At 37.5% G+C, this 129,623-nt stretch overlaps 3 protein-coding genes across 3 annotated transcripts in view; 1 reads left to right on the forward strand and 2 right to left on the reverse strand.

The window, feature by feature from the left end:
- The window catches only part of LOC127417028 (secretogranin-3), a 25,866-nt gene extending 22,271 nt beyond the window's left edge, over positions 1-3,595 (reverse strand). The window contains exons 1-4 of the mRNA XM_051656713.1: positions 3,196-3,595; positions 2,200-2,252; positions 1,180-1,210; positions 870-1,094 (exon numbers count right to left, since the gene is read on the reverse strand). Of these exons, the coding sequence (XP_051512673.1) occupies positions 870-1,094; positions 1,180-1,210; positions 2,200-2,252; positions 3,196-3,292 (406 nt within the window). The 5' untranslated portion in view covers positions 3,293-3,595. The remainder of the gene's footprint in view (positions 1-869; positions 1,095-1,179; positions 1,211-2,199; positions 2,253-3,195) is intronic.
- A 5,667-nt stretch (positions 3,596-9,262) lies between these two features.
- On the forward strand, positions 9,263-25,057 carry acadl (acyl-CoA dehydrogenase long chain). The gene is made up of 11 exons (XM_051656720.1): positions 9,263-9,443; positions 10,099-10,275; positions 10,412-10,549; positions 12,317-12,481; positions 12,669-12,735; positions 14,729-14,893; positions 15,097-15,198; positions 15,501-15,614; positions 19,739-19,866; positions 20,263-20,349; positions 24,614-25,057. The coding sequence occupies exons 1-11, from the start codon at positions 9,352-9,354 to the stop codon at positions 24,705-24,707; spliced, it is 1,329 nt and encodes a 442-aa protein (XP_051512680.1). The 5' UTR covers positions 9,263-9,351; the 3' UTR covers positions 24,708-25,057.
- Positions 25,058-36,331: 11,274 nt separating this feature from the next.
- On the reverse strand, positions 36,332-99,033 carry tnfaip8l3 (tumor necrosis factor, alpha-induced protein 8-like 3). Its single transcript, XM_051656729.1, has 2 exons — positions 98,805-99,033; positions 36,332-40,924 (listed from the first exon to the last, which is right to left on the reverse strand). The coding sequence occupies exons 1-2, from the start codon at positions 98,848-98,850 to the stop codon at positions 40,362-40,364; spliced, it is 609 nt and encodes a 202-aa protein (XP_051512689.1). The 5' UTR covers positions 98,851-99,033; the 3' UTR covers positions 36,332-40,361.
- Positions 99,034-129,623: the final 30,590 nt, after the last annotated feature.

Here is a 129,623-nt window from a genome sequence, read left to right on the forward strand (position 1 = left end):
GGTTATTCCACCAAATATTGATTTCTGAACTCTTCCTAAGTTAAAACATGAATATTGTGTTGTTTAAAAATGAATATGAACTTGTTTTCTTTGCATTATTCCAGGTCTGAAAACACTGCATCTTTTTTGTTATTTTGACCAGTTGTCATTTTCTGCAAATAAATGCTCTAAATGACAATATTTGTATTTGGAATTTGGGAGAAATGTTGCCAGTACTTTATAGAATGAAACAAAAATGTTCATTTTACTCAAACACATACCTATAAATAGTAAGTCCAGAGAAACTGATAATTTTGCAGTGGTCTCTTAATTTTTCCCAGAGCTGTATATTGTGGCTGCAGGCATGTAAAGCATTTAGACAATATAAAAGTGGCTCTAAAAGTCAAAATATTGTTTGTTTTATTTCAATTTCTTTGAACATAACCCTATTATTGGCCTACTTCCATCTGCACAATTTTTAATTGTTGGTCTATCTATGTACTTATGCATCAGATGAATACTTTTGGAGTATCTCACTTTGGTTGTGTTGTGTCAAACAAGTTTACAGCATCTCTAGCCATAAGCAATGTGTTTTAAGGACACTGTTTCAAGTTAAAAATAAAACGCTGGCTGCCGCCTACTGCCTCACATTCACAAAAATATCAAGGTGGAACATCAAGCTTGAATTGCTCCAATGACAGGAACATTCCTTATTACAGAATTTAGGAATGAGTCAGGGGTATGATTAATTGCGTCAGTTTGTTAATGCGTTATATTTCATATAATTACTGTAATCACACAAAATTAACACAATAAATTAACAGCCCTAATTATGTGAGTAAGCCAGGACCTTGCTGTATTTTGTCAGCATGGCACTTTGTAGTTCTCACCTTGGTATTTGTAGTCCATTCCACTCTTAGTAGAGTCATAGTCATCAGCTAGTCTTCTGTTCTTGGTCGAGTCAGCCTCATCAGTACCGTATCGCTCATCTGCAGAATCTGACACAGGAGTCTCGTTGTCCGACTCTTTGGACTTCTCAGCCAAAGACTTGAGAAAAGTGATGTCATCGTCCTCTGAGTTTGACTCTGCCTCAGCTGGTGCTGTTGGCTTAGGTTCTAGATAAATGGACAGCACAATTGTAAGGGGAAGCTATTGATTACTTTTAAGCATTTTGACTGCATTGATTTGATTATATCTCACCTGTCTTCCTTATGCTGTCAGCTTCTGCAATCTGTTGAAGAAATAAAGCATGAAATCTTGACACTCATTTGTTTTAGGTTTTGTCTGAATTTTGAGAGCTTTACTGTATGTCCCTTGTAAAGTGGAGTTCAAGAGTCTACTTATGAAACTGATTCTATTTTGCATTTTTTTAATTGAAAATATATTTTTCATTATAAATTATATTAACAGAATTACAATTTGAGTTTAGAATCGAAAAGAAAAATAAATATGAATTTCATCATTTTGCATTAGAGTTAGCGATGTCACAAGCAATCGACTAATCGAGTACTCATTCAGCACCAACTAATCGACTATTAAAAAACTACTCAAATACGGCTAATTGATTTTGCTTTACGCATTTGCCTTCATTATGAAACTCTAAATTAAAGTATACTTTCCCTCTGAATCGCTCACCAAATCTCACAGATACAATTGAATCATTAATGCATTGAGAATTGTAATGGAATATAATGAGAATTTAATTCATGCATATTTTTGTATAAAAAAGAAAAAGAAAATGCAAAATATGTGGAAGTTAGCGTATTTCGAAACTATTGGTAACATTTGTGAATAACATAAAATAGAAAATGTCACATATATGTGTCATACCTGTTATTTGTAACGTACATTTTAATTCATGAATACTTGATTATTCGTTTTTTTGTTTTTTTTTGAAGGTTTGAGTACTCAACTACAAAATGACTTGATAATGCCCATTCCTAATTAGGAGTGACGGGTGAGTGTCTTTTTTTATTAATTTATTTATAATTTTAAAACCCAGATGTTCTATTTGGATTTTTGGACATTTTATATTATACTGTTTTATATTATAAAACTTTATATTATATGAACTTTTGAACCCCATTGTATTTTTGCTTTCTTGCAAGCAAGCAGTAACTGCGATAGAAAAACTGAGGTACAGTGAAAGTATACTGATCTGTCTCTTTAAGATAACATTTTCATGTTAATAATGATAAGTCAACATTTCTGAAATCACACCTGCTGTTCTAATGGCTTCTCCTCTGTCAGCTCTTGATTGTACATGCCCTTATCTGGTAGGGAAAGAAAACACACATTCAATTAAAGCAAAGGTCACTGATCAGTCATTGCTGACCTTAATACATCAGTGCCTCTGGATAACAGAAACACTAATGACCAGAAGGGCAACAGCAGGGAAGAGTATCACTACAGTACAGTCTGAGATTAGTATTAATGGTAACACTGAATTAACATGAATGAACAATGATCAATACTTTTACACCATAATCTTTAATTTAATGTTAATTTCAACATACTAATACATTTTTAAAATCTAAATTTGTATATGTTAACATTAGTTGATGCACTTTAAACTAACATGACCTAACAATGAACAATTGTATTTTTATTTATGAACAAATATATATATATATATATATATATATATATATATATATATATATATATATATATATATATATTAGTAATTACATTGTAACATCATAAGTAGTACACTTTAGCATGTGAAATTATTTCATTTTAAGCATTCTTGTCACCCTGCATTACAAAAGACCAATTTACCCTAATATAAATGTAGTTTATTATTATTATTATTATTATTATTATTTATATAGCCTACATTTTGTTTTACTTTTTGTTTATGTCGTTGTTTGGATCTTTGATGCATTCAGTTCATTCCAAACAGTCCAAGTGAAGCTGCCACCGATTAATCGGATTACAGGACAAAAGATTAAATGGTTTTGAGAAACACAGAGCTCAGAGCTTCCAATGGATTAATCGGTGAGAAAAACAACACAATAAAGCCGCTCCAATTCACGAAACACATTTTTGGCTCTTTGACAAAACATTTTAACAGTAATATGCAATTTCCAAAAATAGTAAGTTCTATGTAGCGTCTTGCGTCCTCTGTGCGCTTCATTAAATCATAATGCTGTAGATATCGATTCTTTTTTCAGATATCAGACTTCAGGCCGCTGGTTATGCGGTTTAACTCACCGTCAGGTCCAGCAGGTGTCGGAAACGCGCTGATGTCCGATATTATTACAGCCAACACATGAATCACGAATACAAACCCCACGCATTTCGACGCCATCCTTCAACTGTTTTCCGCGATATTCTGAAGTTTACGTTATCCAGGAGATGCTCCCGGTTCTCGCGTGTTTTTCTCTTATAAGGATGAAAACGCTTGACGCGCGCTCTCCAGCGCCTGTCGGTCTGGCGGCTTTGCTTCGGCAGGAGCTTTTAAATCCCCGCAGTGCTGAAATCAGGTCGCTGGCTATAATTAAAAGAAGATAAGCTGATGGGAGCTTCCCGTGTGCACCTGCTCTGTATAACGGGCCCTGCCTCCAGCAGCAGCTCATGGATGGAGGAGGTGGAGGAGGACGACACGCTTACATCCGCCCATGTGCGTCAGTCTGGACAACCTGCGTCATCTCTTCAATATATTAAGATGCAGGAGCTGCGGGACAACAAACGGCTGCAGGAGTAACTTTCAAGAGAGCAGATAAGAGAAATAGATCGACGGCAATTAGAAAAAAAAAAAAAAAAAAACACTGACGGAAATGTAATTAAAAATTGTTTTTGTATAATCATGCATTATACGTCTGCGACAGCGTGTCGGTTTGTACGCACGTGTTTGTTATAAGTGTAAAAGTGTAATATAGTATAGGCAAGACTGTACTGTATGCTTTATATATCCTACAATGAATGCATGCAATAGAAGAGCAATGCGTATGGTGCATCTGGTGCTGACGGGGTTAGTTCTTTGGACAAGTATAATTGTAATTGGATAGCTGAAATTTTATAAATGATTTAAATAATAATAATAATAATAATAATAATAATAATAATAATAATAATAATAATAATAGCCTGCCCCCATTTACACTTACAGTTACATTTATTCATTTGGCAGATGCTTTTATCCAAAAAGCTTACAAAACAGGAATACATTATAAGCAAATCATCTTAAGGAGACAGTGGTACGAAAAGTGCTGTATTACAAAGTTTCACTAGCATCAGAATAGTAGTATTCAAGACAGATTAAAGTGCAACAAGAAATCTTTTATTTTATTTTTTTTATTTTTTTATATTATTTTTGTATGAGTGAATGATTAAGTTCTCATGGAAAAGATGTGTTTTTAGTCGTTTTTTGAAGACAGAAAGTGAGCCAGCTTCACGGATGGAGTTGGGAAGGTCGTTCCACCATCGTGGTATGATGAAGCCGAAAGTCCGGGAAAGTGTTTTGGTGCCTCTTTGTGTTGGTACAACAAGGCGACTTTCCATAGCCGACCGCAGGCTTCTAGTGGGTGCGTAGCTCTACATAAATGATTTTAGGTATGATGGAGCAGACCCAGTGACTGTTCTGTATGCCAGCATCAGAGCCTTGAATTTGATACGTGCATCAACCGGCAGCCAGTGGAGAGAGACAAGGAGTGGTGTAACATGTGCTCTCTTTGGTTCATTAAAGACCAGACGTGCTGCTGCATTCTGGAACATTTGCAGGGGTCTAACTGCACATGTAGGGAGGCCTGCAATGAGAGCATTACAGTAGTCCAGTCTAGTTATGACAAGTGACTGGACAATCAGTTGTGTGGCATGTTCAGAGAGGAAGGGTCTTATCTTCCTGATATTGTAGAGTGTAAATCTACATGATCTTGCGGTCTTTGAGATGCGGTCTGTGAAATTTAGTCTGTTATCGATGGTTAATGGTTATTTCCTTTACATTTGCTTTTGTTTTTTAATGCCTTTTAATAGGTTATATTTTTTCCCTGTAACTGCTAGTATTCAACAGGCAACAGTTTATATTCATTGTAGATAACAAATATCAGGCCTGTATAATTATTATTAAAGTTAATGTACTGTATACATTTCTTACTACACACAATTTTTTTTTAAAAAAAGTACACATTTCATCAAATTTCACTGAGTAATCTTTAAAAAAAAGAAAAAAAGAAGTAATATTTTAAGTTGTATCAATTTAATTTAGTTAAAAAATAAACTTCAATGATGAAACTTTATGAAACTGAAATGTGTAAAGACTAAAAATAGGATTTTTTTGGAGGGGTGTATCTGCATGTTCATAGCTAATAACTAATGATCTATTAAGCATTATAGAATGCCATATTGTCTGCTATTATTCATGACAACTACAAGGATCTTTTAAACTGATAGTCTATTAGATTGTGTTCAAGGTGAGTGTGTTAGTTACAGAGCTTGTGTCACCCTCTGCAGGAGACATTGTGAGCTGCAGATGTCAGATGACATCTTCTTAGCCATGTCTGCTGACATCATGACCATTTAACTTGTCTAAATTCAAACTAAGATTGCCCGATTGTCACATGAGGTTGTTATCAAGTTATACAAAACATCCTTGACAATATATTATCCAATACAGTTTGTATCATTATTACTGTTTACATAGAGGTAAGTTGACACATTTTTCTCAAGTGAATTTATTCCAGATTTGTTTAAATATTACAGTATGTTTGAAGTCAGTTTCTTTATAGGCACATAGTCTTGACTATAATATATCTTTTAACATTTCCACTATGATTAGCCAGGAAACAAAAAGAGCCTACAGTTCATTTAACACGCGTTGAGCTTTTGTTACAAAATGACACTATAATGGGGTAAGTTGTCACATGGGGACCTGCCATCTGTTTGAAACCAACATATGTGTATGTCCAACACCACTACTGAAAACAAGCATTTAAACAAGCATACTTAGATCTAGCTCTTGTGGTAACTTGTGAAAGTTAGCCCCGGTCTCCCTTAATTGTATAAAGTTATGAAAATATATCAAAATATAAGCAATTGTCATTTTAAAATCATAATTATAATCTTTAGAAGATTTTATAGATTTTTCCCCAATAGCATCAAAGGCACCACCGTATGTAGGTCAATTATGGGTTATTCACTGACTGTCCATTTCAGTTAATTTATTCAATATAAGTGTTTGACATAACTGTGTGTTATGTGTTATAAGTCCATATAGAGGCAAAAAAATAAAAAAATAAAGAAATAATAATAAAAAAATAATAATAATAAAAAAAAAATAATAAAATGCCCATGAAAAACAATTACAGAGGGAAACATCGCTCCTTAACCCTCATGTGGTGTTCGGGTCATTTTGACCCATTTTGATGTTGTTTCTTTAATAAATATTATAAGTGTACACAAACCTGTCTATATATACCAAACATACCACACAGGTCAAAGTCTGATTCTGACCCCTGTGTGACAAAGTTTATTTTAGAAATTTGATGTTTGAAATAAATGACAGGAAACTAAATAATAACTTTTCTTTGTTACACAATCAGATTTGACTGTGGCAGCATGGTCAGGTTTGACAGCATATTGGAGCATCATTGCAAGATCTGACACTTATAATGTCTAAATCTATTTCCAATGTGTAACTTGTGATAATATCTAGAATTTAAATTTGTTACAACGTTTGCTTATAGAGATCAGCCAATGCATGGAGCACTGGAGCCATCTACTGGACATAGCTGTCATTTCATGTAATAGTTTTTTTTTTTTTTTTATCCCAGCAGATGTCACCAGAGACTCCCAATGCATGACATATTTTGATGTTTTGACATTCTTTCAGATAACATTAGATGTGCTTAATTTATATGAAAATAAATGGTGTAATTTAGTTATTTAGAGCTAAATAAGTTCTAAATACCATAAAATCCCCCCCAAAATTGCACAAGTATTTTTACTTCAGTAAAATTAGTGTTTTTACATAAAAAAATAAAAAAAGTTAAATATTATACATGCATATTCGTTTTTGACCCGGGAACACCACGAGTGTGACTCACAAATGAACTCCGCAGAAGGACTAACAACAAGAGGCAATTTCTGGATGAGGGGGTAAGTGGGTGTCTAATTCAGGTTTCAGATAGTCAGATAGATAGATATTTGTCAAACACACATAATGCTGCATGTATGTGTTCAGTATAAAAAACACCGTTCACTGCCAAGTTTCATGCACACATCCAATATTTATTTACATTCATCAAAAGAATCACCTTAGACTGATTTCACTGTGCTTGCATGTGGGTGAATATATCAGTGTATGTGTATGTCAGTGTGTGTTTGTGAATGTTTATGTGTGTTAGCAGACAGCTGTGTGTGAATGTGGGACAAAGGTCGCTCAGCTCTTCTCTGAGTCTGAACACAACACACACTTTGTTCACTCTCTCCATGCGCTGTGATTCACATGTTCTGCACTGAATCAGTCTCACTGCCTTGTGCATCAATCACTGCTTCATTAGCAGGCTTTTCTTGTTGTACTAAAACAGTTTTAGTGAATAAATTTATATATATATATATATATATATATATATATATATATATATATATATATATATATATATATATATATATATATATGTGTGTGTGTGTGTGTGTGTGTGTGTGTGTGTGTGTGTGTGTGTGTCATGATTATTAGTGTCCAGTAGAGGTCATTGATGTTATTTATCTCTGGGAGTAGACAGAGATTTCAATAACATGGATTCACAGACTAGAATTTTTGAAAGTTAAAATACTCACTGTTTTAAAAGTATAGCAACAAGACATAAACAATATGTGTGTTAACATGATTTTAGTGTGATAAAATCACTTACTAACCTTTTCTGTGTAAAGTTATAACTAATTTTACAACTTTGTTGCCATGACGATGTAATGTCAACAAACCCTAAAACCCTTAAATGACTGTAAAAATTACAATTGAAATTTTCCAGCTCAAATAATACATGTGTTTTAACAGAAGAATTAATGTAAATGCTTTTATAAAATTATAAGCTTCACATTTCTGTCTTTAAACCATCAAACAAATTGGCCCCATTGACTTCCATTGTAAGTGCCTCACTGGAACCTTGATTTTTGCTTAAAATAATAATAATAATAATAAAAAAATAATAATAATAAAAAAAATAAAAATAAAGGAGGGGCAAGTCAAATTAAATATTTGTGGTTATCAACATTGTGCCACAAATACTGTCGATTGAGCTTAACTTGTACTGAATCCGGAATATTCCTTTAAACATGAACCATGTGAATATCATTGCATCACATGACAGCCTATTATTTGATAACAAACACACTTTTCATGGAACATTTCTCCAAAGATTTCTCTCAAATGTCTGAAATGCTAAAACAATAGATTTAATGTTCAAAATGAAGATAAAAGTATTTGTAGGCCTACACTTTCTGGTTATCAAATGTTAGAACATGTTCACATTTAATTTTCTGAACTACACCTGTGGTTACTCTGCTAGGACACCTGTGTGAACTTGGGTGGAATTGACTTTGAAACATCCACTAAAATCAAACCAGTTGGTTAAAATTAATCGCAAAAATGGCTAGAAAACTGAAGTTAGTTCTGAGAAAGGTTTAGCATCACTTGTTTGCAGATGCCACTTTGATTTGTTTTGGTGTTTATGTATTGTTAATTTGGTAAAGCATATAAACTCTTTACATTTATTCAAGAAAAACCCTTTTTGAATGAATACTTTGAGAATGTATTATGAGAATGTGTGCTTAGGACAACTGTAATGTTGTTAGGGAGGCTGAAATCCTCCGGTTCCATCGGAATCATATCTGCTTGTTTCTAAATTTTTTCTGTACTTCATTGACACACATGTCTCTATTATAAATCATATTTGTCATTAAAGTCATTATTTAGTGTCTGGGATGGCAGGGATCAGTGACACTTTAACTCATTCCACTTAACTATTTAGCATTTTGCAACTCCAAATAAATATAAATATAGAGGTTTTTTTTTTTTTTTTTTTAGTTTTCTATCCATTTCACAACACAATTAATTCAACACATTTATAAATAAACAACAAAATGTTAAAATAGTTTGAAGACAGTGGTTGCAGGGACAGGAAATGATAATCCCTTTCAACAGTAACTATTTGTTTCAATTCATGAGGTAATAATTATTTTCATTAACAATTCGTGCTTGAGTTCATAACCGTTCACTTCTTCAGCTGATCCTAAAACACGGACTCTTATTTTGAAGTGCAGTTTTCATTTGTTATTAGGCGGAAGTGGATTTAGAGGAAAGTTCACGGGCGCTGTATGTGACCTGTCAATCAATCAGTCAGACGGCAGTGTTGTTGATCATATCGACATAAGATGTTTGCACTCAAAACACTCAGGAGTTTTTCTCCTGTCACGAAAAATGTGTATTTGCGGGGTAAACAAGCGTTTACAGTGTCCATGACGAGGTGAGAGTGGCACCTGCTGTTTGTTTTTGTTTAGTGACTTCATTGTTGATTTCCTTAATGTTTAATCTGTACAGAAATCGTATTTGTTTTCTTATTTTGTTCGATAGGCGCATTTTTATATGGCAATAATTCTCACGATATGTTCTACATAAATGTTGTTTAGACAGTGAAATGAGAATAAACAGTTAAACGTTTTTGAGAAGCATATTACTCCAGCAATGTTTTATTGTTTATTTATGTTGGACAGGTACCATTTTTTTTAAATACCTTGTTAATGCAATGGTACATGAATATAAAATATATCAGTATTGATATGATATTGATATGGTAGTCATATCTTTATTGATATGGTAGTCATATCTTTACGCCATGGTGGGTAAATGTGGTAATCGTTACATGGCATTAAAGTACCATGGTATTATCATCTAAAAAAAAAAAACTAAATCAAATTTTAAGAAGTGGTTTTCAGTGAAACGAATGACATTGTTGATCAAAGCTATCTATACTATACTACACAATTCTTAATATCAAACAACAGTGTATATTGTTATTATCATTTTGAAAAAGCTTTAGTGCTTTTAGCAAGCTTAGAACCATGTACTGAATTTTGAGAGAGCCATTCGAGTCTATTTTAAGATGTTGATTTGATTCCCAGAATGCAGCATGCTGACCCCCAGCATGGGGAAACAGCAGCACCTTTTCGACCCGAAACATCCATGGCCAAGACTCTGATGGACATTGGCACCAGACGGATCTTCTCGGAGGAACACGACCTGTTCCGTCAGAATGTGCGGCGGTTCTTTCAGGAGGAAGTCATTCCGTATCATGCCGAGTGAGTCACTTCACCTTTGTAAAGTGTTCAGTGCTCTTGCATTATCTAATCCTGATGATGACATGTCATAATAATCAAATAGATGTACAATTAAAATGTTTGGTATAGTCAAAAGTGTGTATTTGTGTATTTACAGATGGGAAAAGAAGGGTGAGGTTAGCAGAGAGCTTTGGGAAAAGGCTGGAGAACAGGGATTATTGGGAATATTCACTACCGAAGAACACGGAGGGGTGGGAGGAGACATGCTGTCTGCTGCCGTGGTGTGGGAGGAGCAGTGAGTAGCCCTGCCCTCACCTGTCCATGACTGTAGCCCTGCCTTCACCTTCTATCATTGTAGACCTACCCTCACCTTTCTGTCACTGTAGACCTACCCTCACCTTTCTGTCACTGTAGCCCTGCCCTCACCTTTCTATCACTGTAGCTCCACTCTCACCTGTTCATCACTATAACCCCACCCTCACCTTTCTATCACTGTAGCTTCACCCTCAACTGCCCCTCACTGTTGCCAGCCCTCACCTGTCTATCACTGAAGCTCCACTCTCACCTGTTCATCACTGTAACCCCGCCCTCACCTGTCCATCACTGTAGCTCCACTCTCACCTGTCCATCACTGTAGCTTCACCCCTCCCCTTTCTGTCACTGCAGCTCCACCCTCACCTGCCCTTCACTGAAGCTCCACTCTCACCTGTCTATCACTGAAGCTGCACTCTCACCTGTTCATCACTGTAACCCCGCCCTCACCTTTCTATCACTGTAGCTTCACCCTCACCTGTTCATCACTGTAGCCCCGTCCTCCCCTTTCTGTCACTGGATCCCCGCCCTTACCTGCCATCACTATAGCTCCGACCTCACCTGCCCATCACTGTAGCCCCTCCTATCACTGTAGCTCTGCCCTCACCTGTCCATCACTGTAGCTCCGCCACCTCCCCTTTCTATTACAGTAGCTCTACCCTCAACTGCCCCTCACTGTTGCCAGCCCTCACCTGTCTATCACTGAAGCTGCACTCTCACCTGTTCATCACTGTAACCCCGCCCTCACCTTTCTATCACTGTAGCTTCACCCTCACCTGTTCATCACTGTAGCCCCGTCCTCCCCTTTCTGTCACTGGATCCCTGCCCTCACCTGTCTATCCACCCTCACCTGCCCATCGCTGTAGCCAGCCCTCACCTGTCTAACACTGTAGCTCCACTCTCACCTGTTCATCACTGTAGCCAGCCCTCACCTGTCTCATCACTGTAGCTCCACTCTCACCTGTTCATCACTGTAGCTCCACTCTCACCTGTCCATCACTGTAGCCAGCCCTCACTTGTCCATCACTGTAGCCAGCCCTCACTTGTCCATCACTGTAGCCCCACTCTCATCTTTCTGTCACTGTAGCCCCACCCTCCCCTTTCTATCACTGTAGCCCCACCCTCACCTGTCTGTAACTTTGCTCTCAGTCACACATTTATGTTGTGAAGATTTTGCCATGGATTTCCATGCCAAGAAACTGTTTCATCCCAAAATCAAAAGGAAAAAGTAAGAAATTATTATTGTTGTTGTACAATTATTTTATAATTATTATAAAATGAAGCTTACTTTATGGCCGTCAAGATTCTTTGCATTGTAACATTATTTTCATGACAATGAAGCACACCCCGCTCCTTATTCTCATTACTGCAATGCAGAAAAATGTTTTTTAAATAGTAAAATATTTATACATAAATATAGTTGTTGTACAGCCTTTAAATTATGATGATCCATCCATCCATACACCTTCTGCCACACTTATCCTTATTATGCCACTTATATGATAATTTAAATAAATTAATCATTATATTACAATATTTATAATATTGTAATAGTATTTATAATATTACAATAATACAGTAAAAAATTACTGTATTACAGTAATGAGAATCTAATGTGAATCACCATTGAGAACAATGAGAATTAAAAAAAATAAAACTCAAAAGTTAAACTTCCAGAAGCATGACCTGGACATGCTCTCATGAGATGTTGTAATGTTGCAGAAGCACAGTGGCTCTGTTTATGTTGTAGAATGTATGCTAACTGCAGCGGTCCAGGTTTCTCTCTGCACTCTGAGATTGTAATGCCTTACATCAGTCACTACGGCTCTAAGGCTCAGATTGAGCGCTATATTCCACAGATGACTGCTGGGAAATGCATTGGGGCCATCGCTATGACTGAACCTGGAGCCGGCAGGTGAGCCTCAATGAAGAATAAATGATGCTTCAGTTCCTCAAATAGTTGGATAGCTTGATGTCACTTTAAATATACAAAGACCTTGACTCTCATGGTGCATAATTTGTACTTGTACTAAAAAGCAATTTTGTGATATGTGCCTTTGTCCCTTTAGTTGTCCCAGTTATGTTCTATTTTGTCTCTGTAGTGACCTTCAGGGAGTGAAGACTTATGCCAAAAGAGATGGCACTGACTGGATTCTTAATGGGAGCAAGGTATGAAAAATGCCATCAATTCTTTCTACAGTATTTTCAGCAGAATTTAAGTGTGCCTACATTTCTCTCTCTCTCTCTTTCTCTCTCTCTCTTCCTCTGGTTTATGGAATTAAAAAAATTACGTGTATCACTTAAAAGACAATTTCATTCTGTCATCATTTACTCAGTTTTTTTTCTGTGGAAAACAAAAGATGTTAATCAAAATGTCCATGCAGCACTTTTCCATACAATGAAAGTGAATGGGGATGGACATGGTAGAGATCCAGAAAGGACAAAACAAGCATCATAAAAGTATCATAAATGTGTGCTATATTCCATGTCTTAAGGTCTATTTACACCAAATGTGTGAAGAATTTGTGAGACAAACTGCAAACGAAAGGTCTGTTCACATCAGGACCGAAACAATTCAAATTAAAATCATTATGTTCTTTCCATGTTTTTGATGCATTGTAAGGAATAAATAATCTGTGTGTTTGTGCGAGTGAAATGAGTAAAGAGCGTCTTCAACATGCACTTTGCTGCGAGCGTATTCCAAACAAACTCATGAACCCAGCTTTGCTTATTTAATGTCTGGATAATATAACACAAGGAACAGTTTTATAAATGCACATTGTATAATATACATTAAGTAAAACAGGTATAGAAAATATGATGTATAACATTAAAAATCTCATGGTATTTTATTTAATTATTGCATATTTGAATTGAATTCAGGGTTTCTTGTGCGTGGTGAGAAAAAGAGCATTGTTACAGGAATACTTTGTGTTATTATCCTTGCAGTGAGGTTCGTACATTTTTAGAGCGTTTGTCTAAAATATTGCACGTAAATGTTATTTTTTACTATGAGCTCAAACCTCACTGTTATTTTTAATGCCAGGATAAAATAACAGGCACAGTGAAATACATATTAAATAATGTACAATAAGACTAAACACCAGGTTTATTATATAATATGAGCTATCCGCACATTACTTACAAATCCTAAAAAAGAAAGAATGTGTTCTATATTATTTATTCACTTCATATTTGCATTAAATTGCATTGAATTCAGAGTTTTGTGCATGAGATGAGTAAAAGAGCACAGCACCTGTGTTTGCCAGTTGATTAGTGCCACTAATACACTGGATTTTGCAGCAGCAGTGACTCTGGGAACATGACAAAAAGCTCTTATCTCACTAGTTAGTCAATTTTCATAGCAGTCCGCAGAAAAACAGAAAATTGCTCTCTGTAAAAACAGTTGGATTGTCGGCAGACGGTTTGTCGGACCCGGTGAGAATAGCGCCATGGGAATCCATTGATCCTATTCAAAAGATTGTTCGGACCGAAAATTCGGCCTTTTGAATAGGCTTTAAAAGTCACAGTTTTCCTGACCAACCACTGGGCGGTGCCATGATGATTCTGATTGCCACTGGACTGCTTCCTGTTTCAGGTCTCCATAAAATAGTGATTTTTAAAACTTCAGAAACGAGCGATCCAGATGGAAAACAACAAACATTTTAAGTGAATTGGAGTAAAAATGACTTCAGGCTGCCATAACAACTCAAAGTAGTCCATGATATCAACGTAAATAACCTCAGGCCACTACGTTATGTCATCTACTCACTCAGGTGAGACACTGTCAAAAGATGGTTTTTATTTGGCAATTTTTACAAATTTAAAATGCTAAGCATCTGCTAAGAACATACGCCGATGTGAGTGAAAACACTGGAGACCTGAAAATCAAAACAGGCATTCGTTATGAATCGTGGAACACTTCTGCATTCAGAAAAAAGGTGGATAGTAGTTTGTGAGGAACAGACCGAAATCACTGAAAATCTTCCCCTCCAATGCAGCTCTCAAATTGCACACACTCGTATTTAAAACTTTTAAATAAAAGAACTGAATCTTCTGTAGATTAGTTGTTGGTTGATTTGTTTGTTTCTTTGTTGTGAATCTTTTTCACGCCTATAATTTTCCATCTGGTTTTGTTCATGCACAGCACTCTTTCTTTCAGGTGTTTATCACTAATGGCTGGATGAGTGATGTGGTGATCGTAGTTGCCGTGACGAATCGTGAGGCAAAGACCGCAGCTCACGGAATCAGTCTGTTCTTGGTCGACAACGGCACTAAGGGCTTCCAGAAAGGCCGCAAGCTGGAAAAAATCGGGCTGAAAGCTCAGGTTCTTTCAAGCTTTTTACATACAATACTCAAAAATGCATGGAAATGCACAATGTTAAACACATGAAAAAATTAATATGAGTTGTCAGGATTTACAAGAGCTTACTGAGATATTATTGAAGCATATTGGGTTAATATCACTTTGAAGCATCATTGATTAGTCAAGAGGATTAAGGATCTACTGTACATATTCATTGTTTCCAGGATACAGCTGAGCTGTTTTTTGAGGATGTGCGTTTACCGGCTGATGCTCTGTTGGGTCAGACCAACAAAGGATTCTATTACCTGATGAACGAGCTGCCACAGGTATATAAGAGAAGAACAGATGTACTGTTGGTTATTGAGTTAGCATTAGTGTTGTTCTCAAACGGACTGATATAAAAGTAGAAGTGTTTAGTGCTGCTGGCACCCATTGCATTGTGCTGCACAAGATCTTTTGTACACAGATTAAATTGTGGTTGTAAAATTTCTAAACTGTATAGGTCAAAGGATTTAGCATATTCAAACAGCTCTACAAATAGGCTGACACCCCATTATAATGTACTATAATTGGAAAAGGGAGCAATCTCAGTCTGGATCTCTCTCTCTCTTTCTCTGTTATTCTGCAGGAACGTCTTATCATAGCAGCCATGGCCATGGCCAGCTGTGAGTTCATGTTTGAAGAGACAAGGAACTATGTGATGCAGAGGAAGGCATTTGGCCAGACCATCGCTCACTTGCAGGTAAACATGAAAAAGGGTCATACTGTATCATGCAACAAGTTTTTTCTTACTAGTTGAAATTCCAATTACACATATCAGGTATGTACTTGTACTTCTTACTAGTAACATTTATAATATTTTTTATACCAATAATTACATTGTTACTAGTGCAATTGTCCATTCCTGATATCAACAATTGAAATACAACTAGTAAAAGTGCTAGTGACTAGTGGTAATGTTAATTTCAGATATGTATAATGTTATTGTAACTAGTAAGATTTACTCTTCAATTTATTGATTTGACTGATATCTTAAATACCAAATCTAACATGTTGATACATTTTCAGATAACAAAAATTAGCATTTTTACTAGTTGTAATTCATTTGTTGATATCAAGAATGGACATTTGTTCTAGTAAAATATAATTGTTGATCTGAAAAATTATAAGACTGGGAAATTTAACGCATTCATTTCTATGATTAATATTTTATGTTTTATGCATAAAATAAATAAATAATGCAATTAATGCTGTATCTATTTTCACGTAATCGGAGAAAGGTGTCCCGAGTTGTTCCTGGCAGGCTACTCAGCCTTACATGCTCCATATTATTATTATGGTGGGGGGTGCTCACTTGACTAAACTGCACATCCTCGCACAGAAACTAATTGTGTGAAGCAGTACACGCTTATTCATTATGCGCGATGCATGTCCCGGGCATAATAAACACAGTAGTGGATTTACTGTACAGAGAATGGAGACTTAACCCGCAAGTGATGAACCATGTGTGTGAGAGATACAGGCAAGCAGCTGTATCTCTTTGCGATGACCCATCTGAACCAGTTTCAAAAGCGAAACTGCCCGAGAGAGACCCAGCATGTGCGCGATAGAGACTGAGAGGACTCGGCCATTCAGCATGCTGCAGTCAGGTGTACTTGTAGAGACTAAATGGCAGCCAGAGTAAATAATAGTTTTGAGATTTTAAACTTCAGCAAATTAAACTTCAGCAATCAATATGTTTTATATCTGTATGTATAGTGTCTAATAATGCATTGGCAATGTACACTTAAGTTTCTCTTGCCAATAAAGTTTAATATTAATTGAATCTGCCCATTTGATCCTATTATTAAAAAAATGCCACTGGAAAACGCCAGAAGATTTTGCCCAATTGTAATTACAACATGTCCACTGTTTCTATGGCATGTTTACATATACAGTGGCATGCAAAAGTTTGGGCACCCCTGATCAAAATTTCTGTTGCTGTGAATAGCTAAGAGAGCAAAAGATTGATTTCCAAAAGGCTTAAAGTTAAAGATGACACATTTCTTTAATATTTTAAGCTATTTTACTTTTTTATATTCATCTTTTACAGTTTCAAAATAACAAAAAAGGAAAAGGGCCCGAAGCAAAAGTTTGGGCACCCTGCATGGTCAGTACTTAGTAACACCCCCTGGCAAGCATCACAGCTTGTAAAAGGTTTTTGTAGCCAGCTAAGTATCTTTCAATTTTTGTTTGGGGGATTTTCGACCATTCTTCCTTGCAAAAGGCTTCTAGTTCTGTGAGATTCTTGGGCCGTCTTGCATGCACTGCCCTTTTGAGGTCTATCCACAGATTTTCGATGATGTTTAAGTTGGGGGACTGTGAGGGCCATGGCAAAACTTTCAGCTTGCGCCTCTTGAGGTTGTCCATTGTGGATTTTGAGGTGTGTTTAGGATCATTATCCTGTCGTAGAAGCAATCCCCTTTTCAACTTCAGCTTTTTTACAGATGGTGTGAAGTTTGCTTCCAGAATTTGCTGGTATTTAATTGAATCCATTCTTTCCTCTACCAGTGAAATGTTCCCGGCAACAACACAAGTGCCTAATAGTTGGAGAGGTGTTCTTTTCATGAAGTTCTGTACCCTTTTTTCTCCAAACATACCTTTGTTCATTGCGGCCAAAAAGTTATATTGTAACATCATCGGTCCGCAGGACTTGTTTCCAAAATGCATCAGGCTTGTTTAGATGTTAATTTGCAAACTTCTGATGCTGAAATTTGTGGAGAGGATGCAGGAAAGTTTTTCTTCGCATGTCTTTTCCATGAAGGTCATATTTGTGCAGGTGTCGCTGCACAGTAGAACAGTGCACCACCACTCCAGAGTCTGCTAAATCTTCTTTAAGGTCTTTTGCAGTCAAACAGGGGTTTTGATTTGCCTTTCTAACAATCCTAAGAGGAGTTCTCTCTGAAAGTTCCTGTTAACTGCTGTTTCTTAATTACATTATGAACTGAGGAAACAGCTACCTGAAAACACTTTGCTATTTTCCTAAAGCCTTCTCCTGCTTTGTGGGCATCAATTATTTTAATGCCTAGACAGCTGCTTAGAGGAGCCAATGGCTGCTGATTGTTGGGACAAGATTTGAGGAGTCAGAGTATTTATAAAGCTTTGGAATGTGCATCACCTGGCCTTTCCAAACGATGATTGTGAACAAGCCATAGCCTAACCAGCTAATTAAGGTCAGAGACCTTGGTAAAAGTTTTCTGAGAGCTCAAATTTTTGCATGGTGCTCCTTTCCTTTTTTTCACTCTAACATTGTACAAAATAAAAATAATACACTAATATTGCTTAAAATGTTGAAAAGAATGTTTCATCTTTAACTTTTGGAGATCAGTTCATCTTCTACTCACTTAACTATTCACAGCAACAGAAATTTTGACCAGGGGTGGCCAAACTTTTGCTTGCCACTGTACTTGTATAAAAGATTAATACATACTAATATGTGTCTAATTACTCTATCTGAGAAAAAAAACGAAAAAAAAAAAAAAACTGTACATATTTAAATAATTAAAATAAATGATGACTAAGCAATTTCTTTCAAGTTGAGACAAAGTATAAAGTAATTATAATTATGGTATTATATATTATGATTTTTTTAATGTTTGTTGTAATGTATCATGTACTACAATTTAATCATGATTAATCGTGATTAATCACAGAAAACTGTGCGATTAATTAGTCAATTTTTTTAAATCGATTCACAGCCCTTTAATTTTTTTACAAATAGCTAATATATGTATTTAGTTAGAAATGAAATATAGATATCTGCAATTGTGTTTTGAACAAGAGCAACTGACAGATCATTGTGAACACAAATAGTTATGGCTTTTACAAGTTTTACAAGTAATGATGTCACTTTTATATCAAGAATTAATGGTTTTACTAGTGTAAACTGCAAACCTAATTACTACTAGTACCAGTAATTCCATTGCTGATCTTAAAGAGGCAGTTCCCCCAAAACTAAAATTTCTCTCATTGTTTACTCACCCTCATGTCATCCCAGATGTGTATGACTTTCTTTCTTCTGTAGAACACAAATGAAGATTTTTAGAAGAATATTTCAGCTCTGTAGATCCATACAATGCAAGTGAATGGTGATCAGAACTTTGAAGCTCCAAAAATTGTGTAGGAATCGTGTGGATTACTTTTATCTCAGCATAACTCATATGTCAGGTGTGGGCGAGAAACAGTTCAATATTTTTTTTTTTTACTATAAATATACTTTCACCCAGCCCTCCTATTCACATTCAAGAGAGTTCTTCTTCTGTTTTTTGCTGTTTTGCATTCTTTGTGCATATCGCCACCTACTGGCCAGTGAGGAGAAAGAAAAAAAAGAGAGTGATAAAGCAAAAGAAAAGAATAAATAAATCATATTTGCATAACAGCTCAGTAGGTGTAATGAGTGGTTCTTGCTCACTCATTCCATTTTACTAAATAATATACATCTTAGCCAATCAAATCTGAACTAACTGTTGTATAAAATACAATTAACTTTTTAAATGCTTTTTATCTGAATCAAAGAAAAAATGTTTTTCTCATGATATGATCCCTTTAAAAAACAAAACGTTCAGTCTAATTGGTTTCTCTCGACTTTCACTACGAGGATCAGTTTTCTCATTTGTGTAGTCCACTTTTAACCTCACGTAAGGTCATGGCCAGGCGCTCTCTCCGTAATTGTATCCCTCCATCCTGCCCACGGTTTCAGACAGATGCTTGGATAAATTTAATGAGCTACATTATGTAGTTCATTTGTACATCAGTGAGCTGTAAATCAGGTTTGAACTAATAACATCTTATCATCATCAACTGTAAAAGTGCTCTTCTCTCTCTCAGACAGTGCAGCACAAACTGGCTGAGCTGAAGACCGAGATCTGTGTCGGTCGAGCGTTCATCGACAGCTGCTTTCAGCTCCACAGTGAGAAGAAGTTGGACTCAAGCACAGCATCTATGGCCAAATACTGGTGAGACTTCCAGGCCCCGTTTACATGGGGTTCTCTCTTCTGTCTATCAGTTCATCTATGACCCCCTTTACTCCTGGTATAAAGATGTGCTTCAGATGACCCGATCACAAGTTGTCAGTGCTAAATACAGGTGTTAACGGGGTCATAAACATTTTGTTTTCGTATTACAAAAAACAAATACACTTGTGACCACATCGCATCTAAGGTGTAAACGCCAGTCCGTCCTGAATGTCTGTCTGTCCGTAGACTCTCACCTCAAAAACTGCGGTCTGTCTCTCCTGACTATTGTGATCGGATGACCGAGACAGATGTTTATACCAGGTGCATGCAAACAGGGCCTCAGAATCCAAACCTGTTGAATACAGCAATACATTTGCAGTCTTTACCTCTCCACAGGGCTTCAGATCTGCAGAATAAAGTTGCTTCTCAGTGCCTGCAGCTTCATGGAGGATGGGGCTACATGTGGGAGTTTCCAATAGCCAAGTGAGTGACAATCACCATCTGCTATTTAAAACAGCATGTATTGTATAATAATTAGATAGCAGTATGCCACTCGAAGTAAACTCGAAATTCAGTATGCTTTATACCTATCACTTGTTTAATATGCAAGCATACTGTAATTGGATGATAAAACTGATACTCCAGAATGCAGTGTTTACATATTCAGGAATTATAGATGTTGTTTGCAAACAATATTGAAATGAATGGTTCACCAAAAATGAAAATTCTGTCATCATTTACACACCCTTATGTTGTTCCAAACCCATATGACTTTCTTTTCTCTTTGGAATGATAAATGGTGACAGAATGTTCATTCTGAGATGAACTGTTCCTTTATTCTGCAAGTGGAGTCACTTTTACTTACTTATTATATTTATTGCACACAATGGCAATACATTTAAAGAGTTATCTGTATAAACTATGTTATTTCAAACAGTCTTAGCATTTGCTTTTCCTTGGCCGTTATTCTGGTGTCCAGCAGAGGGTGTATTTCTCTCAGCTCTGTATCTCATGCTAAAAATAGAGTTGCATGCTGAGTTCATTTGAAGTGTCATTTAAGGAAGTGCTTTTTAAAGATACTGTATCCATTGTACAACTCATTTAAATATTCTTTCTGCACAAGCTAAAATTTGACTATGAGGTATTTAAATACTTTGCACAGTATGCTATTGTATATTATGCTTCCATATGTAGGCGTGGAGCCTTCCAGAATGATCCATGTCTTCTAAACCTGTGGCTGTTTAATAGAGATTCACTTTTGAATAACATCTTTGAGTTTGTAGAGACAGCTGGGTGAAACTCATGAAACCAGTGAAGAATATGTCATGATTTTAGTGTGATAAAAATCACTTACTAACCATATCTGTGTAAAGTTATATCCAAAACTACAAATTTATTGTCATGACAATGAAACCCTTTAATATAACTGTCACAAATGGACTCTGTGACTAGCGACTTTTAATGTAAAAGGAACTGAGAATACAAACACACACACACACACAAATGATACACCGTATTTTCACAGTCTGGTTGGCGGCAAATATCATCAGTTTATGCAGATTGTTTTTGTAGCTTTGTTTGTGTGCTGTTGTTCATGCCATTAATTGTTGAGTTTGTTAAATGTTTCATGTTACACACCGTAATAATAACTGCTCAGGGAGGACACAACACAACTTGTATCAGTTAAAGTTTAATGCTTCATATAATCAGGCCAACACATGAATACAAAAACAGTTGTACTTACCAGTTCACCATTCATTTGCCAAATCTTTTTATGAGAAGCTGCCACATTTATAGCTCCCATTGTTTCGGTACAATAGGGCACATCCATTTTCGGGGGGTGTAATCATGGGGAATAATGATTGCTCTTGTGAAATGTCTGAAGTGTTTGTGATACCTTTTATGTTGAACCATATTAATGTTTTATGTTACAGATAAATGTTTATTCACCTTGTCTTCCTATTCTAAGTAAAAACAGCTAGCCCTATAAAAGCAGATCCTGGTAGTCATTTGAGGCGTGGGAGTTCAGATAGGAGTTAAGAGTTGGTTAGAGGTGAAGAAAAAGTGAATTACGTGTTGGAGTTTTGGGCCCGAGTGGCATAGCCAAGTACAACCGTGTACACTTGTGGCCAAACTTTTGGAATAATGTACAGATTTTGCTCTTATGGAAAGAAATTGGTACTTTTATTCACCAAAGTGGCATTCAGCTGATCACAATGTATAGTCAGGACATTAATAACATGAAAAATTACTATTACAATTTGAAATAATAAAAACCTACTTCAAAGAATTCTCATCAAAACACCAACACTTCCTCCACGTGCAGCAATGACAGCTCTGCAGATCCTTGGCATTGTAGCTGTCAGTTTGTCCAGATACTCAGGTGACATTTCACCCCACACTTCCTGTAGCACTTGCCATAGATGTGGCTGTCTTGTCGAACACTTCTCACGCACCTTACAGTCTAGCTGATCCCACAAAGCTCAATGGGGTTAAGATCCATAAAACTCTTTTCCAATTATCTGTTGTCCAATGTCTGTGTTTCTTTGCCCACTCTAACCTTTTCTTTTTGTTTTTCTGTTTCAAAAGTGGCTTTTTCTTTGCAATTCTTCCCATAAGGCCTGTACCCCTGAGTCTTCTCTTTACTGTTGTACATGAAACTGGTGTTGAGCGGGTAGAATTCAATGAAGCTGTCAGCTGAGGACATGTGAGGTGTCTATTTCTCAAACTAGAGACTCTGATGTACTTATCCTCTTGTTTAGTTGTACATCTGGCCTTCCACATCTCTTTCTGTCCTTGTTAGAGCCGGTTGTTCTTTGTCTTTGAAGACTGTAGTGAACACCTTTGTATGAAATCTTCAGTTTTTTGGCAGTTTCAAGCATCGTATAGCCTTCATTCCTCAAAACAATGATTGACTGATGAGTTTCTAGAGAAAGCTGTTTCTTTTTTGCCATTTTTAACCTAATATTGACCATAAGACATGCCAGTCTATTGCATACTGTGACAACTCAAAAACAAACACAAAGACAATGTTAAGCTTCATTTAACGAACCAAATATCTTTTAACTGTGTTTGATATAATGGCAAGTGATTTTCTAGTACCAAATGATCAATTTAGCATGATTACTCAAGGATAAGGTGTTGGAGTGATGGCTGCTGGAAATGGGGCCTGTCTAGATTTGATCAAAATGACTTTTTTCAAATAGTGATGGTGCTGTTTTTTACATCAGTAATGTCCTGACTATACCTTGTGATTTGTTGAATGCAACTTTGATGATTTAAAGTACTAATTTCCTTCTGAAACAGCAAAATCTGTACATTATTCCAAACGTTTGACCGCCAGTGTATATATTTCTTTTCTTTTGTTTATTTTTTCTTCTTTTTGCCACTGCAAATATCTTTGCACTCCAATTGGAAACCACCTGTTTTTGGCACCTTTATTGGAATAAACACCCTACACTGCATATTTTTGTATCCACGTCACTTTTTAACCTCCTTGACCACCGGTACATTCCTAACAAAAACTATATTGGATGTTACTTTACACAGATAAACTGATTTTATCACACTTAAATCATGTTAACACACATTGTTTATGTCTTATGGCTATACTTTTAAAACCATGAGTATTTTAATGTTTACAGATTGGCCACATTCACTTCCATTTTAATTGCCTTACTGTAACACAAAATTTTTTTTTTGTTTTTTTTTTTTCAAGAAAAATAGGAAACAGTGAAAATAAATTGTGGGAATTAATATTATTCCTTAAAAAGCTGTCGATTGAGCTTAACTTGTATTGAACCCGGTATATTCCTTTAAGTTATGATGATTTTAATGAAAAAAATTCAGTATTACAGTAATGAAAATCTAATGAGAATCACCATTGAGAATAATGAGAAATATTAAAACTTAGATGTCCGGCAGTCACATTAAATTAGGGAGTATTTGGTTAAATGTGTGCGTTTGCAACAGCATTTGTGCCACGAAAATTTATTTTCAACTTGCCCCTCCTTTCTTTAAAAAAAGCAAAAATCTGGTTCCAGATTTACAATGGAAGTGAATGAGGGCCAATTTTTAAACATAAAAATACTCACTGATTCAAAATTATAGCCACAAGATGTAAACAATATGTGTGTTAACATGATTTTAGTGTGATAAAATCACTTACTAACCTTCTCTGTGTAAAGTTATAGTCAATTTTACAACTTTGTTGCTATGACGACATGTAAACGACCCTAAAACGACTGTAAAAATGAAGATTTAAATGAATTTCCAGCTCAAATAATACACGAGTTTTAACAAAAGAATTAATGTAAGTGCTTTTTATAAAATTATAAGCTTCCCATTTCTGTTTAAACCCTCCAAAAATTGGCTCCATTCACTTCCATTGTAAGTGTCTCACTGTAACCTCAATATTTTAAAGAAATTTTTTTTCTTTTTTAAAAAGAAAAGGAGGGACGAATTGAAAATCTTTGTGGTCATCAACATTATGACACAAATGCTGTCGATTCAGTTTAACTTGTATTGAACCTGCGATATTGCTTAAATTTTCATGAAAATAATGTCACAATGCATTCCTAAAAATAGGCTTCATATAATATAATTTCATATTTCAAAGTTTTTTCTTTTACAATTTGGGATGAAATATGACCCGGACATGTTTGCTTGTGATTCACCCAGCCAGACTTTTCTTTCCACATAAATAAAACACAGCAGAAGAGTTTGTGATTCTCTTTCTCTCTTTCAGGGCTTTTGTAGACTCCCGAGTTCAACCCATCTATGGAGGAACCAACGAGATCATGAAAGAACTCATCGCACGCAACATTGTTAACCAGAAATAAAACAGCTGAAGAATGACGAGGTCTTTATTTAGTGCCTTTCAGTGATTCTTATGACTAAATCAGGAGCTTCACGGATTGTTTGTTATTCAACATATACAGAATGTGAACCTGCCATGTGACAGTCTGTACATCATATGATGTCTGTAAAGAGAATGTCTCCTTTGTGACTTCACGCTGTACATATGGATCTGTTAAGCCACAGTTGCCTGCCAGACGAACACTGCAACACTTTAGAGCTGAGAAATTTTTTTAGAGTTGTAAAGTTCACAAATGTTTGTAGCGATTTAATTGTGTGAATGTCACAAATGAATTTGTATAAAGAAATCAATCTTTATAAAGATGTTTCTAAAGATGGTTGTTCTGTATGTATCTAAAAGAATTCTCTCTTTTTCCAAAGACATCTTTCACAAAAGAAAAACAGTTTATAAATGTTAATCATGCACTGTGTTATGAATCGTGTAAACCAAGAGAGTGTATGTCATGAAGCAGAGGTGGGTGGTCTGTGGGAGTTAGTTAAACAGTGTTAAAAAGAGAATAAAACCAGACTGAACAACTCTCTTACCATCCCACCCTCGCTCTGTCATGGGTATAATTATAGAGCCATTTTCCTTTTATTCAAAGATATTAAAATATAGATTCATGCAATGTAAGTTGAGGGTAACTGTGGACTAGATGGAGGAGATAAAATCAGCTTTCAGAAGCAAGTTTCACTGCCGCTCAGTTCACACAGAGTCATGTCGATTCACCAACGTTCTTTTTAGATGATTTTTTTGAGTGATTCTGGATTGTAAGGGAGAACTTCATTAGAGAGCAAAACTGTAAGGTGGAAACAATCTTGTTTTCAAGCAGGTCGAAAAATGTAGCTATCAAAAAACAAGAGTCTCAAATAGAGTGGAAGAACACTAATAGTTCCATTAAAAGGAGTAACTTTGTGTCCAACACATTTGATGAATTGCACTAACAAGAAAATCTGCTATTAAGTATTTTGCAAGCTTATACATTTATAAATTCAAGATTAATTATAAACTTAATCTATTAAAAAAAATATTAGTGTTTGATGTGATGATGGTGCAGATTTTTTAGAAATATTTTAAAATACCAAAACTTTGCCATGATTAAATGTGTGTTAGTTGTCCCATTCACAATAGATCAGTAACATTTATGGGTGTTTCTTCAGCTTTAACTTTTATAAATAGATTTCACTGTTTTAGCCTTGTCCCACACCCAGACTTTCAACAATGAACTATGGAAATCGATTAAAAAAATACAAATGATTACATGTTTTAAACAATGATAATCTAAACAGAGAGTGAAATAAACAAACCTTTTTAATATTTATTGTGTGGAAATGATTTCTATCAAATTTTCAAAAATTACGACTTGGAAAAATTGATAGATTGTACTGGAAAGGTGTACATGGTATTAGCAAATTCACATGCACCTTTCCAAAATGGAAAAGATACTTTATGGTACAAGTACAAATAGTAGGCCTACAACTAAAAACACCCTAATTTCTTTACCGAGTCGGGTGTAATATAATTACTTTTCTAGTCCAAAAAGTAAAGTACATTCTAAATTCTTGTAATAGGACTGCAGGTACAACCTTTTCAATTAGTGAAGTACATTACTAGGGTTGCACATATTTTAAAATAATATTATTTATGTAGAATACATTTAAAACATGAATTATCTTCATATGTCTGTCTGTGTTGCTGTGACAGTTGAAGGGTGTATGCCTAATTAAATTAAAAGTATAGTAATTAGTATTAGTGATTACTTTTTATATGATGTAATCAGTGAAGTTATTTGATTACAATTTTATAAAAAGTAACTTGTAATTTGTAGTGGATTGTTAAACATTTAGAATCAGAGAAAACAGTGATAACTGAAGTATTTAACTGAATATTTAACTACCAGAAAAATAATAATAATAACTAACAGAAAATGCTGCTCAGGGACTTTTGGGAACACTACTGAGTGATGGCTTAACAAATCAATTCACTGAAAGAAACTGTCCAAATGAACTAATTCATTTAAATGAATCTGACTCAGCTAGTAACACTCCTCCTCCTCTGAAGACTTCAAAAGCACAGCTTTGAACATCATGGATCTTTACCAACCCTTTGTCATTTGTCTTACTAAGAATCCCGTTAGTGCACACTGTGTGTGTGTGAGTTGATCTGTAGCCTGTCGATGTTTAACGGCTTGTCATGTCTTTCTCTGTTCTCTAATACTACTATTATTACATTTATGTGCGACCTGACCCAGAGCTGTCTGCTGCTGCAGCTAAATTTGGGCTCCCAGTCATACATTCTTGATCTGTGAAGCCACTGCGTGCGAGATCCCGCACACTGAAGCTGTTAAAAACCATTGTGTCATTCCTCATTAGCAGCCCCAGACAGAGTCTGCACATTTATTTGAGATTTTTCACATTTTCTGCACTGGTTTGATGCAGAATCCTGCTAAATGGATTTGAACAGAGCTAAGAGAACTACACAATTAGTAATTGAAAGCACAACCAATTTAGCCTAAATATTTGCATATTTTTAATATGCATATATAAACACGCAAGACTCACAATGTGTCCTAATGATGTGATGTGATAATATTCCATTCACAAGCAATCTGTCTGTTCACACTGAACTCGATGAGCTTAGGTAATTCAGCACAATCACAGCCAATCAGAACATATTTGATGTTTAATGTTCGGTTATGAAGAGTAGGAGTTTTTGACCAATGAGTAATCATAGTAGGAGGGCCCACCTGGTGCTGCACCACAACATAGAAACTAAACGACAGACAGAATGTAATGTTACGTAACATCACCTATACCAGTTGATGTTGGTAAGGACAAAAACTCTGATTAACATGGAAGACTTGTTTTCTAGTGTTGAGTGACTTGCATCTGATTAGGACATGGCGTAAAGGGGCGTTCATACTGGCAAGGACAATGCTACCGGAAGCCATTCATTTTCATTGAGGGTGGCTGATTTAACCCTTAAAAGAATATTCCAGGTTGAATACAAGTTAAGCTCAATCGACAGCATTTGTGGCATAATGTTGATTACCACAAAAATTAATTCAGACTCATCCCTTACTTTCTTTAACCTTGTGCGACCCCACGTCCACATGCGTTGATGCTGTATTTTGGCTTCGCTATACGCAACGCATAATTTAAATTAATTGAAACTGACTGAAATACTTTTCACAACACTCTACACTGTCATTTAAGGGTTAATCTTCTGCCGCACTGTGTTACGTGACACAACAGCATGACATCGATTTCCTTGAAGCGCTTCTACAGGCTCAAAGTTTTCTCACTGAAACCTGTTTGGTTGTAAAGAAAAAAATCAGCACGCTGATAAACAATGGGACCTTATTCCCTCAAAAATTGAAAAAACATGTTAGTTATTTTGAATAACTTTCAACATGAACACATCTGTGGGTCATTTAGCTGCATTTTAAAATAAATTGTTATTTTATTTTGTTATCACTGTACAATACGGATCTATTCATTAATATTAGTAAATGCATTCCTATATATAGTATTTACTGTGCATTTTCACATTGAGAATAAATCTTTTTTTATGCAGCTAAGTGCATTCACTTCTAAAATTCGACCAAAAGTTCAGTTTCAGGCTGCAGATGATGTTCGGACCCATGGCCGTATCCACCATTGAGGTCACCGAGGTCCGGACCTCGGTATTTTTTTCCGAGGTGTACATTAAAAGTCATAAAACAATTGCCTAATAATAACTCTTTGGTGCCGCAAAGCTAACCGACCTTCTCAGGTGACTGCTTGCTTGAGTTTCTTCAAAGGAGAATGGAAGTGAGGGCATATATATATATACATACAGAAATAAACGAGCTGAATAGCTAACACATATGAAACAATGGTGGAAGGTAATAAACAAATAATAAACTCAAACCAGGCAAGATATCAAAATAAGAGTCTCAGACGATGTCAACATAAAAGTCTCTGAAACTGAAAACAAAGGATGGTGACAAACTGTGACACTAGCACGCTAATTAGTAGCATGATCAGCGTTCCCATGGGAACAATCAGTTTTCCCATGGAAACACTGATCATGCATGCTGACAGCGCCAGAGACACACGAGGGAGAGAAATAACAAAACAAACAGAACAGACAGACGAACTCACTGGAACCGTGACATAACCAACACTCCTAGAAACATAATAAACAATTTGATGAAAAAACCCCAGACTTTCTATAGCTTGGCATTATTTAAAATTTCACAACTTAGTCCTGCTGTTCTCATATAAGGACAAACATTTTTAGGAAAACTATTTACTCTAGAAATGTATTATTATTATTATTTTATTTTATTGCTTGTTTATTAGGGGCTACTAGCTACAAATCAAAAAGGGAAATGAAAAATACACACAGCAGTCACGCTCGGGTCTCAGGAGGTTAAAAAACAAAAGCAAAAATCTGGGTTACATTGAGGAAGTGGAACTATAGAAACAAATGGGGACAATTTTTGAAGGGGATAAAGGCAGAAATGTTAAGCTTATGGTCAACTATTGTAAAGCTAATGGGTCACCCGTGGCGGCTTGCTTTATGCAGATAAATTATTTGTTATATACCAAGCCTAAATAAATTATAACAGTTGTGTAAAAGTTGCTGTTTGTTTTGGTTTTGCTGCTTTATTATTTTATTTCCGAATTCAATGCGTGGTATGCCATAATAACAAATGACCGTAGGAACTTCCTGTGTGCACTTGAAGGCACCATTAGATACAGCTATGAATTTCGAATCAATGATTTGCAACACACATACACACGCACGCACACACGCACGCACGCACACAAAACAACAACAACAATAACAACAACAAGCGACAGAAAAATGTCTTTTATTTAAAAATGTAGTTGGTTAGAACCAAAACTCAGTTTTACATGGAAGAAATAACTTTTATCTCTTTTTGGTTTATTGTATTTCACTAGGTTTATCACAAGCCCTTTCAACATATGAATTACATATATCTATAATTCAATTTTCACGAGTTAACATGCTAATTTATTATAAATATCTGTAATTGTGTTTTGAACAGGAGTGAGTGACAGATCATTGTGAAATTCTAATTGTGAAATTATGTTTTTTTACCAGTTGAAATTCCATTTTTTGATATCAAGAATTAACATTTGAACTGGTAAAAACGTAATTATATTTATCTATAATTCATATCACATGATTATATGTTGAAAGGGCTTGCGATACCAAGATTTGGTGTAATGGTTAAGAGTCAGGACTGATCATGTAGTGTAAAGGTTGTAGTTCTAAGTGGATTGATGGAATATAGTCTCAGTGTTGTTCTATTCCTCTTGGGCTTTTGAGGACTTTTCTTGCAGTTAGTGTGCTATAAGTCATTTTGAATAAAAGCGAATGGTTGGCAAGTAATGAAGAAAATGTTCACCAGATGTTTATCATTAAACCATCTTTGTCAAGTTCATCTTTGTCAAGTTGTCCAGGTCACTCAAATACTGTCAGTCTGTTTTCTTCTTCATGTTTTCCAAAATAAGGAATTACACTTATTAACACTTTATTTTAAAAGAAAAGGAAGGTTTTAAATGTCTGATAGATAAGGTTTGTAAATGGTGAGCACTCTTCCCTAATTTACAAGGATTTGCTCCACATTTTTAGTATGTCTCCTCAAATAGCCAATTTTCATTGAAAACTAATGTCTTCTGATCACTATATCATGGCAAATTACTGTCAGTGTGAACACCCCTTATTTTGCTGTTGTGGCTTTAGGGCGTCTAAAATGAGTAACAACTCTTACTGATGGTTTGTGGGTCTGCTGTCGGGTCAAATATAGTTTATGTTGTCCCATCCTTCAATAACAGCCTTTAAAGTGAGGATGACGGCTTGTCAAAGAGTGAACTGGATCTGTGCCTCTCGTTCAGGGTGTTAATAAGCCTTACTTCCTGCACACACCACAAGACTAATGTGGCTTAACTTCCCATGTAGATTCTCACTTATCGAGGGCATGTTAAGTGCAGGGGTGGACTGGGAAGAAAATTCGGCCCAGGATTATACATAGAAACTGGCCCAAAAGTTGTTGAGTGGGGGTGGGGGGGCTGTCCTTTTCTGCATATCGCTGCCCCCTTTCCGCTTATCGCGGCGCTGTTTTGTGGCACGTTCTGCATAACACGGCGGCCCATGCGGCCCCATTTCGTGGCCTCCCACTGGGAAAATGTCTCGGTTCTCCCAAAGGCCAGTCCGCCACTGGTTGAGTGTCTAGTAGAGTTGTTCACCTGGAAGTGTCTGTTGACTAGAATAACTCTACTGAAACTATAAGCCATGAGAAGCCGTACGTTACACTGACTTTACCATGGGTAAGTGACTGCTTTAATTAAAAAGGCAGCAACAGCAATTTGACACTATTGTTCAACAAATAGTTAATTCATAATAGTAGTCGGAATAAACAGTTTCCTTTCATAGGAACTCGAGCTGCATAATCACATTGGAACACACCCTGAGTGTCACGTGGTATGAAGCCCTTATTCAATCATGCCAATTTATTGGCTGATGGCGCTTAAGCGACGCCCCGTTCGTGGACCACGCGGGTGTTCTGGTGAGACAAGAGATGCGTACTGCTATCTCTGCTTGATTTTTCAGTGGTGGCATGGATGTCGCTCTTTTCAGTCAGCAGTTGGATCTACAGACGATGGTTTTGCAGTCCAACCAAGCGCATTGGGTTAAGGAATACTTTGAGCTAATAATGGCACCATTTGGAATTTCCCTAGTTTTCCCTCCACGGCTTGCACTGGGGAACAAGTTGGTCAAAGCGATTCTTTTGTTTGTGAGGGTTTTTCACGCTCACATCTCACATCTCAAAACAGCATTCATAACATTTTATAATATGCAGATGAAAAAAAACAAGACATCACTAAAAGAAGTCAGTGAACTGGTTAACAACTATTAAAAAATGTCAGACTGGACTAAATCTACTATCCTACCATTACAGGGAAAACCACAAGATCTGGGACTACAAAATAATATTTTAATAATAAAATATTACATATCTAGATATACATGTTTCTTCTAACCTTGCTGAATTATTTAAACTTAATTTCATCCCTGCACTACAAACAATAGAAGATGATCTTAACCAGTGGATGAATTTACCACTCAAAATCATAGGACGCATTAATACAGTAAAGATGTGTATTCTGCCCAAAATTAATTATCTCTTTTCAGTGACACCTATTCAACCAACAAAGAAATGGTTTGAATCTCTTAATAGTATCATAAGTACATTTTTATTGGAAAAATAAGAAACCCAGAATAAGTTTACACATACTAAAAAAAATAAAAAATAAATAAGGACCAAGGTAGCTAAACAGCTCTAAACCTCCAACATTAATTTCTTGCATCTCAATTACAATATATTTGTAAATGGATTAAATGTAACCACTCTCAAACCCATGGACAGAATTAGAACAAGCTGAATGTAAAGACATTGCAATCTCAGGTCTCCCATTTCTAAGTAACACAATTCAATGCCACAACCAATTTAAAAACACTATTATTAGAATAACTCTTGAGTCCTGGTGGCAGGTTAACAAATTAGCAAACAAGAATGTTTCTACACCACACAAAAATTCTACTTTGCCGCATAATCCAGATTTCAACATCAATAAACAAACTCCTGTCAATGGAAAGCAAAAGGAATTACACACTTACACCACCTCTACATCGATCATAAATGTATTACATTTTCAGAACTGGCACAAAAGTATAATTTAGGTACAGACCAAAATTTCTACTATCTACAAATCAAAAGTGCCATCAAAGCCAAAATGGGAGAGAACAATATAGAATCAATGACACTCTTGGAAATATCAACAAAATCAGTAATTCAACAAGACTACTTACTAAATTATATACACTTACATCAACTATAGACACTACAATATCAGTACCAGTTAGGCAATTGGAAAGAAATCTCAACATTACGACTTCTGGAAAACAATTCTCAAAAATATACTCAGCATAAGCAAAAATACAAACATACAACTGATCCAATATAAAATCTTGCACAGAACCCATATTACACAATACAAGATTTTCAAAATGAGTCTAGCAACCTCAGAAATGTGCACTCACTGTAGTCTCAACACCCCAGACAATTACTTTCACGCACTTTGGTCTTGTCCTTTGATCTCCACTTTTTGTAATGACTTCTCGGCTAAGATATATGCACTATTAAAACACATTATTTCTTATTAAATTATATATTTCTTATTATATTATTCAAACACACCATACTGTATGTCTACTAGGTGACCTTTCACAAATAAACCCCCCATCTGAAAACACAATTCCCATTCTACTGTCTCTGGCCATCACCAAGAATATAATTTTGCTCAATTAGAAAAACAGAGACAAAATATTGATCACTTAATGGATACACTTACAAAAGGACCATGTCACTAAGGAAAAACAAGTAGCTGTGACTGACAAACAATTAAATAAGTTTACTCAAATCTTTACTCCACTCCTTGTGGCCTTAGACCTTGAGGTAACTTGATTGGTGAAGTGATGCCCCCCCAAAAACATGTAGAAAAAGGAAGAGGGGAACAAAACACTCTTGTACAAATATATTACTACTATGCTCTCCATTACGTATTGTATCTATTATTATTATTATTATTAGTAGTAGTAGTATACTTATTAGTATAATTATTATAATTATCAATATTATTTTAATTGTTTACAACTATTAATGTTGTTATGATTATTATAATTATATGACCGTTGACTCATCTTTTAATTACAACATACAAGTACATACATGTATAGATGTTGGAAATATATTTATGTGTATGGTCTGGTATGTATATCTATGTAAGTATGTGTAAATATATGTATATATAGATGCACTGTATATATTTAAAATATGTACAAATCTATATTATTCATAATTTGTTTGTTTTTTTGTTTTTTGTTTCCCCTATCTAAAATGTACAACAAAAAAAAAATGATTGGATATCCATCTTAAGTGCTGCCCATCCAAATCTGCTGGGCAGGTGTTTGTGTGTGTGCTGTGGTGCAGAGTTCTGCATGGGTCGTTTTGCCCCTGGCTCTGCCGGCCCCTGACCCTCGATGTGGTGTGTTGCTCAATCAGGATCAATGAATATTGGTGGCCCTCCATATGGTTGTGTATGGGCGCCTCAGTTGCCCGGAGCCGTGTATTGGCAGTATGGAATAATCTAATTGTCCCTCATGTGCACTCAGTGTTAAAGCTGAATCTCAACACCAAGTAGCCTCTTACGGGAGGCACCAGGAAGTTCGGAGAATACTGGACAACCAGAGATACTGCCGAGCTCCTTGAAGCTGAGTCCCTTGGCTAAGACCGGAGACCTGAGCACAACTAATGTGCAGGCGGCTCCTAATCATCTGGGAGCGGCGTACCGCGTTGGGGGCCAGGGGTCTGGGTGCCTCGGGGCTGGACTGGCTGGGTGGATTCTGCTGCTTTGCCCCGTAGGGTCCGCATAGACATTTGCTTATCAGAGGCAACCAATAATAAAGATTATTATTATTTTTATTATTATTATTACTATTACTATTTCTACTATTACTATTAATATAATCAGTCTAATTATTTATATATCATTATTATTATTACTATTAGTATGATTATTTTTTTATCACAATATTGAATTATTATTATTATTCTTTATTTTCATTTTTTTTAACAAAACAAAAAATTCCATTGAAAAATGTCATCCAGTATATCACAAATCGTTGGTTTATTTACAGTGCACCATTAAATACTCTTCTAATACGAAATTAACCCATTTACTATTGTCTGTTTGTATTTGTAGGCTTTACTCCACATATTCTTTGTTACACATTAAGCAGAAGCCATGTTATGAATCTCAGAGTATGCAGATGTGCTGGTATGAATCTCTTTTGTATGTTGCTTAACATTGTGTTGCATTGTCTATGCATATGGGTGAATTCCCCACCCCCAACCCCCGGTCGTTATACCCCTCTTTATGTATCTCCTGGTATGTGAGCCTTTCTGTCTGTTGAATGTATCCCCTTTTATGTACTGTGTTTTCTTGTGTGTGGCAATAATAAAAAAATTATAAATATAAGGGCTTCAGATCACGTGACACTCAGGGCGTGTCCCAATGCGATTATGCAGCATCTCGTTCCAACTCAGGGAACCAGAGTTATGCTTCACGTAACCGAGATGTTCTTCCACAAAGTATTTTATTAGTATACTCTCAGAAAAAAAAAAAAACTGTTAAGGGTCGTGACTGGGGTGGTACCCTCAAGGGGAACTTTTTTGTACCTCTGGTTAAAATGTATAACTCATTAATTGCATCTTAAGAACTGTTACGAGGAGGAGCACGGCCGGCGTTGAATCAGTTGTTCAGCGGGAGGACGAGATAAGGGGCAGCCAGAGACGCCGGTTCGAGGGAGAGAGATGCATGTGGTAGCGCTGCATGTGTGTCTGTTCGTTTATGTTTTATGTTGAGTTTCTTATTAAACTTTATGTTGTCTGTTCAGCTGGTTCCCGCCTCCTCCTTGCCCAACCTTTAACTGTTACAAGGACCAATTGTGTTACTTTTAAAGCTTAATTTATGTTTTGTTCCGCTGGAAACAAATAAAAGTACATTTTTGTCTCCTTAAGGGTAAAATGTTCAAGGGTGCCAGCCCAATGACAGCCTTGTACCTTAACCTTTTCATGAGTAGTTTCTAAATTCCCCTGCAGTGCCCCCTGGAGTGAGCTATTTTTTGCACAGCCAGTAGAGGGGGGCAGAGTGTAGACAAGTATTCTTTCTGTAATTTTATTTAAATTTTTGATTTCTTGTCATAAAAAATAAATAAATTAATTACTGTGTATATAGTAAACATGTGAACAAATGGGTTATATCTGCTGTACTGTATTTGTTTTATTTATTTCGTTTTTATAGCTATAAAAAACAAATGAACAAATAATATCAGCAGTCCGGTTTGCCTATGTGTGTGTGTGTGTGTGAGTGTCAAGCGCTAATGTAAACAGACTTGGCTGTGTGCATCGGATAATCACGCTCAATCAGCATGTTTTGACCGTGAGTATACAAGTTTTAAACTGTTATTGTGGTGCTTTTGTGATAGTTTGGCTGTCTTTTTCAGAAAAAAACATATTATATGCCTGAAAAGACCGTTTGAGTTTCTGTTTGTGTGAATGAAAACCGCATATGCACCTAATAAGTAGACGTGGCTGCGTGCATGGGAAGGTCGCGCGTTTAGATGTGATGGCTTATAACTTCAGTAAACATAAACATAAAACACACGGTTATTTAGAGCAGATGCTCCAGATTAAAACAAGCCCAAATACAACATTTTAATTCTTTTGTTGGTTTAATTATTTTTCTGGATGGATACAAATGTTCACTGCAAATATCATTGATCATTTAATTGTTATCAACCCTAACAGGCATTTTACAGCATCTGTAAACATGGCTAATCCAATCAGAAATTAGAGTCTGGATTATTTGTTATATTCTAATTGGTTTATCAGCATGAACCAGTCAAACACATTCAGTCAATCAAACACAGACCCATTAAATTAAGTTGAAATGACAAAGGGACAATTGAGGGAGTTCATATGGAATGTTTAATGACAGATAATAGTGCTACACCCTGGGTTACTCAACAGGCTTGTGGAATAATCACATTTCACTCCTGCATGTACACACACCATTTACATGCTGAAACATCAGGCTCTGAAAAGACCAAGCACAGGATCATGGGAGTTGCTGTGACACAGAGTCATTACAAATGAAAAAAAAAAAAAAAGTTTATTTACAATCTTTCTGCTGCACTTCATCTGTTTATTGTGGCTCACGCTCTGTTCAACAAAGGTTCGTGCCATTTTTCTGATCAGCTCTCAAAGCTTTTGCAATATTATAGGAATAGTTCATTCAAAATGTAAAATTCTGTCATCATTTGCTCACCTAGTTCCGAGCTTGTATGACTTTCTTTCTTCTGTGGAACACAAAAGGAGATTCTCTGCAGAATCTCTGATGATCTCTTTTCTGTACAAAGTGTTTGATTGGATTAAATCATAGATTCTGTCAAAGTCTAACTTAAATAGCACCACAAAAATAGTCAGTATTTTTCCATGTGCTGTATTCCAAGTCTTCTGAAGCTGTGCAATAGCTTTATTTTTTGAGGAACAAGCCAAAATTAAAATAGTTTTTCTATATAAAGTTGTCATGCCAGCGCAGCTCTCAAATCTCATTTGCAGTTATGTTCAGATTCAAATATGGTGCGCTGACACAACACAGAATTGTGACACCAGTTATGCCAAATGGTATTGCATGTTCCTCACATAAAGCTATTCTATGTCTTCAGAAGACTTGAATTGTAGCACATGAGTAGTGTAGACTATTCGCGTTATATTTTATTTATGATTTATAATTTCTTTTTTTTTTTTTTTATAATTGTTTTATTTTTGTCATTTTTGGAGCTTGGAAGCCTCAGCCCCCTTTCCTCTTTATTACATTAAAAACAGTGCTCCGGAAATTTTTCAAAACATCTTTTATTTTGTGTGTGTTCCAAGGAAGAAAGAAAGTCAAACAGGTTTTTGAAATACATGCGATTAAATAAAGAGTGAACTTTCAATTTTCAAATAAATTAACTGGACATACTTCTTGGTTCTTATACACACACTGAAGAAAGCTAAGGTTGCATTGCTAGGCCATTCTTAAAGGATAGGTGGATCCAATTTCATACAGTGCATTTAAAGGAGCTTGTAATTTAAAACGTTCCTGAAGTTGAACACAAAGTGCAGGTTTATGGGACACAGATTCATTCCAGCTTAGCACTTAACAGGATTTTTCTCAAACAATCATCTGGTATGTTGGCGATACAGACCAGGATTTGACTTTAATTTGCACCTGGGTGACCATCCCTACAGGCTGGGTTATAATTAGGGCTGGGTGATATAGCTAAACACGTGAAAACAAAATCTCAGTATTTTATGCTTTTTGATGAAAATGCCACATGGATGCTTCCGCAAATGAATTTTTCAATTAGAGTTATGAGTCGATGCATTGACAGTTTGAACTGATTCATGGAGGTGAATCAACAGCATTTTTGCTACTAAAGTTAAAATCAGAGTTGATATTAAATTATCTGAACTAGGGATTTGCCCCAAGTCGAATACCTTATTCGGAAAGGCACGAATAATGACATCAAAACGAATAACGGATTCATCCGAATAATATAAAAAATATTTGTATGACTGATTATCCAAGAGGCACAAGGATAAAGTGACATTTTAAATAAACAAACAAAATTACAGAGAATTTATGAATCTGTGCAGCCAAAACCTTATGAATGAAAATGTGCACATTATGATTTCAGATCGGATAGCCACGGTCTCAACTCCGTTTGCGGTCTCTGTTAATTGTGCGTGTCTGGAGCTTATAAATTGTAACATTAACATACGACATCATATACACTTTCTACTTCTTGAAATGTCTGTTAATGTATCACACGATTCACACGTGATTCTCGTGTTTATTTATAGCCTAAACCTGAGCGTGATGTTAAACTCCTGACATGAAGTGATGATTTCACGTCGGAGCCCGTCCATCCATCTCTTAAAGTTGACCACATTTATATTCACTTCAGCGATTAAGGAAATTATCTGGTTAAGACTTTATTCTGAAAAAAATAAAAATAAAAGTTTAAATGCTCCATAGAGTATTCATCTATTAGGAATATTCCTCCTTATGTAAAGCAAAGAAACTGAAACTTTCACCGTCTTTTTTTCTTCTTCTTCTTTAAACTGTGCTACCTCTGTTAAGGTGCTATATACATTTTACATTATTATTATTATTATTATTATTATTATTATTTAACTAAATAATGGTGACTTATCGTAAAAATTCCTTATAGATTTACGGGACTTTCACCTGTTTGTAGGCTATATTTTATTTTCATTTCTTTTAATGTGTGAATTTGTATTTATTATTCACTGCAAAATGTGTGCTTGACATTTCACATTTTGCTTGACACCTCCTGCCTCCAGAATATTGTTGTTATACATGAACAGACAAATGAAAACTCTGTTTCATGCAGATATTAATATCAGAAATACCAGGAGAAACCACAACATATTCCACAGTTAATGTAGCCTACAAATTCAGCTTCATCTGGTAAGAAAAATAAAATAATAAAATTATATATTTTTTTAAATAATAGTTGTATAGTAATAATAATAATAATAATAATAATAATAATAAAAATATCAGGCTATTATTATGAAAAGGCATATACAAGGCATATTTTATTAACAGAAACTATAAATGTAAGAGTAACATTTAAAAATGGGCATTTCATTTAGTTTTGACGCACTTCCGTCTCAAGCCCCGCCCACACCCGGTTCTATCTGACTACAGAGACAGATACAGATACAAATACAGATGATGGCTTCGCTGCACAACACTAGTTTTAACACTCTTGAAAATTTCCATACATCAAATATCCCACACAAACTTTTCAAGTGATGGCACAAATGAATCACCGATTCAGATTTATAAGTTGATTCACTGAAATAGACTTTTGAACTGATTCAAAGAAGTGAATCAAATGAATCAAACTTAACAACAAACTAGCATTTTTGCTACAGAAGTTTAACGCTTAAGTCGTAACTAGTGAGTCACGAGACAGAAAAGCATAACGACCTTGTCGTTAGAAAACATAACAGCCAAAAATAAAGTACATTAAATAATTGCAACATTCACAATGTTGCTTAATTTTATATCTCCATCAAAACCATTACATATATTTAGGGTGTCATTCACAAACCTTGCGTACGCATGAATTATACGAAGATGATTTGGGCATGTTTTATGCAAATTAGTAAGTGCTTGCACACACTTTCTCATTTAGAACAATCCGGATTCATCAACATTAAAACAAAGGTAAGAACAAATGTATGTGTGTATGAAACGTTTTTTAATCTGGCGGAAAATAAGAACTTTTTCTTTGCACTGAAGAACACAACTTGAATGCAATTATTAAGCCGCGTTTCCACTGCATCCGACAGACGATACACTGGAAGTCATTCATTTTCAATGGAGAGTCACACTAGGGATGCGTGGACTTCCAACCATCTGTGGATGCAGAATTTTCGGATTGAATTTCATCTACGGATGCGTTGAAAAGTTTCAACTTGGTGCAATTAGACCGTATGCAACCGCATGACCGGATGTGATTTTTTCCATTCAAAACAATGACTGCGTAATAAGACATATCAATGCTTTTTGTCCTAAACATTATTCAAAATGCCTGCTACTTCGGCAGATTTGACAGTTATTTTGTTTACGTTGCAAATATATTGGGAACTGGGTGCTTGACATAGAGATTCATGACTGCTTTCATTTTCCATTGCGAACAAATGCGAAAGTCGCATGTGACTGTCGGAGACAGTGAACAGGCAGCTTTAGGAAATGAGACCCAGTGTGAATATTTGATATATTGCCCAGCCCTAGTTACAATCACATCATTAAGTTACCATGACACCCTATATTTCCCATAGAAACAACAACACATGTTTCGTAAAATCCCTCACTTCAAATCCCAACAGCCTGATGGAGTCTAACTGGAGGTTTGGTTAAAGTACGCCCTCATCCAGGAGTTTGTTTACCCCATCACAGATCTTCCTCAGGTTGAGTCTGTACTCTTCAGATGGGCCATACAGCTCAGTTAGGAAATCCACATCTGCAAAATGGTTGAAAACGTGGTCGATCCGCCCGTGGGAGCGTGCGGTCAAGTGATGCTCCACCAACTCATGGAGAAGGTCCCTACACTCCATCAATAGCTCAGAGAGAATGCCACGGTCAAATGTATACTCCACCTCGTAAAAGCTCACCACCGTCATGGCCGCCTGGTTCATCTTCTTTTTGAAGCGCTCAACGGTCTCCATCTCCTCAGAGCTGAACTGGTGGTTCCGGTAGAGGATGCCAATCTTCAGTGCAATCTTGATGACATCTTTGATTATCTTATGGGCTTCCTTCTTGCTCTTGGTGTACTCACGACTGGCCTTGTAAAGTTCGTCCAGAATTTCACTACTGGTGTCGTCTGTGAGGAGGTTCGCCACTGCCATGGTGGCCATTTTACTCAAGATCTTCTTTTGGGCCTGAAGGGCCAAACTCTTGGAGTTGAAGCTCTCTTGACCTATGAAAAGAAAGAAGGACAAAGAAAAAGCAAAGTTAGGCTCTCAAAGAGGTTTTTTCTTTTTTTCTCAAAGACGTTTTCCAAGAGAACAATTTTCTGTGAATGGGCTACAATGTTTTAAAAGCTGTGTCGAATACATGTCAAGGACAGTCTTCAAACAGCTTCAAACAGAGTGCTGTACTGAAAGGTTTAAGACCCTTAAGACATAAAAACATTTCAAATCTTCTGACACTCGAAACATATTCTGCTCTAAAAGAGGCGGTCTCAGATGTGTTTCTGCTTTGATAAAACAATAGATACAGACACAAATTCACTATACATTTGCATCACTTTTGCACTTTTGTTTCAGCACTAAACCCTGCGTCATAGTTACTAACCACACAATCCAGTCTAACCAGGCACAGTCAGTTCATTAGGACATTTTTCAAAATTATATTATGTGGTTCATTACACATATCGTGGCAGTTCCGAGGTGAATGGCACTAAAAGTGAGTACAATTTTCTCAAACAGATGAGGCTTTTAAAGTTAATGCTCTATTGTGTTTTAAATAAACAAAACCAAACTTCCTACCCTATGCCTTAAACCTAAACCTAACCGATAGTGTCATAAAATCAAAGGTGACATGAAAGATGCAATTGCTGAAGCAACCACTTTATTTTGTGATGCTTCTTTTACACTTTTGGCTCATGTGTCGACTTGCATGCTCTTCAGGATTCGCTACCACGCAATTTGCAACTCAACAAGCTTGTACATATAGAAGGTTGTATTATTCAAACGTTAAAATATAATGTTTTATATTTTAGACTATAGGCACTATAGTAAAAGTGTTTAGATGTCATGAGATAGCACTGTGTGAGAAACAGGGCGAAAAGTTAGTGTTTTTGAACTGAAAATCTGCCGTGTTACTCGTGATTTGTGTGAAAGTGAATGAAAGTCATTGTTGTTGTTGCGCCTCTGGTGTTCATTTTAGGAAATTGCTGCAATAAGTACAACAAGCCACTTAAAAATAATTTAGCAAAAATGCAGGTATAGTCACGTGATTTTATAAGATCAGTTTGGATTTTTCGACTGTGTTTGCACCGTTGCCTTATTTGCATAATTTAGTGAATGGGGTGCAAAAACAGTATTGACAGCGCATGCAAATAAACAGTTGCATACAAGTAATTGCAAAAATGGTTTAGAAATGTGCAGCTAGTTCTGAGAAAAGCTTTAGCATCCTTTGTTTGTAGATGCACTTTTTTGGATATTTTTAAGTGTGGCTTAAATGTCTAAATGCTTATTTTGGGTCACCATAATTGTATTTTGTGCAACAATTCAGCGCTGTCAATTCCTTAATGGTTTAAACAGCATCTAATGAACTGTAATAATATTAGCTGCCTGGTCAGACTGCTGAGATTGTGCTTTTTGGCTCACTGTGGGTGGTACACAAGGATGTGTCGTCCATATAAGCAAGATAAGCAGTGCTTACCTAACAGAAGGGTGAAAAGAAAAATGACACTATGAAATATTTAAATATAATTGTTAATATAAACTACTGTTTTCATTCAAATTCGTCATCTTTCATCTCAGTTGAGCAGAACAGACAGTTATTAATTTATTTGCTGTGGCGCCACCCTCAAGCGTAAGCACTTTATGTTATGCTTTCTCTGATTCAAAACATTGTTTACCACCCTTTCATTCAACACTGTACGTTCATTCAAAGTCATGCCCGTTACTACAAAAGGTCAAGGTAAGCATGCTTACCAAAATGAGTAAGCCAATCAGAAGCTCCTCTCATCAGTCACACTATCTGATAGGCTAGATTTTAGTTTTGTGTCAACACGTTCAAGTTCACGTAACTAATGCATTATTAAGCGCTAAAATAGATACCTGCAATGTAAGCATTGACGACCTATGCAGATTTGGCAAAGTTAATGTCAATTAAAAATCGAGAAAGAGAGGCTATCAAAATTTTAACAAGCGGCCGACTTTTACAACAAAGTGACGGAGATGTTCATTCGCAAGGAGAGATGCAAGGATTTTTTTTTTTCAAGTAAAGGTAAGTTAATATAGTTTTACAAATCTGTGCTAGTGATACTAGTTTATAGATACTAGGTCATTGTTTCTGTTTATTCTGAGGCTATGAAGTGTTGATCTGACAATCATGTCCTTCTTGTGTTATGTCTGTTTTATAGTTCTAACATTTAAAAATAAATATATTAAAGAATGTAGACTGCCGTGTCTACGTTACATTTGCCTTGTGCATTCAGGTTAAGATTGTTGTCTTTGGAGGTCAGATTAGTTAATTGCCGCTGTCCATTCCAGTGGTCCTGAACTATGGGAATAGTGACTTGTGAGGGCTTTGATGAAACTTGTTACTGGCAATCTTTAATTTTTTATTTTTGCTGTATGTCAAAACAAGCTCATCTGGCATTATGGTTCATTGTATGATTTAATGGACATAAACATGCTCGGCTCATTATATGACAATCTTTAATTTGTGTGGTATGAGCAATATTACTGTCCATGAAGTTCGCCACTGTGACAATTATTTCCATTGACTGGTGGGTTCTAAGGCAACAATTTATGTCTGTAACATATCCGTGACATTAAACACACCCATATAATGCATTTTGGGTACAGCGTTTAATAATGTGTATTCAAAATCTTTGATGCTTGCCCAGTCTCAAAGCCCATGGCACATGCCTGGTGGTACCCAGATTTCCTTATTGGGTGTGTTAGAGAGATCTCCGCTGTCACTAGGTCTGCAAGTCAAGTCTGCTGAGGTTTGCTGTTTCTCTGATATGTAGTTGAAGAGGTGGAAACTGCACGTTCAATAACTCAGTAACAAGATCTGGGCCAAAAATAGGGGAATGAAAAAATTAATTGTATTTAGGGAGGGCTAAGGGTTGTTTTAACTCTGACAATGAATTGCAAGCAGGATTCTGTGACCTGAAAAGCAGATTTATGGTTTCATTTTGGCAGGTTTGTCCTCCGAATCTTTACAAGGTCAAACGTCATGTCACAGCACTTTGATGCTAAACAGACTGAATGAAACCCTGGAGATAATCGACATCAGTGATGTGTACTGTACACTCATTTCTGAGGAAAGAAGTTCGTTTTCGGTCCTTTTCAAGACTGTACAGCGGAAATTATTTCATTATCTAGACATATTCCTCTTTCATCTCGCCCATTAATAATGAACTTTTACATTTGTGTTTTAAATTCGCCAGGAAGTCTGTGTGTGTGTGTGTGTGTGTGTGTGTGTGTGTGTGCGTGTGTGTGTTTAAAGCACATGCTATCCAAGTAGCAACAATGAGTAACAGTTTTGTCTTGATTTTAAATGATTGAAATAAAACTTGGCCAAACCCATTGGAAAGAAAATCACAAACGAGATCTACTTAATACCTCAACTGTTTTTTTCTAGACAGTATACTTTTACTGAACTTTTACTGAAGTCTGACGCTTCTCAGATGTTTTTCCTGAGAAAAAGTCCCTGCCATCTCACATTTGCCTCCTCTAGAGTTTCAGAAGAAATCTCAGCAATGTCTCAAACTTGTTTTATAGCTCTATAATCTCAATGTATGCCAGCAATATTATCATATAAATGCCTATTTTTATTTCTACTAAGTCATTTTAGGCACAAATGAGAGACAAATAGATAAATTTGATACTGAAATTTAACAAAACTGAGAACATAGAACTTCTTAACGGAGAACTCCGTTGAGATAACCCCTTTTATTGCTTAGAGGTTGATAGAGCAACCTATGAGCAATAACATTTTCCTCTGCAAAGTCTTTATACAGCTTTCACCCTAACAAATCCCAGAATCATGCTTTCAAACATAGTCTGTTCTGAAACATAGTGAGCTCGCTATGTAGACAGCATTTCTAGGCATCACAGGTGTGCTCCCAACGCAAGATGCATTATGGACAAAATGCTGTAGAATGCAGCATCACATGTATTGCAGAGAAGGCAATCCTAAACTGAGTTAAGAAGAATGTCAATTATATTTCATCCTATTCTGAAAAGGATCAACAAAAAAGATGTTTAAGCTACTTAAAAATTGATTATTTTACCCATTATTTGTTGTGCTATGTATTTTATGCTTATTACCATTAGGGTTAAGACCCTTTTCACATTAACAGGTTTGGAATGTGGAAGTAAACTTGCAGGGTAAACTTCTATAGTGGTGAATGGAAGACCAGAGCAAATGTAATTCTTGCATTCCCATTTGTGCCAACATCAAAAGAAAAACACTATATTTAACACTATACACTATTACGTTTCCACGACTTACCACAAGAGGTAAAAAAATATAAATAAATAAATAAATAGAGAGCAGTGGATTATGCCAGTAAATAGAGAAAGGTGCAAAATTTACTATCACTCCCTTGGCAGCTGTATTTGAAACCCCATTGCAGCAGTGCTAACTGTTTTTATTTTAATTTTATTAATGCTAAAGTAATGTAACAAAAGGTAGCCTATACTGTTATTAATGTGCACTAAATTATAAAAAATGTAATATATATATATATATATGTTTTTTTGCTAGATTTACGCTGTTAAATGCGTCATCACAGTTTGTGAAAAGGGTCCATTGCGTGTTAGCATAGCAATATGCTTATGTCAATCTTTATTGGAATTAGTTAATTAGTTCCTTAATAATTCAACTAAAAAAGAAAATTATGTCATAATTTGTAAATCTTGACTTTGCACGTTCATAAGCGGTATGAGAAAAGCTAGTTCACAGTGGCTTGCATTGTTTAGCGCTAAAAACAATGTGAACAACTGTTACTGTGAACAAGCTTCTCTCATAGCGCTCATGAATGCGCAACCGATGTCAAGACTTTTAATGAAAAATTACCGAAATTTTTGGTTGTTTCTTACCGAAATCTGAACTATGATGCACAAGTGGCATGGATTTCTTTGATGATACTTTTGGGTCCTTTTTTAAAGCTTTAAAGTGAGGCACTATCCAATGCCATGGTATTGAAAAGACGGACCGGGAGCCGGATTCACGAAAATGTTCTGTGTAACAAAATGTAAAAAATTAAGAAAGTTCTTATAATTTATCCTAAGAAGTTTGTAAGAACATTCCTAAGTGCAATTCTTGAAAAATTCTTAAGATTTCAAATTTTGTCTTAAGAACATCTTAATTTTTTTTCTAAAGAATAAAAAGACAGGCTTTGACATTGTCTGATCAGCCTGCTCATGGGCTTGCCTTGTCTAATAGCCTACAACAAATTCAATACGTCAACACTGGTAAATCGTAACGATAAAATTTTCTATTAACCTTTTTTTTTTTTTTTTTTTAAAGTAGCAAGCACCTTCTTATAATTTTTTTGAATGTAAAGTGCGTGAGATGCTGTGACGTGCGCAGAACGGGGGCAGCAGGGGTGCAAGCCCCTGCCCCTTTCATTCACAAATCTAAAGGTGCCCTTCTGGTTGTCCAGAAAAATTTTAATATTTATATTAAAATAGAATTATAATTAAATAAAACAAAATTAAAATCTCATAATAATCTCACAATAACAGTAATAATGTGTTATTATGAGGTTTCTTTGTAAATCGCGGGGGTATTAAGAAAATAAAGCATAGGTGCCTTTAACAGTAAGTGATCCTTTCTATGCCCTACTCACTCCAAAGTGCAGAGCCCTTGAAGTGGGTACTCTGAAGGGAACACTAAATTACTGTATGAATGTGCCCCTCGTCTTGTGGAAGGGCCCATTCATTTTCTCACTTTTGTTGGAACGAGCTTTCAAGTGGCGTTCCCTCCCGCAGCAGTGCCCTTTGAAGGAGCAAAAATGTTGTCCTGAATTCGAGCATCGAGCGTCACGGAGCTTCAGCTGTTTTTTTTTATTCTGTTTGTTTGTGTTTCATGAAGTTACAAGCGAAACGCGACAGAAGATATCTGTTTACAGCATATAAACCCTACATTTCAACATGTTCACATACTTTTAACTCATTTTTGATGCTACAATAATTTAATAAATACTTTTGAATCCAGACATTACATTGCTTGCATTGCTTTTGTTTATTTATGAAACATATAGTTAGCGTTTTGGCTGTGTACTCACAGAGCGACGCAGACACACCAACGCAGAACAATAAATGCAATCCAACACAGGTCAGATACAATGTCCACTCTATGTATTGTGTTGTAAGTTCATCAACAGATTAATACTCGATTGCTACTGCATTTCCGACATCACATGGCACAACTGCAGTGTAGACAGCTTAATTATAATGGGAGCGGTCGCGTCGTTTTCAATGATAGAAATGTAATACGTCTTTTATAGAATACTGCCATTAACTGAAGGAGCTTTCTGATTCAGGCAAAGCCAGTTTGTTTTTTGTTTAAACTAGTAGACTAATCACTTTCAGAAAAATACCATGGTATTACCATTTTTGGACATGTGGGCTACCCATTCAAAACTGTGACGAGGTCAGAATGGAAGCAGCAGAGATAAAATGATAAAGTGAGAGTGCAGAGATGAGAGAAGTGAAAAGTGATGAGACAAGAAAAAGATAAGAGCCCTATAACCAGGGTAATACCATGGTACTGAATGATTATATTCATATTTCTTGATACTGTCATAGTACTCCAAGATACTTCAAAAAATACCATGGTTTTACTATGACACATGTCAAAAACATGGGATTATTATAGACTATGTCTGGTGCTTTTTTATTTATTTGTCAAAAAGGAAATAATGGAAAAAATTATGTTTATAATACAAGAAAAAAGCTTAAATACTCAAAAAGCAAAGAATAAGTTAAATATATAGAAGTGCTACTCTTTAAAAAATAATCAAATAAATTTAAATAAAATAAAAAAGAGAGAGCACTATTTGCAGCACATCTGTTTTAATTAGCATGACTGGTCACCACATTAAGAAGCTTCAAAACAACATTTAATGTTTGAATTTGGTGATAACATTTACATGGTTTGAAAGCTGAAAATAAAAATATAATATAACACAAAACAGTCAAAAACGTTTTTTGGTCTAAAATCAAAATTCTACGTAAACAGCCCATTGTGACTTCAGACTCAACATGAAAAACCCAGTTAATTCATCAAATCTCTTACCTTTTAGAATTTAAGACAACTGTGAGGTTATCCTAACTTTAAGATGTTATTTACGATGATTTTTAAGAAAAAAAAATTCAAGAATTTGAATGCTTCTTAAGTTTTTTCTTAAGAACAATCTTAAGGTAAAAGATAAGAACTTTCTTAAGCAGTATTTTTGGGAATACAAAATATTCGTAACTTTTTTCTTAAGTTAGAAATTAACAAAGAAAATGGTAGTTAAGAAGAAATTTCTTCTTAAGAAGGTTTCGTGAATCTAGAACCGGATTATTAATTACATTTTTCATTTCATTTTTCTGTTCTGCATAAAAAAAGTCACATGGGTTTGGAACGACATGAAAGTGAGTACATGACAGAATTTTCATTTTTGTGTGAATTATTCCTTTAAGTTTCTTTGTTTGGTATGAGTGTTGCTATTCTTATGAAGTTTAAAGATGGTTTGGATGCTGCCTTAGAAGGTAGCTTCCAACGTGGGCAGTAGACAGCAAAGCAGTTCACTACGGCAGGCCATTACACCCTGTGTGATATTGTAAGAAGACTGTGTTTGTTTAGCTGGTGGCAGAGCTGGTGAAATGGCACAGGGAGGAGGGTATTGTTTATCTGTAGGAGGTGCGGGCAACATGAGAGGAAATTTTATTTAGATAACTCCCAGTTCACATGACACTCAACAGAAGTGATAATCATTATAGATGCTGGTCTATCCTCCTGCAGACTGCCCGTCACTCTCGATTAGTGCCTCACACAAATCACCGTTGGGGTTGTCTGGAAAATACGTCATTTGAGAATGGCACTTGAATGCCACAGAAATGCCGGACCAGAGCTCCAATCTCTCTTATTTCATATACTGAGAACCAGAGTGAAATTCACCTCTATATCCACACAGCAGGCTGTCAGGTGAGATGGTGTTACCTCAGATTGACCATGGAGGCATGACCTTTAGCAAGTCCATTCCTGACAGGAGTAACAACCCGTCTCATGAGAAGTCGTAATAATAGTACGAGATGGCAATATCATAAGAAATTGCACATTTTGGCTTGTTCGACAAGCACTCCCATATAGAAAAATAAAGAAGGAAAGAGAAACGTTGGTGTTTGAAACAAAGTTATGGACATACATCACTCATTTGTAGTGCATAAATAAATATGGAATGAGTGACCAAATGTGTTCACAGATGTTTCTTCTAGTAAAATAAAGTGTTGGATAGGAGGGTAGCTAAAATTTGATGGCTGTATTGTATCGATTTGAAATTCTGTTTGTTGATTGGTTGGTCTCTATAGTCGTACCTTTTTGTATGAGCCAAGTCATAAGATATCTTATATGATATTAATTATTATGAGTTTTATGAGACTACATTGTGAATAATGATCGTTCTGAATGACAAACTGATTGAATTAACAAAAGGAATTGTGAATGTACAAACAGATTATGACTAGATTTGTATGTTTTCTGAATTTGTTCAAATCTCCTTAGTTTAAGCAATGGTAACAGTCTGTGACAAGGATGGTGTGGCCAGGCTATAAGGATGGACACCTGGCACTGAATTACCCTATCAGCCGGGAGAGGAATAGAGAGGAGCCGGAGACGCCAGTTCGACAGAGAGAGAGAGATGCACGCAGCCGTCTAACATGTGCATTCTGCGTTGGGCCGGGAAGGCCAACAGTGAGAGACACGGAACTGTGTGTGTGTGTGTGCTGGAAAGCACTCTTCATGTTTTGTCTACGTGAAACAGTCTGACATTAAAGTCTTGCGTAAATTGTTCACCCGGCTCCCGCTTCCTCCTTGATAGGGAAGGCAGAGAGCTGCCACACAGTCATTCTTGCCTTAGCAAACTCCACTAATAATAAGCAGTGCTATTTTGTGTGTGTGTGTGTGTGTGTGTGTGTGTATGTGTGTGTATGTGTGCGTGTGTGTGTGGGCGGGTTTGGGTGGTTTACGAGGACTTTTTTTAGGTTACAAACTGGTAATTACAAGGGTATTATGCTATAAATGTGGTTTATGATGACATTTCTAGTGTTCCCATAATTCAAATCGCTTAAAAAACATACTAAACGATGTTTTATTAAAAAATGTAAAAATGCAGAAAGGTTTCTGTGAGGGTTATGTAGGTTTAGGGGTAGGGTTAGGGTTAGGGGATAGAATCTATAGTTTGTACAGTACAAAAATCATTATGTCTATGGAGAGTCCTCATAAGGATAGCCGCAACAACGCGTGTGTGTGTGTGTGTGTGTGTGCATGTTTTTACTACATTGAGGGGACCAAATGTCCCCACAAGGATAGTAAAACATGAGATAACCTACCTTGTGGGGCCCAGCCAGCGGTCCCTATGAGGGAAATGACTTATTAAACATACAAAACGATGTTTTTTTTTTTTTTTTAAATGTAAAAATGCAAAAAGCTTTCTGTGAGGGTTAGGTTTAAGGGTAGGGTTAGGTTTAGAGGATAAAAATTATCGTTAGATCTGTATAAAATCCATAAAATGCATGGAAGTCTATGGAGAGTCCCCACAATGATATAAAAACACGTTTTGTGTGTGTGTGTGTGTGTGTGTGTGTGTGTGTGTGTGTGTGAGATAATTGTGGCATACAATAAAAAGTTTAATGTTTCTTGGCATGCTGGCATTTGTAGGCTCTGTGAGGAGAGCTTGGTTGGCTTATATTGCACTGATTCTTGTCTTACATACAAAAGTCCTCTTTATGTTAAAAATCAAGAAATTGATAATAATAAAAATACAGAAAAAGTTAAATATAAAGGAAATGTGTATACTCAGGGCATTTATTGCTTATATATTTAAATAATTCCATTAGAATTTTTTTAATGCATGCTGTATAATTGGAAGCACATATAACTTCACTTGTCCTCAGTAAGAGGTCACAATGTTAAACTGCCAAACAAAGTGTTTAAATATGTAACAAATTAATAAATATGAAATATCAAATGAAAGGTAGGGATCTGTAAGATATCAAACAATACATTAAGAAAACTTTAAATGATATTTTCCATAAAAAACTGCCTATCAAATTTGTGTCCTCACTTTGCGTCAACTTTTTTTAATAATCCTGAATAAGTCAGGCAATGTCATGGTCGTCTATAACTCTGAGAGCCCCTTTTCCAACTTCCTGCTCATGGTGGATGCAACAGTAGGACACGTGGTCTGGTAAGTTTGATATTTTTTATATTTTAAACAATGTTGAAGTCTCTGTGGTCACAGATTCAACATGTCAACTCCGTATTTCCATTGTGATAATTTCTGTTAGAATTGTGGGATGAATTTTGGCATTTTAGTTTAGGTTATAGAGGCATCTTCAACTGATTAAAAAACAAAATGGCTCCAGAGCACAACACATGGTTAAGATGGAAAAATATTCAATTTTGTCAACTCAAATTTTTAGAATAGTGTGAAAACAGAAAAAACAAAATGTATACAATGTATTTAATCAATTAACTCCTTTACTGAACACCATTATTAGATACTTAAAGACTTTACACTTGTTGGATGGATCAAATTAAAATAGCATGCTTTTTGTGAGTCTGACGGAGTTGACACAAATGACAGTAAGATGTAAGTCATGAAGTGAATAAATGTCAGTTTTCAGAAAAAAGCATTTTTATAAAAACCAGTTCCCTTACATGGTACAGTAGCTGAGACCTTTGTCTACAAATATATCCATTTCAAATTAATTTAATATTAAAAACAAAAAACTAAGATTTAAAACATGTTTTATCCCTAATTTCAAGAATCAGCGAAGGGTCATATAATAAAAACAGGATTTATCTTTCAAAAAGACACACAGGGCCGTGCTTAGGGTAGTGGCAACCGGTGGATTGAAAGGCAATCACTATGGAGGGGGAACATACAGTACATGTATTGTGCAATGTCCACTGAGTGGCGCTAAAAGCAGGTTAATGTTCTCCCAAACAGGGTTTTAATGTTAATGCTCTATCGAGTTTTAAATTCCGTTTAAAAAAACCTACCTCCCTGCCCCAAACCTTAAACGTAACTGATAGTGTCATAAAAGCAAATGTGAGACGAAAAACACAATTGCTGAAGCAACCACGTTATTTTGTGGTGCTTCTATGACCATTTCGGCTAATGTGTCAATTTATTTGCTCTTCAGGACTTGTACATCACTCTGTGCAATTAGCACCCAAATAAGCTTGTAAATGTAGTTGGTTATGTAATGCAAATTTTAAATGTATCATCTTACAAGTCATGCACCATAATAAAAGTGTTCTGATTTTATAAGATAGCATTGTGTGAGGAACAAGGTGAAAAGTAAGTGTTGTTGAACTGATAATCTGCTGTTTATGTGAATAAAATTAATTGTTGTTGTAGCGCCTCTAGTGTTCATTTCACCAGGAAACCTCGTGATATTTACAAGGAGCCATGTGAAAATCATTTTGCCAAAATATAGGTATAGTAACTTCAGGGCCGCTGCAACCTATACGCATATTATTCAAGTCTGCGTAGGGCACCAACTCCCTAGGGGGGGCACCAGAAACTCCACCGGCTGCCCTTCCTTGCATGTTATATGTTATTCAAGGACCCGATAAAAATCACGGAAAACAGACGATCGCCTCACAGCTCGCAGCACGTCAGATTATCGCCTCGCACACCTCCCCTTCCATTGTCCACCGATCATGGAACTCTGCATAGGGCATTAATTTGTAATTGTAAAGCATTGAAAAGAAATAGCATCCCTCTCCACAACAAGCCACACAATTAGAGGTATCATTTAACAAACAGTGTGGGATGAGTTACACACTGAAGTTTAATACTTGAGAATTATTAAAATCCCTAACCCTCAGAATGAATAATAATAATAGTGATGTTCACCTTAGCAAACACCACTAAAAATAATCACCCAAATGATTTTTAAATAGCTCTGAATTTGGAGTCTGTATTGCGTGTGGTTGGTTGTGCAGTGCACAGTCGTTTGACTGTCTCCGGATTACTGCTCCTCTATGTCAGTGTGCTGTAGTTTGTTGTTGATGTGAATCAGGTCTTTGTTTACCATCTCTCTCCGTGATGATTTAATGTGTGTGAGTCACACACGACCTGTGGCATCGGCACAGCACCGCAAGTGCCGAAGCAAACCTGACTCTCTCTGTCCTCTTTAGTGCTGTTGTTTTAGGGGCATTGAGAGTCAGCTGAAAACAACACAAACAGAGCATGTGTGTGTGTTTAGACATTCTTTGGAACAAAACTGTCCCCAGAAGCTAAATCTGACAAAACTGTTCTTAGGGAACCTCCTCAAAGATAACAATGATTCATAAAGTAAATAATATTTTACTTTAGAACTTTTAGAGGTAGAGGAGTAATGTGTGTAATGAATAATGGAGTGGTGGTGATGTAGTGGGCTAAAGCACAGAACTAGTAAGCAGAAGGTTGCTGGTTTGATCCCCACAGCCACCACCATTGTGTCCTTGAGCAAGGCACTTAACTCCAGGTTACACTGGGAGGACTGTCCCTGTAATAAGTGCACTGTAAGTCGTTTTGGATAAAAGCATCTGCCAGAAGCATAAATGTAAATGTGTGTGACTGATGTGAAATAAAATAAACATATTTGTTAGCTTCTATCTATCAGTTACAATAACACATATCTTCTCTCGCTGTCTCCATTTTATTCTCCTCTGACCACACTGTGTGCTCTTCTATCCTCCCCAGACTTACCGAACCTGCTTCGGAGCAAGTTTTATTTTGGATTACAGATCGCAAACTGATGCTGAACCAATCAGCTGTGAGTAAAGTGACATCTCTGACACAATGAAGTCACTCCCCCTGTATCTCTTGCTCCAAATTAAAGTACACTTCACAGGGAAATTTACATATGTCATGAATTTATATTTACTGTATATATTACATAAGATATCATAATCTTTATAGTAAGATATCATAAGATGCTTTACTTGAGAGATCCTGGAACCTTGTATCTTTTGAGCAACACATTAAACATGTATTATTGTGTTTCTTTGCATTTCTTTAAATACTGTACCTTTAAGCAGTGCATGATGCTGAGAACCTTGGAATTTTTTTTTTTTGCATTCTCACAAGCTGAAGTATGTCATTTCTGTGCCACTAGCGCCACATAAAATATGAATTAATGTTGTTTTTATACTTAGGGTAACAGAGGAATTTGTATAGTGCCAAAGAGACTAAGTGTTTACAGTTTTCGGAAACATTTGCCTATGAATGGCTTATTTATAGTTGTCTCTGCATATTAGGATGGGATAGGAGAAAGACTTTTAACACTGAAAAAGTTACACATTTCAAATTTAAGACCATTTGATTATTGTCACAATGCGTTTTTTTGTCTTGTCTTCGTTATCGTGACAAAATCAATCAAACATTTTCATCAGTAATTTCGTTGACAAGACGAACAGTGGTTATGACGTGATTTGCATTGATTTAGAACAAAATGGACACGTTTCATATTTCGTAAAACTTAATTATTTCCAATACAAATTAGCTTAAAATTTGATTCTTTAATTGACAACCCAACACCCAACTCAGAAAGGCAAGATTAAAGAAATACATGACACTGTGCAACTCATGTAAATAAAATCATTCCTAAATGATTGAAGACAAAATTACTTCAAACATCCACTAAAAATCACCTTGATATCCATTGGTTAATCTAATGCAATGACTTTCAGACAATTTTGTGTAATTTAGGTGTGCAAATGGACATTGGAACTCCAGACAAAGCCAAAGAAACCTCCATGCCCATATGTTTGCATGTTCACCTGTATTACACATCCCTCAGTATGCAAATGAGATGGGGTGATTTTAAACAAAGGACACACATTTCTTTGTGCAATCAGAGAGACAGGTTTCTGTTTTACATGGTCAATCATATCTTTTTATTATATTTTTATTTTCATGCAATCCCGGAAATGTATCGAATCATAACACAAAGTTTTTTATTTTATTTATTTATTTATTTTTTTTAAAGATTTATGCATTTCAGTTTTTTCATAATTCAATTACGCAATACATTTTTAATATCAAGACTAACTCAAACATATTGAATTAAATTGAGTAATCTTTAACTAAATAAAAAAAAACATTTTATTAATTACATTTTGTAAAAAATTTCACAATTCAATTTGATGTAATTTTGTTGCGTAAATCTCAAAATAGACAAAAATTATGTGTGTATATATATATATATTATAGACCATTTTTGTGTGTAATATGAGCCAGTTGGTGACATAAAGTGAGTCAGCGTCATTCAGTGTTTATATTCAACAGCACTCCGTGATTGCTCGTATTACTACTACACTACTAAAGCTAGGAAATAGCTTTAAATGGCTTTAAACTAGTAACTTAAGCATTAAGGCACATCACAGCTGAGAGACACAACAGACTGATTAATTACACAAACTCAAGGCGCTTACCTCTTACCGGAGTTTCCACATTGGAGAGGACAAAATGGCAGAGGACATTGCGGTTTCTATAGTGAAAGACTCTTGCGTACTGGCTACCGCGAAATAGGGAGGAATACCCCAGCTTGGATGGCTATTTTTCCACTGAGAAAATAGGATGCATTTCACCAAAATGACATTATCTTCAGAAAGCTGCAGTACTTTGTTTGCTGCAATTCAATGATTGGTGGATCGTTTCTCTTCAGGATCATGGGTAGTGTAGTTCTTCACCGCAAATTCCGCTATTTAATGCAATTTTTATAAAATGAAATTGAAATAACATGGAAAGATGGCTTAAAAAGAAGCATATACAATCAATTAACAACCTCTGAGCTCACAGTAGGTCTGTCTTTAAAGGTTTATAAAAAAAAAAAAAGATGGTATTTTTAATTCAGGAAACAGAATGTTGCATTCTATAGCAGATATTACTATAAACTGTCTTATTTTATAGTTAGTTTTCTCTTTCAGGTGAGCTACCATGATGGCGGAGCCACAACATTTTGAAAAGAATCTTGCAGAACAAGTTAGCTGAAGTTGGTACATTTTCAACATGTTTTTAGCAAGCTACACATTCATGCCTGCGTTTGTGTACTTGTGTACAGTATGTTTTTGGCCTAAGGCTTTAGAAATAAGTACTGTTGTGGTACCATGGTACAATAATGGTACTTTGATATACACTGATCAGCCAGAACATTAAAACCACCTGCCTAATATTGTGTAGGTCCCCCTCGTGCCACCAAACAGTGCCAACCCACATCTCAGAATAGCATTCTGAGATGATATTCTTCTCACCACAATTGTACAGAGTGGTTATCTGAGTTACCGTAGACTTTGTCAGTTTGAACCAGTCTTGCCATTCTCTGTTGACCTCTCTCATCAACAAAGCATTTCCATCCACAGAACTGCCACTCACTGGATGTTTTTTGTTTTTGTCATGATTTTGAGTAAATTCTAGAGACTGTTTTGTGTGAAAATCCCAGGAGATCAGCAGTTACAGAAATGCTCAAACCAGCCCATCTGGCACCAACAATCATGCCACGCTCCAAATCACTGAGATCAAATTTTTTCCCCAATCTGATGGTTGATGTGAACATTAACTGAAGCTCTTGACCCGTATCTAAATTATTTTATGCACCGCACTGTTGCCACATGACTGGCTGATTTAAGATATACTGTTGTGGTGATGTGGGTGTGGCCTAGTGACGTCTGTGGAGAGCGAGGCTGGGAGAAAGAAAATGGTAAGGATTGACACCTGTGGGAAATTATCTCTAAAAGCTGTTCTGTGTTTCATTGAAGCTGGAGGGTGATAAAAAGGGTGTCCAGACTGCCGGAGGAGAGAGAGACGCACGCTGACTGTGTGCTCATGCACTTTATGTTGTGCTGAAAAGCAGTTTGTTGATTGACGCTGAAAAGTGTAGAAATAAAACTCATGTTGGATTGTTTACCCGGCTCCCACTTCCTCCTTCAGAAAGAACTCAAGAAAGTCAGAGACTTTGTCACAACTGTATGTCCCAAAAAAAACAAAAAAACAAACAACAACAAAAAATCATTAAACTTGGCATTACCATGTCCAAAATACCATGGTCAGTACTTTGGTTAATGTCATAGATACAGCAGGCAAAATTTCTAGTTCATAATCTGGAAGATAATGACTGCAGTGTGTCACAGTGGGCAGACACTGAGCCCAGGGCACTTTGGTACACATAATCCTCCCGTCTTACCAGTCATTTATGATGGTGACAGAGAGAGAGAACTGCTAATGACTGCTGAGGTGTCACAACATCACACTTAAATTCACCAGACAAGCTCACAGCTGGGGGAAAAAGTGTATGTGTGTGTGAGAGAGAGAGAGAGAGAGAGAGATTGACACAAGCTTGTCACAGTGTGTGTATATGCCACAAATAGACATTACTATTGTTGTCAAAATTACTGGTACTTCGGTACCAAGTCGATGCTAAAATAAAAAAAGATGTAACGATACCAGTGTTTCTGCAGTACTGGCATTACCGGCTCTATCCAGTACCAACACGCAGTATGACTGACACACGACAGCTTTAAAATGCTCATTTTGAGCATGTGCTCTGTTACTCCTTGTACACTGAAATGGAAAATTTATTAAATTAAAATCGTGACATGTCCTAGTGTGATTTATTAAACCGCTAACAGCAGCAATCTTTTCTTACACGTTGAATGTATAAATCCGACCGCTCATACTCTGGAAACTCCACAGACATTGAGAATCATTCACGTTGTATAAGATGACAGAGCAGAGCACTAATCCACTGTGAACCACACAGCACATGAAAAATATATATTTATATAATTAAATCCCAGCATTTGCGCTTTAATCTCAACTCAAACTTTATTTATATAGCATTTTAAACAATGAGTTGACCAAAGTGCTTTACAGTAATAAAATGTAAAACATTTCACCAGTAATCTAAAATATAAACACTCCAAAACGGTGTCCTACATTTCATTTGTCAGACTCAAAGAACAGTGTAAACAGATGAGATTTCAGACGTGACTTAAACGTTTTCAATGATCACACTCGACTGTGTTACAAACTGTTTATGTGATAAAGTGAAACTTCTGGCAAATGATGCACGTCATAATAAAAGCACGATTCAAAATAAAAGCTAGATGCTTGAAATTGTAATAATAATAATAATAATAAGAAGAAGAAGAAGAAGAAAAAGAAGAAGAATTAAGCAATATATCACAAGCAAGACTGCTGTTGAATAAAAGTAAAAAAAGAAAAAGAAATGCAATGACATGTTGAAAAGTTCCATTTTCACTTGTTAAACGTTTTAAGAATAAATTGATTAGACACCATTTTGATGAATAAATTAAATTAAACTTTAAAACATGTTCTGTAAAAATAATAATGATTAAACTATAATTATTAAAGTCATTACTAAAAAATAACTAAACTTATGTGTTCAGTAGCACATTATAATATTAGCATATTTTTGCTGTGGTATAGAAATTGGTATCGAGAACCATGAAATTTCACTGGTATCGGTACCAACTGAAATTTAGGTACCGTGATAACACTAGACATTACTAAGGGGTATTTTTGGCCCACTCATGGTGTGTGTGTGTGTGTGTGTGTGTGTGTCTCCGGAGGGCCTGCTTTAGAATCACTCTAAATTTAATCAGTGATGTCAGTGTGGCCAGTTTAATTGACTGACTGAAGAGGGGAAACAGGCAAGAGAAAACATAAAATATCATGTTAATGTAAATGTAATTCAGTTAACCTTAATGAGGTACTTATCTTTGTCTATGTATGTTTGGGTCAGGTTTTGCCTACATTGTGGGAAACAGGCTTGATAAACATACAAAATATTGTCTTAATGAATATGTAAAAATGCAGAAAGGTTTGTGTTAGGTTTAGGGTTAGGGGTTAGAAAATATGATTAGCTCAGAATAAAAACAATATAAGCAGGCTTGGAGAGTAACAGATTGCTTGTAATGGCGTTAGGTAGTCAGGATGCAAAAAATTAGGTGACTGTAATCCGTTACAGTTACATAAAAACCCATCGTAATTAAATTTTCAAAAAATTGGGATCACTGTCACGATCACAAGTTTTAATTTCTGACATTTCTGAATTCCTGACATAAAGTGATACAAACAGCTGTTTGTTTAGAGTGAGAGATTCGTGTTCTCAGTCAGGAGTGCCTCATACTGTCGCATGCGCAAATAACACCTGTATCACATCAGCACTCTGCTCTCGAGGCAGAACATGCGTTATTTTCTTGGAAAGTTTGACATTATTCGCTCTTTAAAAGAGAAAAGTGACACAACATTTAAGTTCAGTGGAATTTATGCCTTCCAGCTGTGAAGACGCTCTCATTATCCAAGGACCTGAGAATTTGAAGGTAATAAGAGCCACACAGAAATCACATTAGCTAGGTTAGCTAAAATTAGTTAATATTAAAATGTGTTAAAATAAGTTAGCCTTAGTGCTCAAATAAATCCGTGGCCCTCATAATTTGGCAGGAGCAGGAATAGCGGCCAACACTGACACGATTTGCGCATCATTGCTGATACGGCATAGAAATCCCCTGGTCTGTATGGTTGCAAATGCGAACTCTACTATATTAGCCAGGACGTCCTATATGTTGTTCCGATGATGATGATGATAACGTGTGATCTACCTTTTGAATACAGTCTAAAGTTAATGAATAGTGCAAATTACAATTGCCTATACACACTAACTGCAATACTTTGAGGTATATCTTGTCAGACTGAGTTTAATGTTAACCAAGACATAATTCAGTGCATCTGTTCAGATTATATTTGTTTATGAGAAATTATTTTTCTGAAGCAGACAGAGAACTCACCTGATTTCTTTAAAAATACTGAGTTGTTTAACATTAACAGCTCATTTTCTGTTTTCTTGGTAGGGTGCAGTGTACATGTTTCTTTTCCTTAGATATAATAACAGCTACAACAGTACTCATAATATTATTCTGTTTGCATTCAAGGCATAATATAAAGTTTTATAGATATTGATTTTATCTTGACTTTATTTACCTTGTGGTAATCCAAAAGTAATGAAAAGTCATCTGATTACATTACTTTCATATTTCTATAATTGGAGTACGTTACTAATTACATTTATTGTTAAGTAATCAGTTATCTGTAATGGATTATAAGTCAGTGGAAATGTTCTCACAGGGATAGTAAAATGCAACCTGGTCTCATAGATTCACGTTACTATACCTACATATATGCTAAATGATTTTTACATGGATTGTTTTATGTACCGTGGCAGTTTCCTGGTAAAATGAACACTTTTCCATGGAATTCCCCACCATGATTCACAAACAAACCTGTGTGTGTGTTTATTTAGGAGGTAGCTGCTCTTTTCAGCTGTCGTAGCTCTTTTTGGGTAGGTGGTAAAAAAATACTTTTAGGAATAAATTTGCTTGCTTGCTTATTTTAGACAGAAACCAAATAAACTAAAAGATTTAATTATCAGTGATTTTCCCCTTGCGTTCAGCTGGCTTTGTATTGACCCATGGGACCAAACCCAAATACTGTACTGTTAGAACAGAATCTGCTGGTTTAAATGAAACCGTTTAAACTCCATCTGCCATCTTTACCACTATAGCACTATGGATGAGTGAATATGTTCTTGGAAGTGTGTTTAGCGCATGCACATTAATGTTTGTGTGCTATGTTTGTACAGAAGGGGGTGTTTATCACAGTCTTGTTGTGTTTAATTTTAACCTTGGCGTGGAAAATATCATCTGTCAGTGATTAAGTTTATTGCAGTTTACATTTGTAAGTGTTTTAATCCTCTCCCACACTAATCCTGCAGATTTCTGTAATAAATATTTATTACATTTAGGTTTATCATTGATTTTTTACAGCTGTTGGCACACTAAGAGTTGGATCAAATGAACGGTGGATACAAAAATTAAGTTCTGTCATAATGTACTCACCTAGTTCCAAACCTGTTTGGCTTTATTTCGTCAGTGGAACACTGAATGAGAAGTTCAACAGAATGTGCAGGCTTTTGTTTTCCATACAATGAGAGTGAATGAGAACAGAGCTATTGAACTCAAGAAACACTTCCCACAATATTCCAAGTCTTCAGCCAAATTATAGTTTTGTGTATGGAACAGACCAAAACTGGAACAGACCTAAATGGATATTCACTTAAAATCTTCTCGTTACCGATTGTCATTGAAGTGATTTTCAGTAAATATCTATTATAGTCAATTAACTTAAATTTCGGTCTGTTCCTCTCACAAAGGAAATATATGGCTTCAGAAGAGCACAAGCCTCATGGACTACTTTTATACTGTTTATCCTTTACGGAGCTATAGATAACCCTCATTCCCATTTACTTTCATTATATGAAAAAGAGCAGCTGGGACATTCTGTCTATCATCTCCTTTTGTGTTTAGCAGAAGAAAGTCATATGGGTTTGAAACAACACAAGGGTGAGTACATGATTTTTGGGTAAGCAATTCATTTAATTCTTCCTGTTCCTTGTGCCAAAATACAAAAAAGAAAAAGAAACAGCAATTTATTTAATTCTTCCTGCTCTCTGTGCCAAAAAAATAAATAAAAAATAAATAAAAATTCCAATCTGTGAGACTGAATAAAGTGTTGAAGATAATTTCCGTGCTGTGATCACAGAGTAAGTACAGCTGGATCAACAGCAGGTGACACTATGTACTGTTGAACTTAATTCTAGTCTGGTTTGATTTTGGGGGGCACTGCTTCATGTTCTGATTAGACACAACATTTGGAAAGAATTTGTCATATATCATCACTATGTAATGGGTGACTGTGTTCTTATATTTACTTTTTAACATGCACTTTTACAATGTAAGGTTTTGTTGGCCAGGAAGTAATCACGTTCACGTAAACAACGGTGAGCGTGATTTGGAGTACATTTTTACTCCACTTACTATTAGGTTTAGGGTTGGGGTTTGGGTGTGGGTTACACTCAAAAAATAATTATACGATTTTAATTTGATAACAAAATTCCATCATTTAAAATTGAGTATGCTTTAACAAAGTAAAATAATAAAAAACATGTTAAAAATTACACTATTCAACTAGATGGAATTTTGTTATGAAATTGAGATGGGTAAAGTTAGTAAAATATGTTTCCCTGTTGACTGTATTACGTCATTTACAACTTGCTTTTGGCGCCACTCTGTGGACATTTCACCTCAACAACACTTCCAGCTTCGGCCACTGGGGGGCAATAATTCAAATTTCAATAAGCACAGACCAATTTAGCAGTAAAACTTTCAACCTACTGTCACTGAATTTACAGTGTGATCAGTCTGTATTTTAAGAGATGGACTTCATCTATAAGCACAGAATTCCTGTATATTGTAACAGATTAAAGAGAAGGCAATTTTAATGGTGTTTGCTAAGGCAAGTATCACTATAATATTTAGGGTTGGTGATGTAAACAAACCCCAGAAGACTTACATTGAAGGAGGAACTAAATTCACTGTATATTAATGTCCTAACTCCAACACAGTCTGGTCTCATAGAATCACATTACTGTATTTACATTTTTGTAAAATTATTTTTACATGGCTCATTTTGCATATTGTGCCAGTTTCCTGGTGAAACGAATACTAGTTGAACAATGACTTTTGTTCACTTTCATAAAAAAAACAGTAAAACTGAAAATTATTCAGAAACAATAAAAACAAAAAACTCATACTTTTCACCCTGTTCCTCAAACAGTGTTATCTTATGACATCTATGTTTTTACTATTGTGCATGACTTGGCGATACATTTTAATGTTTACATTAACTAACTACATTCACAAGCTTGTTTAAGTGCAATCAAATTGCGCAGTGACTGAAATGATAGAGCGTTGCACTTGCGATGCAAAGGACCGGTGTAGTCCTGAAGAGCACACAAGTCGACACGTGAGCTGAAAGTGTCACAGAATAACCACAAACATGACATGGTTGCTTAAGCAAATTGCATATTTCTCATCATGACAACATGCTAGCATCATTGAGTTTTGCATGGGCAACAACCACTGCACATTGCAAGTGGTTTGAATCTGTCTCTCAATGCATCTCTCTCTATTTTCATACACACTCAAGTTGTATAAGATGAAGCACAGATATAAAGTGTAAGATTTTGTTCAGATCTATTTTTTCCTCCAGTGTGTGTGTGTGTGTGTGTGTGTGTGTGTGTGTGTGTGTGTGAGTGTGAAGCTGTCAGCTGTGATTTTTTTCAAACACTGAAGACTTAATTAAAAAGGTGTTGAAAACACAACACTAAACAAAACATGCGCCGGCTGGCCACTGTCACACCCACCCCTCAACTGTACCATGAAAACAAATATGATGTTTTACATAAACAAATGCTGTTTTTGTGTTCGTGTTCTGATTTGTCTGGATGGGATTGCTGTGTAGATATTATTCATATTTTGAATGTATAATATTCCTATCTACATATAATTCATACAATAGTCATATCTGCTGAATGACTAAACGATAGGAGGCATGTCGTTCCTTCAGTTCGGCATGTGAGTCATTCGCTTTCAGCAAGGAAAGAAAGGGGTGAAATGCTCAAAGACAAGTTTATAGGTATGCACAAAACAAGATCTCCAATTTATGAATGTGTAAAAATGACCGAAGAGCAATGCAAGCCAATAGCGTTCGATGGCGGGCTGTGAGGGACAATATTATTGGTTTGACCCAATGAATGAATACACACCTTACTGAACCAGTCATCTCCTTAATGAACGATCTGCTGACCGGCTGAACAAGAGGAGGAGCTGCATGTCGATCTTTCAGTTCATCAATCTCGTTCAACAAGAAAAGGGGCAGGAAAAATTATGAATAAAAGTGAGTGATGACCAAACATTACAATGACATAAGGATGTTAAAATTCCTAATTATTTTTTAGGCCAGTATTGTTGTCATTTTGCTCAGCAGTTCAGAATATGATAGATATGCTTTGTTGTCATTTGTGGGGAAACGCTTATGATGCCTAAACACTGCAGTGCAGAAGTCCCTTAGTAGAATTGTAGACACACACATTTTTATAAAGGATAATTAGACTTGTTCTGGTCGTGAATGACTGAAATGATGGTCATTTGGCACCATCTACTGGCGCAAAGGCGCAACTTGAAGAAATGGTCAATGAACGAATCAATGAAAGAATCTGAATGAATCTTTTTGGTGAACAGAATCAAAATAATTGAGTCACTGAAAATTAATCAAAATCACCACCACTAATGAGAATAGATTTTCTTATTAATGAGAGTAAGAGAGACAAAGAGATTGAAATAACATTACTAGATGAGATTATATGAGGAATACGTGTCTGAAATTTTTTGAAAAATTAAGAATGATGTTTACCATTATAAAAATGTACTTGTGTGTGTGTGTGTGTGTGACTTGAACTCATTTTATACAAACAGTATATTTACAGTAATACACAATGCAAGCCTGCTCTCTAAAAAAGTTAAAAGTGTTCAAAGCAGATCCGTGAAGCATATATTTTTGTTAAATCACTTACATGAATTCTTCTGTTAACATATTTGTTTTTCTTTTAGCAATAAAGTCTAAATCGTCCGTGTGAGGCAGGACTACTTTTCTAGGTTGTCCAACTATTCGTTTCTGATGTAATTCCTGTGATTGGAGTTTGTAGAACTCAGTTGTATGTAAACAGTTGCATGTAAACAGTGCTTTATAGACAGTAACATCACTTCCTGGTAAAGATATCAAACACATGTTTACTTTTTTGCTGCTCATGAAATGAGTTGAAAGACTGAACTTTACAAAGAGAGGGTTGATTTGCAATTCACACAGACTGATCACACTGTGAAATTCGGCAAAACGAGGTTGAAAGTTCTGCTGCTGAAATCGGTCTGTGCTTACTGAAATTTGAACCACTGCCCCAGTGGTCAAAGCTGGAAGAGTGTTGACCAGTTTCCAGGTGGAATTTCCTAAGAGTGCCAACAAAAGCGAGCTGTATGGAGCTAGAACAATGACAAAAGTACTTGAATCAGAATTTTCTAGAAATGTGACAATTAACAAAACGGAAGATCTTTATTTTATTATTATTATTATTATTTTTTTATATAAATTTGTAGTTTTAAACAGAATAATTTTGGTTTTTAATTTTGCTGAGGTGAAATTAGCTGTGAATATTCAGATTAAAAAGTCATTCAGATCATAAACAAACTAGGCCAAACATAGAAAAGTTAAGGTTATCTGAATGAATTCAGCTTTGTTATTGGCCAAAATGCTAAGTTTGAGCATTGTGATAACCTATACTTGTCCCTGTTCAACACGGAAGCTTGACTTTTGGCCATGATTGTTAACAATCTGAATTTCTGCTATCTGAATTTGAGAGATTTGTATTTGGAGTTCTGAATTTCTTCATAATCTGAAAATTTGAATGTGTAATTTTATAATCTGAATATTTACAATTCCACCTCTAAACAAATGTTATCTGTTTAAAAATACAAATTTACAAAATATGCCACAAAAATCTTAAATTTTGTTAATTGTCACATGTATAGAATTAAATGAATAAAATTCTAAAATTCAGTTTCAAATACTTTAGTCATTGTTCTAGCTCCATAAAGTTGTAGTTTTGGTTGTAAATGATGTAAAACAGTCAACAGGAATGCATATTTTATTAACCATACACTCTAACCCAAAGCCCAAGCCTATACCTAACTATCAGTGGAGTAAAAATGTCATTTTAGAGCAAAAATGCAACCTCAGAATCACACTTAATCAAGTGTAGCATCAGTTCAGGCAGGTCAGGTTAGTCATGTTGGGTTAGTGATGGTTAGTGATGCTCAGCTGATCATGACATCTAACAATACAATTCAGACGCAAATCAAAGTGGTTCTATTTAAGTCCTCAATTTTTTATTGCCTTAGATATCTTTCCATTGCATGGATGCAAGCTCCAGCTCCACCTCTTATATGGCAGCTTTGCCTTTTCGTTTTCTATCCATCTGTCTAGATGTTCTGTGCTCTAAGACTACAATTGATTTCCAGTTTGGAATTCCTATCTTCAGTGGCTTATTGCTCCTTGTTCTTAATTTACCAAATTGATATACAGTATTTGAAGTTCTATTAAGTGTCCATTTAGTCTATTATTATATAATGAAGGATGGTACCATGTTGCACTGTCAGAATGTAAAAAAATGGAACAATGTGGTTTTAATTCTGCTGGATCTGTTCTGTTACCCCTGGGGGGTTCTTTCGCTGCACTCCCAGCTCTGCCCATGTATGACTGGAGAGTTTGCCTAGAACAGAACCATACTGCCAATGCCAACAGATTGCTATAATTGTCTACAAGTGAATAAAAATATTCATTAAAGTATTCAAGTCAAGTATTCATTTGATGAAGTGGTCCTGACTGAATCATTGTTCATGGTTGATTATTTCTGGTTTACATGGGAACAAACCACTTTCTTGAGGTGAATGGTATTAATTCCTGGTTTGTAATGTTGTGTTGCATTAATATTGTATGCAATGTTTCAATGTTGTGCTTTCAAAACAGTGTCACTTTTACAAACTGAGGTAAGTCTAAATTATTGTATGTACTAATCAACAGCTACATATGAGGTACATAGACATCACTGAAAATAACCCTGGAATATTACTTCAAGTATTTATCTCTGCCTGCCTTTCCAATATCTCAGCCTTGAGGTGGATTTGCCACCTTCAGCTCCTTGCTAAGACAGAACTCCTCATCAACCCAGTCAGCACATCAGTTGACCACAGGTTCACCACACAGCTAGGCTTAGAAGAGTTTGATGACCACTTGAACTTCACTGCCCACATCTTGACAACTTCTCGCCTGTTAATTCACATTCACAGTTGTTCATCTGGAAAACCAGACCCATTTCTTTCTGTACAAGCTGTGCAGCTGCTGGTCCAAGCTCTTGTCATCTCAACACTAGACTACTAAAATGCTCTGATGCTCTGCAGTACAACATGGTAGCAACCCACATCAGCCTATTTTCCACATCACTTTGTAAAGCTCAAACACTCATAATTTACAAACCTGTAACAGCTCAGAAACAGAAGGGAAGGAGAAAACAGGGAAGCAGATTTTTCCAAGATCAGGTAGGACTTTTAATCGGCCACTTCAATGCTTTACAACTTCACAAACTCGTCAGCTTCACAGGCACGTAGACTTAAACACATTAGCTTCACAGGCACTAGTAACTTAAACACATCAGCTTCATAAACATAACAGATTAAACGTAGCAGCTTCAGGAGCACCGTGGCCTTCCTTGTGCCAGACTCTCTCACCCTCTCTGCTGGTGGTGTGGCTGCTTATATGCCGCTCTCCCCATGCTCACTGGAATTAGAGACAGGTGTTACACATAATCTAGCTCAGGTGCAAGCACCCTTACTGCTTTCTCTCTCTCCGGACGGACGCTTGACCATGCCCCTGCTGCCACTAAACCACTAATATGATGATCTGAATTTCCTGTTCCGGATGGTTTCCTGTTCCAGTTGCTGCCGGCATGCTGCACGAGTCTGTTTGTTTGTAGTTTGCTAGCCTGCTTAGCATTGCTTATTCCTCTATGCTCTTCATTTTATTTTACCACATGCTTCGTTTTTTTCCCGCTTTTCTTCTGTTTCAACTGCGTGTATATTACCACGCACACACGTTTTGTTTCTTTTCTTTTTTCCGCTTGTCTACATCTTGCATTTCAACTGCGGCATTTGTTTATTCCTCTGTGGTTTACACAGATTATTGCATCAATCTCAACTGATCAGGAACTAACACAACAACAGCAAACAACTGCATGAGGAATTCACATCGATCTCAAACCCTCACCACTCAAGAGCAACCATAACAACAACAACAACAACAACAAACAATTGTGGTAAGTCATGCCATCCACTCCTATTATTGCTTCCTGCATTGCATGCCACAGGTTTACTCTAGTTTCTTCCATCAGCAGTGAGGGGTTTACATGTGATAGCTTTTCCATCAGCACACAGGGGTTTACATGTGATAAATGTAAGGAATAAGTCAGGCTGATGGAGAAGGTTAATGAGTTAGAGACACGCATCCGAACGCTAGTGGAGGTTAGTGAGAAAGAGAAGCCGGTAGATGCAGGCAGTAGAGCAAGCAACACACACACACACACTTTGGTTATGGCTGTAGAGCCCCCGCAGCAGAGAGTTTGTGTGATGTCTCAGCGGCATACTCGTTCAGCAAAGCGACACCACTCTCCCATTCCTGTTAGGGTTCCAATCGATTCTTCCCACTCAGTGATCCACCTACTGAGAATCATGTTGAAAGAGCCTTGGTTTTAGGAAATTCTATTGTGAGGAACATGGAAATAGAGACTCCAGCCACTATTGTTAAATGCATTTCCGGTGCTAGAGCATCTGACATCAGATGAAATTTACAAGTGCTGGCTAATGCTAAACATAGATTTTCTAAAATTGTTATTCATGTCAGCACTAACGATGTCTGGCTTCACCAGTCGGAAATCACTAAAGATAATGTTAAAGAGGTGTGTGAATTGCAAAAATGATGTCAGACACTGTAATATGCTCTGGCCCCCTGCCTGCTTGTTGTGGTGATGAGGTTTATAGTAGATTAGTGTCACTGAATGGCTGGATGTTGAGTGGTGTCCGGAGAATAGCATAGGATTTATAGACAATTGGAAGAAAAACTCCACCGTGAACACCGCTGCTTCTCTCCCAGATGAGCTTAATACTTTTTAAGCTCGTTTCTAGGGAAATAACTCCGCCCTCATGGAGAGAGCTCTCGCGGCCGAAGTTACAGTGGTTAGTTCACTCTCTGTCTCTGTAGCGGATGTAACCTGATCCTTCCGACGGGTGAATATCCGTAAAGCCGCGGGTCCAGACGGCATTCCGGGCCATGTCATCAGAGCGTGTGCGAATCAACTGGCTGGTGTTTTTATGGACATTTTCAACCTTTCCCTCTCCTTGTCTGTGGTCCCCACATGCTTCAAAATGTCCACCATTGTGCCTGTACCAAAGCAAAATCACTTGCTTAAATGACTGACGTCCTGTTTCTCTGACCCCCATCATCAGCAAATGCTTTGAGAGACTAATCAGAGATTACATCTGCTCTGTGCTGCCTGCCTCACTGGACTCACTGCAGTTTGCATACCATAACAACTGCTCCACTGATGATGCCATTGCATCTACACAACACACTGCTCTCTCCCACCTGGAAAAAAGGAACACATATGTGCGAATGCTGTTTGTAGACTACAGCTCAGCATTCAACACCATAGTGCCCTCCATGCTTGATGTGAAACTCCGGGCTCTGGGCTTAAACAGCTTGATGTGCAGCTGAATCCTGGACTTCCTGTCAAGCAGACGCCAGGTGGTTAGAATGGGCAGCAACATCTCCTCATCACTGATCCTCAACACTGGAGCCCCGCAGGGCTATGTTCTCAGCCCACTCCTGTATTGCCTGTACACACATGACTGTGTGGCAACACACAGCTCCAATGCCATCATTAAGTTTGCTGATGATGCAATGGTGGTAGGTCTGTGTGGCATGGGGGGCGTGGTATAGTGTCGGTCTGCGGGAGAGGGAGAGTGGTAAGGCTCGTCACCTGGCTCATAATTATTTCTAACACCTTGATCGCCAGGGAGGGGGCTGGCGCTGCGACCTCCTCGGAGCCCGTCCCACCGGTGGCCCTCACGAAAATGCGGTCAAACAATGATCTGGAGGCCTTCCTCGACCTCTTTGAAAAAATCGCGGAGGTTTGGAGGTGGCCTCCCGATCAGTGGCCCACCTGTTGTCCCTGCTCTCTGGGGAGGCACAGCTGGCGGCACAACAACTCCCCGCCGCCAGCCTTCTGGACTACAGTCACCTGAAAAAGGCCATCCAGCAATGGGTCGGTTGGATCCCGGAGCAGAGTCGTCAGCTCTTCCGCTCGTTGAGCTTCGGGAAGGACGGCTGCCTGTTCGCTTTTGCGCAGCAGCTCCGTGACACCTGCCGGAAATGGCTGCTGGTGGGGGGAACCCGCGGCATCGGGGAAGTGGTCGATCTGGTGGTACTGGAGCAGTTCGTCTACCAACTTCCCCGAAGCATGTCCAAGTGGGTCCAGTGCCACCGCCTGGCATCATTGGATGGAGCTGCCCAGTTGGCAGAGGACTACATGGTGGCGTTTCCAGGAGGTGGCGAAGCAGGCTGTTCTCTCTCTTCTCTCTCTCCACCCCTGTGCCTCATGTTCCCTCCCCTCCCCCCCGTTCTCCTCACTCTCGCCCAGTTCCAGCTCCGTGGAGGTGGGGAGGTCCGCCCAGACCCCGCCCCTGGTCCAGAGGACCCTTCCCCTTGTCTGTCTCTCCTACCACCCCTGCCTCCCTCCGCTATCCCCTCCAGGTTGGCGAGACCGCCCCCACGAGTGCGGAAGGAAGACCTGGGCCAGTCTGCTGGAGCTGCAGGGAAACTGGACACAGCCAGGAGCGGTGTCCAGTAATGGAGGTGGGGACACTGGTCCAGATCCCCGATGCTCCACAGACTGCCCCCGATTGGGCAGGGGCGTATCGGATACAGGTAAGAGTAAAAGGGGATACACATCAAGCATTGGTGGATACAGGTTGTTCTCAAATCTCGATCCACCAATGCTTGGTGCAAGGCGGCGCATTGGATAAAAATAAACTGGTGAGGATGAGGTGTGTGCATGGTGACATTCACAAGTATCCGGTGCTTACCATTGAGATACGATTCAGGGGAGAAAGGCATAGAGTCGAGGCTGCAGTTAATCCCCGCCTCATCCATCCACTAATTCTGGGAACCAATTGGCCTGGCTTTAAAAATGTATTGAGGGTAATGTGTGTGGATGGGTCCTGCAAAATAGTGGGGCGGTGCCTGGGCCGTCAACGTCAGCTCTGCATCGGGATGACGCAAACGGGGGAATTCCCATTCTCAGGGGCTTCCCTGAGGGGGATTTCCCTCTGGAGTAGTCGCGTTACGAGTCCCTTAAGCACGCCTTTGACCAAGTGAAAGTAATTGATGGTCAACAGCTCCAGCCTGGTGTTACGCTCACATACCCGTACTTTTCTATTATCAAAGAGCGGTTGTATCGAGTGATGCAGGACACACTAACCAAAGAGTATACAACTCAGCTGTTGGTACCAAAAAGCCGTCGGGAAACACTTTTCCAGGCAGCTTACTATAATCCAATGGCTGGCCACTTAGGACACAAAAAGACATTGAACCGTATAATGGCTCGTTTCTTTTGGCCGAGCATTCACGGGGATGTTCGCAAGTGGTGTGCGATGTGCCGTGAATGTCAGTAGGTAAATCCACCGGCCACCCCAAAAATGCCATTGCACCCGCTGCCACTGATCGAGATCCCTTCGAGAGAATTGGCATGGATCTCATCAGGCCATTAGAATGGACTGCATGTGGCCATCGCTTTGTATTAGTTCTGGTGGACTATCCAATGTGATATCCAGAAGCAGTGCCTCTAAGCAACATCTCAGCATGTAGTGTTGCGGAGGCACTTTTCAAAATTATCTCCCGAGTGGGGATTCCAAAAGAAATCCTCACTGACCAAGGCACAACATTCATGTCACGTACACTTCGCGAACTGTATGAATTATTAGGTATTAAGTCGATTCGCACCAGCATTTATCACCCGCAAACTGATGGGTTGGTCGAACGATTTAATAAGACCTTAAAAAATATGATTCGTAAGTTTGTACATGAAGATGCTAAAAACTGGGTTAAGTGGCTCGAACCCCTGCTGTTTGCAGTTCGAGAGGTCCTGCAAGCCTCCACCGGGTTTTCCCCGTTTGAGCTACTGTATGGGCGCTGGCCGCGCGGCGTGCTTGACGTCATACGGGAAGCTTGGGAGGAAGGACCTTCGAATAGCAAAAAACAAATTAAAATACGTTCTTGATCTTAGAGCAAAACTCCACACTTTGGGGCAGGAGAATTTGCTCCAAGTGCAAGAACAGCAATGCCGACTGTACGACAGGGGCACTCAACTACGGGAATTCGCACAGGGAGATAATGTGCTTGTATTGCTGCCCACCTCAAGCTCCAAATTACTCGCCAAGTGGCAAGGACCCTTTGAGGTCACGTGATGAGTTGTAGATCTCGATTATGAGGTTAGGCGAACGGATAGGGGAGGGGCACGTCAAATCTACCACCTCAACCTCCTCAAACCATGGAGGGAGGCAGTACCTGTAGCCTTGGCGACGGTAGTTACGGAGAGGGCGGAGCTCAGGCCGGAGGTATTTCCCAAATCAAGTTCATTTATCCCGGTCCCTTGCGGAGACAACCTCTCACTGTCGCAGCTTACAGAGATTGCCAGGTTGCAAGCGGAATTCGCAGATATGTTTTCACCCCTACCCGGTCGCACGAACCTCATAGAGCACCATACCGAGACCACCCCGGGAGGAACGGCCAGTGCTGTTTATTAGAGAGCCAAATATAGTACCATTGAGAAGGAGTGTCTTGCGATTAAGTGGGCTGTTTTGATCCTCTGCTACTACCTGCTGGGGCGGGCCTTTGCCCTCTATTCTGATCACACTCCTCTGCAGTGGCTCCACCGCGTGAAGGATACTAACGCATGGATCACCCGTTGGTATCTGGCTCTCCAGCCCTTTAAGTTCAAGGTGATCCACAGACCGGGGGCGCAGATGGTTGTGGCTGACTTTCTCTCCAGGGATGGGGGGGAGTAGGCAGGCCGGATATTGCCCCAGCCTGAGTGAGCGGTGGGGGCATGTGGCATGGGGGGCGTGGTCATATGTCAGTCTGCGGGAGAGGGAGAGTGGTAAGGCTCGTCACCTTCTCATAATTATTTCTAACACATGTCTCTCATTATAGTGATAGCGGAGGAAGGCCTAAAAGGAATGCCGAAGCATCAGAGAGGGGTTCGTCAAGCACGACAGCCCGTACCCAGAGAGAGAGAGAGAGATTGTGTTTATGTTGAGAGAGAGTCAGCGGTGGAAAGAGTCAGCAGCTTCAAGTTCCTCGGTGTCCACATCACAGAGGAACTCACATGGTCCGTCCACACTGTGGCTGTTGTGAAGAAGACTCACCAGCGCCTCTTCTTCCTTGGCTGAGGAAGTTTGGAATGAACCACCACATCCTCACATGGTTCTACACCAGCACTGTAGAGAGCATCCTGACTGGCTGCATCAGTGCCTGGTACGGCAACAGCACTGCTCTCAACTGCAAAGCCCTGCAAAGGGTAGTGCGAACTGCCAGACACATCATCGGAGCTGAGCTTCCCTCCCTCCAGGAGATATATACCAGGCGGTGTGTGAAAAAAGCTCAGAGGATCATCAGAGACTCCAGCCACCTGAGCCATGGGCTGCTCTCACTGCTACCATAAGGCCGGCGGTATTGCAGCATCAGGGCCCATACCAGCCAACTTCATGACAGCTTCTTCCCCTAAGCAATCAGACTTTTGAACTCTTGATCTCTCACGATCAATATACATCAGCACTGCACTTTATTAATCTTATTAATCTCACACTGGACTGTCATAAATTATATTCCCTTTTAACAACACACTGGCAACTGTCTATCAACCGACAGCCTGAATGTCAATACAGCACAATACAACCTATTGTATATTTTATATTTTATATATACTATTTTTATTGCATACTGTGTATTCATATTGTGTGTATGTGTATTCTATATATGTGTATTTTATACTGTACATTGTATATTATTATTTGTATATTGTGTTGTGTGTAATGTGTATATTAGATATGTAAATTGTGTTGTGTAAATCTGATTTTTATTGTAAATTGGTATATGTCTCATCACTGTCATGACTGCTATGTTGCTCGGAACTGCACTCAAGACTTTCACACACTGTTGCACTTGTGTATATGGTTGAGTGACAAGTGTTTTGATTTGATTTGAAGAGTTTTTGAGGTAGACCTGACCTGCCAAAGACAGACAGACTCCATCCCTCCAGGGAAGGTGCCACTCTCCTCTGTAGTAATTTGGCTCGTAGTCTTAATAGTGATAGTATTTGATTAACTGGGGCCCAGGTTAGTAAGCAGACAAACTGGCTAATCCGAATGTCTGCTAACAACTTATGTCTGCATCACATAGAGACTGTGTCTGTTCCCTGAACTACCAAACACAAACCAAAATCATTTGGAATAAAAAAATATTAAGGTAAAACTTAAAAATAGAAGATAAACATCATATAAATGTAGGGCTACTAAACATTAGATCTCTTTCAACCAAAGCACTAATTGTAAATTAAAATATTACAGATCATAGTTTGGATGTGCTCTGTTTGACCGAAACCTGGCTTAAACCGGATGAATATATTAGTTTAAATGAATCTACTCCCCCAGGTTATTGTTATAAACATAAGCCTCGCCTGAAGGGTCGAAGAGGAGGTGTTGCTGCAATTTACAGTGGAGTTTTTGGTGTTACTCAGAGGACAGGATATAAGTTTAAGTCTTTTCAACAAATAATGCTAAATATGACACCGTCAGATACAATTGAAAAATCTTTGTCCTCTTTTGCATTTGCTACAGTATATAGATCACCAGGGCTGTATTCTGATTTCCTAGTAGTTACTGTGGAAAGAGATTTAATTATTGGTGACTTCAACATTCACATAGATAATGAAAATTACACATTGGGATTAGCATTTATCGATATTCTCAACTCGCTTGGAGTCAGACAAAATGTGACAGGACCAACTCATCACCATAATCATACGCTAGATTTAATTCTGTCATATGGAGTTGATATTGATACTATAGATATTCTGCTGCAGAGCGATGACATCTCAGATTAGATCTCATCTCATTACCTCGTCTCTTGTATGCTGCGATCAGCTAATGTTACTCAATCAACACCACGCGATCGTTCAGGTAGAACAATTTTTCGACCACTACAGATAGCTTCACTAATAATCTTCCAGATATATCTCATATACTTAGTAAGCCAAAAAGTCTAGAAGAACTTGAAGTAATATCAGAAAATATAAATACAGTCTTCTCTAGCACTCTTGATAGTGAGTTCGATTAAAGAAAATTAAAGAAAAAATCCCTGCACCATGGTACAATGATCACACTCATGCTCTCGAGAGCAGCTTGGAAAATGGAGCGCAAGTGGAAGAATACAAAATTAGAGGTATTTCACAGTGCATGGAAGGATAGTGTCTATAGCTACAGACAGGCACTAAAAGCTGCCAGGTCAGCATATTTTAGCAAACTCATAAAAAATAACCACAACAATCCTAGGTGTTTATTCAGTACTGTGGCTAAATTGGTTAGGAATAAAGCCTCGACTGAACCAGATATTCCATCGAGGCACAATAGTAATGACTTCATGAATTGATTTACTGATAAAATAGAAATAATCAGAAACAAAATTAGAATTATGCAGTCATCTGTCACAGTACCACAGAAAACAGAATTTCATAATTTTCCTCACGAGCAATTTCAATCCATCGCTATTATAGGTCATGAAGAGCTAACAAAATTTATTGAAACATCAAAAGCCACAACGTATGTTAGATCCAATCCCAACTAAGCTCTTAAAAGAGATATTCCCTGTAATCTCAGAACCTCTTCTTCATATTATTAACTCTTCGCACTCTTCATGCTCTATAACTCTTCAAAAAATTCAATGGCATCTATGCTAATATTATTGTATTTGTTTCCCTGTCTCAGCCTCGGTATTCATATCCCGAGGTTACCAGAGCTGGCCAGATCCACCTCCGTTCCTGCTTGGTGTCGAACTCCACTGCTATGTGTCTCTGAGTGATGATGACTAAATGCAGCCGGTGCCAGCCAGACATCACTTCAGTGTATTATGATGGACTTCAGGGGATGAACTGATGCCAACTCCAACCATAAGACATGGGATACTTCATATGCCACTGCCTGAACCTTGGACTTAGGATAGACCTCACCAAAATGACCTGCTGGTTGAACTGCGATGCACCTCACTGATCTCTGCCTGCATCACCTTGGTCTAATGATGGACTACACTCTTAAAATGGAATACATAGACTTTCAATTATTTGCAATCAAAAGCATTCATTGGCCAATTGATGCAAGGACAATGCATCATTGTGAACTTCTGCAGTTAATCCAGGCTGAACTTCAAAGACATTAGTCATTAATCTTACAGATAATACAAAATTTTTGTATAAACACTGGCCCTTAACACTAACTTAGTTTACTAATTTTAAACCATGATCTGCACTGCACATAAATAAATAATATTGGCATTATATTCATGCTGGTTAGCCAGAGGAGAACTGGCCCTCACAGTAAGCCTGGTTTCTCCCAAGGTTATTTTTCCTCCATTAACCAACATCTTATGGAGTTTTGTATTCCTTGCCACAGTCGCCTTTGGCTTGCTCACTGGGGTTCTAAATACAATTATGATTTAATTATTTATTTTTATACACAATTTACAATCATATTTAATCAAACTACACAATGATGACTCTAATACTTTATAGATATTACCTTTTACATTTTCAGCCTCTTTGGGGTGTGAACAAACTGAATGGGTTAAAAGGCAAGCTTGGACAACCCCCAGTTGAGTTCAGAGTTCTGAGTTCTTCTCTTGCTCCACGCTCCACTTCCTCTTCAGCTCCACACTCCGGCCCTCGTGGCTTGTAGCCTCTTGTCCCTCAAGTTCCGTGCAATGTAGAAGTCCAGGAAGGCTCGGAGTAAAGCTCAGAGGAAGCCCTTCTCTTCTCTGCACTATGACATACACACATGATGGGAGTCGAGGTGATCTGTCTCCTGTGGAAGGCCCACCTCATCATCCATTGAAGCAACAGACAACAAACTATCCTCGATCTTAACAAGAGGTCCAAAAACATCAACAGAACCACCCGAAATTTCTACAAGAGCCAAAGAACCAAGCAACGCAAGGAAATGCAAGTACATCTCCAGACTTTGCTGAAAGTGCTTGTGTCTCTCTAATATAATTCAGGTTACCCGACTGTAAATCTAGTTAATACTTGCAAATACTGAATTAAGTATCAATGGTTCTCCAGGCATTGTCTACGGACTCCGTAAAGTTAATTTTCTCTGTATTGATCATTTCCAGTCAAGCTACTGTGTTCACTTTTCTCATCAACCTGTTTCATGTTTGTATGCGTTAGAGTTGTTTTATGTTTAGATTAGCAATAAAGTCTTGTTTGTATTCAAAGATAATTTGACTGTGGTATATTTTGATAATCTCATATTTTTTTTTTTTCAAAGATCTGTCCCTAAAGCTATACCTAAAATATTTTTGACATTATTTTTAATAAGCCATGCGAATAATATTATTCCAATAACTGAATTAATCATAATTCCCTTATTGAAGCTAATTCCTTACAATAGAAATTGTGAGCGGATACAATGAGATGTATTACGATTTTAATGGTGGAGAATTTTATTCAGATAATCTAATTATTTGTCATTTATCTTTCTTATAATGGCTGTCGAATGCGACTAATTCCGTTATAAAATTCCTTACATAATGATGGAGGTAAGCAGACACTTCAAATCATACCGTGTACATTTATACAACCAAAAATTCTTACATTAATGGTGTAATTTTTTTTTATTGAAACCCAAAACCAAACATATTTCTAAATAAAAATTACACTTCAAACTTAATGAAAATATAATAAAAATAATTAAGTGGTCTAAAAAACATTATATCAAATCCAAACATTTTACCGTCTCCAATTTCTTCCACCGGCCTCTTTTGCAGTCACTTCAAAATCACTCTACAACAACAGGTTGACAAATACCATTACAAATTATATCATAAATACAATTGTAAATATTGCACTTTGCACCACTTCATTAACAAATGATACACCCACAAGCCCCCCAATACACACACACACACACACACACACACACACACACACACACACTTATGCTTTGCGCTGGCACAAAATTTGCACTCTCACGAAAATCGTAAAAAGACGTATTGCATGGTTGAGAGCCCTTAGTGTTACAACAGTAAATCAACAGTAATTTTTTGTAAGGTTTGTGATGTGTGGATTGAAAAGCCTTCTGATTCACAGTATATCATGGCACAGTGTTTTCTCCTGTTTTCTTTGTCAGTGTCAGTTAGAATGGCGAGGCTGTTTAATGTGGTTTTGAATTAGTTTATTCACCCACACTTGGAGTTTTGCAACCGAAAATTCTGTGACGTTTCCAAACGGGTTTCACGGACAACACCACGCTTCACACTTTAAAAAATGTGATGATTTTAATGAAGTTAACGCATTTGTGTTCTTTGACATGAAATTTTTTTGTCTTGTTGTGGAATTTCTAAAAATGTCACATGTAAATTTGTTTCTTTCCTTAAGAGAGAAACTGAATGCATTTCATTGTGAAAGGAAAGTGCATAGCTACAATATACAGGGTATGTTAAGAAGCAAATTTCAGCAAATTCAAAATTAGAGATTAATTGCATAAACCACAAAAACATGATTATGCCAAAAAACATCCCAAAGTTTACAAGGTTTGTGGAATTGACTCTTTTAAAGATATTTATGAACTCTATTTGAGACAGAAGTAGGCTATAGACAGCAGGGCCGGGAAGTATTTTCACCTTTTACATTTGCTGCTGGAAATACTCGTCTTCTTCGGAATGGGAAATATGAGCACGTCACAGTAGATTCCAAACCAGCAGTCTCAGGAGGGAAGTTAAGGGCAACATTCTCACCAGTCACAACTATTCAACCATCGCAAAAAGCCGGAACTGGATTGCATATGTGGATTCTATTTAGGGATGTGCACGAGTAGTCGAATACTCGAGTATTCGTTTTGCAATAAGTATTCGAAAAGTAAAAATACTATTCGAATTTCGCAAAGTTTTGCTTTGCTGGCCATATATGCAGTGAGATGCATGTTAAATCCTGAAAACACAAACTAAAACTCACATTTATAACAGAATGCACTGGGTGGCACTGTTGAGCGTGGACACAAGTTGATCACATTTGATGAGCAAATCGTTCTGTCAGTACGTTTAGATGGACACCAAAACGCAGATTATTGCCAGAATGTGGCTTACTGTGAGAAAGCTGGGTTCCTGTTTAAATGTACTGTATAAGCGGTATATATATATATATATATATATATATATATATATATATATATATATATATATATATATATATACAGTATATACAGTATAATGCATTAAGGCAATAGCAGCATTATTGGTGGCAGCAGCCATGATACATGTTTTTAAAAGTTAAACATAAAGGAATAGTTCACCCAAAAATGATAATTCTCTCATCATTTACTCACCATTATGTCATCTCAAACTCATATGATTTTCTTTCTTCTGCAGAACACAAAGATATTTTGACTAGAAAATGTTTCGATTATAAATCTTGACATTGCAGTCAATAGGCACGATCATGATTTCAACTAGTGCGTCAAGCGCTAAGAAGTGTAATCGAGCTTGTCATGATCGCCAAGGAAACTGCATATGTCAAGATTTATAGTGAAAAAGGAGTTATATTTTGGTCTGTTATAACCCAAAACCAGTTTTATCGCTTTAGCTATAAATGGTTAACTATACCAATGTGCAAATATTACAATTACATGCAATATGTTTTGAATGCTGAACATTTCATTAATGTAATTCAGTGGCAGACTTTTAAATTTCCTAGAAAAATCAAAAATAGATATCATACCTAAGGCTGAAATGATCAACAAAATGAAGTTTGAATGGAATGTACATTAAAGGTGCACTCAATAATTTTGTCCTAAAATTAATTTTTACTCCTAAATAAATTAATAGTAATTTTTAAACATACACTACCATTCAAAAGTTTAGGGTCACTTACTCATTCTTTCTTTCTTTCTTTATTTCACATTTTAGAATAATAGTAAAGTCATCAAAACTATGGAATAATAGAAATGGAAATATGGGAATTATGTTGTGACTAAAAAAATCCAAAATAAATCAAAACTATGTTATATTTTAGCATCTTCAAAGTAGTCACCCTTTGCATAGATTTCGCAGAAATGTACTCTTGACATTTTCTCAACCAACTTCTTGAGGTATCACCCTGAGATGCTTTTTAAACAGTATTGAAGGAGTTCCCATCTATATGCTGGGCACTTATTGGCTGCTTTTCTTAATTATTCAGTCATCCATTTAAAAAATCTGTAACTAAAAACTATTGATTTTAAATGATGCTGCATCCACACCAATAGGTGACAGTGTAAGTCCAAGACTACACAAACAATAAAGTTACTGTGTCCGTCTTTAAGAGGTTTGTGCTAATTTCATTGCATAAGTTTAATATGTGGGGCTTGGGCTTTTATAGCAAACTCTAACCAGAAATTTGCTGCATTGCAAGCACTGCAATAACGTTTTGTGGTATGATTAGTTGTGTGGTGGTGGCCAAGTCGTGGGCCTTTACGACTGGGATCTGCACCAACTCCACACTGACGTTTAGTCCTATGAGGAGCTGTCAACTTTCAAAAGATGCTCAGCAGAGATGGCACTCACAGTGAGTGAACGCTTGGCACAGAATGACACTTCACTTTTTCCATCTCAGGAAACGGGAATGGAAGAAATGGGTAAAATGTGAAAGGAAACAAGAGAGCAGAGCAAGGGAAACTGTGAGCAATTATGGAGAGACAGAGAGTAAAATGCATTGGAAAGAGTGATCTACTTGGCTTCTGGCTTAATGTAAAGGGCCAGAGCTTCCTATGCAATATTAAAAGAAAAGAGACAGGAACAGAAAGATACGAAGTTTAAAAGAGGGTACATACCATAGGAAAGAATAATCACCTTAAAAAATTAACTATGGTTTTAGTATAGTAATATTGTAGTAACCATGACTGTAGTAATTATGTTTAATTATGTGGTTAATATGGTTGTACTACAAATACTACAGTTAAACTATATGTCTACTGTAGTAAAACCCATTTTTGTGATGGAATGTCAGCCTAAATTGAACTTATAGTTAAATATATCTACAAATTATATATCTACAAATTATTTTCTTTACAAATAGCATGTATTTGTTTGTTTTTTTAAGTGTAGCTTGACTGTAATTTAACTACTTGAAGTTAGGAATAGTTTATAGCATGGAAACCTACTGTCTCAAAGTAGCATCCCTGACACTGGTGTTATGCTTATTATCTTTTAGTTTTTTTGTGGTTCTCTGAGTACATCAACTTAACTCAAACATATTTTCTGTCATTACTGTTAAACTGTAAGCACTGCTCATGGTCCTGTTTTTGTCACAAATAACTCAAATTTCACCCGATATTTGTAATCGATTAGTTTAGCAACATGCTATGCTAATCGTTATGCTTGTGCTTACTTTTGTTTTTTGTGATTTGCTGACAAAATATAAACCTAACCTACATCAGCTTTCCTCAAATATACTTTCTGTCATCACTGTTAAATTGTCAGCACTGCTCATGGTTCTGTTTTAGTCACAAATAACTCAAATTTCACCAGATATTTGTAATTGATTAGTTTAGCAACATGCTATGCTAATCGTTATGCTTGTTTTTATTGCTGTTGTTTTTTGTGCTTTTCCGACTTATATATACCCTTACAAAAAAACCTAAACTTGCCGCAAACTTGCCACAAATTTGCCACAAGTTTGCCACTCGTTATTTTCACATGCAAAGGAGCTTATGATTCACCACAAATATTTGCCAGAAGTTTGCAGCCCTTCACCGCTAGTGGTGAACCTACGGCAAACATTTGGCAACAATGGACAATTTGCTGCAAGTTTACCGCAAAGCTTATTTGCATGTGAAAATTATCATTGTTGAATTTTCGGCAAGTTTGCAGCAAATTTGCCATGAACTCTCGATTTTTGTAAGGGTAAACCTCACCTACATCAACTTTCCTCAAGATACTTTCTGTCATCACTGTTAACTGTAAGCACTGCTCATGGTCCTGTTTTTTTTTATTTTATTTTTTTTATCACAAATAGCTCAACATTTAGCTTAACAACATGCTATGCTAATTGTTTTGTTTGTGTTTACTTTTTTTTTTTTTGGCTTTCCAACTAAAATATAAACCTCACCTACAACAACTTTCCTCAAAGATACTTTGTGTCATCACTGTTAAACTGTAAGCACTGCTCATGGTCCTGTTTAGTCACAAATACCTAAATTTTCACCCAATATTTGTAATCCGTATCATGGCTGACCCTGCACTCTGACCCCAGCCTAGCTGGGATATGTGAAAAAGAAGAATTTCACTGTATATGTGCAAATGTATAATGTGTGATAAATAAAGAAAATGATTAATTAATTATTAATTATTAATTAATCTATTAGTTTAGCAACATGCTAACAACTCTTTCAAGACTCATAATCATCTGATAGCTGAATGAATTTGAGTCAAACAATTGATTTTCGTGTGCCTCATTATCCTTAACGATCATTTAAAATCATCACTTCAAGGTGTTGTGATTTAAAATAAATAAATAATCAAATGCAGAAAATGCCTATATTACCTGTCAGATATCACTGATATAGATGCCATGAAATATCACACCTGTCTCTGTAACAGCTGCAGGCTTGGTAAACAGCAACAAAAAAGATGTACACGAGCCGCAGTCAGATCGTTTGTTTAGCCAATAAGAAGACTTTCTGCCTGTCAATCACTGTGTGTGTTCACAGGGCAGACCATATATGCTCGTATAAGTGCTGGAATGGTGTCCTGCTCCTGTGAAACTCTCAGGGTCGGATGGCAAAATGCTTAGGGGGACCCATCGCCCTCCATCTGCTCGAGCACAATGGTATCCAAGTGTGTCTTTGTAAGCGCATGACTTTGAAGTGTGGTGTTTTGTTAAAAGGGGCCGTGGCTATTCAACGGCTGGTCTGGTGGAAGTTCCAGAATGGCTAAATTGCTTACTGCACCTTTAGGCAGGTCCGCAGCAATGAATTCTAGGCCCCCTGACTGTATATTCTTCTGGGCCCATTACCTATTTAAAAAATAGTTTTGAATTTATTGTGGCCTTCCTGGACCTTTGGGCCCCTAGAATCATTAGCACCTTTCACCCCACTAGCTATGGCCCTTCCTTTAGGAGTTTCAATTTCGGTAAGAATCCTTACTTAAGTCAATCAATTAGCAGCCTGGAGTGCGTTTCCCAAAAGCATCGTTAGCCAACTATGGTCATAAGTTCCATCGTTACCAACATAGTTCAACGATTTGGTGTTTCCCCAAACCGTAGTTCCAACGGACATTCACAAACAGCATCGCAAATTTATGTGGTTGGAACTACAGCTCTTTACATGTGGTTAGAAGCATATTCCTTTCATAGTTTGCTGTGTGAAAATCATCTGACATTGCTGAGGCTTCTATAGCTTTTATTCCATATATATATTTCATTCTGTCAAGACTTTGATCACGTTTTCATGCATTTAAGAAAAAAAACGTATTCTGAGTTTTGCAGAAAGCCTTTCTGAAATGTCATGCAAATGCGAATGCAGCAGTTTAAATGCTTATAAAGCCTGTTAAGAGAAAGCAATTTAACACAAGGGGTTTCTCTTGGAGAACACGTCTTCTGTTTCCATTTTAACACACAAGTGCCGTTTTTGGCTGCGTTCAAAACCGGATAAATCAGCTTCCGTAGTGCACTTCATAGGGAGAACAATCATAATAGATCAAACTGAATTTTAAATAAAAATGGCTTAAAAAGTAAATTCCAAATGACTGTTATTTTGGAGCCCCACACCTTTGAAGGGAATGGGCATAGGGATAATCTCTTCTGAATAGAATACGCCCATTTGAAGAGTGCATGTGCGTTTGTGATCAAACGCGTTGGGGTAACCCTGAAGTCTGATGTAGAGCAAAACACGTCTATTGCAGTGCAGTGCATCTGTCTCATTACACGGTGCACACCGATTTCATGTCTTCAGCTGCTTTCTTGCATTAAACATCTTTCTGGTGTCTGTGTAAATGAGCTATTATAATAACATTTTCCCTGAAGTTTTTACTCCACCGCCTGTGTAACACCATTAGCGACAGCTCTGTGTTGTTGAACCAATGTGGTTCGAATGATGAATGTGCGACATAGTTTCTAGGTTTTTAGGAAACACTTGTGACTAGCTAGTTAGTTTCTCTAATGATGCATTGTACTATGGTGGTTACGCAGTAGGTTACATCATTGTTCAGGAAACGCACCCCTGGACAGCTGTCATCTACATTGAGGCTATAATGGTTAAAGTTAATCTTATTCTGTGAGTGTGTGTGTGTTGTTTGCCTAAGTCTACTTTTCTGTAATGTCTGATTAGACACTATCACACTTAAAAGGTCACCTGTCAGTTCCATAAAATGCTGGATTTTGTCCCGAGGTGATTTAAAAAACAAAACAAATCAGTTTATTGTGTGGTAATTCAGATATCTCTAACTAACTGCATAAGGGTTTATAGGTCAGGCTGGTTTGATGTACATTGCTCTCTGAGACGCAATGCAAAGTGTTGCCCTTTGTTCTACTTTTATGAGATTTTTGTGTGTGTGTGTGTGTGTGTGTGTGTGTGTGTGTGTATTGGCTCGGTTAGATTTATGCATGCATTATGAAATCTTCTCCAAACCCCATATGGAGACTTTCTTATGTAAATGATTTTCTCATTGCTACAGCAAACTCATGGACAAATATGATTTGCTTATCAGTGCTTGTAGATTATACAACTAGATCAGATTCATCATCTCACTCTGGTTGGAGTATTTTACTGTAAAACATTTTGTAAACTTGAACTAAACCCTGAGGGGGTCTGAAGTCTGATAATGTCATTTATTTGTATGCATTGTTTGCTTTGTTTTAGCATCTGATTAATTAAAGTATTGTGCAAATCATGTAATAGCACAAACACGCCCACAAAATTGCTGATTTGCTTGGGGCAATTCCCCATCTTGCACAGAGAGGAACGTATTTCAGTCTCTTAGCTTGAAATCAACTCTAATGATGAAATACACACTGAATCTACTCAAGGTCCAGACTTAATAATACATTTAAAGAGTGAAATGACACTCTGTTCAACTGCTGTTGTGAGATATCACACTGAGAAGCTGCTCTGTGATTATTTAGACTTTGGTGAGTCTAAAAAAGAACAAAGGAAGAAAACCAGAAAGATAACTGGCCAACCACTGTCAAATATGAGTGTTCCCCTCCAGAAAAGAAGCAGAAACAGCACAGGGTGATTATATGGATTTAAGGAACGCTTTGAGGGCTGGGTTACACTCCCTCTTGTCTGGCACATATATAAGTTTTCCAGGCTGAGCACAAACCGCAGGAGGTTTGCACCCAGCAGCTGATTTTTAAATGGTAGCTAACAGTTTTAGCATCCTTCCCAACAGGTTTTGAAATGCCAGACGAACGCTGATACCTTTATGCTCCTCTATCAAGAGCTCACTTGTACAACTTGATTTAAGGTTTGTCTTATTCTGTTTCAGTGCTGATAGACCTCTGTGATCAGTCTACAAACATCTACCGTACTATAAAGAGAAACACACTTTACACAGTAAAGCCTTTCTTATAATCTGATCAGCCTGAAGTCAAAGTTCCCTTTCTAGATGTTTTAAAATAATGTCATTTATCTCTCTGTCTCTATCAAAGGGATGTACTGTAAGTTAGAGCTTTTCTTTTAAAAAAACTTTTATAGTTTGGTTATATAGTAGAAATGACAACATCATTGCGGTGGGTTTGGCACAGACAAGCACCACTCACAGTTGCCTCAGGAAATCTAAACACCTAACATAAACCGTAAATCTAAATAACAACTTTTGGCATTTTTAGAAGTTAATAAAGACTTAATAAATATTTCTTTTTTTAGAAACCATTTTTTCCTTTTCTAGACATCAACTACATGGTATAAAGTATTTGTAAAGCAGTAGTGTATATTAGTTCATAGTTAATGTATTATTTATAAATTGTTGTTAATACATTAATAAAGTATGTACAGATAGTATGTTATTCACTAATATTTGCAGTATCAGTTGATTTACTTTTGTTTAGTGACATCATATATAAGCAGTTTGATAAGGGTGTTTCACTCTTAGTAAACAACTTTCTAACCATACCTAACCAAAAACTAATGTATTTCAGCTGATGCAAACCAGTGGTGAAGAAGTGACATTTATTTATTTTCATTTATTTTTAATTAATGTGCTTATAACTTTTACCATGTTATTTATACGTAAATTTACCAATAATCAATGCATGTCTACTTAAAGGAATGTTCTAGGTTTAATACAAGTTAAGCTCAATTGAAGGCATCTGTAGCATAATATTGATAAAAAAAAAAAAAAAAATACATTTCGACTCATCCCTCCTTTCAATAAAAAAAAATAAATAAAAAAAAAGCAAAAATCTGGGTTACATTGAAGCACTTACAATGGAAGTGAATGGGGGCCAGTCTTTGTGTTTAAATACTCAGTTTTAAAAGTATAGCCACAAGACGTAAACATTATGCGTGTTAACATAATTTTAGTGTGATAAAATCACTTATTAACCTTTTCGGTGTAAAGTTATTTCCAATTTTACATCTTCGTTGCCATGACGATGTAATGTCAACAAAATCTAAAATCCTAAAACAACTATAAAATTACAATTTAAACAGCTTTACAGCTCAAACAATAAATGAATTTTAACAGAAGAATTAATGAAAGAGCTTTTATAAAATTATAAGCTTCACATTTTGTGCTTTTAAACCCTCCAAACATTTGCCCCATTCACTTTCATGGTAAGTGCCTCACTGGAACCTCCATTTTTGCTTTTTTTAAAGAAAAGGAGGGATGAGTCGAAATTAGTTTTTGTGGTAATCAACATTATGCCACAAATGCTGTCGACTGAGCTGAACTCTTATTAAACCCGGAATATTCCTTTAACTGCTTTTCAAGCGCTGCTACTTCCTTCAGGAAATACAAATCTACTAATTATTGTTATTATCTGAACACTTTGGGCACGTTGTAAGCATGGTGACTCACTAATAAATCCCTGACAGACCACAAGCAGTTCAATTAACTGTGCTTACTACAGCATTCCTCTGTTAAATGAGAGAACGCAGAGGAAATAACTGTGGTACGCCTCAGGGAGAAAGAGAGAGAGAGAGAGAGAGTTTTTAGTCACTAATATTTTTGTCTGTTTTCACTGATGTGATGTGGATGAGAAATATTCCCCCATTTCATTTCAGCAAAAACGCTCTTGCTGTCTTTGAGCAAAAATTATGACCGTTTCTCCTTTCTGGAATAAAAGTGGCAAGAAGCTCAGAAGAGTGTTGACTTGGTTATATTTCTCATTTACACACACACACACACACACACACACACACACACACATGTTGGTGCAGCTATCATTATGAGGACTCTCCATAGACATAATGATTTTTATACTGTACAAACTATAGATTCTATCCCCTAACCCTAACCCTACCCCTAAACCTACGTAACCCTCACAGAAACCTTTCTGCATTTTTACATTTTCAAAAAAACATTGTTTAGTATGTTTTTTAAGCAATTTGAATTATGGGGACACTAGAAATGTCCTCATAAACCACATTTATAGCATAATACCCTTGTAATTACCAGTTTGTAACCTAAAAAAAAACACTTAAACCTGCCCACACACACACACACACACACTCTCTCTCTCTCTCTCTCTCTCATTCCTGAGCTATCCAGTTTGGAATCTCTGTCCTTTTATCTTTTTGGTGGGGCAGATTTTCCTCTGGCAGGGCCCAGATCTACAAAAAACAAGGGAAGGTGGAGAGAGAGTTTCCCCTTCATTCTGCTCTGCAGATGGCTTGACGTTCTCTCTGCAGTGTGTTTGTTGTGTAATGATGACTGCTGGTTGGTCATGTGGTGCAAAAGTCTCCACAAACTTGAGTGAGTCTTTATAAGCCTGTTACTGTTTGCTTGGATTGAGCTGATCTCAGAACAGTTGCACATCGTACATGGATCCAAACTTGATTTAACTCTGATAAAAGTGAAATGTGTAATTATTAAATGTTAAAATACTTCAGGGGCGTTCACACTGACCAATAAAATTTTTGGAGGTTGCTGAGTCTCTGTGCTATTGGTTGCTATTCGACATTGCTAACCGACTCCAGTATCCAGCTGTATCAGGCATCTCCCATTGCAAATTGTAGCGTATCACATTGCTGCTCATTTGCATAAACTTAAACGCTGCTCAACTTTGTTGCACTGGCAACTGATGTTGTTGCTCATGTTGCTGGAAAATGCCAAGTCTTGCTGAAATTTTATGACTTTATATCACGTTGTTGCTGCAAACCGCTGTCAGCGTGAACGCCCATTTCCTCCAATCCTTGTTTAATTTAACTATAAGTAAGACACTGGTAGGTTGAGTTCTGGAAGAGTGTAAACCAGGGATTTGTAAACTGGGGTCTGGGACCCCCAGAGGGGCCCTAGGTGGGTGCTTTTTTCTTTCTTCTTTTTTAATTTAAGTTAATTTTTTATTTATTTTAAATGCTTACATTATTTGACTTTATTACAGTTTCATTCTGAAATCATAAGAATAATCACGATTAATTTCTTCTAGTGACAGCCATAATAAAAAAAAATCTACATGTAATATTATATACAGTATTATGAAAGAAATATCTTATTTGCATTGTTGGAAATAGTACAGATTTTACTTAAGATAAAATTCACTTGAGTACAAGGAGAAGTATTGAGAAATATTATGACTCAAGTAAGAGTAAATAAGAAGTTTGGCAAAAAACTACTCAAGTAATTACGTTACAAGTTACTTTATGAAAATTATAATATATATAGTATATACGCTTCCATTTTTAGAACACAAAGACATTTTTGTTCTTGAAAGACATTGATGCTTCCTTTCACCAAGGATGAATTAAATTGATCAAAAATACTGTCAAAATCATGAAATAATTGTTTTAAGTGGTATTTATTCAATTTTTTTCGTTACCCGTGATGGCAGACTTATAATGTGTCACCTATTCCTTACAAAAGCATTCTAAAGTGCTAATTTGGTACTCAAGAAAATGTTCTTATTATTAGAACAATTGAAAACGGTTGCGCTACCATGCGGGAATCACAATTCAGTGGGTTTTTCCCCCATTTAATGAAGTATTGAGTTCTTACAATTTGCTTTACACTTACAAGTCAAATTTTGGTTTTAAAAATAGGCAAAAAGAAACACATTTCTCCTGAAATTAAGTCTATTGTTTTAGAGAGATGAAGGCATTAGAATATTCCATGCATTACTGTTTTGAAAAAAAGAATCTCTAAACAGGATAGAGAGGGAAGTGGACAGCCAGATGCACAACAAAAAGACAAGTAAATCACATTCTCTAGTTTGAGAAACAGACTCCTCACAGGTCCTAAACTAGCAGCTTCTAAATGCCAAAGACCTGCATTGCTGCAAGAGGATTCTTGGACAAACAGAACATTTTAAGAATGCAACATTTATTTAAATATTTTTAAATAAAATTTGTTATATTCTAAATGTCTCTAAATCATCTCTAAACTACATACAGCGCACTCTGACCCCAGCTTAGCTGGGATATGTGAAAAAAAAAAAAGAATTTCACTATATATACTGTATGTAAATGTATAATGTGTGACAGAATAAAGGCTTCTTCTCTTCTTCTAAAAAATAAAATAAAAAAATAATGTGCGTTGTGACAAACATTCCTATTTCAGGTTTATTCTCATTCACGTATGTCCAAGTATTTTCGATATTAAGTTAACATACTGTACAAAACTAATATAATGCAATATCATAGAGGAGGAAATGTATCCTCTGTGATATTGCAGCAATTATCCAGATATGGAATGAGATTATTAAGCAAATTGTTATCAACTCCTACATGTCAACTGAATAAAATATGGCAAAAATAAACATTTCACACAGTGTTTAGTGAGAGATATGATTGATTCAAACACTAAAAGTGTCTGTTCTTCATATGTATTATTGTATTACATTTGTAATTATAAAGTCTTAATTAACATTATGGTTATTTAACATATTGAGATATTATTATTAATTAAGTTGTAGCATTTGTTTACATTCTGTTTTGTGATTTCACATACCAAACTGATGCGGATTGATAGAAGCAGAGAGTCCGTCTGTGTGCGCGATGGTTCGAGGGACTGGATGGTGGGGAAAAAATAATGTTCAGTGAAAAGTCAAAAGAAGATCGCAATGTATGTCATTGTAACTATATCAGATAATATTAATAAAACATGGGAACTTGTTGCGTGGGCATTTTTTGCCCCCATATTTTGAATTTCTGGTATAATTTTGTCAATTTCGGTGGCATTTTTGCCTCGATTCACTGTTAATTTCCGACACTATTAGCATTGTATCTTTCTAAGGTATTTAAAAGTTTGTTTTAGACATATAGTAGCAAGTAAACAAGATATCCCCACATATACTGTATGTCAAACTACACTGTGTTAATGCTTGACACAGTTAAAACATTGCCCACCTTAAAAACCAGTGAAGTTTGATCAGTGGTCAAACGTGTTCAGACGGTTCCCTCGTACCTGAATGAATAGCTCTTTTCCAGAATAAAATGAAATATGCAGAACATCACAGTATTACAGTTCTTGTATAGTGACAGGGCAGAAAGTCTTGGAGAAGCTAGAGAAGAGAGGACACCGGCAGCAGTCTATGCAAGCTGCTGTGCTCATGATGCTGTGCCCTGCGGGACACAGCATGTTTTAGTTTATAAACAGATTTAGTACTTATAACTTTCTTCTTCCCCAAAAATTCAGAAATATAATGTTTTTTTTTTGTTTTTTTTTACTTTGTAATTGTGGTGAAAAATTATTGTTGCGAAGTTGAATACAGTATTTTTAATCAACTCAAGTAAAAGTACTATTATTTATTTATACTTAAAAAAGTAGTAAAATGTGAATAATTTACTCAAGTACTGTAACGAGAGTAGTTGTAATTCATTACTTTCCACCTCTCCTTATTTGTAAGAAATAAGGCTTGTAATTCACTATTTTCTGTAAAGATGCTAAGAAATAATAGATTTATTGTAATAAGCGTTGTACAAATAAACTAGAATTTAAATGTAATATTATGAATGTAATGTTTCTCTTCAGGTTTATTCATCTAACATTACTTCAATAGAAGAAACACACTATCAATTTAATAAAAAGTTAATATTTTCCAGATAATATTTTAATAATTTATTTTGGCTTGGGGGGTGGGGGGATTACTGTCTGTTTAAATGGACACTAAAAGATGACGAGTGGGGGTGAAGGGTTGGTACGGCCCTGTTTGAATGTGCATCTTTATTTGAAATTTGACCAGTATTTGAATTTAGAATTTTAATTTGACAGTCGTAACGTCTATTCCTCACAGTCTCGTTGTGATCAGTTTACAATGCCGCCTACCCTGACTATTGTCGATAAAACAACACCATACTTTAACATACCAATTTACAAAGCTATTATTAGTTGGTAGAGTGCAAGTTTGGTAAACAATTTAGCCCAAGACAGAGCACTTCTTATTATAATTAATGGGAGAAATTGGAACACCCAATATGGTGGAATTAGAACAGGAAGTCCCGTCTTACAGGTGAAAGAGCCAATCATTTTAGATACAGACATGCAGTCAATTTAAGAATGTGCATTATCTAGACCAACCTGAAAAATAGCCTTTTTTAGTTTGAACTGACCTAAAGAAACGCATTTAATGGCACCATTGTTGTCAGATTTGACGGCTTAAATATATTATAAATGTTTGAAATATGTTCTTTGACCATAATCTTGACCAACCGTTTTGAGATTTGGGTCTTTCCGCATTCAAGCCGACTGAAGCTGCACTTTTGTAATGAATGAGGCTGCCTCTCATTCATCCCACCACCAGAAGGAGCCCTCACCTGAGTATTAGCCATGGACTTCTACACTCATTTCCTGTTTGCCACCATATTTAAACCATGCCTGTTCCACTGTCACATTGTGAAGTATTGCCAGTTTACCCTGTCTTACTGAGTGTTTTTCCATTGCCATTGTTTATTGATTCATGCTATGACCTTTGCCTTTTTTGTCTGGATTTACTCCTTTTTGGATTACCCTTTGTTTTGTTTGCCTGGTTGGACTGTCTGTTTGGTTTATTGGATTTATTTGCCTGCTTTTCAACTAAGTCTCTCTGCCTGCTGATTTGGATTGTTTGCTTGTGTTTTATTAATAAACTTCCTGCACATGGATCCTGACACCGTCTCCATGGCCAGTTCATTACAACTTTAATGCCACTTGAATCCACTGAAAATAACAGCCTGGGAGCATTCCCAAGATGGCGGCCAAGTGGACTGATTTGCCTTAAGTGGCCTTTATAAAAGGATAGTTCCTACTCTAAATTCTGATTAGATGATCCACGTTCGAAACTTATGTGAAATAAATGCACAACCCCGTGCAGCAAGTTGCTACATTGTTTGGAAACCATAAACAGCCCACAGGATAATGAACTATATTCCATTTCAAAAGAATTTTTATTTTTATTGTTTTATTGTTTATTACTGAACATTGCTCTTTCACAATAGGGCTGTTGTTGCTGTTTTATACAAGCAATAATCCACTTGAGCCCATGTATTATTATTATTTTACCATTTTACCAAATTTCATAGTGCTTTGCATCGTGCCTGAGAACAACCCTTACACACAGTAAAATCACAATAAAGCACAGCTTCTTGTGACTTATCATTTTTTTTTTTTTTTTTTTGTGTGTGTGTTTTTGAGAATGAGTTACTGAGGGAGGGAAACAGACAGTATGTGACATTATTGCTTGTCATCCATTTATTCACTTGGTTTTGAGCCTGTGGAATGCGCACACACACATTTATTACTCCTCAAGCAGTAATGTCAGCGTGCTCTAGACCGTCTTTGTTGAGAAATAAAGGCTCAAGCGTGCTGACACAACAAACATATGCACGCAAACCAATCGCATTTCTCTGGAATGACAGTCTGAAGATGTCCCAGGTACACGATAAAGACCTTTGATTACTAAAACACACACTCTGACCCAAAGCAAAACATTTCAGCGGTATCCCCTCAAAACTGCTGGCTTTTGGAAAAACAGACATTCCGAAAACTGTCTGCAGTTTCTATTGCCAGAGGACTCATACTGACAAATGTGAACAAACACAACACAAACTACGAGCTCTTTTGCTTTGCAGCTATACTGAGTTTATCTCTGCTAAGCTGAGAAGGAAGGATGAAGAAAAAAAGAGATCTCTTTAATATTTCCTATGTGTTAGTCTCCAGCTTCTCAGATTTTATCGTAAGTGAAAGACTCTTGTAATCTCACATGCACGAGTTTCATAAGAGATCTTAACAATGTCTCAAAACTGCGCTCAGATTTGCCAAGACACCAAAGTCTGCAATCAAAAGTCAGAGATCTCAATATGAATTCTTTCAAGACCAAATGTATCTGAGCTGTGCTACCCATATTCATTTCATAGCTCTGTAATTTTATTTTGTCAACAATAGACTCATTTATGTCTATTTTTATTTCTCAGAAATTTTTGGGAAAACATCTGAAACATCTCTTAAAGGAATAGTTCACCCAAAAATGAAAAATATCTCATCATTTACTCACCAACATGCCATCCCAGATGTGAATGACTTTCTTCTACAGAACACAAATGAAGATTTTTAGAAGAATTTCTCAGCTCTTTTGGTCCATACAATCAAGTGGATGGGTGCCAAAATTTTGAAGCTGCAAAAATCACATAAGTCAGCATAAAAGTAATCCATAAGACTCCAGTGGTGAAATCCATGTCTCCAGAAGCGATTTGATTGGTGTGGGTGAGAAACAGATCAATATTTAAGTAAATTTTTACCATAAATTCTCCTCCCTGCTCAGTCAAGCTGCGCTTTAACTTTCACTTTCGCATTCTTCTTCTTGTGTTTTTGTGGATTCATATTCTTCATGCATATCGCCACCTACTGGGCAGGATGAAGAATTTCAAGCAAAGAGACATGTGGCACAAAGCATGTGGCTGTTTTTCCACCATGTGACATGTAAAGTGACTAGCCACAGTTTGTTTTGTTTTACGTGCCATTTGGGGGCAAGGTTATCTGAAATAGATACAATAATATATAATAGTACAATAGTACAATAATAGAGAGTACAAAAAAAAAAAAAAAAAAAACAGAAAACAGAGCACGCCCACTTTTTCAGCCTTGATTCTGGAAGTATTTGTCCCCATACTTTTTTCCCCATAAGGAATTCATAAATTCTTTATAAAAGCGCTCTAAACCGTGAACCAAACCAATCAGCTCCGAGGTGAATCAAAACATTACAAACTTTGATTTGAAGCAAAAACTTATGTGAAAATCTGACAAAAAGACAAAGGTACAAGACAGTGTATTTAACTTTTTTAATGAGAGAATGGACTACAATCCTATGAAGCATTGCAAATGACGTAATCAGATTAAAAACGCTGGGAAAATGTGAAACTATTGATTTAAGTATTCACAGTGCATCATGGGAGTGGGTGGTCACTGCTCTTTTGCCGCACTTTGTTTGCCGTGATTCTCTTATCGGTCAATGTGTTCTGTTCAGGATCATGGAGACTGTAGTTCATAACCAGATATTCCTCAATTGAAAACATTTTGTATTTTTTTAATTAAGTTGAAATAATGCAGACTGATGGCTTTAGCACAAGCATATACAATAAACAACCTCGGAACTCATGGTCTGTCATAAAAGGTTTTCTTAAAAAAAAAAAAAAATTATCGTTAATAATCAATTCCCCTATGGTCTCCTCAAACTATTGTACAGAAAAATAGCGGACAATGTGTGTAGACTTTGTGTTCAGAATTTCTGTTTGTCCAAAAGTAATAATTTCTAATTATGTCACAGACATAAAGCTGAATATACAGTTCTGCAACTTTTGGATATCTAGTTAAGTTGCTAACAAAACCTTCAAAAACTACCTTTTGATGCCACTAACCTGGCAAGTCCAGTGCAGACTGATCTCAGAGTGAAATTTGGAAACAGTAGGTTGACATTTCTTTAGCTAAAATCGGTCTGTGCTTACTGAAATGCGAAACACTGCCCCTAGTGGCCAAAGCGGTAACTGTTGTTGGGCGTATGAGCACATGTGAGCTCCATTTTACGAGTGTAATTTTTCACAGAGGGGCACCAAAAGCAAGCTGTTTTCAGGTGGTAATACAGTGAAGAGGAATGCATATTTCATAAACTTAACACCCCAAACCCCAAACCTTAACCTTACTATCAGTGGAGTAAAAATGCTAAAGAGAAAAAGGCAACCTCTGAATTGTGCTTGTCACTGATGATACAAACGCTATTACTTCCTGGTTTCAACATGGAATGCGAACACCAGTCTTCCACGCTGCTAACGCAATGCACTTCCGGTCACTCCACAGAGAAAGGTAAATACAATGGAGCTGATGCAAACATGTATGATAGGAGATGGTGCTTGTCAGTGAGTCAGTATAATGTGGCCAGTCCTAGTGTACTGGAAATCTTGGAAACAACAGGCCGACTTCCCGTGTGATCATGTTTTTCATTGATTAGTTCTTCCTCAGAAGCATTCATAGTTTTAACCTGGTACCGGAACTTGCGTAAATCCAGCCAGTCAGATTGAAATTTGCAATTTCAACCAGCTCTTGCTATTTTTGTGTGCAGTATGCATCAGACGCTGAGTGAATGGACTGTGGGTGGTCTGTGGGCGTGCCATCTGAAACTTGAGGTAAACTGGTGACTTAGTCAGCCAAGAAGATGAAGAGAAAATAGATCACAGAAGAGTAGTAACAGGATAGATCCAGAACTTCAGCGATCTTTCAGTGAGACCTTCAGCCAAACCGCACAGTAGACTGAAGACCTCAATTTTTCCCACAGAGGCACACAGAGCAGCTCTCAGAGCACAAACACTGAAAAAAGCCAGTCTGACAGATGCCCGGCTAATATAATGACTTACACATACACAACTGACATTGCCACATTTATGCTTCCTTAGCAATGGGCTGGTGGTCACCCAGCAGTCCAGGATCCAACTGGACTAGACTATTTTATGAGCTTTTTGCCTTGTTACTTATTGCAAAGTTGAGAGAAACAGGAAAATGGAAATCGAGAGGGGCAAAGTGATCGAGACGTAATGGCAGCCAGATTCAAATCTGTGTTCCAGTGAGCACATTGACCCTCAAAGAACCATAAGCTAATTATTTGGGGTTTGATAGAAGTTAAAGGAATAGTTCACCCAAAAATGAAAATTCTCTCATCATTTACTCACCCCAGATGTGTATGACTTTCTTTCTTCTTCAGAACACAATCAAAGATTTTTTAGAAGAATATCTCAGCTCTGTAGGTCCATACAATGCAAGTGAATGGGTGCCAAAATGTTGATGCTCGAAAAAGCAAATAAAGGCATCATTAAAGTAATTCATTTAACTCCAGTGTTTTAATCCATATCTTCGGAAGTGATATGATAGGTGTGGCTAAGAAACAGATCAATATTTAAGTTCTTTTTTGTGAGAAATTCTTCTCCCTGGGCAATATGTAGGGGACGATATGCATGAAGATGAGAATAACCAAAAACACAAGAAGAAGAAAGTGAAAGTGGAGATTGACTGAGCAGGGAGGAGAATTTATGGTAAAAAAAAGGACTTAAATACCTATCTGTTTCTCATTCACACTTATCATATCACTTCTGAACACATGGATTTAACCACTGGAGTCATATGGATTACTTTTATGCTGACTTGTGTGATTATTGGAGCTTCAAAAGTTTGGCACCCATTCACTTGCATTGTATGGACCAAAAGAGCTGAGACATTCTTCTAAAAATCTTGATTTGTGTTCAGCAGATGAAAGAAACACATCTGGGATGGCATGAGGGTGAGTAAATGATGAGAGAAGTTTTTATTTTTGGGTTAACTATTCCTTTAAGCTCAATGGATTATCACACAAAATAATTTTGTTTTATACAGTAGTACAGTTTTGAGAGTATAGCCAGAATACTTTAACATTAAACATCTTAATTTGAGACTAGTTTGATTAAATATGCTACCAACCGAGTCTTTGTGTAAAGTTTTAACCAATCTTTCAAAACCTGTCCTGACCATGCAATGCCTTTAAGCCTAATAACTTTTAGATAATGCAAAGACACTCAGAACTGTATCACAACAACAGTTTTTAGGCACAGTCTTTAAAGAAAGAAAAATGCATATTATCTGTCATATATATATATATATATTTATGCTAAGCTAAAATGCTATTTCTAGCCATTTTACATGCACATGTTACCAAGCACGATCATATTTTTTTTTATCAAGAAAATTCATGTTAGATCATAATTTCTTTTTTTCTAGTAAGACCTTTGATATTAGGGCAAAAATCATAATTCTTGTATTGTTTTCCTTTAAAAATATCTAAAAATCCTTAAAACAAGATCAATTTGATTTATCTTGTTTTAGAAACAGCACTGCATAAGATATTTAGGTTTTTCAGAGAATGTATTTTTAACATGTGTATTTTGTCTTACTGTACTGGCAGAGTTTTTATAGTCAAAACAAGTGAAAAAATCTACCAGTGCTGAAGAAGTAATCCAAAGTATTTAGAATACATTACTGACCTTGAGTAATCTAATGGAATATGTTACAAATTACATTTTACAGCATGTATTCTGTAATCTGTAGTGGAATACATTTCAAAAGTAACCCTCCCAACCCTGTATATATATATATATATATATATATATATATACACACACACACACACAGTATATACTGTATATATATATATATATATATATATATATATATATATATATATATATATATATATATATATATATATATATATATAGGGGAAGTAACCCAATTAAGCCCACCCAAATCTAAGTTATGTATGTGTGTGTGTGTGTGTGTGTGTGTGTGTGTGTATTCAATATCAAACCCTCCACAATATCTTGCTCCATAGACTTCCATATTGTAAGTGCATTACTGTAAGCACAATTAATGTTTGTTTTTACAAACTGAGGAAACAGTTGTTGTTGTTTTTTCTGTCCATATAGCTTAACTTGTTTTTTCACCCAGAACATTCCTTTAACATGAAGACCGCAGGTCTGATCTAAGTGAGTGGATATCCCAAGGTGACCTAGTCGAGTTGAGATCACTACCTCACTCAGTCAACATTGTGTCCTTGAGGGAAAAAAACAATTAACCCAAAGTAAGTCCCTGAAATTATTCTTTGGCAAGTCATTTAGGTAAGAATCATCTATGTAAAAAGTAAAATGGCCTTTTCTAAAGCTTTTTCTACTGCTCATAGTTTCTTCCATAAAGTTCATTGAACACAAGAAGTTCAAACATTTTGACTGCATTGGTTTGTGATATTTTATGTGTGAAGGCACTCTTGTAAACGCATAGCAACTGCAAAATGTTGGGTGTAATTTTCTGTATCAGTACCAGCATTCTGTTCCTTTCACAACAAGATTTTTATCATGATCACAAGGAACTACCTAGTGCTTTTTTAGATCTCTAGTCTCTTCATTTGCTTTTTTTGCAGTCAGACAGGTTATACAGTATCATAAGCAGTAGTCTGTGAACCTTTGGAATATCAGCACTTGCCAGACACCCCTGTCATAAAGCAAAGTGCTGCTGTTCAGCTCTCCACCGCCCTGCGCTCAGAGAGCTCAAATATTACAGATGAACTGCTTTTCAGAGAGAAGAACCAAAGAAGTAAAGCTCAGAAGAGCCAGGAGCTCACATACAGTGGAGTTTGGAGGATAGAAACACCGTTTCTGGCTGTCACGCTTGGCGAAAAATATGAGCATGATGATGAATGTTAATGTGTTAATGAGAAATGTAGCAGCACGTGCCTGTGCTCGCCTGCGCTGCCAGACAGCATCTGCTGAACGGAGTTTGAGAACTAAATAAAGAGAGAAAAAAGTAGAGAGAATGGATGTCTTACCTGGAGAGAGTTCTCCCTCACTCTGATCCCCAGAATCAGAGTCCATCTTTCAACGAAGAAGCTCTCCTCTTGTTTTTTTTTTCTACTTCCTCTGTGTCTGTGCACTAAAAACTGTTTTCTTCAGCTCAAATGCACTAGCTGTCCGTGTTCAGAATTTCACTGACACAATGAGTGCGAGCTGTTTGCTGAGCGCTCTCTTTTTTCTCTCTTGGTAGTCAGACTGCCTTCTTTCACTGACACTCACTCACTTCACTTTCTCCTCTCTTTTGCTTCCTTCCCCTCCCTCTCCCTCTCTCTCTGTCTCTCCTCCCCCTCTCCCCTCGGCTCAGACATTGTGATGCCTACAAAAACATTAAGGAGGAAATACTCTGTTTCTGTATGAGCACCATCTCTCTCTCGCCTGTAAGGAATGTTTTGCAAATTAAAGAGGTTTTCTTTTATTGAGGCATTGTGGAGTGCTATTTAATGGGCAAATTTAGTTTTTCATGTAAAGGAAATGCTTTTTGGATGAGTTTTTAAATACAAGTGAAGTGAATGAGGAATGAAACCGTGTTGTGGATGGTTCTGTAGAAGTTGGAGCTGCACTATCCAGCTCCAAAATTATCAGAGTACAATGGTGTTTTAAAGGTGCACTCAGCAACATTGTGCTTGTGTAATCTTGGACTTACAGTGACACTTAGTGGTGTGGATTCAGCATCATTCAAAATCAATAGTTTTCAGTAACAGATGCCATTGTAGAAATTCACTATTCACAATCAACCATGATTCATTTAATCCAAGAGTTAAAGTATCCAATAACAAGACAGTTACTGAGATTGAGTAGTGTTCAGCTGGTCATGTGATTCTAAAATGGTGGCCCCCATGAGGGTGCACCTCCCCCATGTAGAATAAAACAGCTTTTATAAGGTTACTGATATGACTAGAGTCCTCATCTCATGAGAGCGGTTATGATTTTATACATACATACATATATATATATATATATATCAGTTCATTTCTTTAGGAGTAAAACTTTTTTAATAGGGAAACGAATTGCTGAGTGCACCTTTAAATTCTCTCATATTTAATCACCCCATGCCATCCCAGATGTGTATGACTTTCTTTCTTCTGCAGAACACAAATTAAGATTTTTAGAAGAATATCTCAGCTCTGTAGGTCCATACAATGCAAGTGAACAGTGATAAAAGTAATCCATATGACTCCAGTGATTAAATCCTTATCTTGTGTGTTATGATAAATGTAGGTGAGAAACAGATCAACATTTAAGTCCTTTTTTTACAATAAATCTCCACTTTCACTTTCAATTCCACATTCTTCTTTTGTTTGGCAATTCGCATTCTTAGTGCATTGTATGGATCTACAAAAGCTGAAATATTCTTCTAAAAATCTTCATTTGTGTTCGGCAGAAGAAAGACAGTCAAACATCTGGGATGGCATGAGGGTGAGTAAATAATGAGAGAATTTACATTTTTGGGTGAACTATTCCTTTAACTAGACTGAACAGTGATTTGCAGCAACAAAGTGACCAGTAATAATTCATTTTCAAAGATTTGGCGATTTACATTGATATGAGGAAAAGACAAAGTTGAGCAGGGTTCAACTTTATGCGAATGAGAAATGGCACGAGTACCAATGGGAGTGCAGACAGTGGAGCTCATGTGATCTTCTGCCTGATATGTTTGGATTCTGCCTTTTTAGTTCTGCATTTTTTTCCTTACCAGCCATTGCTGCATGAGTGAGTGACGTTTTGTAGGTCAGTTGCTCTCTTTCTTTCTTTCTTTCTTTCTGTCTGTCTGTCTGTCTGTCTAGCTTGTCAGTGTGTCTGTCCTGTGATGTGTTTGTCCTTCAGGAGTGTCTGATAGCTCATGGTGTCTCAGCAGGGGTCACTATGGCAGCAGATGGCATGAAGGTGCCGCAGGGTTAAGGGTGTGTGTGGTCAGCTGTCACATCTTAATAGACAGATGGTCATGAACTTTCACTCTGCACGCCCAATTTATGTCCCAATTCATCTCAGTAGAGCAGTCAATCGTCTCAAGACACTCACGCTACAGTTCAACTTGAAGATTTGTGGAAGAAACCTTTATAGCAAAAGATGTGACTCTTCTTTATTCATTCCCTTTTCTTTTAGTTTGTGAAACATGTTGTTACCTATCTGGTTTGTGACTTCAGTGATTTTTTTTTTTTTAAGATGCTGCTAAGTGATGTTTTAAGGTTTTTAACATTGGTTAATCGTTAACATTTCAACTTTGGTTCAACCGTTTCTCCAAAAATTCCTTCGGAGAAGAAAAAAACAGATGCAAAGAGAGTCAATTATAGACATTCAGTAAGAGTATAGAGCTATAAAATTAATTGGACAATATAGCTCATATAATTTGTTCTTGGAAGAGTTTGAGAAATGTTTGAGTTCATATTGAGATCTCTGACTTTTGATCGCAGACTTTGGTATCTTGGTGAATCTAAGCACAGAAAAGCTACAAGATGTAAAACTTACACATGCTCACATTATTTTAGTGTGATAAAATCAGGGGTTTACCAACATTATGGCAGTTACCAGATTAAGTAACATTGAGGCACTGGTAAAGTCAGTTAGGGATTTTATTAGGGATGTGCGTAACGACTAATTTCACTGACATTTAGACGTAAATTTTGGAGTTGACTTGTCTAAAAAGAAAGAAACCCTCAGACAGAAGTAAAAAAAAACAACAACAAAAAAAAAAACATTGTTTATGTGACCTAATACGTAATCTGTTCAAACAGCCAAATCATCATGATCATTAAATATAGAACATGACAAGCATTCACTGAATCAATGTTAGCGAATACAGGCATATTTATTGAAAACAATTGAATGAATTGTGCAGGACCAATAGTGCAACCCTAATAGCCTTTTCTAAACGGAATTCAAAAAGTAAAAGTTACTCAACATATTAAAACAGTCAGGACATTGTTGAAAATCATTAACAGGTAAGCCAAATTTATGAGAGAAACAAAAGTTGCACGTATTTCACGACATGCATTATGATATAATATGACAGCTGTTCGGTGAAGAACATTAACCAATAACAATTACGATGTAATTTTTTTTGACTAGGATAGAAAAAAATAGGCCTGTGAGAAATGTACAATAAACCTGTTGTATTTTTCTAAACATGACGTTCACTCAGAATGAAAGATAGGTTAACCAGTTAATCAGTCTACACAGTTTAATGGGGAAAAATACTGACCAACCAGTAATTCCAGAGTCAACTAGTCTAGCAGCATCAGCACAGTTCAGTCGACTACATTAGTCTCGTACATCCTTAGATTTTATCACACTAAAATCATTTTATCATTCTATCACTCTGCGATCTCTTCTCACATAAATAATTCAAATTAACATCTTTTTATTAAACAATAGGATGCCATGAGCTGCATCCCAAACCGCACACTTTCACTATTCTGCATCAGTTTGTAGGGTAAGTAGTGTGAGTAGAATGTTAGCACTGAAAATGCAACTACGAGTACCTGGATGATGCATTTCTGAGTGTGGAATGTTGGACACTTCATGCACTCAGTGCTCACGGCTTGCAATACATAGCGGAAGGGGCGGAATATGTACGTTGTTTGGGATACAAGTGTTGAACTGAAGTTCGCTAATGGGCTAATGCTAGTAGCAACACATTACATACGTTTGAAACGTCACTTCTGTCAGCTGTTAAATGGCGAACACTTCCATGTATAGTAAAAAAACATTAAGTGTTCCATTTGGGATGATACTACACTAGATGGCTGTACATAGTGTATTTTGTAAGTGCATAGTGTATGTCATTTGAGACAAAGCTATGCTGAGCAGCATGCAGTATGCAGCATGTTAATATTCCATTCCACACATAGTCAAGGCTACTGCCTTGTGACACGGCTAACAACATGTATTAACATTAATCCTGCAAACATAAATACTGCTTCCTGTGTGTTTTATACACACACACACACACACACACACACACACACACACACACACACACACACACACACACACACACACACACACTCATAAAGCAGCCAGACAGACAGAAAGTGATGAAACCACACTTTAATGGGAGTTAATTGCTGTCTAATTTACTAGCAGATTAAACCCAGTACAGAGAACAGCACGACTCGAGCAGTTACCGCCAAACGCATTCCATGAAACACCACCATGAAAAATACTATCCTCAGTGTGCAATGACAGAAAAATCCTGACTTCAGGCAAAGCACAAACTGCTTCTAAAACCGTGATTTTCTGGTAAATACAGAGTGAAGGTGAGTGTGGGTGGAATGCATGTGTTCAAAGTGTGTTACTGTTATGTTGTCTGAGATTTCCTAGTTATTCATAGCAAAGCTATTTCAGGTCATTTAGATTTAAAACGTTATGGCTCAGTTTATATAAAGTGTGTTTGATGAATATCCTGGGCATTTGTAAGAGAAATCACAGGATTCATACAGATTTAATAAGAAGCCTCTTAGGGTTGTGAATCTAGTTTCATAAATTGAATTATGAATATTAGTAATACAGTATGTTGGATGTTGTTCCGTATTAGTTTCACACACAGTAACAGAGGGCCCAGTATTTTATAAGGGCCTTTCAAAAACCACAGCGAGGTTTGAGGATTTGATCTGTCTGACGCCAAAGCCAGATCTGAAGTGAAATGTACCTTTGATGTGATCTCAGTGCTGGCCAAATGCCCATGCTGAATGAATGAGCAAACGCTTTTCTGTTTCTCTCTGTGCCAGTATAATTTTATTAGGAGGGAAGTGATTCACTTTCCTTTACATACTAAGGAAACTGCCACAGAAGACAAACTTGTTAGGCCAAGTCTACTTAAAAGAATAGTCTTAAAAATGACAATTCTGTCATCATTTACTCACACTCATGTCGTTCCAAACTGGGCTTTTATTTTCTTCTGTGGAGCACAAAAGATGTTTAACTGAATGTTCATGAGGCTCTTTTCACTAAAGTCAAAGTGAATAGGAACAGGTGCTGTTGAGCTCTAAAAGTGACATGTCAAATGTTTTATTTCATTGACAAGACATGAATGAACCAATGATGTTTGATTTCAATTACGTCAAACCAGGTGTAACATGTCTTGATGTGCCATATTTCAATCTGCACAAAAGAATGAAATTTGAGAGCTGCAGTGAAGGCGAAGATTTTCAGTGAATAACAACTTAAAATTTCAGTCTGTTCACAACCTGGTCTTATACAGTAGATTCACGTTACTACACATACATTTTTGCAAAATGATTTTTACATGGCTCATTGAATGTATGGTGGCAGTTTCCTGGGGAAATGAACACTAGAGGCACTACAACAACAACGACTCGAGTAAAACAGCAGATTATCAGTTCATAACAATTTACTTTTCATCCTGTTCCTCACACAATGGTATCTCATGACATCTAAACACTTTTACTATAGCGCATGACATATTTAACATTTGTATTACATAACCATCCACATTTAGAAACTTGTTTGTATGCAATCAAATTAAATTATACAGTAGCTAAAATGATCAAGCATTGCACTTGTGATGCAAAGGACCAGGATACGAGTCCTGAAGAGCACACGAGTCAAGCCAAAAGTTTCATAGAAGCACCACAAAATGATACGGTTACTTCATCAGTTGTTTTTCATCTCACATTTGCTTTAATGACACTATCAGTTAGGTTTATATTTAAGGTTTAGGGTTGGGAGATCGATTTTGTTTATTTAAAACTTGATAGAGCATTAACCTTAACAACCTCATTTGTTTGGGAGAAAATTTAACTCGCTTTTAGTGCCACCTAGTGGACATTTCACCTCAGAACTGCTGCGATGTGTGTAATGTCATTTTTTTTTTAAATTGCCACTAAAACATAATTTTAAAGAGACCAGGCTGTCTTTTTTGTGCTTTAATGCAGGTCAATGATGTGACGCTAATTTTTTTATTATAATTTATTTTTTATAATCAATTATTCAAAAATGCATTACAAATGCAATTCACACAAAACAATGACTTGAATACACCTCTTCTATGATGATCATGTTTTCAATTACTGAGTTAAAAGTCATTTTGATATTTTTTGGGGGCTTAAAATAAAAAAAAATGTCTTGTCATGCAACCGTCCAGAGACAGTAAAAAGATTCAAAGTCTCATTACAAGCCGAAATTCTTGAAAAAAGGAATGTTGGCATGAGTTGTACTGAATAATCTTTTATTATTATTTATGTAGCACTTTATTTTACAGTACTGTTCTATATTTACGTACTATATAATTACAACAACTATGGCAATTACTAGGTACTAACCCAAAACCTAACCCCAACCCTAACCTTAACCCATAATAAGTACATGTAGTTACCTAATATTACTCAGTACTTTCTTGAGTAAGTACACTGTAAGTATACTGAAAGTACATGTACTATAAAATAAAGTGCAACCATTATTTTTTTTATTTTTTTAAATGCAGTGAAACTGTAATGGATACCAATAAATAAGAATATCATTGTTATTATCTTTCTTGATAATATATTGCTATTGGTTTCTGTAGTCTGTTCTAAGGCAGTACCAGAAGACTCCAGCAATGGGCAAATGTGGGGAATTAGTGACGGGCACTCGGGTTCTCTTTCCTCATTCTTATAAAGCCCCGTTCACACCATGGGTGGCATGTTGCTAGATTTTGCGATCTGTGTCGCTGGTGGGCGTTCCTATTGCTGCCGCCACTCTAATGTTATTGATGGACTGCAAAACTGGCCATAGTAGCGTTTGAAATGCTGATTACAGATGATACTCCCGATAAAACTAAGATATCATACTAATTTGACAAGGAATCAGTTCTTTTGCCTCTACAAATGCACATTCTGCAGGGGAGAGCATTTTATATAACCTGTCTGCTCACAATCTATCACATTGCTGTTTCAGTGTGCTAACACGGCAACCTCCACCACCCCACCATCACCAGTTGAGTCCCGTCCTGCACTGGGTTAGGCTCCTCGCCCCTGCCTCCTATCTCCGGCAGGATATGACGGTTCCGAGTACAACTTCTTCGGACCGCCAGATGGGGCTTACTCCAAAGAGAGACATTACATTTTCTGTTATATATTCATCAAATAAATGTCATCTTGAATTTCACTCAAGTCTGCAAGTCTTCCTGATAGAACTGTAACACTGTTATTTTTTTGTTACGTGCCTGCATTATAAAAAGGTAGGAGACTGAGTCACATGTGTTGAGCCTGTGTGTAGCTCCTGTGCTGAGATAACTCTAGCGCAGTTAATGCACTGTTGACTAATAATATATAGTGTTATAGTTGTCCAACAATTGTCATGATGATAATACAGCATTATTGTTCTGTTGAACTGTGATATCGTTATTTGTGTTGCTATGCTGTGATTGCATCGTAAAATAAGTGAGACTGATAGCCCTTTTCCACCAAAATGGCGATGGTTCGCATGCCGAGCCTATGCTTCGCTTGTTCATGGGTGGGGCAATCTGGAGCCTTTCAAAAGCCGGCCGCACTTTTCCACTGACTTCAGAACCGAACAGTGACATAATAGGTTATGTGACTAATTTACCTGCCCATAAACAAACATGGCACATCACAACAGTGTTTGTGTACAGCTTTTACTGTTGTTTTTGAGGACATATTTAAATATACAGAGAAATACAATCCAACGTTATTACATTGCTTTACAAGATTGTCAGAGATGACATCTATGCTAAAGATGACAGGTAATTACATTATTGTGTATGAACTTATGGCTTAACTTGCTAAATTCTGTAAACTGTAACAGTGGAATCATTATTAACATTGGTGTAGAAGATGGTTATATATGGAGTTATGCCATAGCATATAATATTATGTTTACGTCTAGATTGAGAATCCCTAAATTTACTTAAAATATAGCCATGATCTTCCGAAGTTAGTGAATAGCTGGTCAAAAATCCCATTACAAAATGCACAAAATAAGAGGACAACAGTGTAAGGAAAACTAACAAAGTTAGCAAATATAATAACTTACTGAGATCAGCTGCAGAGGACACCAGCGATTCTGTGTTTCTCTCGAGCGTGACTGGCTGAATTTAATGTCCCAGTTAGATAGCAGGCTTGTCGGTGTCCGAGTCCAAAACATTGTTGCTCCGTCCACTGTCACTTTTGTTTAGGTCCTTCTTTCGGTCCCTGCACTCCCTTAAGTGTTTTTCAATTTGTTTATGATTTGGTCAGTTGTCTGATTGAAGCCGGCATGCATAATTTCTTGATGGATCTTTACGTAGACGATTATTTTCCCCTTTGCGATCTCTCTCTAGTTTATCTTATTTGCAGACGCCTTCCAAGTTTCCATGCTGGCCTGGGGGTCCGCCAGAGGCAATGAGAGGAGTCCCCGAGCGGCTGCACCCCATGGTGGCCACGCTAGGAGCCACTGAAAATGCCCCCCCGAAAAGCAGTTCGGCCATCACCCACAGCAGATGTATAACAATGGGTGCTTTCTCCATTTATATACATTGCAGCTGGACACCCAGGTGGGTTAGGGAACACCCCCCAATGTTCCACAGACTGTGTATTTTTCCCCTTACCTGCTATTTGGGGGAAGAGCCCCCCAGTATCAGGCTCTGATTGGCTGATGCCAGGGGGTGTCTGGGGGGGGCGGGGCTGTCCATAAACAAAGTATTTGTCCACTTACCAAGTATATTATGCCACTTCATCCCTGTTGGGCCCCGGACCCCTGGAGCGTGTCTGGGAGGGGGCGGGGCCATCCATAAACAGAGTATTTGTCCACTTACCAAGTATATTATGCCACTTCATCCCTGAGGGCCCCAGACCCTGTGGGTGTGTACAGGAGTGGGCGGGGCTGTCCATAACAGTGTATTTGTCCACTTACCAAGTATATTATGCCACTTCATCCCAAAATACAGGAAGATCCCACGTGCAATGTATTTAAAGGCCACCAAATACTAGGTTTATGGACATTTAATTTAAAATAATTTAATTATTTACATTTACATTTATTCATTTGGCAGACGCTTTTATTCAAAGCGACTTAAAAAAGAGGAAAACAAAAGCGAATCATCTTAAGGAGACAGTGGTATGAAAAGTGCCATACTACAAAGTTTCATTAGCATCAGAAAATTATTCAAAACAGATTAAAAGTGCAACAAGAATTTATTTATTTATTTTTTAATGACTGGTTAAGTGCTCATGGAAAAGATGTGTTTTTAGTCATTTTTTGAAGACAGAGAGTGAGTCAGCTTCACGGATAGAGTTGGGAAGGTCATTCCACCATCGTGGTATGATGAAGCTGAAAGTCTGGGAAAGTGTTTTGGTGCCTCTTTGTGTTGGTACAACAAGGCGACGTTCCTTAGCCGACTGCAGGCTTCTAGTGGGCGCGTAGCTCTGAATAAATGATTTTAGGTATGATGGAGCAGACCCAGTGACTGTTCTGTATGCCAGCATCAGAGCCTTGAATTTGATGCATGCATCAACCAGCAGCCAGTGGAGAGAGATAAGGAGTGGTATAACATGCGCTCTCTTTGTTTCATTAAAGACCAGATGTGCTGCTGCATTCTGGATCATTTGTAGGGGTCTAATTGCACATGCAGGGAGGTCTGCAATGAGAGCATTACAGTAGTCCAGTCTAGTTATGACAAGTGACTGGGCAAGCAGTTGTGTGGCATGTTCAGATAGGAAGGGTCTTATCTTCCTGATATTGTAGAGTGTAAATCTACATGAATTATTACTTACAATAACTATTATTGTTTTGCACTCAGGGCATAGAAATGAAAAATATACATAACTTTTAAATCGAAATTATGTATAACATGCATAAAACAGGACTGTCCACAAAGAATGTATTTGTAGGCAGTTGAATACATTGCAGCTGAGATTAAATTAATTGTAAGTGAGATGGTCCCTTGTACAATGTACTGTATATAATGGGTTCTGAACAACTGATTCATGGACATACATTTTTATAAGGTGCATGATCTAAATGTTGACTAAAAACATATTAAGGTGAGTATATGACTCCCCCTGAACAGTATGCACCCTTCAAAACCTAAAAAATCGACTGTCCATGAACCATGTATATTTTAATATTGTATACAATGCAGGTGGGATCTCAATATCACAGAGTTGGGACCACTTAGAAACTTGAAACCTGCACTCCTGTGCTTGCCCTAGCACCCCCTTTCAATGGTGCAAACTTGAAAAATGATTTTTTGGACAACATTTTTGACTTTCTCCAATATTCTTGATATTCAAAACATGAACAAGGAGGTCAAGACAAGCACAGGAGTGCAGGTTTCAGCTCTCTAAGTGGTCCGAGTGTTGAGATATGGAGATCCCACCTGCAATGTATACCATTCAAAAATATACATGGTTGGTGGACAGTTGATTTTTGAGGTTTTGAAGGGTGCATGTTGTTCAAAAGGAGTCACATAGTCACCTAAATATGTTTTTTCTCAATATTTTGAGTATGGACCTCGTAAAAATTGTTGTCCACCACCAACCATGTATTTTTGACAATGTAATACATTGGGAATGGGACAGTCCCTCGTACAATGTATTTACATTGTCAGAAATACATGGTTGATGGACATTTGACTTATACACATTTTATTTTATTTGACATTAAACTTGATTGATTAAACCATGTGTATGGCACTCAGTATGCTCCATAGAGCCATTCATCTAATCAGCATTTCATATTTTTGTATAATTTGCTTAAAAATGACTGTCCATAAAGCATGTATTTGGCAGCCATTATATACATTGCAGCTGGGATCTTCCTGAATGACTTAAAGCTTTTGAGCAGAAATTGCCTCTCTTTTGTTATATAAGGTTTAATATTACATATATAATAATCTTTTTGAATATACCACTTTAAGTGTACTTATACATCTCAGTAGAACCCATTTATGTAACTTACAACTCATTAATATATATATTTTGCATAAAAAATGAGTGTCCATGGACCATGTATTTGGCGGCCATTACATACATTGCAGATGGGACTTCCTTTGTTTTTGCTAAGTCATTCAGGAAGATCCCAGCTGCAATGTATATAATGGCCACCAAATACATTGTCCGTGGACATTCCATTTAAATGTATTTAATGAATATTTGTAATAAATATTATTGATTGAACCACTTGTTTAGCACTCAGGGCATACAAATAAACATATATACAGTACATGAGTTTTAAGTCATAACAATGTCTAATTAATGTAATAAATGAGTGTCCACAGACCATGTATTTGGTGGCCATTAAATACATTGCAGCTGGGACTTCCTGCATAACAGAGTGAAAACACCCTTAAATGTGGTGCAAATAACTAGGGGCTTCGAATGCTCACTCATTGAGCCCCTGTGAACAACATATTGAGATTTAATTTCAGTCGGTGCTGGACAAGTACTTGAAAAAAATCAGGAAACATTCTAGAAAAATAACTGTCACTTTTCAATCAAAAGTCGGCCAATTTAGCACTTAACCAACTCATTCAGACTTCAAACTTTGCACACTGTCTAGGGGTCCCCTGAGAAGATATAGATTTCAAATTGGAGTCATTTGGAGGTTTCGGAGTGGTGTCCATAAACAGAGTATAGAAATGAATGGTGTACATTGCAATTGGACGTAGGCCTGGCATCACGTCCGTAGGTCCGACAGACCCCAAATTTCACATGGGGACACCACCAGTGCCCCTCAACAACATACTAAGGGGACTAAGGCCTGAGATGCATAAAAGTATTTTTCATTATTTTCAATAGATCTCCCTGCCTGCCATAGGAATCAATGAGACAGCCTGTTCTGTAGGCCTGTGTGCAGCAGTACATTCATCAGAGGCTTTAATACTTATCAAGCACCCAGAGCCTCCAAATTCTAGGATGTGATTTGAGGAATCTAGAATTTCAATGTCCTGCGACCTAAAGGGGCAAATGTTGTGTTAAAAGAGGTCAAAGGGTTGCAGTATTCTAGCACTGTCTGAGGACACCCCCATGAGACGCATATGTCGGTTTTGGGATATTTGGAGCTTTCTGAGCACTGTCCACCAAACTAGTATAAAAAATGAATGGAATACATTGCAGGTGGGATTTTTCTAGAAAGGTCGCACAGGCCCCAAATTTCACACGGTGGTAGCCTGAGGTCCCCCAAACAACATATTAAGAGGACAAGACTCTAGAAAAAAGAAAAAGATTTTTGGCCGTTTATGCTAGAATCTCTCACACAACCCTCTTCCATTTATGCCCAGACAGAGCCGAAAATTCACTCTGGAAGATTCTAGAGCCCCCAAATTCAGGGGCTCAATCGAGGGCCCCCAAGAATACAAGGATCTACAATTTCAAGGTCCTGCGACCTTTTGATCCCTCTTTTCTAGACATCCCACTTGTCATGTAAACCAATGTAATTTTCATACTGGGTTTTTGGACGCTGTCCCTAAAGGGGCAAATTTTGTGTCAAAAGAGGTCAAGGGTCGCAGACCTCTGGACACTGTCTGAGGACACCCCCACGAAATGCATATGTCGATTTTGGGACATTTGGAGCTTTCTGAGCTGGTTAGTTGGGCACTTAGCAAAGCGACACCACTCTCCCATTCCTGTTAGGGTTTCCAATCAGTTCTCTCCACTCAGTGATACACCCACTGAGAAACATGTTGAAAGAGCCTTGGTTTTAGGAGATTCTGTTGTAAGGAATGTGGAAAAAGAGACTCCAGCCACTATTGTTAAATATATTTCGAGGGATTGGGCATTTGACATCAGATCAAAATGCTGGCTAATGCTAAATGTAGATTTTCCAAAATTGTTATTCATGTCAGCACTAACGATGTCTGGCTTCACCAGTCGGAGATCACTAGAGATAACATTAAAGAGGTGTGTGAACATGCAAAAATGATGTCAGACATTGTAATATGCTCTGGCCCCCTCCCTGCTTGTCGTGGTGATGAGGTTTATAGTAGATTTGTGTCACTGAATGGCTAGATGTCTGAGTGGTGTCCAGAAAATTGCATAGGAGAATAGTACAGGATTTATAGACAATTGAAAGAGTTTTTGGGGTAGACCTGACCTGCTAAAGAGAGACGGACTCCATCCCTACAGGGAAGGTGCCGCTCTCCTCTCTAGTAATTTGGTTCATAGACTTAATAGTGATAGTATTTGACTAAATGTGGCCCAGGTCAGGAAGCAGACAAACAGGCTAATCCGAATGTCTTGTGACGTCACACAGTTCACATAAACTACAACATAGAGACTGCATCACCTAGATATCATACAGAGATTGTGTCTGTTCCCCGGACTACCAAACACAAAACTCTTAATAAATAATTTAGAAATAATTTGATTAAGGTAAAACTTGAAAATAACAAAGAAAATTGAAGATAAGCATCATCAGTAAATTAAGAAATAAAGTAATAAGTGAAATTAGAAAAGCAAAAGCGAAATTTTATATTTCTATAATAGAGGAGGGAAAAGGAAATACAAAATTGATATGGGAAAATCTGAGAAATTTAACAGGAAATTATAAAAAGCCAGTGAAAAATATAGAACTTGAGTTGGAAGGAAAACGTATCTATGATCATGGCACGAGAGCAAATACTTTTAATAATTACTTTGTGGATACAATAAGTGCTCTTACTAAGTCTCTCTGTATAGAGACTCTATGTATCAAACAAGCGAATACTGCTTTACCCATATTTACTCTTTAAGCAGGTGTCTGATATAAAAGTTGATTAAATAATTAGTTCTCTCAAAAATTCTTGAGCTAGAGATAAATATGGATTAGATTCTATTTTTTTAAAAACGTAAAAGGAATCAATCATAGGTCCTTTAACTCAGGTTATGAATTTATCTATTACACAAGGAATTTTCCCTACTCCATGGAAATTTGGAGTAATTACAACAATCGATAAATCTGGAAATTATCTAGAAATAGCAATTATAGACCAATCAATATATTCCGGTAATGTCTAAAATTGCTGAGAAATGGGTGGCAGAACAATTAATTACATATCTTAAAAATTGTGTATTCCCTTCTGTCACTCACTCGACGTTATGTCGATGTAGTGACACTAGGGATTGCCCATGGGAGCACCAAACACCTCAGATCTTTGAGAAAAGGCCCATGAGAATTGGCAAGTGGAATTTGCATGCCACTCCCCTGGACATACGGGTATAAAAGGAGCTGGCTCGCAACCACTCATTCAGATTTTTTCTTCGGAGACGAGCGGTTGTGTGTCAGCAAGCTGTCTTCTACTACCGGTCCATTCACCTCCCAAGAAGCGTTTGCTGTTGGATATATGGCACATTCCAGCGGCTTTTATCTCCTTCTGCACAGATCTGTGCAGATTACGCCCCTGGGCACTTCGACAGCGCTAAGAGAGTTTATATTCCTGCAAAGAGTATATTTTCTCTATTAGAGCAAACACATTGATGTGAACGTCTTTTTAAAGACGCGTCTTTTCAAGATGCCTTTCCATCTTTGTGTGATTCCTGGATGCGGTTGCTATCTCTCCGCTTCTGATGGCCACGGGCACTGCCTCACATGTCTGGGTCATAATCACACTGAGGCAGCGTTCGTGGATGGTTCATGTTCTCATTGCGAGAATATGACCATGGCAACGTTGCGGTTGCGGCTTTCCTTCTTCCGGGGGAAAGCCACTCTAGCCGCCCCCCACACCATGCCTTCTACCTCCGGGTATGAGGCCGGCCCGGCTGGCGATTTAAGGGCTTCAATGGGCGCGGCTCTGCCGGGTAAATCCCCATGGACCTCCCGTTCCATAGCATGCTCGTTTGCCTTTGGTGAGTTCCGAGAGGAGACCAGCTCACCCCAGGGCCAGCTTAGTATTCCTTTTGGAGCTCCGGAGTGGGAATAGTGCTTGATCGTTGCATCGGAGAGCGTACTGGCGATGTCAAACGCAGAGGACTCGACTGGGCTGCCACCTTCGGGTTGGCGAGATGACCGCCATGCTTGTCTGGGCCGCTAGGTGTGTCGGGTTGGAGTGGAACCTTCCACCCTCCCCTGAGCCCTCGTGGCTAGATGACTGGTTCCTGGGTTCGGGGCGCCGCTCACAGCCACGCCCCCCCCCCCCCCGGTCCCTTTCTTCCCGGAAGTGCACGACGAGCTGACGAGGTTGTGGAGGGCACCTTTTTCTGCCCGAAGCGAGGCTCCTCGATGTGGCAACCCCTGCTCCCTCCCGCCGCAAGGCCCCACCCACAGGTACGTTAAATGCGATCATCCCCTTAGTGCCCCTAGCCCGGAGCTTGGATGCGTGGCTAGCGCTTTCCAACCTGTTGCGGTGGTTGGCCAGGACCATCCAACTCGGCTACGTGATTCAGTTCGCCAGGCACCCGCTCCAGTTCAGTGGCATCTGCTTCACTTCAGTGAAGGGTGAGAACGCCGCCACCTTGCGTTTGGAGATCGCGACCCTTCTGCGCAAGGGCGCGATAGAGCCTGTCCCTCCAGCCGAGATGAAGAAAGGGTTTTACAGCCCTTCATCATACCAAAGAAAGGCGGTGGGTTGCAGCCAATCTTGGACCTGCGAGTTCTGAACCAGGCCTTGCACAGACTCCCGTTAAAGATGCTGACGCCAAAGCACATTTTGGCATGTGTCCGGCATCAAGATTGGTTCCCTGCGGTAGACTTGAACTTTCACGTCTCGGTTCTACCTTGACACAGACCCTTCCTACGGTTTAGTTTCGACGGCCAGGCATATCAGTACAAGGTCCTCCCCTTCGGCCTGTCCCCTCGCGTCTTCACGAAAGTCGCAAAGGCAGCTCGTGCCCCGTTAAGGGAAGTGAGACCGCTTCAGCACTGGCTTCAGACTCGAGTCCCGAGATGGGCATGGTGCCACAGCACACATCGCGTGGCCATCACGCCGATCTACCGCCACTTGTTCAGCCCTTGGACAGACCTTGCATTTCTACGGGCAGTAGTTCCCTTACAGCAAGTGTCCAGGCACGTCATCATTACGACAGTCGCCTCCAAGCGAGGCTGGGGCGCTGTGTGCAATGGGCATGCAGCTGCTGGCTCCTGGACAGGACCGCGACCACATCAACTGCCTCAAGCTGCTGGCAATATTGCTCGCCCTGCGGAGGCTTTTGCCGTTGATCCGGGGCAAGCATGTGTTGGTCCGGACGGACAAAACAGCGAAAGTAGCATATGTAAATCGCCAAGGCGACTTATGCTCACGTCACATGTCGCAACTCGCCCACCGTCTCCTCCTATAGAGTCAGCAGCGACTGAGGTCACTGCAGGCCACTCACATCCCGGGCAACCTCAACACCACAGCGGATGCGCTGTCGCGGCAGGTGATGCTCAGGGGAGAGTGGAGACTCCACCCCCAGGTGGTCCAGCTGATTTGAAGTCGGTTCGGCAAAGCACAAGTAGACCTATTTGCCTCCCAAGAAACCTCCCACTGCCTGCTCTGGTATTCTCCAACAGGGGCCCCCCTCGGCCCAGACGCGCTGGCACACAGCTGGCCCCGGGGGCTGCGCAAGTATGCATTCCCCCAAGTGAGCCTACTTGCACAGACCTTGTGCAAGGTCAGGGAGGACGAGGAACAGGTCACCCTCGTGGCCCATATTGGCCCACCCAGACTCCTTGCGACAGCCCTTCCCTGGTGAATTCCTCTGAGAAAGGACCTTCTTTCTCAGGGACGGGGCACAATCTGGCATCCGCACCCAGACCTCTGGAACCTCCATGTCTGGCCCTTGGACGGGACGTGGAAGACCTAAGTGGCCTACCACCAGCAGTGGTAGACATGATCACTCAGGCCAGAGCTCCCTCCATGAGGCAGCTTTATACACTGAAGTGGCGTCGGTTCACGAATTGGTGTTCTTCCCGAGCTGAAGACCCTCAGAGATGCGCAGTCGGGTCAGTGATTTCCTTCCTACAGGAGAGGCTGGAGGAACGGCTGTCCCCCTCCACCTTGAAGGTGTATGTGGCCACCATAGCGGCACACTATGATACAGTGGACGGTAAGTCCTTAGGGAAGCACGACCTGATCATAAGGTTCCTGAGAGGCCACACCTGTTCCCCTCATGGGATCTCTCTGTGGTCCTCCTGGGCCTTCGCAGAGCCCCCTTTGAGCTGCTAGAGTCAGTCGAGTTGAAAGCTCTCTCCTTGAAGACGGCCCTCCTGATTGCGCTCACCTCTATCAAGAGGGTCGGGGACCTGCAAGCATTCTCTGTCAGCAATACCTGCCTGGAGTTCGGTCCGGGTGACTCTCACGTAATCCTGAGACCCCGGCCGGGCTATGTGCCCAAAGTTCCCACAACCCCCTTCAGGGATCAGGTGGTGAACCTACAAGCGATGCCTCAGGAGGAGGCAGACCCAGCCCTGTCATTGCTGTGTCCGGTGCGAACTTTGCACATCTACTTGGATCGCACGTAGAGCTTTAGATGCTCTGAGCAGCTCTTTGTCTGCTTTGGCAGACAGCGGAAAGGGAATGCTGTATCCAAACAGAGGCTTGCCCACTGGATCGTGGATGCCATCGCTATGGCATACCAGGCCCAGGCTGTGCCCGCCCCTTCGGGAATACGAGCACACTCCACAAGGAGTCTGGCATCCTCATGGGCACTGGCCCATGGCACCTCTCTAGCAGACATCTACAAGGCAGGGGGCTGGGCGACACCCAATACCTTCGCGGGATTTTACAATCTCCGGGTTGAGCCAGTTTCGTCCCGTGTTCTGTCAGGTACGAACAGGTAAGTTCGGGAATACGGACAGCTGGCCGTGTGTATCGCTTGTGTATAGCACCTTTCCCCTCCAAAGAGGCGAAGATGTGCGCTTCTTTTCTCATGTGAGTTCACGAACCCATGTACCCTGGATGTCCTTCCTCCCTAGCCCTGTGACTCATGAATTCAGCAGAGGAATTCACAGCCGGAACCAGTACGTGTGCTAATATGCCCTTACTGAGGTAGGTGCTCCACAGGTGCCGGTTACTCTGGTAACCCCCTGTTATGTATTTTCCGCAGTACGGTTTCTCTGTCGGCAGACCTGCGTCTCCCTTCGACAGAGCCCTCTCTGTCCTGGTCGCCATGTTTGTAGAGCTCCTCTCCTTTCAGGCAGGACCTACCACCGTGCCTCTTCCATGTGCGGCTCTGAGCCCACATGACGTGCTTGCCACATGTTACCTCCCCTCCGGGCAGGATGTGGTCTCCGCGGGGTCTTTTCCCCCTGAAAGAATAGGGTAGGAAAAGAACACCTTCCCTGGTGCATATACTGAGTGTTAAAATGAATACTCTTTGGAGAGAAAACATAGAGAGAAAAGGCTGCGGCTGGCATGGCCTACTCCCATACTAGATACGTCTCTTGTGGGGAACTATACAACATTTTTGGGGCATTGGGGGAGGCTACGTGCAGACCGGTGCACCTGCTACTACGCACGCAGCAGCTTGCTTGCACCTGCACCGGCAGTCCACGTAACATGGTTCAGCTAGTTGTGGAGTTTCGTATAGGGACCTCTAGTGTCACTACATTGACACGTCGAGTGAGTGACAGATGGGGAATGTCTTGGTTACTGTCGTAACCTCCGTTCCCTGATGGAAGGAACGAGATGTTGTGTCCCCCCTGCCACAACGCTGTACTACCCGCTGAAATGGCCAGGACCCTGTCTCGGCTCCTCAGCACAAAACCTGAATGAGTGGTTGCGAGCCAGCTCCTTTTATACCCGTATGTCCGGGGGAGTGGCATGCAAATTCCACTCGCCAATTCTCATTGGCATTTTCTCAAAGATCTGAGGTGTTTGGGCTCCCAAGGGTGACCCCTATTGTCATTACATCGACACAATGTCTCGTTCCCTCCATCAGGGAACTGAGGTTACGACAGTAACCGAGACGCTTCCTCTACATCCTATGCAATTTGGTTTCAGAAAAAAATGCTCTACAGAAACTGCGAATTGTTTTATGCTGGAAAATATAAAATCAAAGATGGATAGAGGAGGTGTGGCTGGTGCTGTATTTTTGGATTTAAAAAAAGCTTTTGATACTGAAAATCATGATATCTTGCTTTCGAGGTTATCGAATTTTAATTTCTCGGCTGATGCCATTATGTGGTTCAAATCTTATTTGGAAAATAGGAAACAATGTGTAAGAGTTATAAGTACAACATCAGAATATTTCGATTTTAATATTGGAGTTCCACAAGGATCTATATTGTATGTATGTAAATGATTTACCAAATGTCTGTCCCTCAGATTTTGTTTGTCAAATGTATGCTGATGATGTTGTTTTGTATGTGCATTCAAAAAGTCAACAACAGGCTGCATAGAAATTGACTTCTGCAATGGATCAGGTTTCACAATGGCTTACTAAATCATACTTACATCTTAATATCAAGAAAACAGTCTGTATGTTTTTTTACCAAAAGGGCATATCATGATGTAAAAGCAGAAGTGTTTGTCAAGGTACAGAAGCTTGAGGTAGTAAATTAATTTAAATACTTATGAATAATAATAGATTCTCAGCTTTCTTGTAAAAAACATGTGAAGAAAGTTGTTAACACAGTGAAATTTAATTTAGTCAATTTTAGATTTATCAGAAACAGTTTGACTAAAGAGGCAGCAGTGTTATTTATGAATTCCATGATTCTTCCACATATCACATACTGTATGACTACATGGACACAAACTTGTAAGTCTATTTTAAAACCGGTTGAGACTGTTTATAAGCAAGCTCTTAAGGTTTTGGATAAAAAGCCAAATAGTTTTCATCATTGTAGTGTTTTAACTAAGTTTTTTTTTTTTTTTTTTTTGAGCTGGGAACATTTGATTAAATTTGCTGATTTAGTACTTGTTTTTAAGATTTTAAATGGTTTTGCTCCACCAGTTTTTAAGGATTATATATATCAAATAACAGGATGGTACACAAGAGCGGGTATAAGGGGTGATTGTAATATACCATTGAGAAGAAGTACCTTTGGCCAGTTATCATTTGTTTTTAGAGGATCCCATGAATGGAACAGACTTCCAACAGAACTTAAAGAAGTAAAACATATAACAAGTTGTTGTGTTTTCTCTAGAACGTTGAAAATGTGGTTGCTGTCGAATCAAAATTGTGAGCATTTGTAGTGATTCTGGTATGATAGTTTTGTATTTGTGTAATGACAATTGTGTTTGTTTGTTTTTGATTTTGTTATTACAACATCAACCTGCCTAGGGACTTCAGATGAAAATTAGCCAATTTGGCTAAATTTATTTGTGTATTATTTATGTGTATTGTCCCTGATTAAATAAATGAATAAATAAATAAATACAAAATAAATAAATAAAATATGATGGTAGGGCTACTAAATATTAGATCTCCTTCAACCAAAACACTAATTGTAAATGAAATTATTATAAATCATAGTTTGGATGTGCTCTGTTTGACTGAAACCTGGCTTAAACCGGATGAATATGTTAGTTTAAATAAAATCTACTCCCCCATGTTATTAGTATAAACATGAGCCTCATATGAAGGGTTGAGGAGGAGGTATTGCTACAATTTACAGTTAAGTTTTTGGTGTTACTCAGAGGACAGGATATTTAAGTCTTTTGAATGAATAAGGCTTAATGTGACACCACCAGATACAAATAAAAAATCTCTGTTGTCTTTTGCCGTTGCGACAGTATATAGATCACCCGGGCAGTATTCTGATTTCCTTGGTGAATTTGCAAATTTTCTGTCAGACCAAGTAGTTACTGTGGATAGAGCTTTAATTGTTGGACTTAAATATTCATATAGATTATGAAAATGACACATTGGGATTAGCATTTATTGATATTCTCAACTCTCCAACTCATTGCCATAATCATATGCTAGATTTAATTCTGTCATACGGAGTTGATGTTGATACTATAGAAATTCTGCCGCAGAGCGATGACATCTCAGATCATTACCTCATCTCTTGTATGCTGCGATCAACTAATGTAACTCAATCTACACCACACTACTGTTCAGGTAGAACTATTCTTTCGACCACTAAAAATAGTGTGGCGAGCAGGGCGGGGCCGAGCTGCTCTCTCTCTCCTCTCTACTTTCTCTTTTCTCTCTCTCTATTCTCCCCGTCCCCCTCTCCTCTCCCTCATCCTGTTCCCACTCCCAGGCATGTGTGTGGGTCAGATCCTGAGACCATCACGACGCATCAATGCTCCTTCTCTAGAAATGCGGGGGGGGTGGGGGTTGGGTGTTGGAGTATGTCACATGCCGGAGAATTCCCCAACCTGAGTTTGGTGATGGGGGTATGTGGCCAGCAGGGCAAGGCCGAGCGGTGTCTGAGCAGAGGGAGGCCGGGAAGATTAGTGGTGAATGAGCTCCATCTATGTGCCACACCGGTCTCACGTTCCAGTGAGGGGTGGCGGGAGTATTTGAGGAGAGGAGACAGCGGCAGACGAGAGAGAGTGACACACGGAGCTGTGTGTGCATGTTGATGTGTTTGGGTCTGTTGGGGACTGCTGAAAAGCAAACTGGACCTGTCTGTGTGTTAAATGTTATGGCTGAAAAGCCCTATTCTTTGACTCTGAAAAGTGTATATGTGTAATTAAAGTCTCACATGGATTGTCAAGCCGGTCCCAGCTTCCTCCTTTGCTATCTTTCAATCAGTACAGATAGCTTCACTAATAATCTTTCAGATCTATCTCATATGCTCAGTAAGCCACAAAGTCTAGAAGAACTTGATGTATTAACTGAAAATTTAAAAACAGTCTTCTCTAACACTCTTGATAGTGTCGCCACTTTGATTAAAGAAAATTAAAGAAAAAATTATAATAATAATTTTCCTGATGAGCAGCTTCAATCCTTCACTGTCATAGGTCATGAAGAGCTTACAAAACTTATCAAAACATCAAAAGCCACAACATGCATGTTATATCCAATACCAACTAAGCTTTTAAAAGAGGTATTCCCTGTAATCTCAGAACCTCTTCTTAATATTATTAACTCCTCCCTACCCCTAGGGGATGTAACACTATGCTGTGATTGCATCGTAAACCGAATGTGACTGAGTTAACATTTGTTATGTTGAATCTGCGGAAGCCAATGTTAAGATGATGCTAGCATGGGTCATTGCGCCGTTGAGTGATATGTGTAAAGCACTACAGTATTGTGAACGTTATTGCTGGAAAGATAATTTCATGTTTACAATATAAGCTGTGATACATAATGAATTTAAAATGACTACATATATTTCAGAGAATGTCATGTCTGTGATCGGGAAACTGATATGCATTAGTGTACAAGTTATTTGTGTGTAAAGCAGAGAGTGCATAATGCTATATATAAATTGATGCTCATTTCATGTGAGTTAATTTATCTTTGGGTGTTTTGCCACTTATAATAATATGGGTTATTGTGCGTATAGTCAAGAGAATGCAGTGCTGTCATATGCAAGTTAATATACATTTCATGTGCATTATTTCGTGTATGGCAGAATGTTCCTTTTTTTTCCTCATTTTTATAATACATGACTTGAGGAAAGCGCAACTTGTGTCTGCATCCGTCAATTCTTAAATATATATGTCCCCCTCTTGCAGGGATAATACAAAACAATTTTATTTTAAAATATGATTAATATTTGAAAAACTTTTGTCCACCAAATCAAAGTTATGTGGTGCAACCAACATGTAGGTAGAAATTTTGTCATGTGACAAAAATCATAAAACAGAGATCTCTTTAGACCCACAAGACTGTGTGTGAAGATTTAAAAACAAATCATAATTTTGTCATATCATTAAATATCAATATTTTGACATTTTAATGAAAAGCCACATTTGGTTCAGGTCATTTGGTGCAACCTTGAGAAAACTTCTTGATATTCTTGACTTAGCGCTACACTATGTAATTTTTAAATAACAAAATGTTATTAATGAGAAAGTGCAACAAAAATCCATCTTCCAAACCATGTCTTTACCCAAATACACTTTGATAAACCTATAATAATGATTTATATTTTAGAGCTTTTGGGACAGATTTTGCGGGAAATTTCATACATACGTCATTCGCCCGTGCGTGTGTTGACGTCATATCCATACACAGAGAAAATAAGATCCGGCTACTGTAGCGTGTGTATGGTGTGTGTGTAGCGTGAAGCTGAAAGTTTGTTGTCACAATGAACAAGAAAAATGTATCATGGATCATTAAAAATGGCAAACCTCCGGGGAATCACCGGTTGTAAAAACAAAGAAAACCCGAACAGAGCAGAGTCTACAAGCAAAAAGGGAAAGCAGTAGAGTCTGTAATAAAACCTGAATCAACATCAGCTTGGGTTTTCAGATGTGGCGACAACTAAAAGGGTTTAAAAGCAACCCAGAGATGGCTTTTTTTTTACTCAACAGTTAAGATATTTTATTGATATGGTGTTTTTTATTGATACGTCTGTGTGCGTCTAGTGAAATACAGTAATTATACTGTAATCAGTGCAGAACTTTTCACTTGCTAGCACACGTGTGTATTTTTCTTTATAACGGCAATAATTTATATAAATAAATCTTTTAGCCCTAGGCTTGCCAAGAACATGTGAGTCTTGAAATGATGTTGACCGCTGGTTGTAACAATGACAATCTATAAATTAGTTACTACTGTGGTCTATTTGGTCAGAATATCCTGCAGTTATAAAAACTTTACAGTGTTTGACCTTATCAGACTAGCAATCGTTATGTCCACTGTTAACAAACGTTGCCTAACTTTCGTGTCTTAATTTATTTCAAAACATCAATGTTTCCAATAAGTCAAAACAACAGCATAAGATATGGCACTTACCTGCTCAGATGACATATTTTCTGATATTCATCTTTTCCTTTCTTTCGTTATTTATTTGTCCATTCGCTCTGATAAGATGTCTGGTATCCATGTGTACACCAGTGCCTTGAACCACATTCATCCGCGCAGAAGAGCAGAGCCGAAGCACAACTTGCGTCATTACCAAAACAACGTTCTTCTGCAAGATGCATGCAGTTTTATTTTTTAACCACTAGAGGGCCAAAAGTTACATAGTGTAGCTTTGACTTAAAAATGCATGATATTTGTAATAATAATAAAAAAAAAATTCACCTTGTAATATATGTTTGAAAACTTTTTTTTTTTGTATGAAGTTGTGTACACTCCTGTTTTGAAGGTGCATAGAAACTATTTTAATACCTTTTACTTGATGGTTGCACCACATGACATTTTTAAAGTCATTAAATAATTTTTCTTTTGTCAAAAATGCTATGAATGTTTTTCAAACAATTTGTAAAAACAACATGAACTCAAAGATTATATGTCTATAGATTTTTTAAATATTTCTAATGTTTTATCACCTTATTTGTCATGTATTTTTCTTTGTTTCGTCTTTTTTTTCTTCTTCTTCTTTTTGTGTATCCACTTTTGTTGAATGGAAAATAGCAGACAGGATATTCTGCTAAACTTCTCCTTTTGTGTTCCATGGGAGAAAGAAGTTTCCATTTTTGGGTGAACTATTTCTTTATAATTTTCAAACTTGAATGCTTGTGGATCATTAAAATGTCCTAGAGTAGAATAATGTATTCATCACATAGAAATCAAAACTGCTGTTTTATAAGAAACATTAATCAAAAGACTGAACTGGATTAGGCTGGACTAAAAACATGACCTCTGCTTCATTCTTTTAATTTTATTTTTTTTAAATTATGAAACTAGAAAAACAACTATTTCAGAACACTCAAGGATTACTGATCCTCAGTGATGCTGATGATCTCTATGGTAACCAGCGCTTAAATTCCAACAGCAGTGTTTAAATCTGTAAATTATTGTGTGAACACAAAGAGAGAGTCAAGGGACAGGGCACAGCTCAGTGTGTGTGTGTGTGTGTTTGTGTGTGTGTGTGGATAATGTATATGAGATATGCTGTGTATGTCTGTCTGTAATCTCTCATCCATACCTGGTCAGAGCTTCTCTCAAATACACACATGAAATCATTCTGCCATCCATCACATGAAAACACACACGTCACAACTCTTTCTGCTCTTCCTTACTTCCTTACCATGGAATGCATTTGGTTTTCTCTTCAACAATAGCAACATTTCAGGAAATGTGTTTATGTGAGGCATTGAGATTTTATGATGTCTTCCAGGAAAAAATACATACAATATCAAAAAAAGAATGTGTTTTTTATTAGTGTTTGCTTAAGCAAGCATTCCTGTTAAAATTGCTCAAACACAAGGTTGGGGAATTCAACAAACCCCTAACCCTAATTATATGAAGTATTTATTTATTTATTTATTTATAAGGGACCAAGTACAATATTAAACATAACTCTTTCCATTTGATGCATTGTACCAGATTTAGCCTAAGGCTAAATTTCATCTGCAGTCCCCTGGCAGGTCACAATTATTCATTCATATTTGGTTCATAACTCATGTTTCACCATTTGTGCTACAGTCATGAATGAAACCTCAAATCATGCAGCTTGTTGAGAAGAGATGTTCTATCTATCATGAACCCAGTTTCCCAGCAGTCACAGCAGCATCCAAACATGGCCACCCTGGACTCAAACTCCCATGCACCACCTCGATCCCAATCACCTGAATTCTGATCAGCCCCACCTGCACCTTGTCACCACAGTTATCACTGCACCCTTTATAAGAAACCCTGTCATGTTTAGTCACCGTGAAGTATATATTCTATTCTCTTTTGTTTGATGTTGCCAAGTGTTCATAGTCTGCCTGATCCCTTGCTAAAGTACCTTTGCCTGTTTTGACCACGAATTTGCCTCTAGCCCTGTTACCTCTGTTTGCAAATCGCCTGACCTCCTGCCTGTACTGATTATTGGATTCTGCCTGTCGTTTGAATTGTACAGTTGCCTGATCTTCATTAAACTGCCCTTACTGCACTTGCATCCTACTCTCCTGGTGCATTTCCTGACACTATCATACTAACCTGGCAGGCAAAAAACCGTGTGTGTGCGTTCCTCCATGACTTCGCGGTGTGGATCTACAGTGCATCCGGAAAGTATTCACAGCGCTTCACTTTTTCCGCATTTTGTTATGTTACAGCCTTATTCCAAAATGGATTAAATTCATTATTTTCCTCAAAATTCTACAAACAATACCCCATAATGACAATGTGAAAGAAGTTTGTTTGAAATCTTTGCAAATTTATTAAAAATAAAAAACACATGTACATAAGTATTCACAGCCTTTGCTCAATACTTTGTTGAAGCACCTTTGGCACAAATTACAGCCTCATGTCTTTTTGAGTATGACGCTACAAGCTTGGCACACCTATTTTTGGGCAGTTTCTCCCATTCTTCTTTGCAGGACCTCTCAAGCTCCATCAGGTTGGATGGGGAGCGTCGGTGCACAGCCATTTTCAGATCTCTCCAGAGATGTTCAATCGGGTTCAAGTCTGGGCTCTGGCTGGGCCACTCAAGGACATTCACGGAGTTGTCCCGGAGCCACTCCTTTGTTATCTTGGCTGTGTGCTTAGGGTCGTTGTCCTGTTGGAAGATGAACCTTCGCCCCAGTCTGAGGTCCAAAGCACTCTGGAGCAGGTTTTCATCAAGGATGTCTTTGTACATTGCTGCATTCATCTTTCCCTCGATCCTGACTAGTCTCCCAGTTCCTGCCGCCGAAAAACATCCCCACAGCATGATGCTGCCACTAACATGCTTCACTGAAGGGATGGTATTGGCCACGTGACGAGCAGTGCCTGGTTTCCTCCAGACATGATGCTTGCCATTCAGGCCAAAGAGTTCAATCTTTGTTTCTCATGGTCAGAGTCCTTCAGGTGCCTTTTGGCAAACTCCAGGCAGGCCGTCATGTGCCTTTTACTGAGTGGCTTCCGTCTGGTCACTCTCCATACAGGCGTGATTGGTGGAGTGCTGCAGAGATGGTTGTTCTTCTGGAAGGTTCTCCGCTCTCCACAGAGAAATGCTGGAGCTCTGTCAGAGTGACCATCGGGTTCTTGGTCACCTCCCTGACTAAGGCCCTTCTCCCCTGATCGCTCAGTTTGGCCGGGCAGCCAGCTCTAGGAAGAGTCCTGGTGGTTCCAAACTTCTTCCATTTACGGATGATGGAGGCCACTGTGCTCACTGGGACCTTCAGTGCTGCAGTAATTTTTCTGTACCCTTCCCCAGATCTGTGCCTCAATACAATCCCGTGAAATGTCTACAGACAATTCCTTGGACTTCATGGCTTGGTTTGTGCTCTGACATGCACTGTTAACTGTAGGACCTTATATAGACAGGTGTGTGCCTTTCCAAATCATGTCCAATCAACTGAATTTACCACAGGTGGACTCCAATCAAGTTGTAGAAACATCTCAAGGATGATCAGTGGAAACAGGATGTACCTGAGCTCAATTTTGAGTGTCATGGCAAAGGCTGTGAATACTTATGTACATGTGATTTTTTTTTTTTTTTTTTTTTTTCCGTTTTTTATTTTTAATAAATTTGCAAAGATTTCAAACAAACTTCTTTCATGTTGTCATTATGGGGTATTGTTTGTAGAATTTTGAGAAAAATAATGAATTTAATCCATTTTGGAATAAGGCTGTAACATAACAAAATGTGGAAAAAGTGAAGCGCTGTGAATACTTTCCGGATGCACTGTATAAGATATTCTTTAACGTCATGGTTACTTGTGTAACCTCCATTCCCTGATGGAGGGAACGAGATGATGTGTCCCTCCTGCCGCAATGCTGAACTACCCACTGAAATGGCTGGACCTTATATCGACGACTCAGCATAAAACCTGAATGAGTGGTTGCATACCAGCTCCTTTTATACCCGTATGTCCGGGGTAGTGGCATGCAAATACCACTCGCCAATTTTCATTGGCCTTTAATCAAAGACCAGAGGTGACATTTTCAGAATATCTTAAACTACTTCATAGAGTACTCATCAAAAAAATCTTCCATGTGCAGCAATGACAGCTCTGCAGATCCTTGGCATTCTAGCTGTCAGTTTGTCCAGATACTCAGGTGACATTTCACCCCACACTTCCTGTAGCACTTGCCAGAGATGTGGCTGTCTTGTCGGACACTTCTCATGCAGTCCAGCTGATCCCACAAAAGCTCAATGGGGTCAAGATCCATAACACTCTTTTCCAGTTATCTGTTGTCCAATGTCTGTGTTTCTTTGCCCACTCTAACCTTTTCTTTTTGTTTATCTGTTCAAAAGTGGCTTTTTCTTTGCAATTCTTCTCATAAGGCCTGCACCCCTGAGTCTTCTCTTTACTGTTGTACATGAAACTGGTGTTGAGGGACATGTGAGGTGTCTATTTCTCAAACTAGAGACTCTGATGTACTTATACTCCTGTTTAGTTGTACATCTGGCCTTCCACATCTCTTTCTGTCCTTGTTAGAGCTAGTTGTCCTTTGTCTTTGAAGACTGTAGTGGACACTTTGTATGAACTCTTCAGTTTTTTGGCAATTTCAAGCATTGTATAGCCTTCATTCCTCAAATTAATGATTGACTAATGAGTTTCTAGAGAAAGCTGTTTGTTTTTTTTGTTTTTTTTTTTGCCATTTTTGACCTAATATTGACCTTAAGACATGCCAGTCTATTGCATACTGTGGCAACTCAAAAACAAACACAAAGACAATGTTAAGCTTCATTTAATGAACCAAATATCTTTCAACTGTGTTTGATATAATGGCAAGTGATTTTCTAGTACCAAATGATCAATTTAGCATGATTACTCAAGGATAAGGTGTTGGAGTGATGGCTGCTGGAAATGGGGCCTGTCTAGATTTGATCAAAAACGACTTTTTTCAAATATTGATGGTGCTGTTTTTTACATCAGTAATGTCCTGACTATACTTTGTGATCAGTTGAATGCCACTTCGGTGAATTCAAGTACCAATTTCCTTCCAAAACAGCAAAATCTGTACATTTTTCCAAACTATTGGCCACCAGTCAACGGCTATTCTACAACGTAAAATACAGTTACATGTATACTACCGGTCAAAAGTTTTGAAACGCTTGACTGAAATGTTTCTCATGATCTTAAAAATCTTTTGATCTGAAGGCATATGCTTAAATGTTTGAAATTAGTTTTGTAGACAAAAATATAATTGTGCCACCATATTAATTTATTTCATTATAAAACATATTACTGAATCTGTTTTCTAAAGTTAACTTACCTCAAACCTTTGATTTTAGTTTAAATAAATTAAAAATAAAACTTCTGCTTAGGTAAATCTTTGTTAGAGGTTAAGAAGACTTTAAAAATTTAAGTTTGTGGAACTATTTAACACATTTTGAATAAAGAGTACTTTGTTTTTTAAATAAATAACACTGTTCGGGTTTACAGTCTTGAACATTGGGGGACCAAACCATTTTGGGGGTGGGGGGGTCGCAGGTGTTGAGGTCACAAATATAATGGTACTCGGTCCTTTAAAATAGTAAAGGTGATAAAATGACAATTTTCATGAATAAAGGTTTTAAATGTGTTAAAATTTTTTAAATGCGAACAAAATGTGATAATTTTTGGTTTTAAAAGATGTTTTTTTTTTTTTTTTTTTTTTTATTGGAGGGGACTTATCCCTCTCAATGTATACTGCGGTTACGGCCCTGCAATGCAATACAGGCAATATAACCAACTCTTATCATGTGCTTTTTAATTTGCTGACAAATTAGAAGTGTTCCATTTCCATAACTTTTGAAATATGATTATTTACTCTACACAAACTGTCAAACATATGGTCAAATCATTGTGCGGATCGGAAAGTTTGTGAGTAGAAAACAACATATTATTTCACTCATATATTAAATTAATATCAAGTAATGTCCTGGAGAAAAAAAGCTTTTAGAGTTTATATGCTGTAAACAGATATCTTCTGTCACGTTTCGATTGTAACTTCATGAAAAAAAAAAAAAACAGCTGATGCTCCATGACGTGACTTCGATGCTCTGGGCGAATTCAAAACAACATTTTGCTCCTTCAAGGGGCACTGCTGCGGGAGGGAACACCACTTGAAAGCTCATTCCAAACGAAAGTGAGAAAATGAATGGGCCCTTCCACAAGATGAGGGGCACATTCATATAGTAATTTTCTATACAAAGAAACCTCATAATAACACATTATTAGTGTTATTGTGAGATTAATACAAGATTTTAATTTTTTTTTATTTAATTATAATTCTATTTTAATTTAATTTCTACTTTTTTTCTGGACGACCAGAAGGGCACCTTTAGAGTTGTGAATGAAAGGGGCTCGCACCCCTGCTGCCCCCGTTCTGTGCACGTCACAGGGTAAAATATTTTGAACTAACATTAACTAACAATGAAAATTGCATTTTTATAAATAAACATTAACCTTAAGTTAACATAAAACATGGTTAAAACATACAATTTTAAAATGAAAAGTTATACATTAACATTAGTTAATGCATTGTGAACTAACATTAAGGAAAAATTTTGTTTTTATATATTGGCATTAACCTTAAGTTAATGTTAATGGCTACTGTTAATTTCAACATATACTACATTTAAAAAAAAATTAAATGTTGTATATATTAACAATAAACAGTATAATGCATTATGAACTAACATTATCAACAAAAATTCATTTTTATAAAATAACATTTACATTAATATATATATATATATATATATATATATATCAATGTAAATGTTTATAAAAACAATTTTTCATTGTATAGATTATAGATTGTTCATTGTTAGTTTATGATGCTTAATGCATTTACTAAGGTCAGAAATTATGCCTGAATTACTATAAAAAGGTGATTTTCACTTGCATGCAATAATAAATGTGTCAGGTAACATGTTTTCAATTGGTTATAATTTTTACACTCCAAAAGCTTTAACACTATTAAATAGTTTATTACGGAGAAATAAAAAAATATATTAAAAAAAACTATTACAGAAGTTTATAT

The sequence above is a fragment of the Myxocyprinus asiaticus genome, chromosome 26, assembly GCF_019703515.2.
Source record: "Myxocyprinus asiaticus isolate MX2 ecotype Aquarium Trade chromosome 26, UBuf_Myxa_2, whole genome shotgun sequence".
NCBI lineage: Eukaryota > Metazoa > Chordata > Actinopteri > Cypriniformes > Catostomidae > Myxocyprinus > Myxocyprinus asiaticus.

What these genes read in the sequence shown, in the direction of transcription:
- acadl (XM_051656720.1), top strand. Translation starts at nt 9,352, where the DNA reads ATGTTTGCACTCAAAACACTCAGGAGTTTTTCTCCTGTCACGAAAAAT. An exon ending in ACTGAACCTGGAGCCGGCAG is followed by an intron (nt 12,482 to 12,668) that starts GTGAGCCTCAAT and finishes TTGTCTCTGTAG; the next exon opens with TGACCTTCAGGGAGTGAAGA. An exon ending in AAATCGGGCTGAAAGCTCAG is followed by an intron (nt 14,894 to 15,096) that starts GTTCTTTCAAGC and finishes CATTGTTTCCAG; the next exon opens with GATACAGCTGAGCTGTTTTT.
- tnfaip8l3 (XM_051656729.1), bottom strand. Translation starts at nt 98,850, where the DNA reads ATGGACTCTGATTCTGGGGATCAGAGTGAGGGAGAACTCTCTCCAG. An exon ending in TGAGGGAGAACTCTCTCCAG is followed by an intron (nt 40,925 to 98,804) that starts GTAAGACATCCA and finishes TTCTTTTCATAG; the next exon opens with GTCAAGAGAGCTTCAACTCC.